Source organism: Podarcis liolepis, assembly GCF_965112155.1.
Source record: "Podarcis liolepis genome assembly, chromosome: 14".
Classification (NCBI taxonomy): domain Eukaryota; kingdom Metazoa; phylum Chordata; class Lepidosauria; order Squamata; family Lacertidae; genus Podarcis; species Podarcis liolepis.
Window position 1 is genome coordinate 36,593,344 of NC_139569.1, and position 131,299 is coordinate 36,724,642.

General features: G+C 45.3%; 1 long non-coding RNA gene across 1 annotated transcript; it reads left to right on the plus strand.

Moving 5' to 3' along the window:
- Window positions 1-945: 945 nt before the first annotated feature.
- Window positions 946-85,306, plus strand: LOC310693415. Its single transcript, XR_014519153.1, has 3 exons — window positions 946-2,771; window positions 37,371-37,634; window positions 83,792-85,306. It is a non-coding gene; the product is annotated as an uncharacterized lncRNA (long non-coding RNA).
- The last annotated feature ends 45,993 nt before the right edge of the window (window positions 85,307-131,299 follow it).

Consider the following 131,299-nt stretch of genomic DNA (forward strand, 5'->3'; position numbering starts at 1 on the left):
GAGTAGACGTGGTTGGAATTGCCTCGTCGGTCGCGCTTGGAGTAGAGCCATGGGAATCAAGTGACTCGCCAATAACGTGTCCCATCGATTTCCGTGGGTCTGTTTCTAAAAGTATGATCTAGACTGGGGCTCCGACCCCCGATCTTTTAAAACCCGGCACCTCTCTTGAAAAGGGGGGACGGGACAGGAAACACCATCTGACGCCCCCCCTTAATTCAAGCATATAGCCCACCTTTCTATCCTGTAGGGATTTAGGAATGAAAATATCAAAGAAGCACAACGTCGATCCTAGCGTAAGAGCAACGCTGCCCAAAAGCAAATACAAATATGAAAACTAGGAAAGCACACATATATAATCCGGACCCAGATTATTCAACCTAAACCTTGTAGGATGATTCTCTTGCATCAGAACCATCAAATCAAAGTATCCGAAACTCCCGTCAGATTTGGCTCTCTTTCAGTCTTTGATAGGTTTCTGATCACTAATTGATTGACCCCAGGTCTATAAGCGGTGACACGGCAGGGAAACTGGCCAGGGGACCAGGGTTGAGGAGTCTCACCTTTTCTGATCGCACTTTTTTTTTTAATAGAAAAAGAGACATTTGAAAATACTAGGTGGGGTCCGAGTGGGCTCTCTCATTATATACTATAATATGTTAATAACACACACACACACACACACACACACACACACATTATTATAAAAGCTAGTTTCACTCAGAAGCCTTTAAACAAAATTTACTTCTAAAAAGAGACAGCGATCTATCGATATGATTCTTCGCTCTTTAAAATCTTATTTGCCTCGCAGACAATTATTTTTTTTTAGTGGAGACTTTTAAAAGCAACCGGACACAGTTCAACCACATTTTGAACCACTATATATCACGTGCGTGTGCATCTATATCTGAGACAGAGGGAGCTAAACACGCGGTTAATTTCCTCAGTGCCAGTGGGATTTAGAGTGGACTTACTTTTGGCTAGCTCGTTCTCTAAAGTCATGCGTATACTGTACATATTCTAATACAGAAGCGAAACCGAAACGGGCAGAGCGGGGGAATCAAGGGAGGAAAAGAAACCTTTCGCTTTTACAAAGAAAAGGGAATGATTTGTGTGTGAGCAATACAACCCAATCCCATCCTAATTTACCACTGCCAAACAACCCCTATAGATATGGTTTAGGTAGCCTCGGTTCCTGATTAAAATATGCCCGTAAATTTATTTATTTTTTCAGGGTATGATAGGAATAAAGTAAAACTGAAAAGGGGGGGGGGAATCTCACGAAAAGTGAGTATGGTGTCTGCACATTTTGCCCCACATCTGAGGTTCTATGTTTTTGGTATTTTTAAAGAAATGAAGGCTGGGAATCTGGGAATTGTGGCTCATTGGAAGCCCCTTTCATTCTCAGTCATTTTCGTCCTGGTTTTACGGAGCAAAGAGTTCATCCGTTTTCGCTGCCCATTCATAAGAAACAAACAAAAAATGTCTTAAAGAACTAGCTGGGAGGGCGGGAGGGAGTCAGGATCCCATCCTGCAGAATTCTGGTGTCCACCCGACGAAACTTCCAGAGGAGTAGAAAGAGAGAGAAAAGAGAGTGAGAAAACGTTTTCTGCCTCGGGCAGGCCGAGCAGAGCTGAAGGAAAACGCACCTCGCTTCTCCTCCTCACGGCATCTAAATTATCTCCATCTCAGAGGATCCTACCCGAGGCATCTACGTTCCAAGGGAGAGGAAGTGGACACTTCATCCCAGCTTGGAGTTCGCGCGAGATGCGCCTCGTGAATTTCTTACCTGCAACAGGTAACCTGCCTTCCCAGGTGTCATTGTTTCTAGGACGCTTTCAGCGTGGAGAGCAGAGGGCTGGTTTTGATTTTCTTTTTGACTTGCGCTTCGCTGTTCCCTTACTTGACAAGAGGAGAGAAGTGCGAAAGCTCTATACGTACATTGCCCTCGCTAAGTGGTGTTGCCAACTGCTTCTAGGTTTAAGAATATAGATATTGCCTTGTTGGATCAAAATCCTCTGAGAGCTCACATGAAGGACCAGAAGAATAGACTGGCATTCCTATGTTGTTTGTCCTCAGCACCTGGTATTCACTGGTATACTGCCTCCGAAACTGGATGCTCCATTAGTCATCATGACTCGTTCTGACTTGTGCTTAGAAGGAGAGAGGAGGAAGGAAGACACTAAATGGAATTGTTAACCAGCTACAGTATTTGGCTTCCCGGAAGCAGGTAGCAGGTTTTCTGAATCATCTCAGGGCCAGCGAGCCCTGTTATGTAGCAGAAGACCTGAGTTCAAATTCTAATTCAGTTCTGCCTGGACTGGGTTGAAGTGATGGTCTAGTGTGATTTATATACTTAATTTAGTTTTTAGAAACCTTGACACCCACTTTCCTGAAGCTCAAGGCGGTTTGTAAACACAACAACGTCGCAATAAAGCAACTCCTCCTTGGTCTCAGCTTTCGCATCTGTAAAATGGCTATAAGACACTTCCTGTTTAGCGACTGGAATGGGAGATGTCAGTGTTCAAGCTTGCTCTGCTACAGTGTATAACTTTCCTCCAGAAAAGGGGTGTGAGGCAATCCACCTCTCCCACTAAAGTTTTTTGACAGAGCATTCTAATAAAACCTCTATGAAGACAAACTGCTGCCTCCGGTCTTGTGAGACGCGACGGTCTTGATCCCGCAGGCAATTTTAACCTGGAGATTGATGCAGAGTTAAGCCAACATAAATGGGCGAGAACTTCAGAGCGGGCGCCAGACAGGACTTTCCAAAAGTGAGTGAAAATGAAATCACTAATCTAAATAGGTGGTTGTAATTTTCAGCCACACATTTTCAACGGGTGTGGTTGTAAGATGTACCTGGTACCTTCCTCTTACACTGGATTCACTCTCTGTATACTTCCTGGAGGGGTAGTGTGGTAGAGTGGCTAGAGTGTTAGACTAGTGCCAAAAAGACCTGGTTGACCACGAATACCGTGGCCAGTCACACTCTCTCAGCCTCAACCACCTCACAGGGTTGTTGTGAGGATATAATGGGGAGTGGGGAATAGGGACGGGACGTGTGCGCCGCCTTGAGCTCCTTAGAGGATAGGCGGGGTGTAGTAATATAAAAATAAAATATTATTTGCACTACCAAGGGCGGCGGAGGAGTTTAGGCGAACGATCAGCCTTCTAGTATTCTTTGACTGCCTTGATGGTGTGAACAGAAGGGTAGTTAAAGTGATAATTAATGTGCTGATCATTTGAATGTCCCATTATTAATAAGATAATTGGTTCTGTAAAAGGGCTGTTGGGGAACGCACGGGGCTACACCTCGCCTTGCAAAACGCGTCGTCTCCTGGCTGGAGCATCTTTCTGCGAACTGCCCACAAAGCCAAAAGCGAATTAAGACCCCTCGGTGCGGACACAAGGTATTGTTTCCGGAAGCAGGGGTGACGGGAATGGAGGATTCCGGTTCCCCTACCACGCCACCCCTACTTCCACATCTCGAATAGCAAATTCCGCTGCAAGCCAAGGGCGGAAGTTGAAGCCGCAGATGGAATGCGTTTTAGGGCTTGTTACCTGTCCAAGGTGCTGAACCGGGATTCCGGTTGATGGACGTGAACAAAGTTTAAATGGTGCATGCTGACAACTTTGAGCCTAGGGAAGCAGCCGCGGGACAGCACTTTGTGCAGCTCTGTCCAAGTGAATTCCCTAGGCAGGGAAAGTGTGTATCTCAATCTTTTAACACGTCACATGACTCCTTGTTGTTTGATCCAGTATTTTGTTGTTGTGGGTAAAGATTTTTATTCCTTCAGCTTTACAGTGTTTTAACCCAAGCTGTAACATGGTGAAGCTGGTTAGAATGTAGCCACTGCAATGTTTAATAAATGTTTTCAGCAAAATTAGGAGGATTTGTGTATTAAATGTGAACTTCCTTCAATGTGTTAAAAAGGCAGCTTGGCAATATCCAAAATTTTGTGTGAATTTAGTCAATGATTAGCCAATCAAAGCTCCAATCCTGTACCAAATTACCTGGGAGTAAGCCCCACTGAAATCACACAAAAACTCTATTTCCCCCTCCTCTCACACGTACTCCATATATCATACACAGAGACAGACAAATAGAAATTGGAACATCTTATTTCATATAAACCTGCCTGAAATCTAGGATCTTCTTCAAAGCTTTACTTTCAGATATTAGATAGCTGATGATTGAGGAGAAAGTGTCTTCAGTGGCGAGGCCTTATTTAGTTAGGTTCAACAGTAGTACCTTTCTGGTTAAGTTTTTAATTTGGTTAACTTTTTAATTCTCACAGACTTTTAGTGTTTGATGGTGAAGCTTGCTTTCATTGGTTGATGCTGACAAATTTATCCTGGTTTTAGATGGTTTCCCCGTTGGTTCTGTTGTTTTAAATTACATCTTCCTGGTTTTTTTTTTTTAAAAAAATGCTTTTATGATTTTTTAAAAAAGCAAACTGTTTTGAATATTTTGAACACTGAATTCTGAAACAGAATCCCCACACCAACACACACAACTATAGTTCTTTTATAAGAATATTCTTCCTTCCTCTCAATACCTGCTTTGTTGCCTAGGTTTTGTTCTGGATACTTGATTTGCCAGAGTCTTAACATTTTTATTAATGTTAACAACAGGACATGAGAAGGCAATATAGGATTCTGGGCTCATCTCAGCAAGCAAATATTCCCCAGATTATTTTAAAATAAATGCATGTTTTTAATTGGCTGCTGCTCTACCATTTCATTAATTGCTTTAACTACTGTGGATTTATAATGATTATTATGGCAGTGTATTTGTATTGATTTTACTCTTAGTAGCTACCTAAGGCGTGCTCTCATGAAAAGCACAGTTATAACTTGGGACAGCTAGATTCAAACTCAAGTTTCATTCTGAATGTGCCTCCAGCTTTAGATTTTTCAGTGCCCTGGAAAGGGTATTTGGGGGTCCTATTCTCTGGCTGTTAGTAAGGATCAAAATGGCAGGTACTCGGAAATCACCTTTTCAGAGGTTTTCCTCTGATCTTAAATGGTGTTTGAAGAAACTTCTTTCCTAACTTATCCTGGCTCTTGTGTACATTATTATGCTGGTGTGATTTTCATTGTCTTGAGGGTTTTTATTATGTAGGGCACCTTCTGAAGAACTTTATTTCTAAAAGCGGGGTCCATAAAACTAGCAATAACAATATTTTTTTTTATATGCTACTGTTTGAAAAGACGGTGTACAAAATTAAAAGCACCAGAGTGAACAATACAATGACAGCCATCTAAACAACAACAACAACCCACAGATGGCAGCAAAAGGATCTAATAACATTTCAAAAATTCAAAGCAGAATCGTATCTCAGTGTTTTGTTTTTTTAGACACTTCCCACAGAGGAGTCTGGGGCATTGTTTCAGGTAGCAAAGCAGTGGCCAGATGGGGTTTTCCGTGCTGTTATCCATCATCCACTGAGAGGAGGACTGGGGTTCTCACGTTCTGCACCCTCAGGGCCCACTTTAAGAGGCATAAAAATTACTGAGGTGCACCAGTCACAAAATAGCAGTGCAAAGACAGAGTCAGACTCAACAACAAAATGAAGATGAAAATTGGCACAATCAGCTGGCAATTACTGATACCATTTTCTGTTGTTATCTAATCCTTCTTTGGAAATTTTGTGATTTCCTTATGACAGTGAGTTCCATAGTTCTTCTTTTCTCAAGCTAAGTACATGCATGTTGGTTCTGGAGGTATTATGATTCAGACTTCTAATTTCAGACAGAATTTGCTTATTCAGGGGCTGTAAGTGGAGGTTTTATTTTTCTCTTCTCCTCCCATGCCTCTCAAATCATTTTTACTCATCTCTTGCCATTCCTTCTTCCCCTCCCCTTTCACGCTTAACCTGTACCATTATCCCCACCCACAAACAACCAGGTTCTTTCATCCCTCCTCCCTGCCATCTCTTTCCCCTCTTAAATAGCATCCCTCTCTTACCCTCTTCCTCTCTGTTCCAAGTCAATTATTACTGCTTTTGGAACTGCTAGTATCTGTCTAATCTAAAGGTTACTGTTTGGCTAGGTGGTTGGGCTACAGTGCTGAGGTGCACCTGAAGGTGAGCTGGAGCTCACTACTCTCCACAATGTGGGGAATGCTGGCCTACAAGTTACCCAACACTCCCTTGCGACTCCATATTGCAAGGGAATACAGCAGTGGAGAGCAAGCTGTCTTGCAGGGAAGCCTGTCTGCCATTTTTGACCCTTTTCTTGAGGAACTCTTGATAAACTTCCAGAGAAGTCCAGGGCTACCAATTTTAATTTTTGTAACACTGGTTGTTGTTGTTTTTTTTACTACAGAAACTATATTTATTACAAGTACTTATGCAAATACCAGACATGATCTTAAAAGAGGCATTCCCTCCTGTGTCTGACACAGATTATGCCTCTTATAAGATTCCTCTTCTAAGAGATTATGTTTCTTATAAGATGATGCCTGTTGTACAACATAGCTGCATCATCAAAAAACAAAAACAAAAAACAAGTCCCTTTAGAACTTTTTCCTCACCTGCAAACTCATTTTTAATTAATTGATGACTTGATTAACGTTTGCACTTTAGTTGACTAAATTCATTAATTGTGTGACAGCCCTGTTATCTATGTCCTATAGTATATCATGGACTGATTCTCTTAGTGTTGATTCTGATGTGGTTAAAACACACCAGCTGTAGAGGAGGCAGCTATTGGATGGCTTGAGGGAACTCTCAAGATTTTCAGAACTACGTTTTAACAAAACCCCTGAAGGAGTACCCCCTCAAGCAGCTCAATAAGGACTGAGCATGCTCAGTGGGCATGGAATGTTGGCTGACTGGTGGAGGTGGCAGGGGAACTGGACAGGACAACTGGTGAAATGGAATGGAGTATTCTGGTAGGGGACATGACTGGCTAGCTGGAACCCTGGACAGGAGCACTGCTCCACATGTCGATCCACTTGTGTCTTTCTAGTGGGGAGAAACCACAGCTCAATGGCAGAGTGTGTTTTTCATGGGCAGATTGAACTCCAGGTTCAATCTTTGGAATGACCACTGGGGGGGGATATGGGAGGCAGGAGGTGAGTGGGGGGAAAGTTTGCTTGAGAACCTGGAGAGCTGTTGCCAGTCAGAGTAGAGAAGACTAGGTTCCATGAACAAATAGCTTGACCCAGTATATGGCAACTTCCCATGTTCCTGTGAGTTGAACTGAATCATGGGTCTCCTTGTTTCTCCAGTATTTTGTCCAACTCCTTACTTTGAGAGAAGGGTACCCATGTTGACTTGTCTGCAAGGAACCCTCAATGTCATGGAGTGGCTGGATGCAGAGGAATGGTGGGAGGAACTAGTGAAGGGAAGGAGGCTCAGATCCTGGGAAGTGGTGGTGGGACACCAATGACTGGTCAGAGGGAGAAGAGGGAGATGCCTGGGAAGAGGAGGACTCAGAAGCTGAAGAGGTAACAGGGTTTAGTGAGAAGGGAGAACTTGTGGCAGAGAGAAGTCAGAATCAGATGCAGAAGTTGAAGCAGGGGAGGAGGGAGGCCAAGAGGTAGAGTCAGGCTGGTGAAGAGTCATGCATGCCTCCCTCCCCCTGTTGTGACAAGCTCCCCTCCCACCGGTCTCCTAGAATCAGAAGGGGCATGAAAAGTGTGGAGGAAAGGTTGGCTTTATGCAGGCACAGTCTCCAATTGCTTTGGGGAAAACCCTGGAGAAGAGGGGATTTAGATGTCTGTGGGGAAGAGGGGATTTTCAGTCTTGGCAACTGATCCATGGGAAGAGCTGCTGTGTTCATTAGGCCTGACGCTACACCAAGACAGTGCAGATTGTGTTCTTGTTAATAAACAGCTAACTTCAACTTGTATGGTGTGATTTACTGCCAGCTCACTCCTGACACTTGACCACCGCAGAGTGATTGATGCTATGAGGGTAGGATTTTGAGGCTGAGGTCCAGGGCCCCACTGAGCAGAAGGGCACCTAAGCACAGCAGGTTTGGCTAGCTCTATTTTGAAGGAAGTGAGGTATATGCATTAGCATCTAATGTAGTTCAAGGTCTCCGTCAACAAGACAGGGGAGAAAGGCAATTTGTATTTAAAGATGAATCTATCAAATTCATACTTTCTGAAACTATATGAGAACCGAAACAAAGGCATCATTTGCAATTTGCATTTATCCAAATTTTGCAGTGCAGTTCTCCCAACAAGCAATGCATTACGTTAGGGAAGAGCGCTTGCAAAAATGTGCACATTAGTCAAAAATGCATACAAAAGTGTGTTCATTGGGAAAAATTGGCACTAAAATGCTGATGAATTTCCAAGAGGGTAAAAATAAACAAATCACAGAAATGCAGCTAACTGAATTGGAAGAGTGAGAGATTGAGAGGACTGAAATTGATAGACCCTTTAATCCCTACACTGGAATCACTGCTGGGTCTTAATGTAAACCCATGTAAACTGACAGCATCATCTCAATCAGAAATGAGGAGCTGTGGCCCTCCAGATATTTTTGGGCTGCAGCTCCCATCAGCTCCAGCCAGGATGGCGACCCTTCTCTGTCGCTGGTCTAAAACATTCCCAACACCCTATCTTTCAAAGGAAGATTGGCAGAGGGATGAGCAAGCTGTTTTTCAGTGACAGTCGCCCACCATAACTGATCTTTCCATTAAGGAATCACTGCTATGTTTCCAAGGAACCCCATGGGTTTCCTGGGGCACAGTTTGGTGCATCTAGACAGCACCCCAACCTACTGTAAATGGGGGCCTTGTTGTTGCAGCCCGCCTCTGATTGCAGGTGTGGGTTCATGTGGGCCCAGTTGATGACTTGTTTTCCTTGGGGCTTTCTTCCCCGATTTTCTGCTTGTCACCGAGCGATGAATAGGGCTCTGCCTTGTCTACAAAGAGCCAGACAATGTCTTGTTCTAACCTTGCCGGCAACCAGCATAAATAAATAATAAAAAGGGGGGGAAGGAGGGGAAGAGGGAGAAGAGTGCCATTATGCATGCTTTGTAGCCTTTCACTGAACATTCCTGAAGGAGAAGCTGCCCACCAGTGGTGAAGGTGGAGGATTGTCTTACAACGGTGCCTCTTCTTAACTCTTTCCGTGTCTGCCTGGTGTGGAGGAACTTAAATACACATACAGAAATGAGGTGGTGTCAATACACAGTTTGGAGGATCTGAGTTTTGGACTATTATTCACAACTCTTTCCACAACTGGAAAAGAGGAGACTTGTGGGGTGTGAAACACAGAGCAGTCAAATACAACATTCCTAGAGTGGACATAAAAAGGGGATGTCTGGACCAGCCAGTCGGAACTTCCTGTTTCCTCCTGGGCTGGGACAAACTTCCTCTACATGTGACCAGAGGTGGGCATGACCTCACCTGTACAGGTAACAAAATAGGACAGGGGAGGCAGCCATCTCTCTCTCTGACTCTATTCCTTGAAGAAGCAACATCTTCTTCCTGAGATGCGCTCTTGGCCCTTATGGGATAGATTCCACGTGTATATATTTTGTAACTTAAGTCTGCCTTCTGGGATCCGTCTGTGAACAGGATGTGTGAGTAAACTATTTTCTACTTTTATACAAGACTGCCGTGTCTATTCTTTTTATGAGGGAGTAAAGGGGAATTACCAGGAAACTTATTTTAGAGGCTTATACAAGCCTGGCAAACCTATCCGCTGTGAAAGTTTAAAAGGGGAATGTTACTCTGCTAAATTGTAGAGCTTGTTAACACAAGTTGGGAAGGATATAATTAAACAATATATCCTCTCCTGCCTCCCTGAACATTCCCACAAGACTGAGAGGAGATAGGATAGCCATCTCTAGAGCTGTCATGTGGAAGATGGAGCAAAGTTGCTTTTTCCTGCTCTGGAGGGTAGAACTCACACCAATGGTTTCAAGTTACAAGAAAGGAGATTCCAATGAAACACCAGCAAAAGCTTTCTGACAGTAAGAGCTGTTCCAATAGTGGAACAGTCTCCCTGTCTCCCTCGGGAGGTTGGGAACTTGCCTTCCTTTGAGGTCTTTAAGCAGAGGTTGGATGGCCATTTTTCATGAATGCTTTAGCTCAGATTCCTGCACTGCAGAGGGTTGGACTAGATGACAACAATAACAACAATAACCACAACAATTTATTAGTTATACCCTGCCTATCTGGCTGGGTTTCCCCAGCCACTCTGGGCAACTCCCAATGGAATACTAAAAACATGATAAAAGATCAAACATTAAAAACCTCCCTAAACAGGGCTGCCTTCAGATGTCTTCTAAAAGTCAGATAGTTGTTTATTTCCTTGACATCTGATGGGAGGGCATTCTACAGGGTGGGCACCACTACTGAGAAGGCCCTCTGCATGGTTCCCTGTAACCTCACTTCTCACAGTGAGGGAACTACCAGAAGGCCCTCGGCGCTGGACCTCAGTGTCCGGGCCGAATGATGAGGGTGGAGACACTCCTTCAGGTATACTGGGCAGATGACCCTTGAGATCCCTTCCAAGTCTACAATTGTATGATTCAGAGGAGTTTGTCTTAATGGGAAGTGCAGTATGCAGCTGTGGTTAGGGTTAAAAATGGGACCTACAACAGAGTATTGCAGCATGGAGACTGGCAGCCATGCCCTTTTTCAGGATATTCCATTCCCTTAAGTTTCCCATTTTCTTCCTTGTAGTAGATATTCCATATTTGCCTGTTGAACTTGGTCAGTCCTCATTGGACTGGCCTGGATAATGTTTTTTCTCCCACCACCACCACCACCAAAAAACCCCCTCTTCTACCTCAAATTTGGGAGTTCTCTCAATCTCTTTTTTTCCTCAGTAGCCTCACATTGGCTACAAAGTATCATCACATCAGACGCTGAATTTGATTATTCTTATATTTATTTATTTATTTATTTATTTGAATCCTATTTCTTTAAAGATGGAAAAGCTCCCAGAGAAGCTTATATGAAATCAATTACGTACAAGACAGCCCCTCCTAGAGGCTTAAAAGGTAAAATACACCACATAAAAGGAAAAGGGGATTGGGAGGGAAGAGGTGGGAAAGCAAACTCAGGCACCAGTTCTTAAATAGCCCATTAATTCATACTACTAAAGAGCTTGAGGAAATTACCATAAAGTCAAGATACAAGTCCCTGCCCCAAGGAGCTTACTATCTACAGTTTCAACAAGAAGAGGTGCGAGGAGAAGAGAGGGAAAGGAAAGAGTTATGGGTGACCAGAATTGAACACCAGCAGATGCAGAAACATAAACTCTGGATTTCCTCTTGGAAGAATGCCTCTTTTAAGAAAGTGATTGCCAGCTGCAGTAACTATAAGCATTTAGAATTATAAGCATTTTTTTTAAAAAAAACATTCTTTTTTTTAAAAAAAAAACCACACCTTGTTGCCTGATTAATTTATGCTTATTCTGATATTAAATGTACTTTAAAAACAAAACCATTTTGATAATTTATTTGAGTTTGAGTATGCAGTGGTACCTCGGGTTACAGACACTTCAGGTTACAGACACTTCAGGTTACAGACTCCGCTAACCCAGAAATAGTACCTTGGGTTAAGAACTTTGCTTCAGGATGAGAACAGAAATTGTGCAATGGTGGTGCGGCAGCAGCGGGAGGCCCCATTAGCTAAAGTGGCGCTTCAGGTTAAGAACAGTTTCAGGTTAAGAACGGACCTCCGGAACAAATTAAGTACTTAACTCGAGGTACCACTGTAATATATATATATGTATTTGACAGATAGGATGTCAATAAGGGAAACAAACATTTTAAAGAAAAATGAAAAATGTGTTCAAATGTTCACAGGTCATCCAAAAAATATATTTTTAATGTTAAAGGGCCAGTTTGTATATAGATTTTCAAAGCAAGCAAGCCTGCAATAATGTAACCCTTACCCATTGAACTCTCAGTGCGGCTCACTCCTGAGTGGACATGTAAAAGATTGCACTGGACATGAAGTGGGGGGAGGAATAAAAAAACCAAGGAAGGTATGAGAGAATTGAGCCAGGAATGAGCTAGCCCATGTATATAGGTAGGGTATAAATCCCTCCCCCTAAAAGAATTGAAAAATGCACCATTCTTAATAGCAGATGTGCTTGCCTCTGATTCCAGACCAGAGAGTCCTGTCCAGTTTGCCTGCCCCTGGGAAAGTCCTGGAACTTGGCTGTCCCGAAAGCTGCCTCTGCCAAACCCCTTCTCTCCAAGTCTCTACCTTTGGGGTCTGATCTCCCAAAGGCTTATTAGAACTAACCTCCTTGAGGCACTGGGAAGAGGCCGCTTGGCAATTAGCTAGAGTGCTTCTCTCGCCTTGCAAACAGAGAGCCCAAAATGATTGCCAAGGGTTTTTCTCTTCTCTTTCCCTGGGCCCGGACTTGTTCCACTCCCTCTCTTAACATAAGAATGGAGGCAGCTCCTGTGAACTCCTGCGACCTCCTGACCCCCGCTCCCCGGCAATGAATGGCGTCCCCTGGCTTGTCCCCCCCCCCCTTGCCTCTCCAGCAGCCTCGAGCCTTGCCTAAATTCCTAATCAGGGTAATTTAATATATCTTAAGCTCCTGGCTGCTTTATTTGCTCTCCTTTTGGAGTTTGTTTTAGGCCTTCCCTGCCTCTCACCCCCATCATTAGAGCACCTTCTTTGAGGGCTGCGAGGCGCTGCTATGAGACCACAAGCCTCTTTTCATCTTCTAAATAAGCTGTGCTTCCCTGTCATTAGAATGGTATTCCCAGCCATTGAGGCCTTTCAAGGCCGCCTCTCCCCACCACCACACAGAAAAGAAAGAAAGAAAGAAAAAAGAAAGAAAGAAAGCAGGGGAGGAAGCCCGCTCGGGAGGTGAATAATCCACAATGATAAACTCCATGGCCAAAGCAAATAGCTCCTTCTTCTTCCCGAAGAACGGCTGGACTTGGCACGGCCCAGCCCAGGCAGGAAGCGGTACTGGCACAGCGCCTGGGCCAAAGAAGGGAGCATTTACTTCTGCCACTCTGTCCCCCCCCACCTCCATTCTTGTGGGTTTTTTTCATAGTACAAAACCCGACTCCATTCAGTTTCTCATTCCTGTGTACAGAGTTGTTGTTGGTTTTTTGGCCAGGGTTAGCCAGGGCTGACCATGAGTCAGAAGGATGTGCGTAGCTCAGGCTGTAGATTTGGGTCACCATTTAGAAAGGTAGCAAGTTATTATGATTAAATACAGGGCTTTTATTCACCCAGAAGTCGCAGGAACTCAGTTCCGGCACCTCTCAGGTGGACACCGTTCTAAGAGAACAAGGGATGTTCTCATGGTGAGTTCCAGCATCTCTTTTTTTAAAAGAAAAATAGCACTGGTTAAATATTACCGTATATCTGCTGTTTGGATTTCCAGCAGGAGTGCAATGTTTAACTGGCTGAAAATACTTTGAATCGATTCAGCACTTTACAAGGTGTCCGCTATTAAGCAGGCAACAGACGTGTGTGTGTGTGTGTGTGTGTGTGTGTGTGTGTGTAGAAAAACTTATAAAAACTGCACTTGGTGAGTATTAACTTAAAAGAGGCATTCTCTTCTGTGTGAGAGAAGAGGCAGAATGTCTCTTCTGGGAAGGAAGCTGTGATGGGCATCAGAGAAAGTGATGCTTTTCATTGCAGATCTTTGAAGTTACACAGTCCTATGCAAACTCACTTAGGGTGTGAAATCCATTCTGGTCCATGGGTCTTCTTTCTGATGCTTAAGGGACAACCTAACTTAAGCCTTAGGTGCCAAAATATTGTGGGCTAACTCAGTTTTCTGCAAGATACATATTCTGTCTAACCCACATTTGCACCTCCACATTCCCACCTCGCGCTGCAACTGAGTACATTAAAATGCACATAACATTCCCCCCCCCCATTCAACTACATCACAAAACGTTCCCCCGCCCCTTCTGCACACAGTCACACTTTAAATCCACAGGATCCATGCTTAATTTTAAAACTGATTTTAATATTGTATTTTTACAATGTAACCCAACCTGGGACCTAATGGTAAAGGGCAGGTAAGGAATCTCAAAAATAGCAACATTATCTGTGGGCTAAAAGCGGCCTGGTTTTTGTGCAGTGTGGCAGGTGTGTGTGCGCGCACACACACACACACCCCTGGTGCTTATTGAAAAACAGCTACCGGTAGTTGCAAACAGTTCTAGAGCTGAATCAGGCCCAACAAGCAAAATGCAGCTGAAACACACAAGATCTACCACATTCCTATACATTCCCATTTCTTTGCACACTGAGATGATGTGAGATCTTATCCCCTCTCTCAGAGACAACTATATAATTCATGAATCAGCACAGACAGGAAACAAATTTCCACACATTCCAAATCTGGCAACATTTCAGAGTTCAAAATCTGAATTTTTAAATTAAAAAATAAATCAATAGGTCAGATTTGGTTTTTGAACACCAGTTGTGAAAGATATTTTTTTCATTCATTCATTCATTCAATAAGTTTATTGTGCTAGCCAAAGGCTATGACATGTCATTCCATTGAAATGTACCTAAATACAAACAAACATCAGTAATATAAAATAAGAAAAATCAGAAGTACCATAAACTAGCTTAACTTCAGATTAAACCTCAGAGTCTCCAAAACAATTTACAGCAATTGTTATCTAGCTCTCTCTCTCTCTCTCTCTCTCTCTCTCTCTCTCTCTCTCTGTCTCTCTCTCCAGATAATTTTATAAGATACAATTTGTCAATAAGACATACAATTTCAAGGCAGCAATGTTAAAAGTCACAGCTTGGTAACATTCAGTATATTTGCTGTAAGGGTGCACCTGTATCCATCAGTGGTCCCTTGTTTTGTAAACAACCCCCCCGCAATCCAACAGCAACAACAAGAGGCATGAAAATGCAAAAATGCTGGAGGATGATAAAATTCGGATATTATTCCCGTGTATGGAAACCATCGTGTAATTGCTTTACAGGGGAAACATACACACAGAATATTCAGACAATTCTTTTTTAAAAAATGATTTTCATTGATTTTTTTATAGTCAACAAACAGCATAAATCAACAAAAGAAATGCAAGAGAACTCAGGAGGGACTCAAAGTGGACGAAGATTACAAACAGAAACTATTCGTCAGATTGGAGTCTGCTAATATAATATGATGGAGACTACAGAATGCAATGTAAAGTGACTCAATGGAGGTTGCAGCAAATGCTCTTCTTTGAGACTTGAGAAAATTGTGTGCCTTGAGGAACATCTAAGAAAGAGAAGTTTGATGTAATAGGACAGCTCTTTCACACCTTGCAAACTATGCAGGGCAGACTCTGGAATTTACCTGCATGCAACACACCGTCCCTCCATGCACACTGCAGCTTACTAATGTGCAGGACTCAGCTTTACTTGAAAATCCACCTTTAATCCACTCAACTAGCGATGTTTCCACGTGATGAGATTAAAAATTAAAACAATATCCTCAAGAAATTATTAATATCTCCTCCCACCATGCTCCACTGTTTGCAAAACACTGGAGGGAATGAATGGGCTTTGTTCCTTTCTTTTATCATTTTAGTTGCCACACCAAACCATGATCTGTAGGGAATGATGCAGGAGTGTTGCTGAAGCAACAGAGGCTGGTCCATTGGGGCAAATGCCTCACCAACCTCATTCTTGATTCCTCCAAGCTCACCTGCTTGTCTTCCAGCACATAACTGCCCATCAGCTGCCTCCTCTGTAAGTCTCAGTTTTGCCCTTGTTGATCTTGGAGGGGAGAAGAATGGGGACACAAGTAGAATTTATTGGCTCCACCTGCCATTGGCTCAGGCTTCACCTACAGTTGACCTCCCTGCCTTCTAACCTAATAAGCACCAGCCACAATTGCCCAGGAACCCAGGAGAGCCCGTGTGGTGTAGTGGTTAAGAGCAGTAGACTCGTAATCTGGTGAACCAGGTTTGCTTCCCTGCTCCTCTACATGCAGCTGCTGGGTGACCTTGGGCTAGTCACACTTCTTTGAAGTCTCTCAGCCTCACTCACCTCACAGAGTGTTTGTTATGGGGAGGAAGGGAAAGGAGAATGTTAGCCGCTTTGAGACTCCTTCGGGTAGTGATAAAGCAGGATATCAAATCCAGACTCCTCCTCCTCCTCCTCCTCCCCCTCCTCCTCTTCTTCTATGGAGAAGCTCACTGGCAATGCCACGTTCCACAGACCCCTGTTTCTATCCCTGGCACCTCTGGTTAGAGCTGGGAGAATGCCCTCTCTGAAATCCCTGTGTTCTGTGGCCATCCTATTGCTAAGCATGTCATTGTATGGCCACCTCATCATATGGAAAGGCCAAGTTCAGTGTTTTGCATGCAGAAGGTCGCAGGTTCAATCCCTCAACATCTTCCAGGTAGGGTTGGGAAAGGTTCTTCTCTGAAATTCTGGAGAGTCGCTGCCATCCAGTGTAGGCAATACTGAGCCAAGCTAAATGGGCCATTGATCTGACTTCGTATAAGGTAGGTTCTGACATTCCTATCTCACCTTCATTGTTTCAGCATGGAGGAAAGGTGGAATATGAATAAAATAACCATGAAGTCAATAGTAGAATTCCCATTGATTTTAAGGGGTCAGAATTGCAGCCTTTGTCCTTTCCAAAAAAGACTCGTTTTTGACCCGTTGAAATTAATGGGCATTAATGTGGCTACTGTAGGTGGAATTTAGTTGGATACGACTGTCCAGTTCTAGCCCACTTTACAGTGAACATTTTTTTTAATAAAGAAAAACCAGCAACAGTGCAGATTCCCCTCCAGCCCACCTCCCAGTCCATGTTTCGAAATGATCTCCCCACACATATCTGTTAATGAGTATTTGTGATGTTAGTCAGGAAGGTGAACTTCTGAGAAGGAGCCAGCAGGGGGAGCAAAACACACTTTCCTACATTTTCCTTGCAAGATGTCTTCAAAATCGAATCAAGTCACTTTGAATTCAAATGTTCAGAGCACTTGAGGTCTTTCATTGATGAGGTTGCAATATTTTTAAGGAAGATGAACTTCAAGAAAAACAACTTGAGGGTGTTAATTTATATCTTAACTATTCTGCCCCCACCCCAGCACCTTATTATTAATGGAAAAGGTTTGTTATTATTTGCAAAGGGTTGTTGTTGGCTAGGAATAAAAGAAGTACGGTAGCTCAGGACCGAGTGGTAGATTACTGGATCCTTAGTAGTAGTAGATCTGCAAAAGTTTCAAGCTCCTTGCTGTAATTAAGTTGTTAGAATCTCTGATCTATCCTAATTCAGGGCCAAACTAGATGCAATGTTAACATTGCAATCCTATACATATCCATTTAGAATTAAGCTCCATTCACTTTAAAGGAACTTAAGCATAAATAAGCATATATAGGATTGCAGCCTAAATGTGTATTTGCACTTAGCATACACGTTTAAAAATAATGAAATAGCTCCCATGCGGTCAAGGGGCTGATAATTATTGCGTCAGGCATGGAGAGAGAATTTAATCATTGCAGTCTTGAGGAAAAGCTTTCCTCTGAAGCTGGTATTTGCATTGGGAGGAAACCCCCTCCATTGGTGATGCAGATAATTATCATCCTCTGCCCATAACAAACCTATCTGTATTTTAAAAATCAGAGATGTTAAATGCAAAGACATCCCCTTTTAGTCTGGCCCTCAAAGGCAAATTTGTACTTGTATACCAGGTAAGCCAAGCGTAGGGCTTGTGGGTGCAATAGGTAATTGCAATAATCACCTGAGTCCCTTCTCTGTGTCCCCTCTCTCTGAGAGGTTCAGAAGGTGACAGCATGAGAATGGGCCTTTTTGTGGTGGCTCCCCCATCTGTGGAATGCTTTCCCCAGAGAGGCTCAACTAGTGCCATCATTACAGGTCTTTACCTATGCCTTTGGCCTTTTCGTGGGAATATTGAGGAAGGTTGGAGAGGATATATTGATTAAATATTATCCCTCCTCACTCACACTAGTGAACAAGCAGCAGTGCACATTCCCTTGCAGATTGCTGGAAGAAAGTTGATGGATTCATTAGAATCATTCAAGTTGAGCAATCCAGTCTGGCTTGTCCTGTCTAGATTGTTCCTGGTAGGTTTCTGCTTTCATTTCCCTCTTAAAAATAACAACACGACAATCTTCTTTAAAAATAAGAATACAGTTTACTTACATTCAGTTCACAGTTAGTATTCTGAAGGCAGGCTTTTTTCTTGTGGTTACAGTTACATTTGTAGAGAAAAGAAGTCTGAGCTAGGCCTCAGACTTTCTACCTTGTGTCTTCCATCCTCTGTAAGGGTGAGCTACTTTCACTTTTAGAAAAACGAACTGGATTCTATGTATACCAAGTCAAGCACTGTGAAGACATTTATTGGTGTTTGTGTGCCATTTGCAAATTCTATTCCCATGGACAATTTTACCCAGTATCCATTATGCTGCTAACCTATCATTATTATTATTTTTAAAAAACTGCACTGACCATGTAAAACATATTTAGCTAACTGCTGAGCTAAGTGTTTTGCTTAATTCAAGAGGTCTGATTTGTCTAGTGAGTTCAAGCACTCTGGCAAATAGTGCCGCTCTTATTCCTACCTCTTTCTACTTGCTTATGCTACTGGAACATAAAGAAGCTGCCTTGTACTGACTCACCCCCTTGGTCCATCTGGATCAGTACTGCCAACTCTGACTGGCAGTGACTCTCCAGGATTTCAGGCAGTGTTCTCTCTTGGCCCTACCTAGGGAGGCAGGGGTTCGAATCCAGAGCCCGAGGTGGTTTTAGGGTGGCACGACTGGTGCAATGGCACTGGGTGCTGTGCTGCAGGGGTACCCCGTCAATGCTGTAGAATGGAGTGCGAGAGGTGGGAAGCACCAAATTTTAGCATCACACAGGTGCTGCTGAAATTTGCGAAGCCAAAATCTACCATTGCTGGAGCTTTCTGCGTACATGGTGCTCTACCTCTAAGCTATTTGTGGGAATGTTGTGGATAGTAAAGGTAAAGGTAAAGGTAAAGGGACCCCTGACCATTAGGTCCAGTCGTGGCTGACTCTGGGGTTGCGGTGCTCATCTTGCTTTATTGGCCGAGGGAGCCGGCGTACAGCTTCCGGGTCATGTGGCCAGCATGACTAAGCCACTTCTGGCGAACCAGAGCAGCGCACGGAAATGCCGTTTACCTTCCCGCTGGAGCGATACCTATTTATCTACTTGCACTTTGACATGCTTTCAAACTGCTAGGTTGGCAGGAGCAGGACTGAGCAATGGGAGCTCACCCCGTTGCGGGGATTCAAACCGCCGACCTTCTGATCAGCAAGTCCTAGGCTCTGTGGTTTAACCCACACTGCCACCCGCGTCCTGTTGTAGATAGTGAGCCAGTTGCAGACTACATTCCCCAGTATATTGCAGGAAGCCAGTTGGGAGATTCGTTTGAATCTCTTGACTTAAGAAATCCAATATGGCTTTGTCCAGATTGGGCTCGTTCCTGGTAAATTCCCCTTTTTTTATCCCTCTTATAAAGAATAAAGACACAACAGTCTTCTTTAAAAGTAATGATAAGGAGTTTACTCACATTCAGTTCACAGTAGGTTCCCTGAAGGCAGGCTTTAGCTTGTAGTTACAGAAGTGAGTTTGAGTTCATCCCATGTGTTGCTGGCTAAGAGCCAGCAGACAGCAAAATACACCAGTATCAGAAGAGAGCAGCAAAAGAGGAGGATGGCTGAGTGACTGGCCTTTTTACAGGGTCTCCCAGGGTCACGCTCATCTACCTGGTCACACACAGGGGGAGGATGCTCCAGACCAGGTGGGACAGGAAGTCCTCCTGGCTGGAGTACCATCCCCATGTGTGTCTACTCTGGGAAAACAGGAAGTGTTGTACTTGACTGCTTATGTTACATCCTACAGTTTTAGGGTGGCATGACTGGTGCAATGCCACTGGGTGCTGTGCTGCAGGGGCGCTCCATGAATACTGTAGAATAGAACGTGAGAGGCGAGGAGCACCAAATTTTGGCATCCCACAGGGTGCCGCTGAAATTTGCGAACCCAAAGTCTGCTATCGCTGTAGCTTTCTGCATACATGGTGCTCTACCACTGTGCTACTTGCTTCCCTCTAGTAATTGAACTAGTCAACTAGTCATTTCTGTCTATTCTGTCTACACAAACAGTCCTCTGCCACCCCCAAGTCCCAGGTGCAATCCCCAGCCTCTCCAGGTAGGACTACAAAAGACTACAAAAGCCTGAGACCTTTGAGAGCCACTGCCAGTTAGTTTATACCAGGGGCTGGGAACATCTTCCAGGCTAAGGGTTGCACTCCCTCATGGACAATGTTTTGATGTCCACCCTCCCTGCCCAATCTTGTTGGAATGTGATTTTAGAGGAGAGGAGATAATATACCGTATTTTTCCATGTATAAGACTAGGGGATTGTTTTTTAACCAAAAAATTAGGTTTAAAATTGAGGCTCGTCATGGGTATTGCTGAGGGGTGTTCTCTTAATTTGGAGTCCCACAAAATAGGCGGTGTCTTATACATGGGAGCGTCTTATACAAGGAAAAATAATTATTAGATATTATCCTTCCTTTCTCACATGTGTCAGTTCAGCAGAGTGCCCTCCCTTTGCACCGTGTGTGTGTGTACGATTTTTTAAATTAAATTTTCATTTTTACAATTTAAAATACTGATTTAAACATCCTTAAAATATCAATGACTTCCCTTCTTTTCTTTCCATGGTTCATTTTGCATTTCATAAATCCCTGCATATTTTACAAAAACTATAACATTCAGTATTCCATTATTACATCCATCTAAACTTATTTACATTGTTGCATTTATCTTAATGCTGCCAGCGTTTTCAAGTGTACACAATTTCCCCCTATGTATTCAATAAACGTTTTCCACTCTTCTCTAAACGTATGTTCTTCTTGTTCTCTTAGTCTATATGCTAAGTCTGCAAACTGCGCACTTTGAAAGGGAAGCTTAGATTAGCTAGTGTTAGGTTTTAGTTTAAGTAATCCAGGATGCTTTAAGGCAGACTAGATTCCCCCTCCCCCGGTATTTCCCCCTTTTCTCCTGCTTAAAACAATAACCACACAAACAGGTTTTAAAAAGATCAAAATAACATACACTCCCTCTGAATACTCATTGAAGAGTAACAGATACAGTAGCTATGTTGAGGCAGGTTTAAAATGGTAATTGAGTTACTAAAACATAATAAGCCTGGCTTAAAAAATGGAGTCTGAGCTTGGAGCATTTTTGTTCTTTTACAGCATTGTTGTGGGGGCCCCTGATGCATGACGCCCAGTGCAGTCGAACTGGTCACACCTACCCTAAAACTGCCTCTGAAGGGAAGATTTGAGTCTGAATTTCTAACATTCATAATGCACACGACTCTTCCAAAGACCCATGCAGATTTGACTTCCTTGCATGGTAAGTCAAGCAGGGAGGCATCCTTGTGTTAATTATTCACAGATAAAGCTATTGCCACCTAAGAACATAAGAAAAAAGGTAAAGGTAAAGGACCCCTGGACGGTTAAGTCCAGCCAAAGGTGACTATGGGGTTGCAGCGCTCATCTTGCTTTCAGGCCAAGGGAACCAGCATTTGTCCACAGACAGTTTTCCAGGTCATGTGGCCAGCATGACTAAACCACTTCTGGTGTGACAGAAACCAGAGCACATGGAAATGCCGTTTACCTTCCCGCCCGAGTGGTACCTATTTATCTCTTGCACTGGTGTGCTTTCAAACTGCTAGGTTGGCAGGAGCTGGGACAGAGCAATGGGAGCTCACCCCGTTGCGGGGATTTGAACCGCCGACCTTCTGATTGGGAAGCCCAAGAGGCTCAGTGGTTTAGACCACAGTGCCACCCACATCCCATTAGAACATAAGAAGAGCCTGCTGGATCAGACTAATGGCCCATCTAGCCCAGCATCTTGTTCTCACAGTGGCCAATCATAATCAAACCTTTTATTGGCATCACATGCAAACATCCAAAACAAATCAATACAGAATTACCACTTCCCCAGTGGCACAAAACACTTGGTAAAAGAAAGGAGGCAGAGCAGTCTATCATCACATCTCTTGGTCTCCAGGGAGATCAGACGTCTGCAGAGTATTTCGACGACAAAAAACCAAATAGAGATATTTAGCCACTAACCTGGTGAGCTCCTGATCATTCCCCAGTAATAGAAAATGTATGTCCTCCAACTCTGGTTTCCATTTGGGGATACAGAGTTGATCTAGAAATTGCTGATGGAGATCAGCATATAGTTTACAATGAAGAACCATATGTGTAAGGGTTTCCACCAGGTGGTCTTCACATGGGCAAGTTCTTTCTCCTTCCACCTTGGCTGAGAACCTTCCCCAAAGGAGGTCTGATATGTGAATTACCTCTTGTTATGAAAAAAAATGCATTATGGCCTGCATAGACATCTTACTGGCATTCACCGCCATTGCACGGTGCGTGGACCAGAGAAGCCTATGATGGAATGTAATTCCCAGATAGTTGAATTCGAATACCTGCTGGATGGGTTTTCCACCAAATACCCAGCTATAGTTCTTGCTCAGTGGCCAATCAGATGCCTGTGGGAAGTCCCAAAGCAAGACCTTGGCACAAGAGCTCTTCCTCCCCTTCTGTGGTTTCCAGCAACTAGTATTTCAAAGCATCACTGGCTCCAGCAGTGGAGATAGACCATTGATAGCCTTGGAATGGGATGACTTGGAAGTTGTAGGCACTTCAGCCTCAATGGCTGTATCCAGCCCTAGTTCTAGACTCATCGAAATTAATGGACACAGCTCTGTTCATTTCAGTGAGTTGACTCTGAGTGTAACTGAGTTGGACGCTGCCCCATGGGATTTCTTGAGATAACACTTACCAGGTGCGCTGCTTGCCACCAGCCTGGATCCAAACCTTTTATTTCTACTTAACCTCTCCTTACGCTGTAAGGAGCGCATAATCAGAAACAAATATCTCTTCCTGCCTTCCTAGGAGCCCTGCACAGCACACAGGCCATCACGATTCACTTAGATGAGTTCATTTCCTTTCTTTTGCGTTTGATGAAAGTCAAGTCCCAAGCTCCAGGTAAAGGCAAAATAGTTATACAGCCCCCATAATTGTCTTTGTAGAGACGGCGAGTAAAAGTCTAATTCCCCATTGTTCCCCGACTATGAATTATGCATAGCCAGCTAGGCCTTTCTGTATTAATCATTTTATTAAGGAAACCTATTCATTTGCTTTGTATGCTTAAAATATTTACCACTAAAAATGGCTGCTTGGGAAAGAATGATTGGTTGTCAGTAATTTGGGGAACTCATTGCTAAGTGGATATATTTCCTACTGTGAGAAATCCTGTAAGGTAGATAAGAAAAGGCAGGTACTCATCTAAAGCTGGTCAGTGTTCAACAGAAGCCTTATGTACCCTTCTAGGGCTATTTTATCCCCATGGAAAGGTCATAGCTCAGTGGGTATAGCACCTAGTTTGCAAGCTGAAGGTTCCAAGTTCAATTCCTGGCATCTTCAGTTAAAAGGATGTCAAAGGCAGCCAGTGTGTTTAGTGATTTAATAATAATAATAATAATAATAATAATAATAATAATAATAATAATAATAATTTATTTGTACCCCACCCACTCTGGGTGGCTTCCAACGAAGACAAAAAATACACTAAAATGTCACGCATTAAAAACTTCCCTGAACAGGGCTGCCTTCAGATGTCTTCTGAATGTTAGGTTGTTGTTTATCTCTTTGACATCTGATGGGAAGGCGTTCCACAGGGCGGGTGCCACTACCAAGAAGGTCCTCTGCCTGGTTCCCTGTAGCTTTGCTTCTCTCAATGAGGGAACCGCTAGAAGGCCCTCGGAGCTGGACCTCATTAGAGCACATTAGAGTGCTGGAATAGGACCTGGGAGACCAGAGATCAAACCTCTACTTGACCATGATGTTCACTAGGTGACCTTGGGCCAGCCCCAGTCTCTTAGGCTAACCTACACTATAGAGTTGTTGTGAAAAAGAGCAGGAGGAGGAGGAGGAAGGGGTAGAGGAGGACTATATATGTCACTTTGAACACCTTGGAGAAAAGGCGAGGTATAACTTCAATAAATAAATAAAAGTAGCATGCAGGGGATGGAGGCATAGCTGTCAACTTACAGATTTGAAAATAAGGGACCAGCAGCCTTGAAAATAAGGGACCAGCCGCCAAAATAAGGGACCTGCAACCTCCCCTGTTCCAGGCACTCCAGTCTTCCTGTCCTCCTGCTGTCTGGTCAAACTCATGCTGGTAGCTTCGAGAACACTGTCCAACCAACTTTGTAACCAGAGGTTCAACTGAATAGAATCTGAATCACATGCACCACAAGGCCTATGCAGCCTCAACTTAAGATGGCTCCCTGGCCTGGCTTTGCACTGCAAAGTTTGCAGCAGCATGTGCAACAAAATGGCGTCCAGCATTCAAAAACCCCCTCAGCTTGCATTAACTAGCCAGACACAAGGCATGCAAGCTCCACCCACCAGTCATTCTTAGACTTCTTATTGGGTGAGCAACACAGCCAAGCAACACAGTTGGAGCCTCCCTCTTCCCTGGCAGGCAGGGAGGGAGGGAGAGGAGCTGCTTCCTTTGAAATTTAAGGGACATCATTTCAGGGACATTTCAGGGACATCCATCAATAAGGGACAGCAGCGGGACATGGCGCTGGAATAAGGGACTGTGCCTTCAAATAAGGGACACTTGACAGCTATGGATGGAGGAGAAATTCAATTCAGATGATAATGATGATTATTTACCTACCCTTCACCTAAGGTCCCATTAAAGCTGAAGCTATCAAATTTTGCACTTTCTGAAACAGTATTCGAACCAAAACACTATCCCTTTGAAGTTCATACTTATCTGAATTATGAAATGCAGGTATTCAACATATGTTTGCAAAAATGCATGTTAGGGATAGTGTGCATAAGAATAAATATATTCATGAAAACAATGTACAAACATGCATTTTATTAGGGGAAATTGTCTGCCAACTATGTACACTGGTTGAAACTGCATATATGAATGTGTTTAATTAGGAGAAATCAGCAAGAAATTGTGGATGCATTTTTGTGGGGATTTTTTTAAAAAAACACCTGCAAATGGCTGCGGAAATGTGGAGAATTAAATTTAAGATTGGAAAAACAGGGAAAACAATATTGGCAAGTCCTTCCTTCTCTAGCAACAAGATATCTGCCTGAGACCTTGCAAGAGCTGCTGCCAGTCAGAAAAAGCAATACTAGGCCAGGTGGACTGGTGGTCTGACTCTGGCCACATTCACACCATACATTTAAAGTGCAATGATAGCTCTTTAAACACTCATGATTTCCTCCAAAGAATTATGGGTATTGTAGTTTGTTAAATGTGCTGTGAGTTGTTGGGAGTCCCCTATTCCCTTCCCAGAGCTGCCGTACCTAGAGTTGTTTGTGGGAATGTTGTGGGTAGTAGGAAAGGATATACTGATTAAATATTATCCTTCCTCTCTCATGCTAGTGAGTTATATAAAGTCATACTACGGGTTACAGCCGCTTCAGGTTGCGTTTTTTTCATGTTACGGACTGCTGAAACCCGGAAGTAGCGGAATGGGTTACTACCAGGTTTTAGTGGTCGTGCATGTGCAGAAGCACTAAGTTGCACTTTGCGTATGCGCAGAAGCGCCAAATCGCAACCCGCGTGTGTGCAGTTGCGGGTTGTGAAGGTGCATCCCGCATGGATCATGTTCGCAACCCAAGTGTTCACTGTATAGCAGAGCTCATTCCCCTTTACACAGCAAGAAGCTAGTTGCAGATTCATTTGAATATCTTTAATTAAGCAATCCAATCTGGCATGCCCAGATTACAGTATATTCCTGGTAAGACCCCTTTGATTCCCTCCAAAAAGAATAAAGACACAAGAGTCTTCCTTATAAGTAATGCAAAGTTTACTCACATTCAGTTCACAGTATGATCCCTGAAGGCAGGCTTTAGCTTGTAGTTATAGATACAGTGTAGCTTACATTGTTGTAAGGATGGGCCCATGTGCTGCTGGCAGAGAGCCAGAAGACAGCATCAGATGCACAAGGAGCAGTGGCCAAAATGGAAGAGAGGAGCATCAAGAGAGAGATGGCTGCATGACTGGCCCCTTAGTAGGGTCTGCAAGGGTCACACCCACCTGCCTGGTCACATGCAGGTGGAGGATGCTCCAGACCAGGTGTAAGAGGAAATTCTACCTTGGCTGGAGTAACACCCCCTGTCTGTGTCCACTTTAGGGAAACAAAGAATGTTGTATTTGACTGCTCCAATGGATTACATCCCACATTGTTTAACCATCAATATTTCTTCACAGGAAACTCTGGGAATTGTAGCTCTGGGAGGGGAAATGGGGGGTCTTCAGTCCAAACAACTCTCAGCACCCTTAACAAACGACAGTCCGCTCATAGCATCATGAAATTGTAGAGTTGGAAGGGACCAGAAGTGTCTAGTCCAATCCCCTGCAATTCAGGAACCCTTTTGCCCAATGTGGGGCTTAAACCCACAACCCTGAGATCACATGCTCTACTGAGCTATCCCAGCTGATGATGGACAGGAGGCATTCTTTGTGGGAAGCTGTGTACGATGCTGCTTTAGCTGTATAGTGCAGATGGAGCCTGAGGGAAACTGAAACGGAGAGATCCACTCATCCCTGTTCTCAACACGCCACCAAACCTGCTTAAAGAGCACCCCTTTCTTAGAGCACTGTCACCAGTAGTTTTCAGTAATCCTACGTGCAGAGTGTAACGGAGGGGTTTTTGTGCAAGTGTATAAGTGGTGGTTTGTGTTTATTCATGGCTAGCCTTCTACTCCAACCTGCTGCTGTGCAGAAGCTGCCTGTTCAGGACCGATAGTGAGAAGAGCCAGCAGGATGCTCTGCCCCTGCCAAGTGATTGGCATGTTGCACCATGTGGGTGCCTCTTTTGCTCTCTAGCTCCTTCTAAGAGAGATTGCATTTGATCCTCCTTCCTCCTGGGCTTTGTGGGAGGTCCTGCTTGCCTCCCCCCAGAGATGAAGACAAGCCAATCAAGCAAGGAGATATCTGGGCTCTGCCTGGCATCTTGCCTGTCCTTCTGGGGACCCATTGAAGCAGAGAAATGTTCCCAGAAGAAAACACAACTTATAGCAGGCCTACCATCCCCATTGACCAAGGAAAGGGCTCAGATTGCTCCTTCCACCCAGGACCAGTCCAAGCATTATTCTGGTAGATGTGCGCACATCAAGTCTGTATCAGCCTTAGATTCATCCTGGGATTCCGTGAGCCCAGGGGTGGCAGCCTCAGGTCTGGGGGCCAAATGTGCCCCTCCAAGCCTCTCTGTCTGGTCCAAGGTCTCTCTTTCTGAATCTGCTACACCTCCTTCTCAACCATTCTGTGGTCCATACCCATTGCAGGCCCTACTTTGCAACTTCCTTGAGTGTTTTGGATGGGCTGGGATGTGTCCTTGAATTCTCACAACACTGTTTCCTTGCTTAGATGGAGGACAGATATGTGTGTGTGTGTGTGTGTGTGTGTGTGTGAGAGAGAGAGAGAGAGAGAGAGAGAGAGAGAGAGAGAGAGAGAGAGAGTAGAGAGAGCCAGCAGTATGTCACACAAAGTAAGTGGAGATAACTCTTTATTAGAAAAAAGACCGGATTTGGCCCAGGGTGTCAGGTCCAATTAGCACGACAACTCTTCTTCCATAGGTCTTGCCCCATGAAGCAGTTGTGGAAACTGAAGGTCCCCACCTTCCCACAGCTGCCTTAGTCCCCTCCTCTCCCAGGTTTCCCCCAAGCAATCTGAGACTGCGCCTGTGAGATGCCAATTTCTCCTCCACCCTCTTCATGCCTCTCCTGGGGAGACCAAGAGGAGTGAGGAGATTGTTGCAGCAGATATAAGAGTAAACAAGCCGTGAAGCCCTTTTAGCAGAGTAGAAACACTTACCTTCTTTTGCAGCTTACTGAAAGCTAAGAATTAGACAGTTACACTTTTTATCCCTGATTATTTGTGGTCTGCTGACCTTTCCCCGTTCTGTCTCCATTGCTAAGGATGAACCACCCATTTTAGTAAAAATAAAACTGTTTACTTATATTTCAATCCACGCAGCAAATACATTAACGTAGTATGCAGGGGGAAATACTTCTTGGTCACAGAAATACAGAATGAGTATCCAAAATGGAGTCTGGGCTCTGAGGAGAGTCCAGGCATATATGTCTCCTCACATCACTGGCTTGAAAGAGAGAGAGAGAGAGAGAGAGAGAGAGAGAGAGAGCGCTCAGACAGGAAGGAAATACATGGGATTATCTCTTTTGTTAGAAATTCTCACCAAAACAGTAAAGGTACCTTCAGGGTTGATTCAGAAACTCTATGAGTCTGGCAATCATAGAATCATATAGTAAGAAGGGACCCTTATGGGGTTTGAACCCATGACCTTGTGTTCAAGAGTCTCCTGCTCTAGTAATTGAGCTGTTCCATGCCTTTGTGATTTGGGCTGGAAATCCCACAAGTAGATATGGACAGGACAAACTGGCAACACAGACCTTAAGAAACGAAAGGGAAGAGCAGTTAAGGGGACTTAAGGGGAACCACAAAGGTATTTGTTCTTCCCTTCCTGTGTTTTCCATTGCAGACTCTGGTCTCAGGAAGCTTAACATTGCTCTAGCTTCCAAACTCATACAAAGTTGCAGGGGAAGGTGCACCTCATACAGTGCTAGCCTTCACTTGCTCCATCTCAAAACAAGGCAGCAAGTCTTCTGCAGATTTCAGAGGGGAAGCCACCATGTTAGCTCAGCCCCATCAGTCTTTAGGAAAATGCAAGACACAACAGAACCATTCTAGACATATTATAAAATGAACATGACTCAAGCCACTGTCTTCATTGGAAGATGAATTGCACTTAATATTTTATTTATTATTATTATTATTTACTAACAGAGTGGGAGATGGATTGCACCCAATGTGTAGTATTTTAGCTATACTTATATCCATCAGTGAATCTGCATTATCAGCAGGGTGAAGGCACTGATAGTATACTTGAAATATGGATTTCAAATTACATTTTATTCAGAACAATCCTCACTGACATTATGGTACACCCAAAGGAACTTACTGATGGGTGTTGTGGCACACTGAATGATGACCTATGGCTGGGAGATAATCATTCTTTCCCTTTGAACATGATAGAACTTATTTATGAGTAAACCTGAATAGGACTACATGTTATGGTTGTAGTCTTCCCCACTATAAAGCTGGCCATTGCAAACTTTAAGCTAAAGAGTACAAAACAACAAACAGCAACAAGAACAAGAACGACTGGAGAGTAATATGAAGGGGAAGGAGAAGGAGTGATGATTAGAGGTTTCAGGAGCATGAAATCAAGATGTGCACTTGTGGCAAAAATAGCTTTGGGATAATTGGCTGATTTACTGGGATTGGAGAATTGTCTAGTCTGGAAGTGCCTAAAGGCGTAATTACGGAAACACTCTTCCCAAAAACCCAATTCATGGCAGCAAAAATATCATAACCGTCATCATTTTATTTGTATACCTTTCCTCAAAAAGAATCATTACAAATCTACTCCGCATTTTTCATGGGCTTTTGTGGGTCTCACTTCTAACCAGGCAGAGGGCCTTCTCAGTAGTGGTGCCCACCCTGTGGAACGCCCTCCCATCAGGTGTCAAGGAGATAAACAACTATCTGACTTTTAGAAGACATCTGAAGGCAGCCCTGTTTAGGGAAGTTTTTAATGTTTGATGTTTTACCGTGTTTTTAATATTTTGTTGGGAGCCACCCAGAGTGGCTGGGGAAACCCAGCCAGATGGATGGGGTATAAAATAATAATAATAATAATAATAATAATAATAATAATAATAATAATAATAATATGATAGGATCTTCCAGGAAGCCCCTTCCCCACCTCCAAGTGGAAGCAAGAAACAACAACAACAAGGACCTCTGTCTCCTAAACCATTGATCTGGCTAGCAAGCATCTTTCCAATGAAGCGTTGTGCATTATATTTTCAGACAAAGTGGCAAAGAGGTTTGAAGAAGATGTCCTCTGCTGGTTGCTTCTCAGTCTGTGCTTTAAGATTCTCTAGCAGTCCATGCACAAGGGCAGACTTTGCTCATCTGTCATAATATGACAATACCAAAACTTGGTGCCCCCAAATGGATCTTCTCAATGATGGATCTCCTCAGTTTTGTACCCCTTGGCTTGGCACCCTGTGGGGGAGGACTGCCCGTACTGCCCTAAATCTTACACTGACATGCATCAGACAAGTTAAAAGGTGGCACCTGACTTCGGTATGGTGGCAATGAGGGATCTTCTACTCATAACAGACAGGATAATGACAGGAGCACTGCCTCTGTTCCACCTCCTCTTCCACCACCATCAAGGTTTTGCTTAAAGCTTTTTTGCTCTGCTGTCGTCCAGGTCTCCACTGTTTCCAGTGCCAGATTTATGTATAAGCTAAACAAGCTATATCTTAGGGCCCCACTCTCTTGGGGGCCCCCAAAAAAATTAAAGGAAAAAAAATTGGATGTGCATTTCCAAAATATAAGATAAAAAACAAATAAAATAAAATCTACATACACCAAAAGTGTTTTGTGTTGTGTAGGCTCCTATGATGTAAGTAATGGGTTCCACCTGCTAGCCGGCTCCCTAAAATATCACACTGCATGGACTGGTTACATGGCAACATGTGCAAATGGCTTTAGATACCCATTAGGTCCATAAATTACCATATAGCATACAGGACCTATTCAACACAAAAAACAGCAACAATTTGTTGTTGACAAAGGACAGCTGGACATATAAAGGGCCGCATTACCTTCAGTAGCTTGGGGTCTCATCAAACCTAAATCCAGCCCTGACTGTTTCCATTGGCCAGGGAGCCCATGGATGTGCTCAGTGACATGTTTCCAAATACCTCTGCAAACAAATGAACAAACCCAGTCTGGAGGAGACCACAATCTAAACCCCAAGACTGGTGGTAGAATGGGGGTCAAGATGGACCTCTTCACCCCGGCCAAAATTTGCGTGGTTTTTGTGAATCTACCTCTGTTGCCTAGTAAAAGATCTGTGGTCTATTTTAAATTGTTTAAATGTTGCATGCTTTAAATACCTAGTGGTAACCTGCCTTGCTACTTTGTGGTGAATTTGTCTCATTTGTAAATAAATACGTAAGTGGATTGTTGCATCCTTCGCATTAAGGGCTTAACTGGGCGTTTTGCAGTCCAATCTCTATACCTTCTTATTTGGAAGCCTTGCATTGGATTACAGGTCAGTGCTAGCATTTTTTTGAATACGGAATACAGGCGTGGCAGCAGCTCCGGATTAACTAAAACAGCACAGAAAAATGCAGATCCTTCGTGCGCAATCGGCAATGGGTATATTTGACTTCCTTCTCCCCGCTCCTCGCCTTTGTCTACACCGGCCACAATGGTTTTTCGGCCGGGAGTGGGGCGCAATCGAGGCCACTCTCACGCACCACCCGCACCCCGCAATGCCCAAAGCCTCGAAATCGCCCTTCCCGTATGCAAGTTGCGCTAGGCCTCGCTTCCTCCAGGGCGGTCCATCTACTGTAAAGAAATCGCCTCTCCCCTCGGCAAAAACGCGCCAGTCTATACAAAGTGCAATGACATATATAAACAAAATGTTAATTCCTATAAAGGCATAGCGAGCCAGCCGGGCGGAAAATTAAAGCTGACATTGAGTTTAATTAAACAAAACAACCAGCTTTGGATATCTGGGGAGCAGAGAGACGAGAGCGGTTGGAGAGGGTGAAAGAATCGGCAAAGCTTGCTAGAAACTGCTCAGGAAAAAAGACGAGTGTAATTGTATGTTAAAAGGAGACCCTTCTCCATCCGCCTTGCGGTCTTCTTCCCTCGCTCCTTGGTGGTAGCCACCACCACAGAAACGAGGCCACAACAAAGATTTCCAGTGGCACCTACCAAAAATGACACCAAACCCTACCAGAGCGAATCTGCACCGTTTGAAACCTTAGCGAGAGCTGCGGGCCTTTTCTTGCTGTTTTTCAACTTAGGCGATTCCCTTCCTGCTTTAAGGCAGACCGTCTGTTGCGATGTGGTGTGAATTCGACCCCCAGCCCGAGAAAACCCCATGGCTGGCTCTCACCTGGTCAGGTGTGTTCCCGAGCCTTCTTGTGTCTGCCTGCAAGCACCGTGGCAGAGTCCCAGAGGGCTCTGCAGAGAGATTTCAAAAAGAAAATGACATTTCCAGAGTGAAACGGACGAAATGAAATGGACAAAGGCTCTTTGACATTGGCTTCCTCCCTGAGAGACGCGTGTCTGGCGAGATCCAAGGATCGGCCAGGCTATTAATTCAAGGAGAGCCCAATACACAACATAAAGTGTGCGTGTTTTGTCAATTAAGGGCAGGATTCATACTGTACATGCGCCTCTTAGCTACCCCTGCTTGCTATTCCTGCCGTAAATGAAAGGCATTCCAGCGGTCATCCTCGGAGGATCTGAAATTACTACAGTTTATGGGGTGGGGTCGCGGGGAGCTCTTGTATATTGCAGGAGGACCACCTAAAGCTGCGCACTGGTCAGTTCCATTGATTTGAGTGGGAAGTAATCAAGCACGTGTCTATTAAAAGCAATTGGATTTCCGGGGGTCGGAATGGATCACGTCCCATTGCACCTCGGCTTGCAAGCATAGGATCACAAATCCAAGACTGTGTGTTTCAGGCTTGATACAGACGTGCGTGTATGATTGTAAGGACCTGTGCGTCTGAATGGGACACAGGCGGTCGAACTTGCATATCCCTCCCCTCAAACGCAGTGTCCCCCCCCCCCAGTGTTAGTACACAGTCAAGGGGATATAACTCAATCGATGTCCACGCACGTGTGAACTAACACTTTGCGTTCAAGCGCTTGGCAAACCCAGGAGCATATACAAGTTCGTTTTTAAGTAGACGGGTCATTCGTGACCAAAACCAATAGAAAAGACAACAGACCCACACACCGTTTTCTCAATGTTTGTGATGCGGCATTTTTGAAGCCTATTTTGCAAATTAATACCAGTGTGCAAATTTGCACATGCTTAGATATTTATAATGATAAAAATACCCCATGCATAAATTAAAGAGGGGTAAATGGGATGCTGTATATTTAATTATTCGTTTTTCCGATATGATTGTAAAATCAATGCGTAAAAATGGCCCTAACTGGAATAGAACAAATGGCTATTTAGTCGGCCATCCTTGCTCCTCCAGAAGTCTGAAGGATGGATGTGGAAGTTTATAGGCAGCAACATTCTGCCTTTGTCTTTCCCCAGGATATACCGTTCAATTTCCCTATAGGTCTAGACCTGTCTTCAGCAATTTGTCTAATCCTTAGGATTTTTTTTTTTTATCCACATATGTCATAATCACATCCTGTGGCAGGGAGTTCCATAAGCAACTTGCCTTGTGTTCGCCTTTTATACTTGAAACGACTTCATTGGCTGATTCCAGTCATCTGGTACGATGCGAGGAACCATATCCCGCCCCCCCCCAAAAAAATCAGGGCCCTCCCTCCCCCTCTCCAAAAGATTCCTGCATTGCAGGGGGTTGGACTAGATGACCCTCGTGGTCTCTCCCACCTCTACAATTCTATGATTTTAGGATACTTCTTACTTCTGTAAAGCTCCTGTGTCGGACAATGCACTTTAACTGAATCTCTTAAGGGCGCAGGCAGGGACGCCTGCTCTTTCTCTCAATAAGTGCTCCTCTTGGTAGATCAGATGAATTGCTACTTGCTCTTTATCTTGATAGGGCTGATGCCAATGCTGCCTTTATATGGTATGTATGTGCTTTTTTGACAGGTCCTTTTGGTGTGCATTATGGTCAGTTGACTAATAAAACCTGATGGATTGATCACATACGGACGTGCCTTCTGCAGTGCTGCAGAGTACTGCAGTGTAGCGTTGAGCTTGCCTTACATAGGAAACTGCCTTGTACTGAATCCATCGAGTCCATCGGTTCACCGAACTCACTATTGTATACGTTTGTTTACACTGGCTGGCAGTGGCTCTCCAAGTTTCAGACCAGGAACCCAGCCCTACGTGGAGACGCCAGGGATTGAACCCGGGATATTTTGCATGCAAAGCAGATGCTCTACCACTGAGCTATGGTGCTTCCCCGGATATTATCTGTCGCCCACAAGAAGTCCCCGCCCCCACAGTGAAAAACTTTGCATGGTTTTATATGTTTTAGAAAAACGCATATACATACTTCCTACCCAAAGGACTTCAGACATAAACAGCAATGTTTGAAGCAGAACCTTACATTGCAAATTATAAATAACTAGCCCTACACATTTCTATATATTTTGGTTGCAGCCAACGTTAGTCCTACTCGGAGTAGACCCACTGAAATTAATGGACATGGCTGACTTAAATCCATCAATTTCTATGGTTCTACTATGAGCAGGACTCACACTGGATAGAAACCTTCGGGATGTCCTGAAAAATCCTTACTTCCAATCATATGAGCATATTATTCCTCTTTGGGTTCACAAATCATACTTTAAAACAGTGTCAGGAAATCATTTCTAAAAATTTACACGACTAAGGTAAAGCATCTCTTGAAGGCAATGGAACCTTCCCAGAAGAATGAGATTACCTGCAAGACCCATTGAAATGAATGTGCCCGTTAACTTGAATGGGTCTGCATTGAATGCCACCCATGGATTTTGATGGTCTGTGGCATGGGCGTGGCCAGGATTTTTGTTAGGGGTCAGGCTTTTGGATTTGTATTGATTCTTGTTGATTTTTAATGATTTTGGGGGGCAGCTGCTCCTGCCCCCCCTCCATGGCTACGCACATGGTCTGTGGTTGTATTCGAAAATGAGGTGTCCTGGTCGACACCAGTTACTCAAAACGTGTATTGGGAATGCCTGTCTCACCAATAGATACAGGTAGCATGGCGAATACGTGTGCAAAAACTGTCTATGCGCCAACACGTACATTTGTGCGGAAATGTCTTGAGACCTGCACTGAAGGGGAAAGTGGGGCTCACCATTGACTTGCAGTCCGGTAGAAGTCTTCTTCTTCTTCTTCTTCTTCTTCTTCTTCTTCTTCTTCTTCTTCTTCTTCTTCTTCTTCTTCTTCTTCTTCTTCTTCTTCTTCCCAACTAAAGTTATATTATTGAGTAAGAAGAGGGGTGCAGAGGTTTGTGCTTCGTCATTTCAACAGAGGTAGCCTGGAGGAAACGCTCGTACAGCCTCCGAAAGATTCCCCTCTGTCCTGGGTGGTGCAATGATCTCTTCCCATCCGCCGGAAAAAACAACACAAAAACAAAAAACAGACAAACAGAAGGTACCCCCATTCAGCAGGAATGCCAGGTGACAAGCTGAATGGTGATGACATTAATCCGGTTTGTTATTAAGTACTTGAAAACAGTTACTTCCCTGCAACTGGAGGAAAGTAACACAGAAACTGTGCAGAAGCGTTATTAGTTTAGCAAAGGAGAAGGAAGGAGCGCGGATTTTCGGATGAGCTATTTCCCTTCGACAATTACTTAACTGTAGGGCTTGAAGGTTTAATGGGTAGATTAATGATGTGGGTCCAATTTTAATTGGAGATGGCAAATTTTCATAGAGGGGGTTGAGATTGAAGGGATCACTTTTAAGTTCGACGTCCTGATATACTGAAGCGTGCATGCCTTCTATTGAAATATTACTCTCTTGCAGCAGAGAATTGGGGCGGAGGGGGGACAAAATATAAAATATGGCATTTCCTGGGGGGGGGGGCACGTCTCTTTATGCTTCGGTCAATATCTCAGAACTTTGTCTAGATTTGAATATTTGGCTATATGAAAAATGCATTTCACTTCAATCAGTCATTAACTGGTGGAAAGGCAGGTGCTTAATCAAGTATAAATTCGTTAATTGGTGGACAGCCGTGAAGGAATTTATTCTAAATCTCATTCCAACCATTTCCTCCTCCAGTAATGTAGCTTAGAGCACAATTCTATGCATGTCTCCCAGTGTATCCTGTAGCCCATTTACCTGGAAGTAAGCCCCATTGAACATAACATAGTGGGACTTACTTCAGGATTGCACTGCTCTATTGTAGAATACTGGCAGGCAAGGGCGCGCGAGAGAAATTGGAATGTGCTAAAAGTAAAAAACAACCCCCCTAATACTTAGACTGATTGAATTTCATCCGCCTATTTCTAAATTCCCCTTTCCTTCCGTTTCTGCATTATTTATAATTACATAATCAATTTTACGTGGCGCTTTCATAGAGTAACATGCCCCGATGATCTTGCAATTAATTACACACGCTAAATTTAGGTCAGGGTGTGGATTATTACGCAGTTATACCGCCTAGTTATACGTAGTTGATTGAGCGGTGTATAAATCAATTCATACATCTACCAATATATCATATATAAATTTGTATGTAGCAATACATTCCCGAATTCTGGAGAAATAGTATAATTAATATTGCGATTGTTACCAGAACTGTCGCAATTTTCGTTAGCAGAGAACTGAGAAATTAGAGAAACAGATCCCCCCGCCCATGTTCCCAGAACAATCTGGTTCTAAAGCAGGTTCTGTACTCACATCCTGGACTATTCAGTCTATCGCCTCTTTTTTAAAAAGCAAAGTATGTTTCCTTGGTTACCTCGATATTTTACAAAGATCGCTTCTCGGTGGAGACAGCCGCCTCCCGCTACGCACCCACCCCATCCTATGTAATCTCATAGCAGCAAAGGAATAACTCTCACTTCCCTAAAAGTGCGGAAACAAAACGAATTTCCATAGTAAAAATAAACACGGCATTCACATTATGAAAAATCTGAACATATTCTATAGCGAAAGAAAAGATACTTCATTTAACAAGGATGAAAGACACCGACTTTTATGAATAAGAACATAATGGTCTTTTGTATTAATAAACAAAGAATAAGATCTCTTTAGAACGGTTGAATGACTCAATTAGAAGGTTAAAAAACTAGTATAAACTGTAAATAATTTTGACAGAGTTCTCTTTTTAAAAAAATGCAGTGTAGGGTCAAGAAAGTGGATCTGATTTTTAATTATTATTATATATATATTTTTTAAAAAAGAGATAAATCTATCAGAAATGAAAAGGAAATGTGTCTGGATTTTTTGCGAAAACGTGAATCTTGTTTATATACTGTACAAGTTAGGTAAGGGCCACGGACAGGCACGATCTAGCGAGAACTTTAAAGCTGCAGTATATCCACCCATGGAATCTAGTGCAGCTTACTTCCGAGTAGGCAGGTCCGGGAGAAGTAAGCACATGCCAAATATATCCCGTAGTGGATACTACTGGACATTTTTTAAGGGCTTAAGATATGCTTAAACTGACATTTTCCTTCCTTCCTTCCTTCCTTCCTTCCTTCCTTCCTTCCTTTCTTCCTTCCTTTCTTTCTTTCTTTCTTTCTTTCTTTCTTTTTTGACATTTTCCTTTCTGTCCCCAAAAGTTTTTATTCTCTGCATATCTTTAAGCAGACACACCTGGTTTTCAAAATATAATCTTTACATAGTCCACCCCTTTCCATCCGTCATATGGCGCTTGAAGAAATGCGCTCCGCTCCCTTCACCACCAATTCAACAGGACAGCGGAACTACCTTGGCTTGTTTCCCTTTGAAGGTGAAAAGGTCGCTGTCCAGAACCGATGGTGCTGAATGCCGAAATCGCCCAGGACCAGAGTTAGGAAGACAGAGCCCTCCCTTCGGCTACAAAGGTAGAATAACAAGATGTTGTCCTGATTTGGGGAACAGAGTTTAATTAATGGCACTGTGGACAACTAACCTGCTGCATATTTGGGGTGGGGAGGTGGGATGGGTAAAAGAGAGAGGGTCAGTGAAAGCAATGCCTAGCAGGATCCCATGCAAGTTTACTGGGAAACAAATCCCACAGAGTTCAATGATGCTCTCATCCAGTTTAATGCACATGGAATTGCAGCTCAATCCTATTCATGCTTACTTGGAAGTAAGCATGGTCACTGTTCTTAGGGACAGTGGTAGATAGGACTGAAAGGCAGTAAACCGCTGGGAACAACTATTATTAGTATTCCATTATATTATAAGTATCCCATTCTATACTTGGTAACTACTACACTGCATATTTTAAAGCAGTTGCAGTTCTATTCTAGTAATTAAAGATAAGTGTTATTGTGGTTTTATTCTATTTAGTATCCCCTTTTCCAGTATTGGTTGATCTAGATCATTTAAACAACTTTGGGAGTAAAAACCTGCCACACTGCAATAATATTCTGAATCCTTAGAAGTCAATGGTCAGACTAATTTTTTAATCTGACCCCATCAGTTGGGACAGAACCACAGCTCAGTGATTATGTCTGCTTTGCATGTAGACGGTCCCAGATTCAATCCTATTTTTTTTCCAGGCAAAGTTGGGAAAGACTGAAACGCTAGTCAGTGTCATGACACCCCCGTGTCAACAAGAAGTACCTACACCTATAAGGAAAAGTTAGAGTCTGCTTTTTTATTGCAACGGAAATAACAGGAAACGCGCACCAAGCCCTAGAATGAGTTAAAAGGACACCTTAAACATTAACATCGCTCATCAGAAGTAAGGGCTATTGAATTCCATTGATCTTATTGCCAGGTAAACAGAGTTCGTATTGCAGCCTAAATTTAACTGGAAAATATGAACTGGAATGGCATCTCTGCAGAGAATTTCTTGTCTCTGTGTCGCATTCGAGCTGGAAGCTGATGGATTTTACTGAATTCACTTCTGTTGAGGAAAAAATGATGAAAAGGGAATGGTGAGGAATGGAAACCACATGCAAACCTTTGTGGAGATTTGGCTGGCAATCCTACACACGGGTTGCTTTGATTCTATTGAAGTCAGTGGGACTTAACCTGCGTGCAGAATTGCACGATTTTTATGGATCAGCCGGAGGTTTTTTAAAATCTTTAGTAGCTGAATACGCTCTGCAAAGTGACAGCGCGGTCCATCCACACATTTCAGTGAATCTAAAAATGTTTGGGCTCCCCCCCCCCCGCTCAACGTGGGGGGATTCAGTCGCTCTGTTGGTGGGGGTGGCGGGGAATCAGTGGACCCAGTGCAAAGATTTTTGCTTAACTTGGAGAGAGCGATGGTCTCTTGGCAGGAATGGGCAAAATCGTTCCGGGTGGAACCGGAGAAAGTTCTCTAGGCTAGGAGAATGCGTTATACTTAAACTGGGGCAACCCCAGGGAACCCCTTGCAGTCCTAACCGCCCGGTCGGAAGGCCACTCACTTCCTGTTGTATTCAATGCCTTAATATCCTAGGCGTTGTTCGTGGCAACCACCCTAACTAAGCAATTGGAAGGGAAGAAAAAAAACCGTCTTTTTCTAAGGAGATCAGAATGGGGAGGGCTGGAGCAAGCAAGACACAAACAGCAGGCGTCTTGATCGTGAGGGAAACCTGCTCAGAGGAACACAGGGATTTGTCTTATGTCAGACCATTGACACATCTACCTCAGTAATGCCCACACTGGCTGGCAGCAGCATCAGCTCCCCGGGATTTCAGGCACAGAAGGGTCTCTCTGAGCCCTACCTAAAGATGACAAGGAACAAACCTGTGACCTTCTGTAGACAAAGCAGATGCAAATAAGTGGCATTTATTTCCCACCTTTTTCTCGAAGAAGGTCAAGGTGGTGTACATGGCTCTACCCCTCCCCATTTAATCCCCCAAACAACCCTGTGAGGTAGCCTACCTGAGAGGCAGTGACTGGCCCAAGGTCACCTAATGAGCTTCATGGCTGAGTGGGGATTTGAACCCTGGACTCCCAGATCCCATTCTGACGCTGTAACCACACTGGTTCAGTTAAAAGGAGCAGGTCTAAGAAAAGATACAGTATTAGGCTTTGCCTGAGAACCTGGATTCGCATACTTTTGAGGTACATTCTTTCCCTCAAAGAATTCTGGGCACTGTAGTTTACCCCTCACAGAGTTAAACAGCAGCCCTTAACAAACTACAGTGCCCAGAATTCTTTGAGGCAGGAAATGTGCTTTGAATGTGCATGTGTGCATGGAGCTATTGCTTGACAGAAAGCAGACTCTTTTCTCCTTTCCTTACCCCAGCCTTGCTAACTTCCCGCTATGTCTTTCTCGTTGCTTGTTCTTATGGTGGGTTTATGTAAATGAGCTGCTGGTCGATCTTTTCCATTGAGAAAGCTCTACTCAGAGTAAAATAGCAGGCTAAAGTAATCCAGGTCTGGCCTGTTCCACTTCAGGGACTCCAGTTGGGGTGTGTGTGTGCCTTTTGAAGGCTCATTAAATAAAACTCCCTACAAACAAGCATGTTAGAAAGAGGATGACGTTAACTCTTTCTCTCCCATCTTCTAGCAGTTTTCTTTTTCGCGTGCTTGGGATTGTGTGTGTGTGTGTGCATGTGCGCGCGCACACATTTTAAAAGGTGAAGGAGTGCTGAATGTTAAAATGCCTGGAATGGTACAGTCCAGAATTCTATCACTACATTTGGCATAATTCCGGAGCCACTATTTAGAAGGTGTTTCCGTGGCTGCTTTTGGATTCTCTCGTAGAGAAGTACACTGGATGTTTCATGCAAAATAAAGGCCTGGTCTACTCAGGGATGGCCCACCCACCCATGAGGCAAGCTGACATAACTGCCTTGGGTGTCAGGGTCCACCGGGGCAGCAGATCTGATCTCCAAGGAATGCATTGCCTGTGGCTGCTGCGGGACCCTCCCTGGAGGCAAGATCTTTTGCCTCCTCTGCAGCCCCGTCCCCCATGCTGCCTCCACAGTGGCCTCTCGGGGACTAAGAGGTGCTACCGGTCTCCTTCCACCCTTAGGGAGGAAATGGTGGGGGCTGCCCTGTGAGATCTCCTGGGCTCTGCACCCACCTCACATAAGAGGGAGGGTGGGATGCTATCCTCTTCCAGGGTTCTCAAATGCTTCTTTACAGACCTTTGTACAGATCTGAGATGAACATCAGCACCCTACTTCAGCAGTGGCTAAACTTGCAAAAAAAGGGGGGAGCTGAGAAAAGAAAGATTCAGAGCATTTGCAGTCTTGCTCTGTGAGCAGCAAAAACAAAGAGAGAAAATGGCAGAGGTGGGGGGAGAGAGGGGGGAATTTTGGATGCCGCCCAACACCTATTAAGGAATTTGCAATCCATTGTAAGGGAAGGAGGACTGAATTCACTGTAGGCTTTTGTGAAGGCAGGAAGGAAAGAGGATGTACCAGTATGGAGGATAAGTACTGTGGAGGAATGAAAGTGTGTCTGTGTATGGTATTGAAGAGTGTTCTCTATGAATGAAGAGAGGAGAGTAAGCGCAGATGTAGGTCCTTTATTGCACTTCAGATTTCACAAATTTCATGAGCTGACGTGTTGGAAGTAAAAAGAAGAAGAAAAACAGTGTCTTTGCTCCTCTAAATCCTCCTCTGTATATTTTGATGATGACTATACATTGATCCACTAATATCCTCATGAATATACACTGGGCTGTTGATGTTGTTGATGATAGGTATACGTCCTACTAATCCTTCCAGAAACTCAGTGTAGCATGCTGAGTTCGTCCTTCATCCCCACCCAATTTTCGCAACAACTCAGTGGGATAAATTGGACTCAACCGTAGTGTCTGGTTTAATGTCACCTGGTGAGCACCAGGACTGAATGTGAATTCAAACCTCGGTTTGAGTCTAGGAATGATAAGCCTGAGCCCCTTCAGATGTTGTTGGACCCCATCAACTGCAGCCAGCAGGGCCAAGGATTATGAGACAGGTAGTCGAACTACAGCTGGAGGCCCACAGATTCCCCATTCCTGCCTCAGGTCCTCACAAGCATTCAGCCTTCTACATCTCAAAGGGAAAATGGCTGAATAGCCCATGTTGACTTTAGTAAAGCATCACTGCAAAGTACACCACACTTCACAGATGCCTGGTTCTTGATATCTTCCTTCTTCTGTGGAAGGAGAGACCCCCCCCCCTCAGGCCTCGGGGGTCAAATGTGTCCCCCAGACCTCTCTGTATGCCCCTTGGGATTCTCCCAAGGCCACACACCCTCTTTCCAGGCCACACCCTTTGCCTGTCCTACTTCATACCCTCCTTGAGTGTTTTTGCCAGTCTTTGAACTTTGATAATGCCTATTGGCTGCCTGGATGGAGAGTGAAGATGGGCGTGTGGCTATGTGTAGAAACTAGCCTATTGAACAAAGGTATGATTTACATTCATAGTTCTGACCACTTTTGCCTCTTGTCCCACCCACCACTGGCATGTGCCCCCCCCCAGAAGGTTGCCCAAATGGGAATGTGGCCCTCAATCTGAGAAAGGTTCTTTGTTGTGTAGGATCACCAAAACTGAGTGGAGAGGGGAGATGGAAGTAATAATGGAGGATCAACATCTATTCCCCCAACTGTATCCAGAAAAAAATTATATTCTTATGAATTGGGGGGTGGAATTGGGACCCTTCTAACCCCTGGTTAAAATATAAGCCAGGCTAGCTTCCTGATGGGGTGATTGCTTGGGTGATGGCCCATTAGGAGAACAAAGTGAAAGGGGCTCTGTGTGAGATGACAAATGGGTGGGGAGAGTTAGTAGAGTTCAAACATTTCTCTCTGTTCAGTCCAAAAACTGTGCATGTGTAGCAATATTCTTCAGAGTGTCCTTGCACCTGTCGTAAAGACTAAACATTTCTCTCTGTTCAGTCCAAAAACTGTGCATGTGTAGCAATATTCTTCAGAGTGTCTGTGCTGGTCCCGGAGGGAAGGTTACCGTTGGTGTAGTCAAAGTCCGGTCCTGGGTCACTGGGCTGGAAACAGTTCACAAGGAGCGAGGTGAGGTCCGAAGCAGGAAGCTGGGCAGGGACAGGAACACTGGGGGAAACAGGACTGGCTGCTGGCCGAAACAGCTCATCAACGATGTTGCTCCTGCAACCTGGGACCGGGCTGGCTGGCCTTTATCTTGTCTGAGGCCAGGGGCGGCCCCGGCCCCCAGGAGACCCGCCTCTCCTGGCCTTAAGGTGAGCACTCCTCCTGGGAGAAACCAGTTCCCTTTGCCTCTCTGCCCTGAGCCTCTGCAGTTCAGGAGAGGCTGAAGGGTTACTGGACCCAGGGGGAGACTCACCTGTAGGCACTGAGTCCTCAACCACCTCCGGAGCCAGAGTGGATTCACCTGGTGCCTGCTCCTGAGGATCCGGCACAGGTGCAGGCGCTTCAGAATCAAGGCCCTGCCCCAGTTCAGCCGGCCCTGGAGGCGGGGACTCCTGTGCAGGCTGGGATTCCTCCGGTTCAGCCTCTGAATCGGTTTCCCAGGCCATCACAGTGTCTTTGTAAAGAAACCAGCTTCTCACTGCTTCTGGAAACTTCACATAGTTTAATACACACAGAATGTTCTTTCTGGGAATGATTGACCCTCATTCCAACAATGTGAACTAGACTAGAGGAAAGGCAGCAAGCTGGAGAGAGAGTCAAGAGCACGATATTCAATTTCTGTTTGAATCCAAGGCTGAGGCTATGGGAAAACCAAGACCCTCTTGCGGGTGTTGATGCTGTGAACCCCTCCATCGTAGCCCCAGGTTGTATATATGTGTAAATAAACCATATATAATAAAGACACCACAGTCTCTGCCATGCCTCATTCCCAAAACACAAACCCTGAATAAGCGCCTGGAACACCCGGAATCTCACACTGCTTAGAGATTGGGTTGGTGTGCAACAATATGTTAGGAAGGGTAGGCTTTGCAGACACTGCTTCGTGCCTGAGAGGTATGGCAAGCAATTTGCCAGAGAAACTCATTTCGGGAGATGTGTTCAAAGTTAATTAAAGATGGCTAGCTCGGGGTCATTGCCTTGGTAACAATTAACAATTGGAAGGATGCCTCATTAGGGACAGTTTTAACAAAAAAATATTATTTTTGCATCAAGAAAGTTTCTTGTGCATGGAGAAAATATATTTCTCCTTACCCCCCCCTTTCTTTCTTTCTCTCCCTCCCTTCTTAATCATCCCAGAATACTTCATTGTGATAAAGGAATATTAAGAGTGGAAACAGGGGTAAAAAGGGGAGATTGAAATAGTTAATTTTAGTTAACAAAATTTACATACTGCTTGATTGTAAGAAAACCTCTAAACAAGGTACAAAAATATAAAATGAAGCGTTAAAGTTATCAATAAAAACAGTTAAAAATAGCTATTGTTGGAGTGTTAATGCTTCGAGACCTTCCATTTTATGCCTAGGTTGCAGATACAGTGGTACCTTAGTTCTCAAACACCTTGGTACTCAAACAAGATTGAACCCAAACACTGCAAACCAGAAGTAAGTGTTCTGGTTTGCAAACTTTTTTAGGAAGCTGAACGTGCTCCGTTTTGAGTGTTACGCTGATGATTTGAGTGTTACACTGAAGATTTGAGTGCCATACTTCTGTTTTGAGTGTTACACTGAGGTCTGTCTGTTTTTGCTATTTATTTTGTATTTTTGTTTTTGTGGCTCTTTTCGTTTTATTTTTGTGACTGTGTGGAACCCAGTTCAGCGATTGATTGATTGATTGATTGATAGTGTGACTGCAGTACATTGTTTATTGCTTTCATTTTATGGATCAGTGGTCTTGTTAGATAGTAAAATTCATGTTAAATTGCTGTTTTAGGGGTTGTTTTTAAAAGTCTGGAACGGATTAATCCATCTTGTATTACTTTCCATGGGAAAGTGCGCCTGGGTTTTGGAACGCTTTGGTTTTGGAACGGACTTCTGGAACAGATTAAGTTTGAGGACCAAGGTACCACTGTACATGTAAATAAAACCGTATCTCCTAAAAACACCACCATCTCCACAGATCTTCATTCCAAGGAGACCGAACCCTAGGTAAGCATTGGAACCTTTGGAGTTTCTCACCGCTCAGAGACTGAGGTGCATGTAACAATATTTTCTCATTACATGCGGAACTTTCTCACACTCTAAGACAGCCTCGCTGCTCTCAGAAGAATGAAAGGGAATCTGAAGGGTGGTAGGCAGCCAGAGATTCAGCCTGTGAGCTACCACCGATACCAGGCCTCCCCAGTTGGTATACCTGGCTGTATTGGCCAAGCCACATCATGTGGGGTGTAGGTAAAGTCATGGCTTGGCCAAAAGTAGGGTTTTCTGGCACCACTGATCATCATCTCTGACCACTGGCCATGCTGGCTGCGGCTGTGATAGATGAAATTCCCGGTAGAGCGATAAGTGCTCTGCAAGCTAATAGGAGCTCACATATTACAGGCTGCCTGAGGCGCATCCTAGCTTTGATCTGCCTCCAGGCTGCCTCCCTTTCTCTCTCTCCTGCCAACCCTGCACCCCTCTCTCCTTCAAGTCTCTCAAAGAACAGCTCTGTCAGGCTGTAATTCCTCCTCTGACAGCAAAGGACGTCTTGATGGATGGAATATCCCTTCCTCTGATGAGGCTCAGCCGTTTACAGAGGCAACCAGTGTGAGGGAGTTGGCAGTAATAGCAATGTGCCAGGAAGTGTTTCTTTGCATGCACTCAGAGGAGACAAACGCTAGTCCAGGCATTCTAATTTTGTTCTACAAAAGCCTACAGTGAACAGAGTCCAAGCGCCCCTATCAAGCCTTCCTGGCTTCCTCCAGAAGGCTCTTTTGCCAAGTCTTTGAGAGTAAGAGCATAGGTAGCAACCAAAGAGCTCAAGTGTGTCCAAGTCATTTAGGACTCCATGGTGGCGACAGTGTCGCCATGCTTTCACGCATGGGTTTCCCACAGGCATCTGGGTGGCCACTGAAAGAAGAGGATGCTGGACTTGATGGGACTGGAAGATCCAACAGGGCTCTTCCTATGTTATTAATCTGCAATTTTTTAAAAGAAAATCTGCACGAAAAGGTTGCATTAAAATACACATTTTATCATGAACACATTTGACCTCAGTGTATGCATTTCTGAATATATTTTATCCAGAATAGAATAAATAAAAATGTTCAGATGTAAGATCTGATATAACAGATGTGTTTCCCCCCTTGTTTTTGATCTATAGAAAAAGAACATAAGAGCCCGTCAGTCTGGATAGCTCAGTTGGTTAGAGCATGGTGCTGCTAACGTCAGCGTTGCTGGTTTGATCCCTGTATGGGGCAGCTGCATATTCCTGCTATTGCAGGGGGCTGGACTAGATCAGGGGTCCCCAAAGTAAGGCCCATGGGCTGGATAAGGCCCGTGGTGACCCTGCTGCCCGCTGCCACCACCCACTCTTACCAGCGCTGCACGGCTGCCCACTTCTGGGTCGGAGGAGCAACGGGAATAGTTTGTGCGCATGAGCAAGCATTATTTGCACATGCACAAGCGTTATTTCCGGTACACACCTGGGTCGGAGGAAGCCCGTGCACATGTGCACAAGCTATTTCCGGTGCTCCTCCGACCCAGAAGCGTGCCAGAGATAGCATGTGCGCAGGTGTATGGACATGTGCTCCTCCGCCCTCCGGCCCGCCACGCGATCGGTGCTGGAGACACCGGCCTGAGGCGTGGTACATTTGCTGACCCCTGGACTAGATGACCCTCAGGATATGTTCCAACTCTCCCATTCTATGATTCTATGCTGGACCAGGCTAATGTCCTGCCTAGTCCAGCATCCTTTCCCCACAGCAGCCAGCCAGTTGCCTGTGGGAAACCAGGAAGTGGGACTTGAACACAAGAGCGTTCTCCCCTCCTGTGGTTTCCAGCGACTGGTGTTCAGAAGCATTGCTGCCTCTGACCATGGAGGCAGAGCACAGCTATTGTGGCCAGCCATTGAGGGCCTTCTCCTCCATGAAGCATAAGAACTGCAAGATCTAGAAGTGAAGCTTTTGAGAATGAGCAGTCTAGGCTTAATGGCTCTGCCTTATCTAGAATAAGGTATGTATTCCGCCGCCCCCCTGCCCTCTCATCACAAAGCGACAGGAGCCCTTTCATGCGCTGACCGTGTGGGCAGGGGAAGGAGGGGCTGAGAACAAGGGATAAAGGGCCGGACAGTTTGTTCATCCCACAATGGAGCCCTTGACCGGCCGCAATGTGGTCTCCTTGTAACCCTCAGGAGAGGTGACCTTGGAGGGGCTGTGCTCATTGTGGACACTCCATAAAGATGTTATGAACTGGGAACATGGAGAGGGGTGGGGTGGGGGGTGAGTGCAATTTAAAACCAATTAGGAAGCTGTAAACTGCCCTGGCCCTTGCAGTTCATTAGGCAACCACAAAGCAACTTTAGTTTAGAGGTTGGAGTTCCTTTCAGAAATCGGGGGGGGGGGGAGGGGAGAGAAAACTTTTTAAAATATGCAATTGGCTCGGGGAGCCAGGACCCAAAGGGGAAGGCAGAAGCAGCAAAGGAAACAAGTGCCTTAATCAGTACAAATTCCCTAATTTATTTATGTATTTATTTCGATTTCAAAGCGCTGCCATTCCTCATATACAGCCCTTTAGAAGCACAGCTATTCTCCTGATGCAAGAACCAGCCCATCCTGTGTTTATTTGCCTTTCAGAAAAGAAGCTCTCCCTGCCCCCGCCCCCCAAAATAAGCCAAGGAATTTATACCTCCCAGTCTTCCAAGTTTCTCTTGCAGGGATTTTAACAGTAAGGCTTGTTTTTTTTAAAAAAAATCTCCCCCCTTTTTTTCTTTAAAAGCAGAGAGAAATAGCCTCCCCTTCTAGCTGCATCTGCGAAATAACAAATGGTAGCATTTAGCACATCTCCAGCACCTTCCTTCTTCAAAGGCTGTGCAAATTGTTAACAAAACAGAATGCTCTGCTCTTTCCGTCTCTATGGAGTTTCGCAGGATCCTTGAGAAAGATACAGTATAGGCATAGAACGGACAGGCGGCAGCAGTTTAGGTTAGCCAGGAAAGAAGTCTGGGCAATTAAGGGGTGGAGCTCCTTTGTTTCAGGGAGACGTTTGGCAACCACAGTTTCTCCTAACAAGGGAAGCAGTGTGGTGTAGTGGTTAGAGCAGGGGTCAGCAACCTTTTCCAGCCCTGGGCTGGTCCACCGTCCCTCAGACCTTGTGGTGGGCCGGACTATATTTTGAGGGGGGAAATGAACGCATTTCTATGCCCCACAAATAAGCCAGAGATACATTTTAAATAAAAGGACACATTCTACTCATGTAAAAATACACTCATTCCCGGACTGTCCGTGGGCCGGATTGAGAGGGCGATTGGGCCGCATCCGGCCCCCAGGCCTTAGGTTGCCTACCCCTAGCTTAGAGTGTTGGAGTAGGATCTGGGAAAGGCTAGGGTTCAAATCCCACACTCAGCCACAAAGCTCACTGGCTGACCTTTCGCCAGTCACTGCCTCTCAGCCAAATCTCCCTGGCAGCAGTGGTGTAGCAGGGGGTGGTTGCCCCAGGAGCAAAATGGTTAGGGGTGCAAAATTTCAAAACCCAGTACTGCCTCAATACAGCTGTTCGCTTCCGTCTCTGGACTCTGTTGAAAACGGCTTCTCCATTCTAACCAGGAAGTGACCTCTCCAGACAATGGAACAACTCTTCTTTTCTTATCTCTGCACTGCGATCTCCTGGGTGGGACACCGTTAGGCAGTTGAATGTGCATGCGTACTCTGTCTGTTTCCCCCCCCCCCATGGCCCCGGGCACTGGCAACCCATGCTATGTCACTGCCTGCCAGGGTTGTTGTGAGGATAAAATGAAGAGGGGGAAGAACCGTGTTCCTGGAACCTAGTCCAACACTCTAACCACTACACCACACTGCCTCCCTTGTTAGAAGAAGCTGCACCTGCCAAACTTCTCCCTGTCCAGAAACACACAAGATGCTGCACCCTAACTATGGAGGATGAACACTGTCAAGCAGAAACAGGGAAAGGAAATTAAAAATCAGACAAGAAAGAGAGCGAGAGATACTCCCTGCTGGAGTATGCTGTTCTTGCAGCTTTCATTCTGTTTTGAATGGCATCAGACCAATCCTGATTAGTGGAGCTGTTGGTTTGTTTAATAGGGTCTGGACTGAGCATCATCCAGCTTTCCATGCCCTGGATTGCTGCCCATGCTCTGCAAAGGGAATATATCCAAGCTCATATTAAATGTACATCAGTGGTGACTCTAACCGTATGCACTCCAGCGATGATGTCTTGGCAGTGCTTTCCATGCTCAATTCATAAGAAATCATCTGGGAGAAGGTTGTCTCTCTGCTAAATATCTTTCTTCCTGGTGTTTAGGTTTAGAACGCTCAAGCCCAGCCACTAATCACACTGGAAACAACAAATAGCATTAGAAACATTACAACGATAGTTTTGATCAGACGGCTGGAGATCAAGCTTATTTAAATGAGCAAGTGTTTTCAATTTGCATTTAAAGACTATTGGATCAAGCAGGCCCAGAATGAAGTAACAAGAGGCATCATTAAAATATGAGCTAGAACAAATGTAGGGAGGAGAGAATGGTTTTGAACTCAAAAATGTATCTGCAAATTAGACATTGGGGTGTTGGCTAAATGTAAAATATGCACATAAATTAGCACAGTGAACTATTAGTTTTTAAAATCAAAATTTAGTGCAAATTTCAAACGCTATCCATATTTTCATAGCCAGTCATTTATATTTGAATTTGACCACCTCAAATACTGAAAACAAACTGAACAGCATCACCAATGGATAAGGAAAGTGTAAGGGAAAAGGAGAGCTTTGAGGAAGGACGAGAAGTTCAACCATCAACTTGGTGGCCATTTTTAGGTGTTCTATGTCAACCTTCCCTAGGTTTTGGGTTACAACTCTCCTCAGCTCCATCCAGTGGCCATCTTTGCTGGAGTTCATGGGAACTGCAGCCCTGAAAATCTGGGGGGGGGGGGACAGCTGGTTGGTCAATGCTGGTATGGAGGAATCTCATACCACAGGGGCAAGTATGCTATCTCTACCACTACCCATTATTGACCACATCGTCCTCCATGAAGTGGAGGGAGACTTCCAGTTTTCCAGGGTCCCAAAATGTGTGTTGGGAGGCTCCATGAGAAAAGGAGAAACAGTCATAGCTTCCCTCCAAGGATTCTGGTAGCTGTAGTTTGTTAAGACACCAGAAAGCCCTTAGGAGACCTCTATTTAGGTTGGTGGAGAAGTAGTAGCAGCAGCAGAAGTTTCCGGTGAGATCTTGTGAGAGCTTGCCAGATCTCACTGTTTCCCCCACGGGCAATGCCACGTGACCCTGGTAAGGGAAGCAATGGGTGGTGGTGGCAGGGCCATGGTGGCGGCACCTTCCTGTTTTACCTCAGGCCATGAAACGAGATGCATCACCCCTGCCTCTATTTCCCACCCCTCAAGGAACTACAATTCCCAGAGTTCCCTGTGAAAAAGGATTGATGGCTAAACCAGTCATGGAAGGTGATGAGAATGATGGCAATGGGGGTGGGTGGACCTGGCCTGCTCAGCCTCATGACTTTCCGTTGCATGATTACTCTGCTGAGCATCTGAATGCCTGAATTGGGCTATTGAGTTTGAGACAATGATGATGTGGGAATGTTCTGGGGTGCAGGAGAGGATATATTGTGGGATTATATCCTTATCCAACTTGTGCTAACAAGTTCCCAAAATATCAGCAGAGTTTATAGACATTCCCCTTTAAGTTCGCAACGGTAACGCTTGCACAGGTTCGCTAGAACCTCTATAATAATTACTCTGGTAATTTCCCCTTTGTTCCCTCTTGAAATATAAGACACAACACAGTCTTTATAAAAGTATAAAAGAGTTTACTCACGTTCTGTTCACAATATGATCCCAGAAGGCAGACAGGCTTAAAAAGGTTACATACATTCAGAATCTATCTTGTAGCAAGATAGACCTTATCTCCTCTCTTGGCTGGGAGCCAAGAGAGCATCCTTAGATGTTTCCTCATCGAAGGAAGATGGCAGAAAGAGAGAGTGGCTGCCTGCCCTGTGCTTTTGTCATCACCTGCACAGGTGAGGCCACACCCACCTCTGGTCACATGCGGAGGAAGTCCGTCCCCAGGAAGTTTACCTGCTTGCTGGACAGACATCCCTCCCCATGTTCTAACATGTACACTCTAGGAATGTTGTCACTGACTGCTCCTGTGTTTACATCCCACAGATGAAGCATCCAAGCAAACAACAAAACCAGGGAGGCGGTTAGAGAGGCCAGATTGGAGCGAGAAGAGCAGTTCAAGGGGAGAAGCCTAGAGCTGGGCATCATCTATGTCCCGGTGGTACTGAAAACCATGGGATTCAATGTCACCCAGCGATACTGGGTAGAGAGAGAAGAGAAGAGAAGAGGAGAGGAGAGGAGATGAGAGGAGAGGAGAGGAGAGGAGAGGAGAGGAGAGGAGAGGAGAGGAGGGCCAAGGACAGATTCTTGAGAGACTCAACAGACAGAGGAAAAGCAGAGAGAGAATATCCAGCTATTAAAACACTGAAAGAATGATTAGATGGTTAGAAGGAAAGCCAGCTAAGTCCAGAATCATGGAGGCATAGGCAGGGACAAAACTAGGCTTCATTTCACCTGGGTCAAAGGCCTAGTTTGGCTCCCCTCTGGAGGCAAAAACCTGGCTATCCCCCTATAGCTACAGCTCTGCCATAGGGCATGAAGGGAGTCCAAGTAGCATAGAGTGGACAGCTATATCTGCATTCTAGGGGGCTGATCTAGATAACCCTTTAGGTCCCATCCAACTTTCTGAATGGAGTGGACTGAATGGACTGAATGGAAGCCTTTCCATACATAGGAACACACACACACACACACACACACACACACACACACACACACACACACACGTAAAGGATCCTTGACGGTAAGTCCAGTCAAAGGCAACTGTGAGGTTGTGGCACTCATCTCTTTTCAGGCTGAAGAAGCTGGCATTTGTCCAAAGACAGCTTTCTGGGTCATGTGGCCAGCAGAACTACAATGCTTCTGGCGCAACATGACACCATGACAGAAGCCAGAGTGCACAGAAACACCGTTTACCTTCCTGCCATAGTGGTACCTATTTATCTACTTGCACTAGTGTGCTTTTGAACTGCTAGGTTGGCAGGAGCTGGGACAGAGCAAGGGGAGCTCACTCTGTTGTGGGGATTCAAACCGCTGACCTTCTGATCGGCAAGCCCAAGAGGCTCAGTGGTTTAGACCACAGCGCCACCCATGTCCATAGGAACATATGGAGTTGCCCTGTACCAAGTCAGACCATTGGTCCATCTAACTCAGCAGTTGTCTACACTGACTGGGTTGAAACAGTGGAGCATTAAAGGTGGAGATTTCTAAAGGTGGATGAATCAGAGAGGTGTTTGTAAGGATGGGTGCATTTGTCAGTTTTGGTTTCTCTCTCGGTTTCTCGCGTTCCTAGTCTTAAGTTCAGTTTTGCACATTTTCCCATCAGCTTGCTTTTTAAATTTTTTTTAGGAGTCCTCATGAGAATTCATTAGCATTATAGCACAAATTTCTCACAATATACACATTTTTGTATGCCATTTTGCCTGATGTACACATTTTTGCAAAGCGCATTTCCCCTAATATTTAGATTTCTCCTAGTATAATGCATTTTCATATGCTGGTTTCACTGATATATGCATTATCATGCACACTTTTACCCCAGTATATGCGTTGTGTACACATTGTTTGGCATTGCAAAATTTGGAGAAGTGTGAATTTGGAAGGATGGCTGCGTCTTGTTTTTTTGCTTATGGGTTTAATAAGTGTGAATGAGGGAGATTTGCCTTTTAATGCAAACAGAATTGTATTTCTCCCCCAACCTTGATGCTTAAAAATAATCTCTTCTTTCATGTTCAACCATAACCTATCTAGATGCCATGAATTGGCCTTTATGATACCTCCGTGCCTTGTAATACAAACCAGCTTCCTTAAAATTGGTAAACAATGGCCCAAACTGAACATTAATCTCAGGTAATTTTTGCATGTAGAAAGCATAATGTTATTTTTACACTCTGCCAGTGAGCAAAGGGTGGCCAGACTGGTTCTTTGGAAACAAGGAGCTTGCTAAAGACAGAGAGCATTTCTCAGCTGCAAAGCAAACACAATGTACTGAACACCCACAATGTGACAATAAATAATTTTAACGTCAATCAAAGTGGGAGCATTGTCGTTGAAATTAAATGGAAAAGGGAGGGAGGGGGAAGAGCTAGAGATAGCGGGTGTAAACCAAACAACCTGAAAAGATGCTAGGATATTTTAATGTGCTGATTGATAATGTTTTGCTTGGTTGTTTTTAAACAACTAATTTGCCTTAAATAAAAAAATAAATAAATCAGGAATTTGATTGACTCTTCTAAAGATCCCCTTTACAAAGGGAAATACATATTGGGGGGGGGGAAGAATCAGAAAAGCAGAGTTTGCAGGATGGCAAGCGTGGAAGCAGTGAGATGCTTCAAGAATAAAAGAAAGTGCATTAAACATGTTCAAATCAGGAACCTCAGTTTTTTGAACACACATACACATATAATTGTCAAAATATACACATGCAATAAATAAATAAAGACACCTTCTGTAAAAATAAAATAAATCCACCAACTCTCAAACATAAGAAAGAAAAGCAAAATGATATCCCCACACAGGATTGATAACAAATGAATAATCCAAACTAAAGAGAGAGAAATCATCATAATGATGTTCTAAACTTGGATATTATAGCATTCACTGGTGATGGTCAATGGCCACCCATTATCGGAGTACACAGTTGGCCAATCAGTGTAGACAGTATTAACCTAGATAGACCAATGGCCTGACTCAATGTAAGGTCACTTCCTACGTTCTTTTAATGATGCTTGGAGTTGGCGGGTGAACAGGTAGTAACAGCCAGGAGAAGGATGAGCGGGGATGATGAGAGGACCCCTACTGCAATGCAGATCCTGCCTGCTGCCTCCCAGTGCTGACCCCTGATGCCAGCCCTGCCTGGAAATTCTACTACAGTCATACCTCTGGTTACAGATGCTTCGGGTTGCACGATTTCGGATTGCGCACTGCACCGAACCCAGAAGTACTGGAATGGGTTATTTCCAGGTTTCGGCACTTGCACATGCGCAGAAACACTAAATCGTGCTTTGTGCATGTGCAGAAGCACTGGATCGTGACCCGCGCATGCACAGACATGGCGCTGCGGGTTGCGGACGCTGCGGGTTGCGAACGTGCCTCCCGCACGGATCACGTTCACAACCCGAGCGTCCACTGTAATGCCATTTCAACTTGAGTAGCATCCATAATTTTCAAACACAGGGACATAGGAAGCTGTCTTATGCTGAACCAGACCATCGGTCCATCTAGTCCAGTATTGCCCACACTGACTGTAAGCAGCAGGGTTCTTCCCAGCCCTACCTGGAGGTGATGGGGATTGAACCAGGAACCTTCTTCATGGAAAGCACAAGCTCTACCACTGAGCTACCACCCTTTGCCATGGCTCCCTTTCCTCTTAGCATTTCCTCTCTCTCTCTTTCCATCCTCCAGCCATCAAACTCTTATTTTTTTGCTCAATTGCACAGCTCGCAGATGGAATCTCTCTCTCTCTCTCTCTCGTTAACTGTGTGATGCACAGTCAGAGGAGTGGAAGAATTACATTGGGCTGAAAGTGGTGTTTACTTTTACAGGCTGCAAAAAATAGATTTGGAGAGGGGGAACGGGGGTGGGTGGGGGTGGGTAGGGAAAGTGAAAGCAGGAACTGAAACTATAATTAGAATAAACAGCATATAAATGGCCAGGTAACCATTGATTATACAGTGTCATCTCAGCCAGCATCTGTTAGTCAGGAAACAGCGAATGAACTTGTCTCGTCTCTACAAGGACTACCAGATTAAAATTCCTCATACCATACACATGGCATTCTAAAGCGGTGGGCATTGACATAAGAGGTATTTGTTGTGTGCTAAACCACAGAGCCTAGGACTTACTGATCAGAAGGTCAGCGGTTCGAATCCCCCTGACGGGGTGAGCTTCCGTTGCTCGGTCCCAGCTCCTGCCAACCTAGCAGTTTGAAAGCACGTCAAAGTGCAAGTAGATAAATAATTACCGCTGCGGTGGGAAGGTAAATGGTGTTTCCATGCGCTGCTCTGGTTCGCCAGAAGTGGCTTAGTCATACTGGCCACATGACCTGGAAGCTGTACGCCGGTTCCCTTGGCCAGTAAAGCAAGATGAGCGCCGCAACCCCAGAGTTGGCCACGACTGGACCTAATGGTCAGGGGTCCCTTTACCTTTACCTTTATGGAGTGACAATGGTCTGGAATGCTGGATGAGGTTTTAAGAGGAATATTGTGGGGCCAGGGCTGTGTTTGTGCCCCATGTGCTCCTGTGTGGCGGCTGGTGCCCATTGGGGCTGGGAGGGCAGGAGGCGGGAAGACCAGCAGTTGGTGGATTCAGAGCCAATGACAGGCAGAGCCATCCCCTGATTGGCTGTAAGAAGGCAGGCAGGTGAGGGCAGGCTAAGGGCAAATTGAGATTAGTGGGGCAGTGCCAGAATTGCCCTAATCGAGTAATCACCATTGATGCCATGGGAACAGTCAAATGCAATGAATGAAGCATTTGGGTTTGGAACTTAGCTTCTGTTATCTATCTGCTTACCTGTCTAACCACCCATTCTTTCAGGTTCCTAGTCCTTATGCTTTGAAAATATACTTGCATGTGGACAATGCCAGGTGAATCTCTGGAGCGAATGGGGCTTCATTCTTTCCCTCTAATTAGCAGAAACACATGCAAAACAGCTTTGGGTTTTTTTTACTTCAAGGAAAACAGAATCAACTCCCAAAGAAAAGAAATAGTACAATTATGGCTTATCACACTACTTAGTATTTATAATGGGCTTTGGAGAGTTGAGCATGCTCCATTTGCACAATCTTATTATGCGCCTTTAAAACAGCCCTGCAAGGCTGCTCAGCTTTGTTGCCATATTGCAGATGGGATGCTGAGGCTGAAAGAGGTTTGCCCAAGGTTTCCTAGTGAATTCATAACCAAGCCAATATTCAAAATGTCACCTTCTTGGTTTGTGGCTCGGTCTCATTTAGAGCTACAGGAGGCGGAATGTCTACATGGATCAGAGATTTCACATTTTGCTGGTGCAGACTGTAGGTTACCATGGCGCAGTATTTGTCCCCTCAGCACGAACTTCATCCTACATAGTTTGTTTTTAGTGAGCACTTTCAGAATAGCCGCCTCCCGATTTCCTTATTTGTTCCGTCCCAAAGAATCTTATGGGGAAGGTCCAATTCCTTTGGCAGGCATTTACATAAAAAGAAATGGCATTTCAGGGAGAGAGAAATAGATTGGGTGATTATGAGATGTTTCTAATGTTAGTCATATTCAGAATAGACCAATGCAAATTAATGGACATGACTCACTTAGGTCTATTTGTTTCAATACGTCTGCTCTGAGTTGGGTAGAGCCAGTGCTTTTTTTTTGAGGGTATGCAGGTGTATGCATACCCCTAAACATTTAGTGAATCTAAGTTTGGCCTCACTGAGGGGCAGACTTTCAATATGAGTAGGAAAATGAGAGTACCCCTAAACCTTTTTTAAGAAAAAAGCACTAAGTAGAATCTTATATTTCTCTGCCTCCTCTTCCAAATACGGTGGAAGCTTGGGTTGCAAACGTGAACCGTGCGGGAGGTACGTTCGCAACCCGCAGTGCCACATCTGTGCACGCGTGGGTTGCAACTTGGTGCTTCTGCGCATGTGCAAAGTGTGATTTAGTGGTTTGCACATGCGCGAGCGCCGAAACCCGGAAGGAACCTGTTCCGGTACTTCCGGGTTTGGCGCAGTGCGCAACCCGAAAATGCACAACCTGAAGCGTCTGTAACCGGAGGTATGACTGTAGGTATTCAGAAAAGAACCACCCTTTTACCATTATTATTATTGTTACTATTATTAATAATAATTTATTAGGAGCAAAGGAAGCTGTCTTATACTGAATCAGGCTATTGGTCCATCTAGCTAAGTATTGTCTACTGGAAACGGCTTTCCAGGGTTTCAGGCACAGAGTTTTATCCCAGTCCTTCCTAGACATGCTGGGGATTGAACCTGCGACCTTCTGCATGCAATTGAGCTCTGCCCCTTCCTAGAAACACAGCGGACAATTATGCAAAAAACATGAAGAAGCCTTATATTAAAAATATAACGGGTGATGTTCAACCAAGTTTTACTCTGAGCAGATCCATTGACATTAACAGACCTAACATAGTCATGTTCACTCTGAGTAAAACTTAGTCAACTACCACTCAGTATATTTACTGAAACACTATGCTTTACGGAGCATAACCACAATGGCTAGCAACTGTGTGTAGTGTGTGTGTGTGTGTGTGACAAAATAAGTTTTTTTTAAAAAAAATGGGCTCACAAACTTTTTATTTTTATTTTATTTTATTTTTATTTTTAATTTTCTTTCTTTTTTTAAACAGTAATTTCAATTTATTTTACTTTGATTAAATAAAAAAACCTTGCTTTAGACACTTTGGGATATAATTTTTTGGACGACATGCTTGTGTATTAAAAATTAAGTCATTGTATAGAAACAACAAAAACTAAAATGTGGTTGTTCCCTCCCCATCTTTAACCTAGTGATGGTCAGAAGCAAATCTGTAAGCCTCCAGAAAAAAGGTGGTATCAACATTATTTCAATGCACAATAGAAGACAATCTTGGAACAGACTCCATCAGCTCTGCAGCCACTGCCAACCCCAACTGCAGCTCCTGGTGGTTTCCACAGTTCAGTTGTTTCCTGAGCTCTTCTGTTCTGAGCTGGTGGATGTTGCCACAGCAGTGGTGGGGACCAGTGCAGCTTCGTGTGCAATGCAATCAATGCTGGTCTTCACAAAGGCAGCCCCTGCCTTTTAGTGAGGCCTACCAAGAAGTCCTGCTTTGGCAGCCAGAGCTTCATTCTGCTGAATGTGGTACAGTCATACCTCATGTTACGTTTGCTTCGTGTTACGTTCTTTCAGGCAACCCGGAAGTACCAGAAAGGGTTACTTCTGGGTTTCGCCACTTGTGCATGCGCAGATGTGCAAAATGCTGTCATGCGCATGCGCAGAAGCAGCGAATTGCAACCCACGCGTGCACAGGTGTGCCGCTGCGGGTTGCGCTCTTTTCATGTTGCGAACAGGCAAATGTTTATTGTCCCACCCGTAGCATCGGAATGGTGTCTGAGTCTCCACCCTTCTCCCAAAACAGGCCCAAGCAAGTTGGTATGCGTCTAGATTTCTCTCTCTCTCTTTTTAAGGGAGTGCTTTGCCACACTGCCATCTAGCGGTAGATTGCTGAGGTCAGTTTTTCAAAAGGAAGAAAATGGAGGCCTTAGAAAGGCAGTGCAGCTTGCTCTTAGACTTCACCATCTTTCCTCACCTTGGTGCCTTCCAGATGTTGCTGTGCTGACTGGAGGTGATGGGAGTTTTAGTCCCAAACATCTGGAGTGGACCAAGTTGGGGAAAGGTTGGACTGGACAGTATGTACATACATTCAAAACAGTGTGTTATTCCTGATGGGTAGAGGAATAACAGAGTCAAATCCAAAAGGAGATGTTGTTGCTGTTGTTGTTGATGATGATGATAATAATGGTATCTATGCAATGAAACATGCTAAAAACGTATCCTTTGTTTGCTTGCTTTTCTTTAAATCCCCAAACCGCTACAGCTTCCACTTCCTCTTTAAAAACAAACAAACTCTAGTTAATCATCATTAGGGTTGTTGCCAACTGACCCGGGATACATGTCTTGGAATGCTCTTTTCCCTTTTTAATAGCCCCTCGATCCATAGAAATTAGCCGGCAAACATTTTTACAACATGGAGAGAAGCATTATATAACCTGCTGGTGTTTGCAGATCAAACTGCTGTAAAAGCCACAGAAGCAGGTTTGTGGGGTGCAGTGGGGGGTAGGAGAAGTTGGTAGCTTTATCCACCTCACATTCTTATTTAGCAAGAATAGGGTTGACTTTCTGATTCCTGACCCTGGCAAAATGCTGCTCCCCTTTTGCACTGTGGGGGATTCACTACACACCATGACAGTTCCTCCCCTCAGTGCATGCATGGAGAGCTCAGTCCTTCTGTATGTTATCTTTTCGGTGCTTGCTAAATAAATTCCTCTTTCAACAAGCTTTCTGAATGGAGATCTTCATTACAACTGGTCCCTGTATTGGATTTAAATTGATTTTATGTACCATATTTTTCGCCCTATAGGACGTACTTTTTCCCCTCCAAAAATGAAGGGGAAATCTGGGTGCGTCCTATGGGGCAAATGCAGGCTTTCGCTGAAGCCTGGAGAGCGAGAGGGGTCGGTGCGCACCGACCCCTCTTGCTCTCCAGGCTTCAGGAAGCTCTGTGCAACCCTTGGGAGACCGGCTCCAAGGGTTGCGCAGAGCTGCCTGCAGTCCCCGGCTCAGCACAGCTCTGCGCGGCCATCGGGAGCGGGGCGCTAAGTCCCGCCCCGCTCCGGATGGCGGCGCAGAGCTGCCTGCCGTCCCGGGATCAGCGCAGCTCTGTGAGGCCACCGGGAGCCGGGGGCGAAGCCCCGCCCCGCTCCCGATGGCGGCGCAGAGCTGCCTGCAGTCCTGGGATCAGCGCAGCTCTGCGCAGTGACCAGGAGCGGGGCGCGAAGTCCCGCCCCACTCCGGATGGCGGCGCAGAGCTGCCTGCAGTACCGGGATCAGCGCACTTCTCCCCATCGCCAGCCCCACAAGCTCGGGGGACAGCAGGGAGGCAGAGCGTGCCTTCCCACTGTTCCCCAACCTGGTTCTTTCAGCCCCGCACCTGGGGGGGAAATAATTTTTTTTCTTTATTTCCCCCCAAAAAAACTAGGTGTGTCCTATGGGCCGGAGCATCCTATGGGGCGCAAAATACGGTATGTGCCAATAAATATGTGTGTGTGTGTTTAGCAAGTGTTTTAATTCTTTTTATCAATGTATGCTTTTATTGTACTGTAAATTGCTTCAAGATCCCTCATGGAAAATAATAATAATAATAATAATAATAATAATAATAATAATAATAATAATATGGACCTGGTCTGCAGTGGAGCACTGCACTCCCCCACTCCTCACTCTAGGGTCTCAATCCAGACCTCTCTCTCCTGCCCTCCTATCTCCCATGCAAACACACACATGCACAGTAGCAAACCATGTGCCAGATATAATGTGCAGCTTGGTCCACAAAGACTTTTAAAAATGGTCTTCAGAGACTGGCATATGTTTAACCAATTTGCTCCTGACACCAGGTTTCGTGAGGAGTATTTGTGAGCATAGCATCATTTCAGAGAACGGGGGTAAGGAAAGATTTTCAGTGATGTTTCCAGACCTATTTCGCGATATGTTAAATATTAAATTGCAAAGAAAGGACATCTATTTTAGGAACATAGAAAACTGCCTCATGTGGAGCCAGATTCATTGGTCTGTCTAGCTCAGTATTGTCTACTCTACACTGGCTGGCAGCGGAGCTCCAGGTTTCCAGGCAGAGGACATTCTCTATCCTGCCTGGAGATGCCGAGGGTTTGAACCCAGAACCTTCTGTATGCAAAGCTGGTGATCTGCCACTGAACTATGTATAGTCCTTCCATTGGCTTAAGAGCATTTGCTGCGTTTATACATTAATGCCTCTTAATAGTGATAGGAATGTTATCAACACAGGTCGAACGGCAGTTGTCCTTGCTTTTCAGTACTCGTAGCTCTGGAGGCCAGGCCTGGTTAGGAGGGATGCTAAGTCTTTTGCAGCTCAGATCATGAGGTGTGAGGTGGTGGGGTAGCTGGCGAGTCTTCACGTCAGTTCACTAGTTTGCATTTTAACGCATGTTCCTCTCAACATACACATTGTTACAAGCAATCCCCCCTAGCCCAATGCGTCGCTGAATTATTTATCTATTCATTTATATACCGCTTTCTGGCAAAAAATTTTAAAAAAAGTTTACAATTCTAAAAACGAGTCGCACAAGCCTTAAAACATACACATCCATCATTACAATGCATAATAAAGCAATCTCATTAAAACATTAAAACAGAAGCATTAATCATTAAAATACGCCGTAAAAACTACCCCATTAAAAGAACGCAGTGATAAAAAGGAGGAGGCTTGTATGTTATTTTCCACTAACAAGCATTTTTATGCTCACTCTCTCCCCTCCAATATATGAAAATGTTGGACGTGTTTTCTGGCTGCGGAATCTCATTGCAAAATTCAGAGAGGGGCAAATTTTGAAGGCTAGCTGCATTTCATTTCCCGCATTGTTTTGGGACGTGTGAATGCTCGGAGGCAACAAGGCTTCTGAATATGAGTTGCAGGATGTGACAGTGCTCTTGTGGTCGGGTCCTGTTTGTGGTTGGCCCCTGTGAGAACAGGATACTGGATTAGATGGGCCTTTGGCCTGACCCAACAGGGCTTGTCTTACCTTCTTAAGGTTTGCATCAACATGCGAACCAAACTGAATTCCTTCTCCCATCCGTAGGCAGAGCCTGGGTACTAAGGCGTGGCATTTTGAGGATCACAGAGTGGAACCTGGTGTTTTTCCTTGTTTATTTTTCATTATAGTTATCCCCCAGCCCCCAATCCTTTGTGATTTGAAGGGTGCCTTATTATATTGTACGCTTCCTCGGGCATTTTGTAAATGGAAAGGTGTGTGTGCGTGAGAGAGAGAGAGACAGAGAATAAAACTGATTTGCATAAATAATCAGGTGGACCAGATGGAGGGTTGTGGCTGTTGATTCCTTCCTTTCTTTCCTCCTTGGTTGGCTAAACACAAAATGCCAGCCTTGCCACTTGCCTTCCACCCCGCCCCTCTCTAATCGCTGATCCAGAAAGTCAATGTTGTTAGAGGTATTCACGGAGGAGGCAGAGAGGAGCCTTCTGCAGCATCTCAGACAGGGTGGGCGCACCCCAGAGAGTAGGAAGCAACCCTTTGGTGTGAGAATAGGAGTCGGTTCCACCGGGGACACATAGAGTGTCCCTGTCTTCAGCCGCAATGTGACGGAGGGCACATATCACGGCAGCCGTTGGCTTGTGTGCATTGACTCCCTTTGATACGCACAATTCCATGCCGTATTAGCAACCCGTTTTCTCATGCCGTGACAGGGCAGTGTGTGTGCCTACACACACACACACACACACACACACACACACACACACACACACACCGCCCTAGTATATGCTTGCATTGATGTGGTTGGTGGTTTTGAAGATTTCCCCTCACCAAAGGACAAGGAGGCTGGCTGACACAGTGAGCTCTTTGTCTGGCGGTGTTGCCCGCCTGTCATACAGCTCCAGTCATCCTCGTTTCCTAGCCATCTTTCACAGAACACAGAGACTTTGTGGGGAGCCGCCTCGGAATTTTAATGTGCCTGATTTTTCAAGCCGGAGACTCAAATAATAATATGCACAGCTTGTGTCCCTTTGCTGAGCCGTTCCCTTAATGCAACGGATAAACAAATAAACAGAACAATCTCCTCAACACAGAATGGGGAAAGAATGAAAGGAATGGTATGGAACACTCTCAACAAACAGAGGGGTTCCATATTCCCAAACTCTGGAACGCTCATTTCTCTTAGGACACATACCCTTCCCCCCTCCACCTCCATGCCAGAAGCTTTCCTTAGTAGGAAATTGGTGTCTGGATCTATCGATTTCTGGTTCTCCCATTTTCCCAATCTTAAATTCAATTCTCCACATTTCTGCAGCAATTTGTGATTTTTGTTTGTTTATTTAATTCCTTATGAAAATTCTTCAGGGTTTGAGTTTAAATTTCTCTTAATGTACACATTTTTCCAAAGCAGGTTTTGACTAGTATTTATAATTTCCCCAACACAATGGATTTTTGTATGTTGTTTTCATTAATATTTATGTATATACACACATTACCCTTCTATATGCATTTTTGTACACACTGATGAGCTGGAGAACTACAATGAAAAACTGGGGAATGTGTAGATTCGAAGGATGGCTGTGTTTCAGTCTGTGCATTGTTTCAGAAAGGGAGAATTTGGTAAGTTTGCTTTTAGATGGTTGCGATTTTCCAGTGGGATTAAATCTCATATTGGCAAATTCAGGTTGCACAATTAAAGTCAACTTGGCAACCTTGCTCAACAAACACACTCCCCCAAAACAACAGCAACAACACCAGATCAGGCCTTTTTGTGATAAGGAAAGGGATGGGAAGTTGCACTAGAAAGTGTGGGATAACAATTGCTTGATGCATCATGTATCCTCCCCAGAAGCAAATAATGCTCAATAAATCATCAGCATCTTCCAGCCTTCCCACAAACTTTGTGCAAACCAATCAGGATGAATGCTCAATAACCAGGTCATCTGGAAGCAATCCGAGAGTGGGATATCTGGGATAATTTGTTCACCATGGAGCATCCAACTACATCTCCCCTTCTTCTGACTTATGTTCACATTCTGCACTGTCCATTCTCTGAAAATAGGCTGCAATCCTATTCATGCTTACATGGGAGTAAGCCTGGTTGAGCACAGTGAGGCTGACTTCTGAGTGAAGATTTGTTTATTAACTTGGTAGCCTGACTTTCCACCAAATGGTGCTGAAGCAAGTAGTAGTTGCTTTAAATGTATGGTGTAGATGTGACATCTCTTTACCCTTTGATTGTCTCTGAGATGGTGTGCAACCTTAGGTGTTTGTAAACACAAGGAAATAGGAATCTGTCTTATACTGAATCAGACCACTGGTCCATCTACTCTATTCCGAACTTAAAAATGGAAAGCGTAATGCTGGTGGTCAACAAAAGAGGTTCAAAGACTCAAGGCAAATCTACAAAAATGTAGTATAAACACCGACAATTGGGAAACACTGGCCTGCGAGCACTCGAACAGGAGAACAACCTTTACCAAAGGTGTCATGGGTTTTGAAGACACTCAAACTCAGGACAAAAGGGAGAAATGTGCTAAGAGCAGCCTTTCTCAACCTGTGGGTCCCCAGATGGGAGTTGTAGTCCAACAACATCTGGGGATCCACAGGTTGAGAACCGCTGGCTAAAAGGAAGGCACATTTGACAAATCCTCACCGTGATCAGCTCCCACCCAGAAACCTATGTCCCCACTGTGAAAGGACGTATGGATCAAGAATTGGCCTCCACAGCTACTTATGGACTCACTGTTAAAACCGTGTTTATGGAAGATAATCTTACCCAGCTACGAGTGATCACAGAAGAAGAGGACCATCTAGTTCAATATTGCCTACACTGGCTGACAGTGGCTCTCCAAGATTTCAGTCCCAGTATTACCTAGTGATGCCTGGGAATGAACCTGGGACCTTCTGGCTGCAAAGTAGATGCTCTTCTACCGAACTTCAGCTCTTCCCCATATCATCAATGCATGTGGAACTTTACAGCAGAAGGAGAGACAGACACAAAGACAAAGACAGACAGACAGACAGACAGACAGACAGACAGACAGTCCTTGCCTCAAGTAACTTACAGTCTCAGATTTGACAGGGATAACTGAAAGAAGGGGCAACATTGATAATTTACAGCACTGTCTAAGTCACTGCCGGTTTAGCCATCCTACTAGTTACCGCATGTAATTAGTGGCATAATAAAAATACAAAATTAGGAATTATGATAAAGTATGAGTTACAGCTTCACAAATTGCTCATTACAACATCATAAATGAGCAGACTGTGAACTTCAGTTATTACAAGTCAGGAACATTTTTCAACACCAAGCAAAGTTCACTAGGGTTCTCAAACAGTACACATTTTAATTCAAACATTCTTCAAAGAGATGAATGTGCCGAGCCGGTTTCACAGTTTTGCAAGCCCCACTGCAAATCTCTCTGGTTCTTGAAACGTGGTCATGGATCATCTCCTAAAATGGCCTGATGGTTTTTATAATCGTTTTCTGAAACGTGTAAAATCTTGCATTTTGTTCTAATCATTAGCCATTGTTGTTCCCCATGCGGCTAGCTCAGAGTTTGCTGGGAAATGGCATGAACATGGCTTTGAGTCAACCTGACACCTTGTAAACTCACAATCTACAGTTCCGTCTCCCGACCAAAATGATCAAGGGGAGGAAAGGTTGTAGCCTCTGATACTTTTCAGTTTGGAGAAAAGGTAAGAGCGTGGTGACACGGGCTGAATCTAAATATATATTTTTTAAAAACACTGTGAAAATGCTTTTTAAATAAAACATTCACAAATATATATTGAATTTGCCATTAGCTCACCATCGCCATCTAGTGTCATATTTGTTCAATGCACTTAAAACATTATATTTGCAGCTATATAGCTGAGTCCACAATATAAGTTTCTGATATGCAGGTATTCCTGTTATATACCTGCTGGGATTGACAAGGCATATGACCCTCACCTGAATCTCATAGCTCTCCTGACAGGTGATTTGGTCTGCAGCCACAGTGTGGAAATAAAGGAGGAGATTGCCTACCAGATGCCAGGCACTCTATTATTCAAATTAGGTCCCGGTGTTTTTCTTACAATCCCCTTCTCAATGAATTAATCAATTTTAATCTAGCATGTAAATTCTCAAAACTTTCTTATTTGTTAATTCGAGCAACTACTGCTCTCACTTCATTACAAACAGTATTTCTACCTGCAACACACTTGAGCAAACCTGCTCCTCTTCCTTTCACAGATATTTTGTTTCCATTTGCAACTTCAGCTGCCTCTGATGTGTTATTATTTAACTCTTTGAGGGGGAAACTAGTATCAGACGTCATGTGTATGGAAGTTTCCTAATCAATTAACCAACTAGAATGGTTACTGTTAATAGTACCAGTTTTCCTATAACTTGATATTGCTGGATAGTTCTGATGAACTGAAAAAGCATTTTTAGTTTGCTTTCTGTTGCCACCCTGGAGCTTTTCTTTATTAGTGCCGCTATGTTTTGTATGATTCCTTGCAAATGAAGGAAAACAACTTTTCTGCTTGTATATGTTGATAATATAATTTTGGTTACTGAGAACAAACAAGATTGTACAAAAACAAGATTGGGCACAGGCCTGACTATGGCAAAGGTGGTCTGTGTGCTTGCTTGCTTGCTTGCTTGCTTGCTTGCTTGCTTGCTTGCTTAACAACTGTTGGGAACTTCAAGGTCCCTGCTCTCCCTTCTTATGGTCTTTATATTGGACCTGGAGACTCCATGTCAAGAAGGAGGGCAAGTGGGCACCCTATCAAATAACAGGGCAGGAGCTACATGGAGCAGGGCCTTTTAACTGGTGGTGGCCATTGTATGGCTCGCTCTTCCCAGACCTGCTCTCTTTTGGCCTGTATTTTGGAGCTTTATAATTTAGGAAGACTTTGGAAGAACTGGTTAACAAGTCTTATAGGTCACTGATGTATGAATGGATTTTATCTGCTACTATTCTGGGCTCCTGGTGCACCAGGGTTTACACCAGCATAATAGAGTTGGCCAGGATGTCAGAAGGGATACAGTTTGTGAGCTTTCTCCATTATCTGCACAACAGGGGGTGTTCAGGGGCTGAGCTGAAGCGTTCCCTGCTGGTTACCTGCTTTCAGCAATAGGGGTCGCTGTTTGGTAGTACCCGATTGGTTAGCTGTCAGATTCTAGAGCTCCCTATTGGTGGCTCTTAGGTAATTCCAAAAATACAGAGTCCATTAATAAAACACTGTGTTCATTCATAAAGCAGTAACATAAATCTCCATTGCTACATATTGGGTGTGTATTTCAGTGGTTGAACGTACAGCTTTATGGCCATGCTGTAGTGTAGTGCTTATGCACTGAATAAAAGGTGAATAAAAGGTGGCTGGGCTCATCGTCCCGGGGTTTGGGGGGGAGGTGACAAAACTGATTTCCAATAAGTGCGCCCCTTTATTTCCATAACAAGTCATTGAGTCTGTACTCAGAATAGTGACACCAGGGACCTAGAAGGTGCAGGGCTTGTCAGTCCAACCCCTGCACAGACTCATCAGGCCTGATCTTAAGGCAATTGGAACAATTGGGCCAAATTGGGCCCTGTGGGCCACTCCTAAGGAGCCCCCTGCACCAGGGCACTCTAGATGGATTTTTTTTATATAAGATTTTGCAGACTTTGGCTGTGAACTGGGGCACTGGGGAGAGGGCAGTCTGCTGAGGCCCCCTAGATTTAGAGGCCCAAGTTGCCCTGCCCTGGCATGAAGTCTTTGCAACCTCCCCTTTTGCATCCAGGTCAGGCAGGGGTGTTAGGATCATCCTACTCATGTGCAGGACCCTGGCAGAGACACATGCCCGACTGGCATGTTCTCTCCCTTCTGGTCGGTCGTTTGGGAGCTTCAAAAGCTTTCTCCAGCCCGAACATCACAGCGGCTGATGCCAAGAGGCATCAGCACACTTAGGGATCCTGCAGAGTATTTGCAGTTTGCGTAACAGAACTCAGTAGCACAGCATTTTGGCTAATCTACTTTTATTTATATTTAATATACTCAGAGCATTCTGACTTAGCTCCTTCCTCTTTCTCATCAGACAGCACAGAGAAAAAGAACAAAGGACAATAGTCCCACTTCACGGAACACAGTAACACCAAAACACCCTGTCTCTGTCACTTCCCACACTGTGGAATGAAAACATACACCGTCACGTGATAGACAACAGTCCCATGACTGCAAACACGGAGCAAGAATCCTAACAAGGTGTAGGTGTTTTGATTAGTCCGTGACGTGCTAATTGATTTATTATCCGCAATTAGCTCTTTATGGCAGTTTCGGCAGGTCCGGCACACTTCCTCTGCGCGATCTGCTCCTTCTTCTCCGTCACGCCCAGCAGAGTAAAACACAGCAGCAAACTGTCACTTAGTTTCCCACAAACACACAGAGCACAGTAATGTCCATTTACAGCTCTTTTATTGCATCATTTTCTCAGATATTTCCAGGACTCCTCGCAGCCATTATGAACTGCCTCTCTCTCTCTCTCAACGACCGGAGAGGAACAGACAGGAAAGCTCCTCCCAGCTTCTAAAACTGACGTCAGAATGCTGAGGCATCATGGGAACAACTTAACCTCTTAAGTTCCAACTCCCATACCCCCTCTGCCACACATTCTGACAATACCTGTGGAACATCCACGTAACTCTCAGGTTCACACTGTGCGAAACTTACCAACGCACCTGTGGCTTGGTATCTTTCCGGTGGAACACCCTTCGTTGTGCGACTGGATCGCCTGGGCACAAACTCAGATGTTACCTCTGACTCACTGCCACCAGGAACTGTGTCCTCAGCATCACGGGATTTCCCCTCTGACTTAAAGCGTTTTCGAATCCTCTCCATTACACTCACAGGAGAACTGGGCTCACTCTTGGCCTCCCTTTTAACAACTTGTGGAGATGCCCCACCCTGCTCCAGACCTTGATCAGTGACCTGATCGTCATCAGCAGACTCAGCCTCTTCTTCCTCCCCCTCAGAATCTTCCTGTTCTGAATCAGAAAGACACTCTGAGAGAACATCACGCTTGACAGCAGCTTGTGACTTTTCATCCTGCTCATAGAACTCAGCGTGTTTGCTGATCAGCAGTTTACTCTGATCACCTGATGGGAATGCAAACCTCCATGCACTCGCTGCTGGCTTATACCCACAGAAGATCATTTTCCGGAACTTGGATCCATCTGACCCCTGCAAAACTTTAGGCACTGGCACAGATGCACGCGATCCAAACCTGCGCAAAAAATGAATCTGGGGTTTCCTGCCATGCAACAAGCCAAACGGTGTGTCACCTACCACTGAATTGTAGGTCCGATTCCAGGTGAAGCTCACATACCTGATTGCCTCCAGCCAAAACTTTGGTGGCAACCCTGAATCCTTCAGCAACACCTTTGCAGTCTGGACCAGAGCCTGACATCGGATCTCTGCCTCCCCCCTCTGATTGGGTGAAGTCACTGTGTGACGTATCCCTTTCTTGCGAAAGAACTTCTGCAAAGCAGAACCTGTAAACTGGGCTCCTCTGTCACTTGTGACAGCTTGCACTTTGGTGGCAAACCTTTGTTCCACCTCCTCAATCCACCCTTTGATCAGCTGTGCTGCATCATCCCTGGATTTGAGACCATGGGTCCAGGAATTCTGCGTAAAATTATCCTGCATCGAGAGCAGAAACCTTGACCCTCCCAGACTTGATTCCTTCACAGGACCCAACAGATCTATGTGAACTAGCTCAAAAGGTTTTTCGGTTACCCTATCCACCTGTGGGTAACTGCACCCTTTCACCTTTGCATGTCTGCATGCTTCACAATCCATCGCACATCCACATTCTACAATGTGGCAACCGTTAGCGACCTCGGGTAGCGTCTGTAGTTCTTCTACAGAGCCATGAGCTGTCCTAGCATGCCAAGCGTGTACACATGCATCATGATTGGGAATTGTAGCACGCAGTGCTTGTGCTTTCTCAACCTTCCCCTCACCCTCCAGAGACGTTTTAAGAATGAAAAGATCATTCTGCCCCTTTTTAACCTTGGCAAGCATCCTCCCTCCTTTGGAGATTGTGCAGACGTCATCCTCAAAAGAAACCTTAAAGCCCTTTTTTAACAAGTAAGGCACAGATAAAAGACAGTGGTGTATCCCTGGAACGGTACAACACTCCAACGTTTCCTGTAAAATAGACATAAAGAGATTTGTAACGTTAGTCACACATTTTTTCTGTCCATTTGCAAACAGCACAGTTTTCCCGGCCGGAATTGCCTTGCAATTCCACCCCTCGACAGCAGGGGTCTCTGGAATCAAGTTGCGATTAGCTGCAGAGTCAATAACGAAACGAAACTCTGAGCCTTTCTCACAGCTGTCTTCAAACAACGCCAGACTAGCCGTGATCTGATAAGTCTCTTCCTGGCACCTGGCACGTCCACCAGCCTCAGTCCCACGCCTGGTTGTTTTCCCAGACTGGTTGCCATGGAAACCCGACTGATTCCCATGGGAGTTGTCCTTGAAAACATCCTGCCTTGCCTCTCTGCTCCGGTGGGGGCAATTTCGACGTACGTGGTCAGCTGACTTGCAAATGTAGCAACGACGAACTTCAGTGGAAAAACACTGCCTGGGGCTCCTCCCAACTGGCCTGGCCCTCCTTCTTCCGGAAAAGCACTCCTTGCCAGATCCGCCCCTCTGAACTCCACTCCAGCAGGCACAGTGGAAAACTTTTCAAACTTGCCTTTGGAACTTTCCGCCCCCCCGACTTGCTCACTAGCACTCCTTGAGGCTAAATCATCAGGAACAGGGGCTCCAGCCATCTCTAGGCTTTCAGCTTTGATCTGCCCTTGGCCTCCTGCTGAGTCTTCACACAGACGTTTCAGCACACGCCAAGCCTCACACGCAGATTCAACGCTTCAAAGGTGATGTTGCAATTTTGCATGCACACCTGCTCTCAACATGCAGATCTCAGCTCTCTCAGCTTTCTCTCTCTGCATCTTCTCCTCCAGAGAAGCAGATTGCAGCTTTCCTGCATCTCTGTCCACCAGCCCTGCACTTTCAGCAGCAGCCGCTTCGCTTGTGGACGGCTCTTTCTTGCTTACGTCCCACAAGCCAGTTGCCCAGAACCAGGCTCTCACCCTTCTGACCCAGATTTCCCACGACTGGGTGGTGAGCTCTTCAAGCTGTTCAAACGGAGCTTGAAACACCTCCTGGCCATCTGCCATGGTTTCCCGTTCTCCCCAGGGGCCCCAAGCTGTACTCACAAAAACACCAGCTCTTCCGGCTCCTGCTGCGTGGAGAAACGATTTCCGCTGTTCTCAGCTCTTGGCTCCACAGCACAGGCAAACCTTTGCGTCTTTCAGCTAGCTGCTTGCCTCAAATACAGACCTCCGCTTTCGCCAACTCCACTGCCATCCGAACGCAACTTCAAAGCATTCCAGCAGCCTCTAGTGACAGGTTTACAAGCGGTAATTTAGGGTCCATAACCTGTAGGTGTTTTGATTAGTCCGTGACGTGCTAATTGATTTATTATCCGCAATTAGCTCTTTATGGCAGTTTCGGCAGGTCCGGCACACTTCCTCTGCGCGATCTGCTCCTTCTTCTCCGTCACGCCCAGCAGAGTAAAACACAGCAGCAAACTGTCACTTAGTTTCCCACAAACACACAGAGCACAGTAATGTCCATTTACAGCTCTTTTATTGCATCATTTTCTCAGATATTTCCAGGACTCCTCGCAGCCATTATGAACTGCCTCTCTCTCTCTCTCAACGACCGGAGAGGAACAGACAGGAAAGCTCCTCCCAGCTTCTAAAACTGACGTCAGAATGCTGAGGCATCATGGGAACAACTTAACCTCTTAAGTTCCAACTCCCATACAAGGAGTTCCTGAGTATCTGCAAACAGCTTCCATGAATCTAAGTGCACTTTCAGACAACATAACTGCAGTGGGCACCAACCAACATTGCTCTGTTTTAAAAAGCTGGAGGAGGGGGAAATAAAGGGGAAAAAAAGTCCCCCCCCTCCCACCTGCCACCTTCCACCCAGCCACAAGAAGTAGCAACCCAGCAGGGCTTTGGATTTGGCAGTTTCACCACCTTGGGTTCTTCCTCGCCTCCTTTGGATAGCTCTTTGAGAGCAGTAGTTAGTTAAGATGAGAGTTTGTGCTTTTTCTTTTGGTATGTCTGAAATCATGCTGAAGGTTTCAGGACTTCCAGGTCACCTCCGCTTACATTGCACAGCCTGTCTTTTGCCTGATGCACAGAGAAATCAAGACGTTAATATTGCAGCTGCTTTGCCAGTGTATCTCACGTGTACCTCATTTTCAGAGTGTTGGCATTTTGAAATGTGCAGGATGAGAGACCTGAAATTGATGCAAAACTTAGGGAAAGGTGAGAGCCCTGTTCAGGGAGGGAACACCCAGGGAACATACATTTAAAGTGTACCAAGCACACATTTAAATCCCGAGAACTGTATAGTTTGTCAAGGGTGCTGGGAACTGTAGCTCTTGGGAGGCAAACTACAGTTCCTGAGACTCTTTGGGGCAAACCATAAGCTTTCCTTTTTTTCAAAAAATTTTTTATTGGTTTTCCAAATTTAAAACAAACATATCAACAGCCATAAAAAGAAAACATCAAAAAAACAAGCAAACAAACAGACATATATCCTAACTGTAAGAATTCCACTTTTGTTAACATTGTTAGGTGACTTCCTCGAATCCTCCTGGCTGAGTTTCCATATAAATCATTGCAGCAGTTTTCCAAAACTAATTTCTTATAAAATGTACATAATCCAATGAACATCTTTCTTTCTTTTCATTTTAACTTTTATCTATGGTATTCTACAACATCAGATATTTAAATCCTAGGCCATTTTGGTGCTCGCAAGTACCGTATTTTTTGCTCTATAAGACTCACTTTTTCCCTCCTAAAAAGTAAGGGGAAATGTGTGTGCGTCTTATGGAGCAAATGTAGGCTGCGCAGCTATCCCAGAAGCCAGAACAGCAAGAGGGATTGCTGCTTTCGCTGCGCAGCGATGGCTTCTGAGATTCAGAATTTTTTTTTCTTGCTTTCCTCCTCCAAATACTAGTTGCGTCTTATGGTCTGGTGTGTCATATAGAGCGAAAAATATGGTAATTCTATTTAAGTTATCTTAACATATTTAACTAAATAATCTTTACATTTCTTCCATTCCTCTTGATACTCCTCTTCCTTCTGGTCGCGGACTCTTCCAGTCAGGTCAGCTAGCTCCGAAAAATCCATCATCTTTATCTGCCATTCCTCCACTGTTGGTACTGCTTGTGTTTTCCAATTTTGGGCCAGCAAAATTCTAGCAGGAAACCATAAGCTTTACATGTGTGCTGGATATGCTTTAAATGTATGGTATGGTTGTGACCTCAGTGTAAAATGCTTTACCTGGACAGGAATGGACCGGGCTTTCTAATAGAGGCTAGTATGGTATAAGAGTAATACTAGAAACAGTTAATAAGTCACAAGCATAATAAGGAAGACAACAGATTTTTCAGGACACACACAAAAAAAATTCTGGTGCACAAGAAAGAAAGAAAAATTGCCTCTTGAACAACAAGAAACAGGAGATCAGCAAGGAAGATAGTACAGTTGCCTAAGAGAACATGAGGGGGAGGTATTGACACAAGGGGCACATTGCTAAAAATTAAATACATCCTTTCTTCACCTTGTGTTTACCAAGGAGGGCAGGGAAGAGATATCAAAACCAGACAGGCATTTCCCTGGAGACGGTCGGAGGCTGAATGAAATCAGCAGAGTGCTGGGGAAAGGGAGCAGGAAATTAGAACCTCGGCAGACCTAGGAGGAATGCACTTCCCAGAATCCTCCGCAAAAAAAGGCAGAGGGATAAAGGTCTCCTTGGTCAATTTATCCAAAAGCAGGAGGGGGCATGGCTAGGAGTGTAGAGGTTGGCTCATGGGCTAGATAGCCAACCTGGGAGCTTTCCTACCACTCAATTGCCAACATTCTGGTAAGCTTTGTAAAAGCTTCTTAAATAAATGGAAACAGGGTGGCTTATGTCCCTTAGGGTAGTGGCATGCGAACCAATAACATTAAAAGAATAACACGGCAGTACAAACTCAATATGTACATATGCATGGCGCATGATCAGTGTGCATTTTGAGAGGCGCGGGAGCAAGCATTTGGATGAAAGGAGGTAAAATTCCAAATTACAGTGGTACCTCAGGTTACATACACTTCAGGTTACATACGCTTCAGGTTACAGACTCCCCTAACCCAGAAATAGTGCTTCAGGTTAAGAACTTTGCTTCAGGATGAGAACAGAAATCGTACTCTGGTGGCGCAGCAGCAGCAGGAGGCCCCATTAGCTAAAGTGGTACCTCAGGTTAAGAACAGTTTCAGGTTAAGTACGGACCTGAGGTACCACTGTACCACTGTATTGGTTGGCCACTGTGAGTGCAGGATACTGGACTAGATGGGCCACTGGCCTGATCCAACCCATTTTGGGTTAGTGTACAATGTTTGTTCCTGTGTTTTGTTTGTTTATATAGTTTACCAGTACAGTGGTACCTTGGTTTAAGAACAGCTTAGTTTATGAACAACTTGGATTAAGAACGCTGCAAACCCGGAAGTAGGTGTTTTGGTTTGTAAACTTTGCCTTGGAAGCAGAACATGTTCCGCTTCCTGTTGAGTGTGTTCCCTTTGTAAATTGAGTCCCCTGCTGCTATGGGAAAGCACACCTTGGTTTAAGAATGCTTTGGTTTAAGAACGGACTTCCGGAACAGATTAAGTTTGTAAACCAAGGTACCACTGTAAATAGAATGAAATTCAATAAAGATACTTTGGGAGGAAACAGCAACAGACATTGAGGCAGATGTTCAGGATCCCACTTAGCAGAATGTTACAGAAGCCCCCCTTAAGTGCTACAGTCCTGGCTTACCACATTTTAAAAAAAGTGAGGGAATATACACATTACCATCTGAAGGAGAGAGGGAGTGCTGTAAGATAGGGCTCCCATATTTCAAAACATGAAAATCTGGACAAAAGTTGTTTGGGCCAAAGTTGTTGAGCTGTTTGACACTATTTGTGATGCCTCAATCCTGGCTTTGTCCTGGAACTTCCAGACGTATGGCAACCCTATGTAAGACCATGAAGTCCGTACTATAAAATGCCCTTACTGTACCACTAGGAAAGCCAGACATTCCCTCATCGTAGCTGGAGGATCATGCTGCAGCTGAGAGGCCCCCCGTTGCACCCAGCTAGCCATCACTGAGTCCAATCCCTTCTGCTTCCTAGTAGAAACAGATAAAAACCTACTCCCTAAGTCCAGGCAGCTGAACTTGGTGGCGAACCCAGTATCCCCTTCCAACGCAAAGCACGATTTTCCATTGCATTTTAATTGTTTCTCTTGGAGTTTGATTCAGTGGGCCTCTTAGGAAGCCTCTCTTCTTCTTCCTCTGAAAAGAAGGACAAAAGTACAACAAATCACGTGAAATCAGTCTAAATCCTTCTTTTCCTCAGCACAGTGGGGCATGGTGGGGTGGGGGAGGGGTTGATGGTTGGTGGTTGTATGATAACGATGGCTATTCTTTGCAAGCTTTTTTTTTTGGTCAGCAGTGAGGCGAAAGACAGGCAGCTCTCCCTCCAGCGAGACCGCAGGGTTTTGGCAAACAGTCACCACAAAAAGAGGGGACGCTCTGTCCTTCCAATATGGCAGGATGCCTTGGGGGGTGACCGCAGGCTCCTGAGGAAAGGGTGCCAATAACTCAATAAAGGGTGTCTTGTTCTGCAGCTCAGAACATTTCCAGTGCCACCCTGGGATACCAATTCTCTCCCAAATCAACGCAGCAAAACATCTTGCCTTTATTTTATTTTATTTCCGTACGTTCATAGCACACCTTTCTTCCATCATGGAAACCTGGGGTGGAATACATCTGGTTCCTGGGACACCTCCCATTTGGTCACCAACCAGAGCACCAACCATCTTAGGACACATTCATAGTGTACCTTTAAGGCATTAGGACACGACTTTAAAGGGTTGTGACTTCCCTCAAAGAATCCTGGGAATTGTGGTTTGTTAAGGGTGCTGAGTGTTGTTAGGAGACCCCTGTTCCACTCCCAGTGTGGTGTAGTGGTTAAGAGCGGTAGACTCGTGATCTGGGGAACCGGGTTCGCGTCTCCACTCCTCCACATGCAGCTGCTGGGTGACCTTGAGCCAGTCACACTTTTCTGAAGTCTCTCAGCCCCACTCACCTCACAGAGTGCTTGTTGTGGGGGAGGAAGGGGAAGGAGAATGTTAGCCGCTTTGAGACTCCTTCGGGTAGTGATAAAGCGGGATATCAAATCCAAACTACTACTACTCCTCCTCCTCCTCCTCTTCTTCTTCTTCTTCTTCTTCTTCTTCTTCTTCTTCTTCTTCTTCTTCTTCTTCTTCTTCCCAGGGTTACACATTCCCAGAGTGGTTGAGCAGTCAAGTCCTTACCAGGGAATTCCGGCAGTGGTGGGCGGGGCAGGAAGCAAAAGGGGGGGGGGGACAACAAAAGTTAACTTTGCCTTTCACTTCCTTTCTTCACAGACTCATCCCCCCCTTTTTACTCTCTCTGCAAGAAGCATGTTCAAAGTTACCTCACATGTGCCCACTCAACGGCTTTGATTGGTAGAATTGGCCCTACTACAAGGTGCCACATAATACTTGTTCTGTATCTGTAAGAACTCAATTGTTTAGTGCAGCAGTGCCTACATTGTGAAACTCCCTGCCGACTGAAATCAAGCAATCAGCTTCACTGTAAAAGCCCAACGAGATGCTTAGAAAGCTGAGCTGATTTTAATCTGCTTCAGTATTTCTTTTTAAAAGAATTTTAAAAACATTTATTCAAAAGTTACAATACAATGTATTTTCAATCGATATATCCCCTCCACAGACACCTCTGCGATGATGGCAGCATAACAATACCCTGCTCTTCTTCAATAAAAGATACCTTTGACACAATCTGGTCTACCTCTTTCCCTCTGTTTTAGTATTTTGTATACTTGAAAGTATGGCCGTGACCCCCCCCCCCCCAATTTTCTTGTTCCATCTTTTCTGTAAACTTCTTTGAGGTCTTTTAAAAACAAACAAACACACACCTTCAAGCGGTATATGACGTTTATGAAATAAATAATAAATAAATAAAAGTTCAAATCTCACCTCGGCTAGACTTATAAGGCAGCCATAGGCAGGTGCACTAAGTTGGGCCCAACATTTGGGGGGGGGCAGTTGTGTTTGCATGACATCACACACATGACTCCTGCCCCTGTTGAACCACACCTGCTGGGACGTGTGGGCACCTGCCAGGATGCTCTGGTGATCGTGACGGGGGGACACGGAGGGTGAAAATCACCCTCTGTCTCCCGCCCCCATCCTGTGGGCTAGTGCTTTGGCAATCGCGGTGAGGGGCATGGAGGGCAAAAATCTCCCCCAAGCCTTCTGCTCCCGCCCCCACCTGGTGTGCTAGTGCTCACCCAGGGGCAGTGGGGGGTGGCAGCCCCCTCAATATTGCGGCGACTCAGCCTCCTGCCTCAAAATATTGAGGAGGTTGAAGTCCCTTCTGCCCCCTATATCTGCCGCCCCTGCTCATAGGCAAACCACTGTCTCCCAAACTATTCTTCTGCCTTTCAGACTCATTGTAGGGCTACTGAGGTAATGCAAAGTGCTTTGATCCCTGAATAAGAGCTGTATCGAAATGTAAAGTATGTGTATTAGTTGTAGCATTAAATATTGAACAGACATGTCCAGTCTGAGTAAAAAAAACCAAATCACAGTCAAGTTTCTCTCTGTACAATTAAAATGAGCTTAACCAAGTTATTGTAATATTCTGTTTTGTGGTGGTGGTGGTTACATTTACAGTGGTACCTCGGGTTAAGTACTTAATTCGTTCCGGAGGTCCGTTTTTAACCTGAAACTGTTCTTAACCTGAAGCACCACTTTAGCTAATGGGGCCTCCCGCTGCCGCCACGCTGCCACCGTGCGATTTCTGTTCTCATCCTGAAGCAAAGTTCTTAACCCAAGGTACTATTTCTGGATTAGAGGAGTCTGTAACCTGAAGCGTATGTAACCTGAAGCGTATGTAACCCGAGGTACTACTGCATATCCCACCTTTTTCTCGAAAGAGCTCAAGGTGGGGCACATGGTTCTTCTCCTCCCGCCTTATTTAATCCTCACAACAGCCCTGTGTGGTAGGTTAGGCTGAGAGGCGGTGATTGTCCCAAGGTCACACTCTGAGCTTCATGGTCGAACGGGGGTTTGAACCCTGGTCTCCCAGATTCTAGTCTGACACTCTACCATACTGGCACAATATGTGTAAGAAGGAAACGGCTATATTTAAGCTCTGATATATGAGTGGTTTCTGCTGCGGTTGTTACTAATGCTGCCTGTTTCTGTTGTCAGCCATTGTCTTATGGTTGCTTTTATTGTCATTCATGATCCAAACTGTCTTGGAACTTTTCAACTGAAGGACGGTATAGAGAAATGATAGGTCAGTGGTTGGGAACCCAGGGTCAAACGCAGCCCTCGAAGCCTCTCTATCCGGCCCTCAGAATTCTCCCCAGAGGCCACACAGGGTGGTTCCAGACATAGGAAAAGACCCCCCACTATAAGTGAGAAATTAAACCGTTATAACAAAAGAAAAAAAAAGGCTATGGAAAATCGATTAGAATATTATTATTTTTTACTCTCCAGCATCATATGGTGTTGCAGGTTGCAGTCAACACGCTGTTTTTTTGACTAATGTAACTGAGTCCTCAGTCCATACTAAGGCCACACTCTTCAGCCCTGCTTCACGCCCCAAGTATTTGTGCCTGGCTGGAATTTGTCCTCAAACTCTCGCAATGCCTCGATTGTCTGAATGCAGCTCAGTTCAGTTTTAGAGGATATACTGACTGGTCCTTTCATGTACGGGTCAGGGTTCAGGTCCAAACTGCTGTTGACTGTATGAGGCCACATTTATACACTCACTTCCTGAGGTATATTTAACTGCGAATTGTGAGGGCCACCCAACTTTGATGGAAGAATGTGTTATTATTGCCTGGCATTCATCCTCGAGTGATGAGAGAGGAGAAGAAAAAGGCCCTAATTATCCAAGGGCTCATTTCCTCACTTAAAAATCTCCAGAATCTGATTGGCTCCTCGATTCTCTTAAGCAAACCTAAGAGCCATGCAACCGACTCTGATACCTCAGCACAAGCGACTCAGCAAACAAGCGATCCCTTGATTCCATTCTTGCCCCCATCCTCCCTAATGTCATCATAAATATCCTGGCTGCCTTCTCAAGCTGGATAAATGTGGACGTTTTACCAGTCTCCTCCATTTTGCTCCTCCAAACCATGTCAGAAATATACCGTACGTGGGAGGAAAAAGAGCTGATCTGACAACCATTTTAAAACACTGCTCCATTTGGCAGATTTAAATGCTGTTTTAAATATAGGCTGTGATAGAACATACAAAAATAGCACTGAAAAATATCCTGTCATGTTCCATATTGTGAGGAGCAAAAGAACCGGCCAGCAAAGCGAAATATTCAATTTTAAAGCTCTCTCTCTCTCTCTCTCTCTCTCTCTCTCTCTCTCTCTCTCACACACACACACACACACACACACACCGCCTTCCTCAGTGCACATTGAAGAGCCTTGTAGAAACCTAAATGCTTTTTCTATGCGATGCCTGAGCCCCCTTCATACAAATGCCATTCCCTGCTAGGGATAAGCGAGTCTGTTCATTTTGGCTTCTCTCAGTTTCTCATTTTTCCAATCTGAAGTTCAGTTCCTGGCCTTTCCACATCAGTTTGCATTTTAAAAAAAACAACAGAAAACCTCATGAAAATTCACCAGCATTTTAGTGCAAATTTCTCCTGATATTCTTGCACACAATTTTCCCCCCTAGACACCTTTTTGCAAAGCAATTTCCACAGATATAACGCATTTATGTGTTATTTTCACCAGTATATGTATGCACATTTTGCCTTTGTATATTCATTTTTGTACACATTATCTTGCAAAATTCAGAGAAGTGCAAATTTCAAAGGATGGTAGTGTTCAGTCTGCCTATTTATGTATTTAATAAAATAATTTATTTAACAAAACATACCATTTCAAGAAGTGTGAATTAGTTAAGTTCCCCTTTAAATGTGAAGTGAACATAATTTTTCTCCCATCCTTGCTTGGCTGTTTCTCTGTGTGAAATTCATTGGAGACCATGTATACACTATCATATCCTCTGGTTACCTCCCGCTTGGACTACTGCAATGCTCTCTTTGTGGGGCTACCTTTAAAGGTGACTCCGAAACTACAATTAATCCAGAATGCAGCTACCAGACTGGTGATTGGGAGTGGCCGCCAGGACCATACTGTATAACACCAGCCTTACATTGACTTACATTGGCTACAAGACCTACATTGGCTCCCAGTATGTTTCTAAGCATAATTCAAAATGTTGGGGTTGACCCTTAAAGCCCTAAATTTCCTGTATGTTTATGTATGCTGTTTTGCCGGATTTGCACATTCTTTTGGAAGCAACTTCCCCCTAACATAGCGCATACGTTATTTTCACCAAAATATGCATTTTTAATGCACGCTTCCCCTTAATATACATATCTCTGTCCACATGGCTGACTGGCAAACTACATTGTAAAATCCAGAGAAGCACAAGGATAACTGTTTCGGTTCATCCATTGTTTAAGGAAGAGCAAATCAGCAAAGTTTGCAGTGATATTAATAATATTAATAAAATGCAAATGGAACCAGATTTATCCGACATCCCTAATCAGTTCTGTGGCTAAGTAAGGAACTGAACCCAGGTCTTCCCAGTCAAAGTGCACCACTTGATGTATTGCACCACACTGGCACCAACTTCACCCATAATGTGCAGGGGTTTTTTCCCCACCAGCCCAAATGGGCGGTACATGTTGATAAGACAATGCCAGAAGTATCAATGCACATATTGGTGTTTTCTTTGGATTGCAGCCTTCTTGGAAAACCCTTTTGCTTCCCTTGATGTTCCTCAGAGAGTCACTCAAAGAGGAACGTATGATTGCCTTTTTTTCCTTTCTGCTTTAGGCAAAATATGATGGCAAATCTAATTAAAAAGCCAGCCCCTGGCTCCCTCGTCTCCCATGTGCATTGTTTCTACCACCACATGGCCTCAGAAGTCAGCCATTAAACCAGCCCATGCAAAAAAACTAATAAATCAGGGTGCTCCCTTTAAACCAGGCTGTTTGTGGACTTTATATTTAAACTCATGTATGCAGGTTCCTTCTTAAACCAAGCAGACAGCTGAAGGGGCCTTTCCCGAAACAACCAACCTGTGCCAGCCAATCGTGTCGCAGGGTGCATCTGCTCCTTGGCGGTTAATCACCAGATGAGCAGAGAGATTTTGGCTTGAGGGGTGTTGAGGGATTTGCTTGTATGTTTTACACTTGGTTGCATAAATTAGTTGGCACAGACAACGGCCCCTTTTCATTCTGGGCTGTTGCGCATGCCCTGCTGCTACTCTCAATGTCTTGGGTCCCAGGTCGTCTCTTGGCAAGGAGGGGGGGCAGTGCGATGTTGGGGTGAGATAATGAATCAGGAGCTTTAACTAGGGTTGGCCCTGTGACCTACATTACAGAAGAGCAGTGCTCTATTCCAAGCCCAGCATAAAGTTTTTTTTGTTGTTTTTTTAAATGAAATTAAAACCCCCAAAAGGGAGACCCATTTCCTATCAACAGCTAGTGCCTGGGCATCAGCTACAATGCACCACTGATTACATTCTGCACCCCCCCCCAATGATAATGACCTCATTGCTTATTGACACCAGGCAGTTCCCTTCATATTACAGTGGTACCTCGGGTTACAGATGTTTCAGGTTACATACGCTTCAGGTTACAGACTCCGCTAACCCAGAAATAGTACCTCAGATTAAGAACTTTGCTTCAGGATGAGAACAGAAATCGTGCTCTGGTGGTGCGGTGGCAGCAGCAGGAGGCCCCATTAGCGAAAGTGGTGCTGTAGGTTAAGAACAGTTTCAGGTTAAGAACGGACCTCTGGAACGAATTAAGTACTTCACCCGAGGTACCACTGTATCCTTTTAAGCTCCCTCTGAAAACATTTCTGTTTAGGCAAGCCATATCCCAACATGTAGCAGCTGACATGTGCTTTCATCTGTTTCTAGCTAACAGTTGGTTTCAATTATATTTTGGTATTTTTCCTTAAATACCTTCTTTTAGCTTTGTTTTCTATTGACAATCTTTAAATTAGCTACGTTTTTTCTGCAAACTGCTTAGAGGTTCTATTTACAAGCAAGCGGTGTATAAATGTTGTTAAAACCAAGACTTTTCTGGGGGTACTCAGTGGTACTCAACTACCGGCACCTTCCCCAACAAAAAAGAAAAGAAAAGCACTGGTTAAAATGCATTTTAAAATGTATTTCTATTTAAATCACAGCAATTGTTGTTATTTATTGTGCATCTATACATGTAAATCAGCATATGCAAATCTTCTGGAACTATGTGACTTCTTTTGTCCTGGGGGGACACTCAGTGAATCCAGGCAACTTGTTGGTCCAATGAAGGAGTAGGAAATCCTATGGATCCATGTGCAGATGGGGGTGTAATTTTCATAAGGAATGCAGCTGGGGAGGGAAAGGGTTAAACCTCATGTATGCTACACACAGTAATCCTGATGAAAATTGGGAGGTCCTGTCCTTAGTACAGTGGTACCTCAGAAGTTAAACAGAATCCGTTCCTGTAGTCCGTCCGACTTCAGAAACATTCAGAAACCAAAGCACGGCTTCCGATTGGCCGCAAGAAGCTCCTGTAGCCAATCGGAAGCCTTGAAAGCCACGTCGGACGTCCATGTTCCAAAGAACGTTTGCAAACCAGGACACTCACTTCCGGGTTTGGAGTGTTTGGGAGCCAAAACGTTCAACTTGCAAGGCGTTCGTCAACCAAGGTACAACTGTATTTAAATTTGAAAAAACACAGAGAGATGAAGCTACATGCTAAAGCATGGCTGAAGAACCCTTTCCAGGCTGAGGGCCACATTCCTTTCTAAGCAACCCTCTGGGGGCCACCTGACTTTCCAGGTCTCAGCTCTTGACTTTGTGAAATAATAGACAAATATACCTAAGATATATGTAGAATGCTTTTATTCACTCCCACCCCGACACTTGGCATAAGAAAGGCACATTTTCATGGTTAAAGGCTTCATTTGTTCTAAGATCAAGGTGCTGCTATTTCAGGTAATTATTAAAACTGTGGGGAAATGGCCAAATGGTTTTTATTATCCAAAAAGCAGGCCCTCCACACCTCTCTCTCTCTCTTTTAGTTGTTAAGCACTAGGGCTGGCCAGAGTCCAGGGCTGGCTCTCACAATGCGTATACATCACTTGATTCCTAACATGTTATTACTGCTCGCTAGATGACTTGCAGTTGAACGCTTAAACCAATTCCCGGGCAAAGCATTGCATTTGAGGCAGCGCCAGGAGATATGAAAGTTCTAACCTGCGCCGTGCGAGACTTGCAACATCTCATTCACACATGCAAATTATCGCTTGATGCTGCAGTCAGGAAGCACGATGAGCCCCGCCTGTGTGAACTGCATGTTATACTTACCCTGGTTATATCCATACTACATTACTACAATGTTCTCTACATGGGGCTGCCATTAAAGACAACCTAGAAATGTCACAATGCAGCTGTTTTCTAATACCAGTTCTGTGCTATTTGCATTGGTAGCCTAATTGTTTATAGGACCAGCTTGCTCAGGTTAACCGTTAAAGCCCTGATTGGTTTGGAATCAAGTTATGTGAAACACCCTAGGGATGGATGGACCTGTCAATTTTGCTTCTCTCCATTTCTCATTCTCTCCCCCACCCCCCGGTCTTAAATTCGCCACATTTCTGTTAATTTCTCCTAATAAACACATTTATGTACACAGTTTTGACTAATAAACCTATTTTGCAAGTGGTTTCCCCCAATTTAATGTCTTTTCCCCAAGCTATTTTTACTAATATGTTCATTTTTGCAAACATCATTTGGCTGAGGTACTGCATTGCAAAATTCAGATAAGTGTGAATTTTGGAAAATGACTTCGGTTCTTGCATTTTTCAGGAAATGCAAAACGGGGAGGTTTGCCTTGGAAATGTGAACTGAATCAAATTTCTCCTCCATTCCTACTCTGCATAAATAAACCTGCCAGGCAATACAACCTGGTCTACTGTCAAGACCCATCAGACTGCAGGGGTCCAGAGAGAGGACTTTTCCAGTAGTAGATCCATATCTGTGCTCATATGACCTTGAAGCAGATGTTTTAAAACCTTCATAATCTGCTTGGCTTTCTACTGAATTTCATGGTTTTGTGCTTCTGTAACATTTTGGCTGCTTCTGCTTTTTAGTTATTTCCACTTTATTTGCTCCGTTTACAATTTCAGTGTGTGTTCAATATATTGTATTGGTTAGTTTCATGTATGTTGTGTGTTCAATGTATTGTATCGGGGTTTTTCAGAACAATCTTGCGAGGGTTTGCCCTTAAAGGCAGGATGTAATAACAAATGCAACCAATGAAAAATAAAATAAAGTGGTCCATCAGCTCAGTTAGAAATCATGCTCCAAATAAATAAATAAATGCAAATAAGATCTGTAACTCTGGGTTTCCTCTTCTTTGATTTCTATAGGCAAATGTGCAGCGTTGGACCCAAGAAATTGCAGCACTGCTTGCACCCCTCTAGCAGAAGTAGGGATGGGGAACTGCCTCCAATGAATGCTGTTGGAAGAGTCTTCAGATGGAGCTTGGAAAGTTCCAGTTCTAGCTCAAGCTCAACGTGTCCAAAAGGAGTTGCTTCTTCTTCACATTCATCCTTTTACAAAATGGACTTGTTGGGTTCATATTCAGTTTGCTGTTCAATTCAGGTTCATCCAAATGATCCTCAGCATTTTTTTCCTCCCACCATTCAGAATGCTTCAAGCAGCTGTGCTGAAGTATAGAATATACTTAAGAAGAGAAGGAAAACATCAACACACACAGAGAGACACACACACCAGAATGTGATTTTAAAAAATCATTTATTTTCCCCCAACCATTATGGTCTTTCAGCTTAAAGGCTCAAAGAGGATAAAGAGGGGTTTTTTTTAATAAAAAAAAAAGTATGCATGAATGTTATGGTTTCAAGGGGTTGCTCGAGAGTAAGCAAGCAAATGCCTCCCTGCTCGGCTGTGAAGCCTTGCTTTTGATGCCAAAATAAACTTTATTTGTCCAGAGCACCACTTTCCCGTGGCTGGCTCATTCACTGGCAGAATCCATGAGTGGGCGGTCCTTAAACCTTCCCCAGCAGAGTAGTTTCTTGACGCCCAGTCTGCGCCTCCCCTCTCGGCGCGGAAGCTTACTGCGCAAGGAGGGCGTGGGTAACGGAGGACTTCTCTCCTCCCTGCTTTGCTCAGGCAAGGTATCCTGGCACCGCCTCGCCTCCTCCGAGCCCTGAAGCTCCTCTCCACTGGAGCCGTGGCTACTCTCCTCCGCTGAGGAGGTGCTGCTTCCCACGATCTTTGGGGGCTCTCTGTAATCCATCCGGCTTTTCCCCTCTCGCCCCTGCGCCGATGGCAGTTCCCTGACAATGAACTAGAAAATGAACTATAAATTCCATTAAACCTATTTCATGTTCCATTCACCCAGCAATTATGGAATCTCAGGTGTAAAATAGAGATTTTTTTAACTAATTCAGTGAACTTAGGCCTCATCTGCACTATACATTTAAAGCAGTCACTTCAGGGGTGCCAACTTGAATAAAGTATTGTGGGGGCCCAGGTATGCCCTGCCCTCCATAATCAATCACATGATGCAGTGCATACACATTATTTGAATGGCAATGCCCATCAACTTTGGGGACCCCCAGCCCCCTCACATATATTATTTGGGGACCTCAACCCCTAGGAGTTGGCTTCCATGAGCCACTTTAGCACTCATGGCTTTCCCCAAAGCATGCTGGGAATTGTAGTTTGTTAAGGGTGCTGAAAGTTGTTAGGAGACCTGTAGTCCCTCACCGAGCTACAATACCCAGATTTCCCTGAGAAGAGAGATTAATTGTTAAAACTATTTCTGCACGGTTTACGTGTTCCATTGTCTTATTCCTATACAACCATTTATTTATCACCATAGCAATTTATCTCAGCAATAAAACTTGTTTGAATGGTGATGCAAGTCGTACCTTGGTTTTCGAACAGCTTAGTTCTCGAACGTTTTTGGCTCCTGAATGCCACAAACCCGGAAGTGAGTGTTCTGGTTTGCGAACTATTTTTGGAACCTGGACATCTGACGGGGCTTCCGATTGGCTGCAGGAGCTTCCTGAAGCCGATCAGAAGCTGTGCTTTGGTTTCCAAATGTTTTGGAAGTCGGACGGATTTCTGGAACGGATTCCATTCGACTTCCAAGGTACGACTGTATGGGATTTTAGATTCTGGACTTAATAGCCTTATGGGTCTCTATGTGGGTGTTTAGATGGCAATGCACATTACTGTACTTACTTCTTAACAGTTAGACCAGCTCTGCTGCATCTGTGGCTCTCCTTTTCATTCTATGGTGTGGGACCCCGGAGTCTGCCCTTAAGTCCTGACAGCACCACTGGATTCAGGTTGCGATGTATTCGCCTGTGCATGGATTATTCTTCATCCAATTATATCATGATGTTGAAGAAGACCAAACAGATACAAAGTGGAAAATAAATATTAAATAAAAATGCATTATTGGGCCAAATTGACAGCAATTTGTATATAATATTTGGATTAACTCTGTTACACAATTGCATGCACATATTCGGTTATTTTGAACTGCAAAATTTCAGTGCGTGTTTGTTGTTCCATCATATGGTCCCTGAGTTCACCGACCTCCTTTTGTTGCTTTCATTTTCCCATTTGAAAAACATAATCTGGGTGTCAGGACCATGAGACAAAGAAGGGACACTCTGCCCATCCCCGCCCCATTTCTCTACGGGGCAAGTCTTATTTGCCTGGCATGGGAACTATCCGAATGGCCATGCTTCATTGGAAACAGAAAGTGCCGATCAAACCGCATCAGGGCTGATGAATGACCAGTGAAGCTTATACAAGCTTCAATGGCTATGCATTTGGAGCTGTTGGGGCCTGTGCTGCCCCATGTGGCGAGCCAGTGAACTGCAGGTGGCAGCTTCTTGGTGAAGCGCCTTTTCACCCACCCAGGTAAACAGTCCATCAAATCATCCTGCACAGCAGTGGCGTAGCGTGGGTTGTCAGCACCTGGGGCAAGGCAAGTAATTTGCGCCCCCTAACCCGTGGATTTGTGCCCCCTAACCCGTGGATTTGCGCCCCCTAACCCCCAGATGTTGCGCCCGGTGCAGCCCGCCCCCCTGCACCCCCCACGCTACGCCACTGCTGCACAGGAAGGAGTATAAGAGGGCTTCCTGTTGCAGTTGAGCCCTGCTTGATCTTCCTGAGCTCTGACTTGTTCCTGTTTCCTTGGTTGTCCTTTGGTCCTGACTTCTGGTTTGCTTTGCAGTTCAGCCTCCTGATTGATTGATTGATTGATTGATTGATTGATTGATTGACTGGTATTTTGGCTTCAAGTTCCTTTTGAGTCCTGCCTACTGGCCTTTCCATGGGTTCTGGTTCCTGGATCCTGGCTTACTACAGACTGTGTCCCTCTTTGTCCAGCCCTGACTCTGCATGACAGCAGTTGTGTCATTCTATATACAGTGGTACCTCAGGTGAAGTACTTAATTTGTTCCGGAGGTCCGTACTTAACCTGAAACTGTTCTTAAGCTGAAGCACCACTTTAGCTAATGGGGCCTTCTTCTGCTGCTGCCGCGCCGCCGGAGCCCGATTTCTGTTCTCATCCTGAAGCAAGGTGCTTAACCTGAAGCACTATTTCTGGGTTAGCAGAGTCTGTAACCTGAAGCGTATGTAACCTGAAGCGTATGTAACCCGAGGTACCACTGTAGCACCAAAAGGCAAGGTATGAAGAAAGATAAATGCACAGGAGATTTTTCCTCACACATCCTCACAGCTTTTCAGGGGTGCCAACTTAAACAAAAGATTGGGAGGGGGGCAATATTCCCACCCACATAATCAATCACATGACATGGTGAACACACACCATTTTAATGGTAATGCCCATCAACTTAGGGGGCAGCCCCCTTAAATAATTTATGGGGGGGCAAAGGACCCCAGTCCCTAGGAGCTGGCTCCTATACAGCTTTGTACTGCTGCAGCTAAGCAAGAAGTGGTTGTGTGCCCCTTATTTCTCCCATTTCACATCCTTGTTCGCTTCCCAAGAGCAGTGATGAGAAGTTTATTCATTTGAGACTTGAGTTCTGATAGGTTTGCACTTTATTAATTCCAGCTCTGATGGGAAACCCTCGCTTAGTCACTCACATCAGGAGTGGGGAACCTTCTGCAGACCAAGGGCCAAATTCCCTCTTGTGCAACCTTCTGGGGGCCACTTGCCAATGTAGGCAAGGCCAGAGGCGAAAGTGAATGAAGCAATGGATGTCAATTTTACCTGTGTACATTGAGTTAAGTTTCTACTAGGGCCATACATTGCATTTGGCCAAGTCCTGAACTGAATCAGACCAATTCAGGGGATCCAGGGCATCAGTTGAGTTAGCCCCCGATTGCCGTGGGTCCGATTTCACAGTCCAGAGTGAGCCGTTGAGATCAGGGGAATGCAGAGCAGGAAGCAGAGGCAGGCATGGCTGATAAGAAGGAAAATCCATAAAAGTAGGGTCTTACCAAGTCTTCACAGACGGGAGGTAGGGGTGGGTGGATGCTTTCCCTGCCTAACCTTATCTTCTTCCTGCCCACCGAAGCTTCACTGCACAGGATCAAATACTCCTGTTTATCAGGGGGAAGTCAGAGGATTTGATTCTGTGCTGTGCTGGTTGACGCTCTTTTGCAAAGGAGCTTCAATGGGGCTTGCAAACAGGTAGCTGTGCACAAGATTGCAGCCTTTAGTTAATTACCCTACAAATTAAAAACGGGTTCAGGTGGCAACCCTGTGCATGTTAGATGTGAGTAGCTAGCTCCCTTTTGTTCTGTTTTGATTTAATTTGCATTACTCAATGTATTTTATTTTTACCTTTTCTCTTGCAACGTATTACGCGGCCACCCACAACTACCCTCCTATTTAAAAGGCCTAGTGGGTTCCTTTGTGGATTCTGGGCCCAGCAGATGCCTGGGGGAGCTCTCCATCCTCAGATCCTGCCAGACAACCAAGGACCATCTTTGCATATTCTCAGAGGCACCGGACAGGCAGATCTGGCAGCCCCAGCTCCCACTTCCTGACCTCCTCATCCTCACCAGCTGCAACGGCAGCGAAGCTCCCACCCCCATTATTTGTTAACTGCTGAATTCATCTGACAAGTTGGAGAGAGAGAGAGAGAGAGAGAGAGAGAGAGAGAGAGACCCGCAGACAGACAGACCCAATGGCATGTGTACCCCCCCACCCCCGATCGCCTCCTGCCCTCATTTGCAATGCTTGAGTGGGGATTTCTCTATTTGCCGAGCTAACAATGCACGTTCCCAGGGCCTGGGATGATGATGACATCATGGCAAATTTGGAAGAGAGAGTGGGGAGTGGGTGGGTGGGGTGGGCGGCTGGGTGGGAGGGAGGAGAATGGGTCTCAAGGGGGCTGGGTGGTGGAGGGAGCCGCATAATTCAGAGACTGGATGTGGGAAAGAAAAGCATCTAGTGTCAGTGGAGGTCTCTGCCAGTCACTGTCATTCTCCCCGAAAAAGGAATCGCTGAGAATCTGAGAGCCCTGATGGAGGTGGCATGTCGGTAGGGAAGACGCTATGCCACATCTGTTGACACAAGGTGGCTGAGGCATGTCATTCTCATCATGCCTGCTTCCGAGACAAAAGCTTGAATCTTCTCATATCATGGAAAAGAACCCAGAAGGGGTAGGGGGAGTGAGAGATAGAAAGGCTGCCATTTGGGAGGTAGATAAATAGGTACCGCTCCGGTGGTGTTCCCGTGCGCTGCTCTGGTTTTGCCAGAAGCGGCTTAGTCATGCTGGCCACATGACCTGGAAAAACTGTCTGCGGACAAACATCAGCTCCCTCAGCCTGTAAAGCGAGGTGAGCACCGCAACCCCAGAGTCATTCGCGACTGGACTTAACTGTCAGGGGTCCTCTACCTTTTTTTAGATCAGGCCTGAAATACACCTGCCAAACTTTTCCAGCTTTCCTAGCCAGGTTTAGGTAAGGCCACCAACACCCACCGACAGAGGAGAAGGCCCAGGAGAGGACACCTTGCTCAGGGTCTCTTGAAACCCGGAGCTGACTTGGCAGATGGACTGATGCTGTATGGATTTCCTCTTCATCCTAGGATTCCTTTTGGGCTGTCTCTAAGTCCTACACTATTCGAGGAAATGGCCCAAGTCCATTCATTTCAACTCTGAGTAGGACTAGCGTTGGGCACAACCCATTATTTATGTTGTCATTAGACATGGACTCCACCTTTTTGACAGCGAGCCCAAGTTGGCGTACATGGCTCTCCTCCTCTCCCTTCTTGCCTTGCAAAAACCCTGTGAGATAGGTTAGCTTGAGAGACAGTAGCTGGCTCAAGGTCACACTGTGAGCTTCATGGCTGAGTTTGGATTTGACCGCTTGCCTCCCAGGTGAGAGTCTGCTTCTCTTAACCACAGCACCACACTGGCGCTCAATGAAAGTCAGGTGAGAGGGGGAGCCACCTCTTTGTCATGGGCATGCCCTCATCCTGCCTTGTGGAGTGCTACTCGGCAGAACAGGAAGATAGCATCGATCGATCAATCAATCAATCAATCACTCAGTTATACAACTACGATTTCTTTTTATGGACCCTGAAGAACACCAGTTCGTGGCAGAATCCACAACTAGAGGAAGATGATTTCCCAACCCCTGAAGGTGGACTTTGCATGTTGAGTATCACATCACTTCCAATCACTAGGTTGGGGTGGGGAACCTTTGGCCCATGGGCCTAATCAGGCCTCCCCATTTGGCTCTAGAGGCTGTTTGGGCCAAGCCATGCCCACCTGCCCCTACACTTGATATCTTACATCAGGCATCGGCAAACTCGGCCCTCCAGATGTTTTGAGACTACAATTCCTATCATCCCTGACCACTGGTCCTGTTAGCTAGGGATGATGGGAGTTGTAGTCCCAAAACATCTGGAGGGCTGAGCTTGCCTATGCCTGTCTTACATGATGACATCAGGTGTGGGGCAGGTAAAGATGCAGCTGGGCCAAAGGGGGTTTGCAGGCACTGAGGATGAGCTGATAACAATTGGATAGGCAACACTGTATAATTTTATTTTATTTTTAAGCAGTTTACATGCCACCTACCTGCAACCGTCTCTAAGTGGTTTACAAGAATACAATACAAAAAGTTTTTTTTAAAAAAACCAGTTAAAACTCTAAAACCAAATTTCAGATTAAAAAAATTACAATTTTCAGGATGTGCCAGAAGTTCAAGAGGGAGAGGACGCCAGCCTGAATGCAAGTGGAAGAGGTGAAATTAGGCCCACAATGTTCAACACAGAGATCATGGTGGATGCAAGCCACGCATCTGAGCCATGGGGGAACCACTGACTGCCCCGATGTCATGGACCAAATGGATGCTGAGGGGTAGTGGGAGGCAGAAGCCAGGGCCTTTCTGTCTAAGAAGGGGGCAATCAGACCACTAGCCAGACATTGAAGGGTGCAACCAAAGGGGCTGGGCTGATGGAGCTGGCCCAGGCCTGAAAACAACATGCTATCAGTTTGGAACAACCAGCAGGGCATCTGATATGAATGCATCTGTCCTGTCTATTCAGTATTTAGACCTGTTTTCACACTGGGTATCAGCTGCTGTTCTGTTCTGAACAGATACACCTCATAGCAGAATGCTCTCTCCAGCATTTTTGGATGGGACAGTACTAACTATCTTAGGGCCAAAGCAGTCTCCATGGTAGTAGACATGGATGGGCTTTTACTGCTGCAAAAACACATCTGTCCGGAGAATGTGGGATAATACCAGTTCACCAGAATTATTTTGGTTTTCAGGGTGGCTATCAGAATTTTTTTAAGATCGGTTTCCAGAAATAATGGCAATGAATTGTGGCATTTAAATAAATAATCTCCCTGATAAGAATTAGGTGCAACTCGGGGGCGAGGGGTGTGCGAGCTGTTTCTGCAACACAGCCTATCTCAGCGGTGGGCAATTTTACCTTGCTATCGTAGGCACCCCCCAAACTCATACCCCCTCTGCTCTCCATCCAGGCAAGTAAGGGACATTACCAGGGCTCAAGAACACATTCCAGTCAGGCAAAAATACCCAAGGAAGGTGCAAAGGAGGTCTGATAAGGGGTGTGGCCAGGGAGAGGGAGTGTAGCCTGAGGTGATAGATTAGGGGTGGGGAACCTCAGGCCCAGGGACCAAAAGTTGCCCTTTGGGTCTATTTATCTTACTCTTATGACCCTGCTTCCTGGCCCAGATGGGTCTCCATGGCTGCTCATGATCATTTAAAACAACAGGCCATAAAGTACAAAAGTGCACACAAAGAACAAAATTCAAGCTACAGTGGTGCCCCGCAAGACGAATGCCTCGCAAGACGGAAAACTCGCTAGACGAAAGAGTTTTCCGTTTTGGAGGTGCTTCGCAAAACGAATCTCCTATGGGCTTGCTTCACAAGACGACAATGCCTTGCGAGTTGCTGCGGGTTTTTTCCCTCCCCCCCTTTTCTAAGCCGCTAAGCCGCTTATCAGCTGATCCGATCAGCAGATAAGCCACTAAAAGCCGCTAATAGCGCTAATCCGCTAATCCGTCAATGGGCTTGCTTTGCAAGATGAAAAAACCGCTAGACGAAGAGAATCACAGGACGGATTCTTTTCGTCTTGCGAGGCACCACTGTACTAACTAGAAGATTTCACAAGAGGGCATGAACGCTCAACCCAGACGAAAGAGAAATGTTTCTACAACTTCCTCAAATGGCCATTGAAGAAGCTGCAGCCTCCCAGGGAAGGGAGTGTCCCAATCTGGGTGCCACGACTGAAAAGGCCCTGTCTGCATGCCTCACTGGATGAGACTCTAAAGCAGAGGTGAGGAAGGGCAAGCAGAGGTGTTGAAGTTACCCATCAACAGGCCCTCCATGGACAGTCCCGATTTACAGAAGCCATCCCAGTTTCTGATTTGATCCCAGAATTTCCCGCTTTCCCTTAGGATGTCCCTGTTTTCTGCGGAGAAGCGTTGTGCTGATAAAGCCAAGGTGGCAGATTCGATCCCCTTATGGCATTGCAGGAGGTTGGACTAAATGATCCTCAGGATCCCTTCCAACTCCACAATTCTATGATCCCCAAGCCAAGGAGATAAGTAACCATACAACCTTTAGAAGACATCTGAAGGCAGCCCCGTGTAGGGAGGTTTTTAAAGGTCTAATGTTTTGCTGTGTTTTTATATACGTTGGCTGGAGCAATCCAGTCAGATGGGTGGAATATAAATAAATCTAAATATCATGAATATTGTTATGGAAAAGGATGTCCCTATATAATATAAAATATAAAAAAACATTAAAAACATAATAAAAATAAATAAAATTGTCCAGTAGCACCTTAGAGACCAACTAAGCGTGTTCTTGGTATAAGCTTTCATGTGCATGCACACTTCTTCAGATACACTGAAACAGAAGTCACCAGACCCTTACATATAGTGGGAAGGTGGGGTGGGGGTTTTCTAAGGAGGGTAGTAGGAGATGGGTGATTGACTCAATGGGTATGGTAAACCTGTTGACGAAAAAACCAAGGGATAGTATGCAGATGACTAGCATATGTAATGAGACAGCAATCCAATACAGTGGACGCTCGGGTTACGAACGTCATCCATGTGGGAGGCACGTTCGCAACCCGCAGTGTCCGCAACCCGCAGCACCATGTCTGTGCATGCGTGAGTTGCGATTCAGCTCTTCTGCACATGCACCGAAACCCGGAAGTAACCCGTTCTGGTACTTCCGGGTTCGGCACAGTGCGCAACCTGAAAACGCACAACCTGAAGCGTCTGTAACCCGAGGTATGACTGTATCTCTATTAAGATCAGGTCTCTCCATAGTTTTCAGTTTAGTGATAAGTTGTAATGCAGATGCAGAGGGTGACTGATCACAATATTCCTTGCTTTAGTGCAGTGTTTTTCAACCTTTCTTGGGCAAAGGCACACTTGTTTCATGAAAAAAATCACGAGGCACACCACCATTAGAAAATGTTAAAAAATTTAACTCTGTGCCTATATTGACTATATATAAAGTAATTCTCTTGAATAGGAATCAAATAAAGACAAAGAAAGTATTTTATAATTACTTTATTATGAAATAGTAAGTAAACAGAAATATGTGCTCGGGCGGGAAGGAAGTCGGAAGATGATGTCCTACTGTGATAGGTCCAGGCTGGAGTTTGGACCAATCACAGCCCGGACATCAGAAAAGTGGAGGGTGTCCCCCTGAGGAGCGCCAATCGGCGCCCCTGCTGGCCAAAGGTGGGGTCAAAAACCCCACCCCACCCCATACCCAGGACACAGTCTGGCGCCCGCCTAGTGGGCGAAAATTTGAATTTTTTTAAATAAAAAAAAAATATTTTGAATTTTTCAATTTTTCCCACGGCACACCAGGCAACATCTCGCGGCACACTAGTGTGCCGCAGAACAGTGGTTGAAAAACACTGCTTTAGTGAGATGATGCAGGAATTTAAGCATGTAGAAAGCTGCCTTATACCATCAAGCCAGTGACCCAAACAGCTTAGTTTTTTCTACACTGACTGGCAGGGTCTCACAAGAGTTTCAGACAGAAGACGTTCTCAGTCTTACCTGGAGATGCTGAGCACTGAACTTGGGTCCTTCTGCATGCAAAGCAGGTGCTCCACCACTGAACCACAGCCCTTACATTGTATTTTGGCATAAATTGCCACATACAGGCATCTACAGTTGTACCTTGAAAGTCAAACGGAATCCATTCCGGAAGTCCGTTTGACTTCCAAAACCTTTGGAAACCAAAGCGTGGCTTCCGATTGGCTGCAGGAAGCTCCTGCAGCCAATCGGAAGCCGCAGAAGCCCCATCGGACGTTTGGGTTCCAAAGGACGTTCGCAAACCGGAACACTCACTTTCAGGTTTGCGGCATTCAGGAGCCAAAACATCTGAGTACCAAGGTGTTTGGGATCCAAGGTACATGTATAAATTATATAAATTATAAATTATATGGTACATGTATAAATTAGCACATGCAACTTTATGCAAATCTGTGTCTTCTTTGGTCTCTCTTTTGGTGTTGGGTTTTGTCTTTTTTAGTGATGTGTAAGTGGCTTCCCTAGACTGAGAGGATGTAGTGGTGGCAGCTGGGAAGGGTGCAAGGGTGTTAATGAATGAATGAGGCAGGCAGCTGCTAATACAACCTGTTCCTGTTTTTTGGTGATGAGTAAGAGCCACCCTAGCTTCTCATTACATCTGGATTCAGTACGCTGGCCTGTTAAATAACCATCATTACAAAAAACCTGTATCGTAACTACGGTAGGTTAACAAGACTGGATGTCAAATCACAGTTTGATCCAGGTTTGTTTGAACTTACCGGAGTTGCAGTAATCCATACATTCCAGTGGTTTGCTCAGAAGTGAAAGCTTCCGGTCACTTCTTCTCACGGACAGAGGAGAAGATTATGAATCAGAAGTTCTTGAAGGCTCAAGTTTGTGACAACTAGATATGGGAGAGAAATTAAATTCCGTTTGCATTTAAAGGCAAACCTACCTAATCTGTACTCTGCAAAACAATAAGCAAGCGAGGCACAGCCATCCTTCAAAATTCACAGTTCTCTGAATTTTACGATGCAGTTCTCCAGCCTTGGAAACCAAGTAATAGGTCAAAAAATGCATACACTGTGTATAATGATGCATATTTTAGTGAAAGGGACATACAAAAAATTGCATTGTGTTTGGGGAAATTGCTTTGCAACAATATGTGTATGGCAAAATTGCATATTAAGAGTATGCACGTTAGGAAAAATTCACACAAAAATGTTAATGAATTTTCACGAAAACGTTAAAAAGAAATTGTGAAGTGATCTGGTAACGAAGGGAACTGAACTCAAAAATGGGAGGAAACAAGAAATTGAGAAAAATTGAAACAGACCAGTTCACCCATCCCTACTATGGTTTGCTGCCACATCTGAACTGGACTAGCAGCTGAGCTGGGTTTTTATGGGATAGCTCTTTTCCTTATGTGGTATTTTTAAGCTAGCAGCTGTTTTAACCAATGTTATTTCATTCAAAGAGAATTACTGTATTGTTTTTAATAATTCCACTAGCTGCTCTGGACCTCTTCAAAAGCAAGAGAGAAGCGATATAATAATAATAATAATAATAATAATAATAATAATAATAATAATAATAATAATAATAATAATAAATGAATGCCTGCGCTTGCTTGCTTTAGCCCACCAAAAATGGAGGCCTTTTCAGGATGTAAGATCTTCAGGGTTAGGCAGAAGCTGTAAAACGTATACCTTAGCTGTTCATGTGGCCGCTTTCTCTCCCCCTTGCTCCAAGCATTTGAAAAAATACCAACTCTGTTTTTTCCATCCCCTTCCTCATTGGGGGAGGGAAAAAATGGGGGAGAACAACCCTGATAATAAAGTTCTTATTTCCAGCACATTTGCCATTTCCTGGTCTAAGTAAAGAGTGTCATAAGAGTGACAAGCTAAAAGCCACTGATTACTGTGGATTCATGGCATTTATTCTCCCAGTGAAAAGAGCAAACATCAGAAATAATGTGGTCCAGCCTGCCTTGGAGCCTAACCCTGCAATTAATCAGCATTCATGTGAAGAAGGTGCAAAGCACATCTGATATGTATGGAGAGAGAGAGAGAGTAATTAAAGGCAGATGCTTTGGGGGAGGCGGGGGGGGGGACTCAGAGAAGGGGAGAGCATCCTTAAAACATGCAGAGGGCTGAAATGCTCTAGAGGCAGCTGCTGATGCCAGCGCTGCCTTTGTCCCTAATATTCAGGCACACTATATAGGCATAGCAAGCCCAGATTACTGAGTGAGCATCCTCATTCGGTAAAATGGCACCAGCTACGCACAAGCGAAAAGGTACAGTATCAGCAGGCTTAGGAGGGACATTAAGGTTTCAGGAGCACAGAAAAACTTTAGGTGAATAGCGGTAAGGTAAAGGTAAAGGGACCCCTGACCATTAGGTCCAGTCGTGGCTGACTCTGGGGTTGTGGTGCTCATCTCGCTTTATTGGCCGAGGGAGCCGGCGTACAGCTTCCAGGTCATGTGGCCAGCATGACTAAGCCGCTTCTGGCGAACCAGAGCAGTGCACGGAAATGCCGTTTACCTTCCTGCCAGAGCGGTACCTATTTATCTACTTGCACTTTGACGTGCTTTCGAACTGGAGCAGGGACCGAGCAACAGGAGCTCACCCTGTCGCGGGGATTCGAACCGCCAACCTTCTGATCGGCAAGTCCTAGACTCTGTGGTTTAACCCACAGCGCCAATAGCGGAGGGACCATCAAAACAGCTGAAAGAGCTGAAAAGAGAGAGTCATTGTGTTCCTTAGCCCCAAGGATATTCCAAGGGGGCCACAGGTGAAAATCTCCTAAGTGGTGGGGACATGGCATGAGACTACCGGACCATAAACCAAAAACTCAGACAAGAATGGCAATGTTTTTAAGAATATATGGATAAACTGTTCCAAAAAAACCCAAAACACAACATGCCGATATGCTTAAAGGAGTAAAGGGAAATAGAACCTAGTAATAAATCACATTATAAAGAGAACAAAATGCAACAACTCAAAATATTGCAATGTTTGGCATCAAATTTAAAACATACAGAAGTCATGGTGGGGTGGAGGGAAGCCATTGTGATGGGTAGTCACGGGGGTGGGTACGATTTTTGTTTGTGTAAATAGCAGTTTACTTTCTGCATGTCTATGCTGTCCCCCCCCCCCCCCGCTTTCTGTATTTATAAAACTCAATAAAAATTAAAAAATTAAAGAGACTAGAGGGCCAGAGAGGGAAGTGAGAAGGGGAGGAAACAGAGAAGTAACTGAGAAAAGAAAGCAGAAAAGGAAAAAAAAGACACAGGTGTTTCTTTGCAAGAAGAGAGCTACACAGTGACATAGCAGCCAAAGTAACTTTCAGTCAAGGAAAACACCATTTTTGGATAAAGAGTACAATATCAAAAAAGCTTCCCCACCTTCAGGATAAAGTGAAATAGTTTTTCATGGCATTTCCTACTTCGTATTTGGTAGAATCGGGTTTCAGTTGTGTGAATTATTCACTCAGCCAAACGCGAAATCGCCTTAACATAATGGACAGAGGGGGTCTTCGGTTATTCCCTCACAGCCATAGAACCGGATATATAAAAAATGCTTGTTTCTGGTCATCAAGCACAAGGGTCACATTGATCAAGAAAAACTTAAAGTATAAATTTTTATGTAATTGTATATTGTATAAATTATAAAAACGATAAAGAAAACAAGTTCAATTTACAAAGAAAACATTTAAATAGCTACCTTTCTACCGGTAGGACGGTAGGAAGGAAACAAGGTCAGAAGGGGCCAGGGTGAGAAAAGGTTGAGAAACACTGGTATAGTGGTTATGGTGTCAGATTAGGATTTAGGAGACCAGGGTTTGAATCCCCACTGGGCCATGAAGCTCATTAGGTGACCTTGGGCCAGTCACTGTCTCTCAGGCTAACCCACCTCACAGGATTGTTGTTAGGATAAAAGGGGGGAGAACTATGTAGGCCCCCTTGAGCTCCTTGGAGATCAAAAGATGGGATAATGAATACAATTATTACTACTATCAATAGTAATAATATCAGAGATTAATACAGGAACATGATGGGATAATTTGTGGGTAAACATGGGGCTTAGGAACAAAGGAAGCTGCCTGATGCCAATTCAGAGCATTGGTCCATCAAGCTCATTATTCCCCACACGGGCAGGCAGCTTCCCAGGTTTTATGGCAGGGAAATTTCCCACCCCACCTGAAGATGCTGGGGATTGAAGCTGAGACCTTCTGCATGCAAGACAACTGCTCTGCCACGGGTGTAACTTTTTATGCCGGCTTATCTGAACAATGTCGCAGCTGATGCGCAATGGTATTTTGCATTTGGCAATTGGCATGCGGTCAATACTTGACTCTGTTTGAGAGCTTGCAACATTTGCATTTGTTCGGTAGTTGGCATGCAATGGTAATAGTATGTGACTGTCAGCAGTTTGAGATTTCATAGAGGGTTTTTGTTTTTAAAAAAGCAAATCACATTCAAAATATGAGCTTGAATTTCAAACAGGAATGGAGGAAATGGTGTGTTTTGGCAAATGTGCAAAATTTGCAGAAATTCCTTTCAGGTCTAACCCCGAACAAGAAGTCATTTTGGGTTCAAATCTGGCATGGGTGCAATTTGACCCAGTTCCTTCATTCTCGTTCCCCACTGATTTATCCCCCCACCCCCCGCAGATTGTTCTCAAATCAGCACCAGGCAACCTTTGCTGAAATTCCCTGCAGCACAGACAGACTTGCAGATCAGCCTATATCACAAGGAAAGGTGGAGGCGGGAAGGCCACCCTCTCATCTTATAGCAAGTCCTTTCCTCTCGCAAAGGGAAACAGGCTGTTTGTTTTGCTAAGTGAACAAGAAGATTTTCAGAGGAACGCTCTTTAATTCAGCTTTCGAATCGATTATCTGAACCTTGTCACAGCTCAGCGGTGCAGAAAGGAGATGTGAGCGAGGATGTGGTCGGGGATAAATTGCTCTCCTCGTCGTCAGGCTGCCCTGCCCTATCGCTGGCTCACTCTGTCGGGCTTGGGGACAACCCCGTAGAGACCTTTAATCCACAGGGATCAGTAAATTAAGCCACTAAAGCATGAAGAGCCTGAGCTGTGTTTAATCGCCCTCTTTTGTGTACTGCAGTGGCTAAATGACCGTACAAAGAGAAAAACCCACATAGGGGTCAATAAAGGATGCAGTGGGCGATTAACCCTCCTAACCTCTCTGTTGCTAGGGCAAAGGGCCTGACCAGGAGCCAAGATACTGCTGGGGAAACAGGACTAGTGGTTGCCAACAGGTGAAATGGGAAAAACTAAGAAGAGCCTTGCTGGAGGAAGCCAATGGCCAGTCTAGTCCAGTATCCTGTTTTCATAGCAGCCAAATAGGTGTGTGTTGGAAAGCCACTAGCAAGACCCGAACAGAAGAGGAGGGTAATAACAGCATGAGTCAGAGGGCAATAAGAATGATCCTAAATTTGGTTCCCTTGGTGTGGGTCCCTACGTAGTCAAAGCAGCGCCATTTGTGCTCAAGGAGGAGGAGGGATTAGCAGGCTAGGGAGACCCCCAAGGTTTGCAGAAGTACCTGCCAAAAATAATAATAATTGGGGAGGAGGAGAAATAAGTGGGAGAAATTCTGCAAAGAAACATCTCAATAAGGACTCCCTCTGTGGTTGTCCTAGACCCATGGAATGACCACAAGGGGAAGCAGGATGGATAATAATAATAATAATAATAATAATAATAATAGTAATAATACCACCTTTATTGTCATTGTACAACCTGTGTACAGTGGTACCTCGGGTTACAGACACTTCAGGTTACAGACACTTCAGGTTAGAGACTCTGCTAACCCAGAAATAGTACCTCGGGTTAAGAACTTTGCTTCAGGATAAGAACAGAAATTGTGCGGCGGCAGCACAGCAGCAGTGGGAGGCCCCATTAGCTAAAGTGGTGCTTCAGGTTAAGAACAGTTTCAGGTTAAGAACTGACCTCCAGAACGAATTACGTTCTTAACCCAAGGTACCACTGTACAATGAAATTAAATGAGCCTCCGTCCGTCCCCCAACACTCAATCTCTTATCAAACAACACACCACCTCGTAAGTCAATTTCGCTATGTTATTTTTCGTTCAACAGCCTAACAGCCCACGGATAGAAGCTATTTTTTAGCCTGTTGGTACAGCTGATTATACTTCTATATCTCCTGCCCAAGGGTAGAATATTAAAGAGGTGATGGCCATCGTGTGAGTCATCCCTGAGAATTTTTCTCGCTCTCCTAAGGCAACGATCCCTTGTGATGTCATCTAGCAGACTCAAGGGACAGCCCATGATATCATGCGCTGTATTCACCACCCTCTGTAGAGACTTTCTGTCCATGGCTGTCAGGCCAGCATACCACACAGTGATACACTTTCTATTGTGGACCGGTAGAAGGAGTTCATCAGTTGTTGTTTAACATTATTCTTTCTCAAGACCCTGAGGAAATGGAGTCTCTGTTGGGCCTTTCTGAGCCTCCGAATTATACTGATTTTCCAAGTGAGGTGCTCACTAAGGTAAACTCCCAGGAATTTAAAGGAGTTTACCTTATTGAGGACCTCACTTGGGAAATCAGTGAAGAATATCCCAGGAAAGGGTGTGGCTGACTGGAAGAAGAAGAAGAAGAAGAAGAAAAAGAGTTTGGATTTGATATCCTGCTTTATCACTACCCGAAGGAGTCTCAAAGCGGCTAACAATCTCCTTTCCCTTCCTCCCCCACAACAAACACTCCGTGAGGTGAGTGGGGCTGAGAGACTTCAGAGAAGTGTGACTGGCCCAAGGTCACCCAGCAGCTGCATGTGGAGGAGCGGAGACGCGAACCCGGTTCCCCAGATTACGAGTCCACCGCTCTTAACCACTGCACCACGCTGGAACTCTGAGCGACAGCACTTTGCACAGTAATATTTAATTGCAACTGCCACTCATTTATTCCACCCTTATCAGTAATCTTACGTCCCTTTGGATATTACATCTATCTCGTTTTTCCCCACTGTTCAGCTCAGTGGTAATGCATCTCCTTTGCTTGCAGGGGGTCCCTGGCACAATCCTCAGCATCTCTGGGTTAGGCTGGGAGAGACTCCCTGCCTAAAACCCTGGAGAGCTTCTGCCAGTCAGGGCAGGCAACACTGAACTGGATTGACTGGTGTGACTGAGTACAAGGCAGCTTCCTATGTCTTCAGGGAAGCACCATCCTCAATCAGGGATGGTGGATCTAGCTTGCTTGCAGATGATCCCCGGTGCAATCTCTGGTATCTGCAGGAAAGGATGGGTGAAAGCCTTGTCTGATAACCCAGGAGAGCTGCTGTCAGTCAGTGTGGATAACGTTGAGCAAGACAGATTCAACAACAACAATCTTTATTACGGTCCAGAGACCCAGCAAATCATTACAAAGCAATACACAATTCATACAGCCTACCTCCAGGTTAAACAAGCATTTTGTTCAGAATATAGGGATCATTGGTTCTTGCAGCCACCAATAAGAACTTTGCCCCTGCTACTGTTCTAGCATTTGTCTGGTCTTCCAAAAGGAACCTGACATAGTGAGCCTCTGATTTTCCCGGGAAAGGTACCAGCAAGGGTAGTATCAGTTCAGCCCTGGCTTGCTCATATTTTGCACAGTGCAACAAAATAGGTTTTATGGAATCGATGCAAGACAGATTCCTATGTTCCTTCGTGTGGCCCCGCAAGTGAATACCACTACATGAACAGCAAGCACTTCCATGTACAACCCACCATTGAAAGGCTTCTGTTTTTCCTTTATTTAAGGCAGTTTACTTCTCCATACTCTTGCCATCCACTGGCTTTGTCTGCCTTTCTGATGAAAAACGGATGCAAATGTTAAGCCAGAGGGTGGGGAAACATCAAGTCTAAAACATTGCTTTTAGCCTCTACTGCTAAGCAAGAGCTGCCACCTTCTGATGGCTGTCTGCAATATAAGTTAGCAGAAGAGCGAACTGATCTGTTTTCCTAGGGTTTGGCATCTACAGTCCATAAGCAATTGCAATCTGCCTCCTTATTAGCAGACCGATCATGAAATCAACCTTCTTTTGTGGAGAATCGTTCTGCCATCATCATCATCATCATGACCCCTTGCCTGTCTCTATCCCAGCACTAAGAAATTCATCCCCCCACATGGTGAGGGAAAGAAAAGGAAATTCATGTTATGGAAGCTCAGTGCTCAATGGAGAACACGTTCACAGCTGTGCGAGAAGGGAAACACTTCAACAAAAGGAAGCTTACCGGTCACAACATCTAAGGATTGGGGAGAGATTCAATGCAGTTCACATTTAAAGGCGAATCTAACAAATTAGCTGTTTCCGAAACACTACACAAATTGAAATGCAGCCGTCTTTCGAAAATCTTCACTACTCTGAATTTTGCAATGCGCTTCTCCAGTAATGTGTGCAAAAATGCATAAACTGGGGTAAAATGCGCAGGAAAATTGGAATGTTCATGAAAATAGCATGCAAAAAAGTGTTGCTTTTGAGGAAATGGCTTTGCAAAAATGTGCATAATATGTAAAATTGTATGAAAAAATGCAGTGCAATGCTGATGAATTTTCATGAGGACTTTAAAAAAAAAAAAGCAAACTGGTGTGGAAATATGGAGAACTGGATTTAAAATTGGAAAAAAGAGAAACAGAGAGAAATAGACAGATTCGCCATTCCCTAACCACATCTTGTTGTTAGGGAAACCTGCACCCATTTCTGCCCACCATGCCGTTTCTAACAAAAAAGGGCAACTCTAATAACTGGTCCTCCATTATGCAAAATCACAGACCAATGGGAGTGTGTGGCTCTGTCATTGCTTTGTTCTAAACTGGATCGTAGCATGAATGTAAAAAGCGACATTGCTGGGAGGGGCATAGAATTTTGGGAGATTCCGATTGTTGGACCATTCCGAATGCTTCTGAATAGCAATTGCTGGAAGCCACAGGAGGGGAGAATGCTCTTGCGCTCGTCTCCCGCTTGTGGCATTCCCACAGGTGTCTGGTTGGCCACTGTGAGAACAGGATGCTGGACTATATGGGCCATTGACTGGACTAGATGAGCCATTGGCCTGTTGATTTATCTAGCTCAATGTTGTGGGATCTTCCTGTGTTCTTATCCACTGTGTCCAGTCATGCTCGCCATATTTTAAGAAAGTCATTGATCAATTGGAGGCTACCCAAAGGAGGGTGTCCGCATTGGCGATGGGGTGAGGTAAGCAAATCCTATGAAGAATGGTTTTTTTTAAAAAAAAACTGAATGCTTCTCTTGAAGAAGAGGAGATTCTTGAAGAAGAGGAAATAACCCCAGTCAAGCTTGCAAAAATCTACCATTTGCCCGATAACAAATGTTGGAAATGTAAAGAAACTGAAGGTACATTCTTACACCTTTGGTGGACGTGCCCAAGGATTAAGGCTTTCTGGGAGATGATATATAATGAATTGAAAAAGGTATTTAAATATACCTTCTTGAAGAAACCAGAGGCCTTTCTCCTGGGCATAGTCGGCCAATCGGTGTTAAAGAAGGACAGAACTTTCTTTATGTATGCTACAACAGCAGCAAGAATACTTATTGCAAAGTACTGGAAGACACAAGACTTACCCACTCTGGAAGAATGGCAGATGAAAATGATGGACTACATGGAATTGGCGGAAATGACTGGCAGAATCTGAGACCAGGGAGAAGAGTCGGTGGAAGAAGATTGGAAGAAATTTAAAGACTATTTACAGAAATATTGCAAAATTAATGAATGTTAGAATGATGTTTGATTGAAGTTAAGTGGTTTCTAGCTGTAATGGTTTAAAAGAATATGGAAAAATTGGATTTTTAATAGGTAAAAATTTAATGTTACAATATATTAAGATTAAAGATCAGGATAATAAGGAGGGAAAGGAATTGCTGAACTAATAAATTGAACTGGAATACAAAAAAGGGAGGTATGAGGAGGTCCGGGAAACAAGTAAATGAAAGATAAATGACGGAAAGATGGAATTATTTTTAACTGTTTTTTATTTTGTATTTTGTATTTTTTTCTTTTTCATTATGTAATACTGTGAAAACTTTAATAAATATCTATTAAAAAAAATTGAAGAAGAGGAGACAAAGGGGAGAAACGACAGAGGTCTTCCCATATCTGAAGGGCAGGAGGTGGAGGCAAATATGTCAACCTCTTCTCTTTCATTTCCTTCTACTTTAGGAACATAGTAACCTACCTTATACTGAACCTGGCTGTTGATTCATCTAGTTCAGTGTTGTCTACACTGACTGGCAGCAGCTCTCCAGGGTTTCAGGTAGGAGAGAGCTCCTGCCAAGGTTGCAGGTTTGATCTCCATGTGGGACAGCTGCATATTCCTGCATAACAGGGGATTTGACTAGATTATCCTCAGGGTCCCTTCCTACTCTACAATTCCATGATATTCCCAGCTCTACCTGGAGATGTTGGGGATCAAACCGGGGACATTCTGCATGCAAAAAAGATGCTCAACCCCTGAGCTATAACTCTTCCCCTTCTGCCCTTGTCTTCATATGGCCTCAGCAAACTGGGTTTCTGGGAATGAAGTGTACCCACCAGTGTAGTGTTCCAACCTTTGTGAGTATTTCTCTCTTTTTCTCTCTAAGCAGCTGGGTATATGCACCTGGAACCCTTTCTTCTTCAGAAAGGAAGGTGCCTGCTTGACCTTTGTTAATAATATCACTATAAATGTTGCAAGGTGTTTCATGAAAGGGGGGAACATCCGCAACAATGCTCTCCGAATAAACAATTTTATTGCAATTAAATCATGCACAGATTAAGGAAAGAGCCCTTTGAACCTCACTGGGAGTGTTGGACACACAGACAGACACACACCGCCCATTTAAATCTCTCGTGAAATTTCAGAGACTTGCTGCAAAGTCACCCTCCACAAGTTAAAGCACACTATAACAAAATGAAGAATATTTATGCTGCAACCAGGAGGCACAGAATATTGCTTTTGAAAAAGAATTCTGGAATTCTATGCCTCCACCCGCCACAAACCTGTGTGCGTTATGTATCAAATGTGGGGAGGGGGGGACGACGGCGACGACTACATTTTGGTAGTCTTGAATGAAAAGCCTGGTTACTCATCCCCAAAACATCACTGGTCCATCCCATAGCTTCCCCCTGCCCTTAATCCCTCTTCAGTTTCCTTTTGAAGGAGAATAACCTGTAGTATTCCTCCCTCCCCTTTCCAGAAACTAATGGACTCCTTAAATAGCAAAAATTGCACACTGTAATTAAGATCTTGCTTTTTAAATGATTAATCATTCTAACCCCTTCAAGCAGCTTCCCACTTATTTCTCCTCACACGTTGAAATGCAGATCGGAGAAACGGGGGGGGGTGCGCGCGGAGAGGTGGGGAGGGAGCTGAGGAGAATGGCTGCAGACTGGAGGAGCAATTATATCTCTCACAGCTGTCCTTCTGTGTGGCAGTCTCTCCAGATGTCCAGTTATCACAAGGCAGAAGGGGGTCTGAGCAGCACCCAGCGAGAGGTGTCGTGTCAGCAGGCTCAGCCTGGGCTAGCAAATGGGAGGCCCACCCATGGGCTCGCCACTCTGTTTTCGTGATAGCCAGCAGTTTCGTGGTAGTCATCATGCGGCATGAAAAAGAATTGGGGCTTTTCATGCAGAAGGTTCGATTCTCGACATCTCCAGGTCGGGCTGGGAATGCCCCTGGTCTGAAACTCTGGAAAACTACTGCCATTCGATGTGTAGACAACACTGAACTGGATGGGCCATTGGCCTGGCTCAATATAAGGCAGCTTTCTGCATTCCTAATAATAATAATAATTTATTATTTATACCCTGCTCATCTGGCTGGGTTTCCCCAGTCACTCTGGGTGTCTTCCAAGAGAATATTAAAATACAATAGTCTATTAAACATCAAAAGCTTCCCTAAACAGGGCTGCCTTCAGATGTCTTCTAAAAGTCTGGTAGTTGTTTTTCTCTTTGACAACTGGTGGGAGGGCGTTCCACAGGGTGGGTGCCACTACCGAGAAGGCCCTCTGCCTGCTTCCCTGTAACTTGGCTTCTCGCAGTGAGGGAACTGTCAGAAGGCCCTCAGTACTGGACCTCAGTGTCCGGGCAGAACGATGGGGGTGGAGACGCTCCTTCAGGTATATCTGAACCAAGAGGCTCAAACCATAACACATGCTGCCCTCCTGCTTCAGATGGTAATGTTTCTCATTGCTTCACATACTTCAAAATGTGGTAAGCCACTCCTGGTTTGAGTCTGGTCTCTAATGACACAGATCTCCTTAAGTTTTAAGAGAGCTAATGTGGAACAGTGATTAAAGTGTTTGCCCTTTGACCTAGGAGACAAGGCTTCAAATCCCCAATCCACCATGAAGCTCTCATTGGGTGATCTTGGTGCCAGTCAATAAGAAAGTTAAGAGTTAAATTCAGCAGCAGCAAACCATAGCTGAAAAGGACTAATGCCTGGCAATTATTTTTTTTAAAGGTCTTCTTCACCTGATGCCAGAAAAACCATATTGTGGGCACCAGGTGAGCCTCTCTGGGAGAGCATTACATAACCAAGGTGTCGTCACCACCATCCCTATCAGTTGGATAGCCCCTCTTGTGCCTCCTACCACTGGGGGTGGCGCTGTGGTCTAATCCACTGAGCCTCTTGCTTGCCGATCAGGAGGTCGGCGGTTTGAATCCTCACAACGGGGTGATCTCCTGTTGCTCTGCCCCAGCTCCTGCCAACCTAGCAGTTTGAAAGCACACCAGTGCAAGTAGATAAATAGGTACCGCTACAGTGGGAAGCTAAACGGCATTTCCGTGCGCTCTGGTTTCCATCACAGTGTCCCGTTGCACCAGAAGTGGTTTAGTCATGCTGGCCACATGACCCGGAGAGCTGTCTGTGGACAAACGCCAACTCCCTCGATCTGAAAGCAAGATGAGTGCCACAACCCTATAGTCACTTTAACTGGGTTTAATTGTCCATGGATCCTTTTCCTTTACCACTGCATTAGGTGAGGTTGGTTGGAACTAATGAATGGCCCTTCTATATTGCTTCTCTTAGAATGTAGGACCCCCTGCTCTAGAAGATCTAACCAGCTTTTTTCCTGGTGGCGTCTCAGTGCCTTCTGAAGGCTTCTTTCACCAGATGAGTCCTTGGCTGAATCAGTCTTCCAGTCTATCTTCCCTGGTTCCTTTGTGACTTATTTTTTAACAGATGTTCCCCATCTGGTTTCATTTTGAATTTGTTTCCTTTTTAATTTGCTGATGCGAAAAGGCAGGACAGAAAGATTGCAGCATATGCACGTACTTAAAAAACAACAGCATCACTGTCCTGAGATAAAGACTAACTAAAATATTGGGGCATAGGATTTTGTTGCGTCTTAAAGGTTGAGCAATACATTGTCATATCTCATACATATAAGACACATTGGGGAAGGGGTGGAATAGCAGCCATGTCCTCATTCAAGCATTCTGAAACCGCACAGAAACCAACTCTGTTTGATTTAGCATCCTGTGACCTCACTGAACATGGAATACATCCTGCAGCAGAACTGGCTGGGTTGTGTGCAAGAGCGCCCCCTGGTGAGAGCCACCTCAAGGAGACCAAGGCCATCTTTTGCCAGTTGCTTGAGACGATGTGTAATAACATGTTTTTTTATGCCCAGGCTTTCCCAGACACATAGGATTGAACCCTGCTATTAATGAATTCCTGTTTTTAGAGTACTGTTTTATGAGGTTTTGTGTTGTAGCTCTTTTTTTTAATGATAATATTTTACTGTTTTTATGTTGCATTTTTCTGTACACCGCTTAGAGATTTTAAAATATTAAGTGGGTTAGAAAATCAATCAATCAATCAATCAATCAATCAATCAATCAGTAAGAGATTCACTTGGCTTCTAATGGGAATAACATAAAACTAATACAGGAAGGAAGGGAAGGGAAGGGAGGAAGGACCCACTTGGAGCAGGAGATTATTAGCAGAGAACTAGTTAGGTGGCAGTTTCAAAAGGTAGTGATGACGACTGACTTGGATGGCTTTTTAAGAACATTAGACAAATCCACATAGGATAAGGCTATCAGTGGCATTTGGTGGCTATGCTCTGCCTCCAAGGTCTGCCCACCCACATTCAAGGGTGGCAGGCTCTGAGGCATACATCCTCCAGCATCACACCTCTGTTCACTCACGGCTTTGCCTAGCATCTGCTTGATGCTCACCCAAACAAATGCTTCAGTGGAGCAGTAGAGGTACCAATGGGCCTGCCATTTGACCAGTGTGTGTTATCTGAGCGGAGCAAAGCATGCACACAAGCCATGCCTACTGGAGTGGAGGTACTTTGATGGAAGTTGCCTCTTTGCTTGCATACTCGGTTGGAGGAACTTTCCCAGCACCAGTGTGTGCCCCTGCAGATTCCTTTCCATCGTGTATGCATGATGGTTTGTGCTCATTATGGTATTGGGGCAGTTCCGCATGAACCTGAATTGCGTGGGGTTGGCGGTCCCTTCCAGTGGCGTGCAGAGAAACTTTTCATAGGGGAACAGTTAAGGTCAGAGTTGATATCTTGCAAGAGCAATTGGGGGGGGGAGGTGATATCACACACACGATAATAATAATAATATTTTTTTATTTATATCTCTCCCTTCCCGGTTCAGAAAACCAGGCTCAGGGCTGCTAACAACAAATTTAAAACACTTAATTGTAAAAGCAGCATAAAATACAGTAAAAAAACATGAATAACAATAAAATTCAAAATTCAGAAATCAATTTGGGTGAAATCCTCTAATAAGCATTAGATAGTCACCAGGACTAGCTGGCTGAATTAGTCCTACTTGGGCCAGCGAGGAGGCCAGGGGAGAATTAGCTGTGGGGTCTCAGAGCGGGTAATCTTCATAAAAGGGGAGGGGGAGGGAAGAGAAGGGAAATAAAAGATCAGGCTGAATTCAAATTAAAGGCCAGGCGGAATAGCTCTGTCTTACAGGCCCGATGGAAGGAGGTTAAATCCTGAAGGGCCCTAGTCACCTGGGACAGAGCATTCCACCAGGTTGGAGCCATCACTGAAAAGGCCCTGGCTCTGGTAGAGGATAGTCTGACTTCCTTAGGGCCCAGGACCTCTAAACTATGGTTATTCATGGACCTTAAGGTCCTCTGCAGGGCATACCAGAAGAGGCTGTCCCATAAATACGAGGGCCCTAAGGCACATGAGCATCACACCTCCCTCCCTAAGCCAGGCAAAAGCTTCCTGGGCTTTAGGAAGGAGATGCAAGGCCTCTGACAGGATGCTGGATCCCTTTTGCCTCCTTCGCAAAGCCAAGCAGGCTTTGGGAAGGTAGCAGGAGGGCTCTTGGTCCCCATCAGAGCATCACACCTCCCTTCCTAAGCCAGGCAGAAGCTTCCTGGGCTTTGGGAAGCAGGCTCCAGGCTTTAATACTCTAATTTACCGGGAATATTTAGGGGACTAGCGTAGTCCCCCTAGTTCACCGACTACATGCCACTGGTCTTTTCCAGCTCTACATTCCCATGATTCATGTTTGCACCCGTTTCATACTGCTTTTTCCCCAGTCAGTGCATGCATGACCTGTAACTTCCTGATCAAAAACTGCAACTTTTTATACCTCGGATGTTCCAGGGGTGGAGAGGGCTGGAGGATTGTCCTGTTTTTGTGGTGCTGTGGCGCCAAAGTGGCCCTCCAGACAGCAGTAATGCAACAATCTCAGAACAACAAATATTATGGAATTCCTCTCCCAAGAGAGGTTAGATTCCTTCCTTCTTTGCTATCCTTCGGTTGGCAGGCTAAGACCTTCCTGTTCAGGCAAAACTTTGAAAACCTAGGTGCAGATGATGTTGATCACTGGGCTGCTGTCAGGGCAAATTGTATTTTCATTGCTGGTTCTAAATGTGTTTTGATGTATTTTATCCCCCCCCCCTATTATTTTTTATTTTAAAATAATGTTTTCAATTGTTGGAAGCTGCCATGATTCCCAACTTGGGAGAAAGGTGGGACAGGAAAAACTGTTAACAATAATATGTAGGCAGTCTAGTATAAATCGAACACATTATTGCATCAATGACATGTTGCTGAATACACCTGTACACAGACCAACAAGTGCAGCAGTCTGATAATAGCTAATCGATTTTTTTGGGCGGGGAGCATATCTCCTACTATATCTGAATGTACTGAGAAAATTTGGTCCTTTGTGACTATGATTAAGCCAACTTACTATAGAAGAATACATATAAACCAGCCTAACACGCTTGGGGTTTTTTTTTTTGGGGGGGAATCAGTGGCGTAGCGTGGGTTGTCAGCACCCGGGGCAAGGCAAGTAATTTGCGCCCCCTAACCCATGGATTTTAGCAGGGGGCAGAGAGCTGCAAGTACGAGCGCGCCCCCCCCATGTTGCGCCCGGTGCGGCCGGCCCCCCCTGCACCCCCACGCTACGCCACCGGGGGGAATTGTAATGTTTCGGAACAAGTTCAATGATAATGTCCAGTCTTATGGTGCTTTCAACCTGCCACAACAGTATTTCTTTATGCCCTTTATCTTTGGTTTACTCTGTTCAATGATAAGAATAATAAAATTGCAAACCAATCCAAAACAAACTTTTAGTGCTTTGAGTACATTTGAAAATTAAAAGTCAGTATTTGGCCAAGTGCACTCAAATAAATAAGAGCACAATCCTTATATAGCTGTGTTTCTAAGCCCTCTGTAAGACTTGAGTGGAGCTTACTTGCAAGAAATTGGCTGTAGGATTGTATGCTCTACACTTTAGTGCCAATAACAACAACAACAACAACAACAACAACAACAACAACAACAACAACAACAACAACAACAACAACAAATTAGTATTATTTATACCCCGCCCATCTGGCTGGGTTTCCCCAGCCACTCTGGGCGGCTCCCAACAGAATTAAAAGCACAATAAAATATCAAACATTAAAAACTTCCCTAAACAAGGGCTGCCTTCAGATGTCTTCTAAAAGTCAGATAGTTGTTTATCTCCTTGACATCTGATGGGAGGGCATTCCACAGGGCGGACGCCACTACCGAGAGGGCCCTTTGTCTGGTTCCCTGTAACCTCACTTCTTGCAGGGAGGGAACCACCAGAAACTGCTTTAAACAAAAAACCACCAGAATGGAGGGGACCTGTCTAGGTGACAGTCTGGTTACTAGGTGAGACAACCAGTCCAGACCAGCAGCAGCAAGCAAGTATCACTTGTCACTGGGAAGTGAGGTCAAGAAGACAGGAGCTGCTGCAACCAGCATCTGTTTCCTGAGGCAATCTGCCTAATGATAGGGCCGGCCTGATCTTAAGTTCATCCTAAACTCTAACGTCCTCCTCTCATTCCATAACAATTTCCCCATAGTCAGATATGTTGTGAAACAGCCTGAAAAGAATCCTTCCCCGTATTTGTGTATATGAAACGTATACATCAATAAATTCATTGGTGATATTCATAGAGCAGAAGAAAGAAGCTCTGTAATTATAGGCTGGAGTTCTAAAAATGATTTCTCTCTCTCTCCCCAAGGAGTACAATTCTGAAACAGCCTCTCTCAAACTGTCATGGGAATAAAGAGGCTCGTGAGCTTTAAAATGCTGCTGGATACATTTTGAAGGGTATTTGATTGCATGATTCATCTGCTTCGTTTGATGGACTCCACTGAATTTCCCCACACGCCTTTCCTTCCAAACATACCTCTTGGTTCGTTGATGGACACAACCTGAGACAGGACCAGGATTTGCAAGCTTTCTTTATTGTATTTTCCTGGGCTTGTCTGGGCAGGATATTGACAAACTGAAGACACATGGAGGGAAGAGCAAGACAGATGATGAGGGGCCTGGAGACTGATTCCTTTGAGGAAAAGTCAGAAGAACTATGTATACTTAGCTTGGGAAGCATACAATTGGGAGGTAATAGAATTGCCATCTTCAAATATTTGAAGGGCTGTTACGTACATGGACGGACAAATCTGTCAGTTTCAGTTTCTCCTTTTTCCAGTCTTTCATTCAGTTCCTCACATTTCCACTTCAGTTTGCAGTTGCTGCTTTTTAAAGTCCTCGTGAAAATTTACCACCATTTTGGTGGAAATTTCTCCTAATAGCCATGTTCATATGCAACAGACACATTGTTTGCAAAGCAATTTCCGCTAAAATACTGTGATTTGTTGTATGTTATTTTCACGAATGTCTGTGTTGTGATGCTCAATTTACTCTAGCATATGCATTTTTGTACACATCACCTGAATGGAGACGTGCATTGCAAAATTTGAAGGAGTATGAATTTTGAAGGAATATTTTTGTGAATTAGGTACATTTACCTTTAAAGGTGAATTGAATCAAATTTCTCCCCCACCTTAGTTACAAAAATGGACCCCATTTGTTTCCTGCTGCTCCATAGCAGAGGCACCAGCTCCAGGGATCCGAGCCCACCCACCCCCTATATTTTGGTAGTTGGGTCTGCCCCCCAATATTCTAAAAGCTCAGAGGCGAAGCACTGAGCCAACTGAATGTCCTCCCTTGAGGAGACCCTGTTTGGATCTTTGCTAAGGTGGCCATGTGTCCTGACTTCCAGAAGGCAGCCTTCTGTTTGAAGGAGCCCTCAATTTGGAGAGCTGTCAAGTCCAGTTTACAGATAAAAACCCATTACAAGGGAAAGCAGGAAAGGTCTTGAAGTTGCCCATCAATGGTTATCCTCTGGATAGCAGATGGGGGAGAAAACTGATTCAGTTCACATGTAAAGATGAACGTACCAAATTTTAACTTTCCGAAACAACATGCAAATTGAAACACAGCCATCCTTTAAGTGTTGCACTTTTCAAAATTCTGCAATTCAGCTCTCTGGCCAAGTGACACAATGCTGGATTTTGGGCAGTACAAGCAGTTCTCCTGCACAGGGCACTGAGCCAAGGGGGTGCAGAACAGAAGGCAAGAGGGAGGAAGGCATGAGAATAAGAAATATTTAGGGGGGCACCTAATTTTGTCCTCACTCAGGGCAACATATTACCAACGTCTGCCCCAAGTAATGTGTGCAAAAATGCTTATTCTAGAGGAAATTGTACATAAAAATGCACATTTTAGTGAAAGTCTCACAAACAGGCACCACAAGGTAAAACTGCTTTGCAAAAATGCATACTAGGCAGAAATGCATACGAACATGTGTTTATTTGGAGAAATTCACAGCAAAATACTGATAATTTTTTATGAGGAAGATATATGTATCACAAAGTGCTGCAGAAATGTGGAGAACTGAATTTAAGACTGGGAAAATGAGAAATGGCTAGAAGCAAAACTGGCAGATCTGTCCATCTCTTGCAGGCAGGCAGGCCACCTGGTCATAGTTTGCACACCATGGTGAGAACCAATGCATTTCTCTTTCAATTGCAATAATTATTTTGAAATTTGCACCTATATATATAAAGCAACATATGACAGTTTTATGAACATCTGAGTTGTCTTTCGTCCTGTTTTGGGGATGCGTTTCCTTTTGGGGGGCAGTGAGTGTGTGGCCACCATACTCTACGAAGCGGGTAGACGAAGGTGGGCTCCGTGGAGATAAAAACCCGTCAGTGAATGCATACAAGGAAGTCTAGAATCAAATGGTATATAATGACTTTCTTTCACCTTCTTCTTCCATTGGTAGTTTATCTGCTCCTCAGTGGGAGTTCCCAGTAGCAGGATCCCAGACTGGGATCCCTTGTTTTGTCTGACCGGTCTGTTCCTGTCAACTCCATTGTGACTTGACCAAAGTTGACTGGAATTTTTTCCCCTTTTTCTTTTTTAAGCCTTAATGTAGTCAGAATGGCGATCCCAATAGAGCTGCAGGCGGGTTGAGACTTTGCCTTTCATTCCAACACTAACAAACAACGTAGATATCCTTTTCTACTGGGCCCTTCATTGCCCAGGCTCCAGACAACAGCTCTGGCCTAGACTAAAGTAATGCCAAATCAGTATGCAGAAGTGGAAGCCACGCCAATGGATTAGCATAAAGCACTCTAGGAGGTAAATAGACATACAAGCAGCCACTGTGAGCCATGAGGAGATTCCCCTTTGTTCGGGGACTTCTATTGTCACGGTCCCTGAAGAACAGTGACAGAGAGAGGCCTCTGTGTTGGTTTCTTACACTTTTGACTGCTGGATAAAAGGTGGGGGACATAAAGGAATGGGGGAGAACTTTATTTTAATTTTTTAAAAGTACAGACGAAGTTACAGACGTCTGTTAAACGTCAATTATGTCTGGATAAAGACGTCTGCTTAAGGCTTAGTTATGGCCCTTTCTCCCACAGAGATTTTTTTTTTGAAAAAACTAAGGCTAGCCAAGGATGCCTTTGGCAACCTAATTTGGAGATTGTAACTATAAACAAGCCCAGTATTAATGGAGGCTGGCAAGAATGCAAATGAACGAGAGTCCATAGCTGTGGAAGAGGCGACAGTCTTGAAACTTTGAGGGTGAAGGGTGAGAGAGTACATGAAAGGAGAGAGTGGAAAGGGGTCGTCTCCAATGTTGCCTGGAGCTATAGACATTAGGGTGCTATAGTCTTCTGATTTTCATATTCACCCTCTTGGGTTCTTGGGCTCATTAGAATATTTAGAAATCACCGCTTATGTCGTTAATGTGGTTGAATTAAGGAGAGCAAGTTTTTAAATTCAGACACTAGCTTATGTGTATTTACAAACCAGAAAGGGATGGGGGCGGAATCTACAGTCAAGGGACAACTTCTTCCCAATCCTAAATATGGCAGTCAGACTGGATGACTTCCAATTGTGGGAGCAATCCAAACTGAATATTCACAAGCATGAGCAAGTTGGGATCCTGTGGCTCTCCGACCCAGCTGGCCAAATCCTGGCACTATGCTGGCCCACATACTGGCTCAGTCGCGAATACACCAGGGTAACTCTCTCATCCCGGCTCAGCTGGGGCTTAGCCAGCTGAGTTGAACCTGGTCGAATTTTATGCTGGTGTAAACCCTGAAAAAATTGGCATTCTGGGGGAGAGGTGGGGATGAGACCAGGCAGGCGGCAGCGGGTTTTGTTTTACACTGGATCCTATCTTGGTTCAGCTCAGCCATATGACCTGACAACCCAGAGGAAATCAGCACCAGCAAAACGGGTGGTGTATCAAACTAAAATTTAAAGGATTGTTTCCCTCTGCCAGACTTGAGTTAGCTGAGCAGGCAGTAGCGTCACTCCTGAAAAAATCATATTTTACATTGACTCAACTTAAACTGGCATAGATTTCACTGCCTTATTTATTTATTTTATTATTATTATTGTTGTTGTTGTTATTATTATTATTATTATTATTATTTACTAACCTTTCATTCTATGGTCCACTGAGCATGCAGTTTTGGTTGTTTGGATTCTCTTCACAGCTTTGGGTGTCTCATATATTGCGGTATTAATGGTTAAGAGACCTGTGCTCTGTGAATTTGTCTAATCCCTTTTAATGGGCACCACAACATCTGGCAATGAATTCTATAAGTTGATATGTTGGTGTTTCCTTTTCTTTGTCCTGCATCTATTTGCAGCCAATGTCATTCAATGGTCTTGGATTCTTGGGCGGGGGGGTGTATGTGTCCCACCAGCAGAGCATCATACCACTTTTAACAGACATTCATTCCCCCAATGAATCCTGGGAATTGTAATTTGTTAATGATGTTGGGTGTTGTTAGGACACACCATTCCCCTCACAGAACTACAATTCCCAGAGTTCCCTGGGAAAAGGGATCGAATGCCAAACCACTCTGAGAATTGTGAGAGGAATAGGGGTCTCCTAACAACTCTCAGCACCTTTTACAAAATTTTACACACCAAAAATTATTTGGGGGAAGCCATGACTGTTATTCAGACTAATAACTTCATGACTAATAACTCTGTTTCCTCCTAGCTTTGGTAGTATTGGGCCACAATATTCAGCCCCCTTTCCATTTTTCATTAAAGTAGGATCAAAAAAACATGTTAACCGGTCATGATTTACGTTGCAAGCCAGAGGCAAGATCATGGTGATATCTCAATGGAAGATTCATGCAGTGGGTGACCAACAATCTGGAAATGTAGACACCGAAGGGAATAAATGAGAATCAGAATATGGCTTCAGCAGACGTTATTGTCTTTCGTTCTTGCCTCCCTCTGTCTCCATCCCAGACATAACACACACACACACTTTCTCTCTCAGTAAAGTTGTTTGAAAGTCTGCTGGCAGTTTTAATGGCAACGAATAACCCATTAGCCATGATCTGATCGGCTTCGTATCTAAGCTGTATTCTCCCTGCTGACAAGTATTTGAAAGAGGGGAGGGACCACTTTCAGCCCAAACGATGAATCTTTCACAGACAAGAATGGGTCTTTTCTCTCAGGCTGTTTCGGCAGCCGGTTGCTAGGCGAGGCGGTTGCAGGCCAGGGCCTAGTCTGGCAGGCCTCAGGTTAACGGGATAAGGCGATTCAGACCAAACATCTTGTTTTGTAGAGTTTCTTTCTTCCTTGGTGTTTGATTGGCAGATAACATCTCGCCTTGAATTCCAACCCAGATAATCACAACAGCTTCCTGAGTTATGGGGCTAGAGAAGGGAACGTGGAGACATTGGTATTGGGGGTCGGTGGGTGGGTGCAATTTCCCAACCTCTCCCCAATGACCATAAAAAGGAATCTGTGAGGAGACTTGCCATGAATAACAATTTGTTTGAACCCAGTTAGAAACTTCCAGGCTTTGATTGATAAGGCTCCTTCCCTGAGGAACAGCTGTTTTGTTCCGTTCCATTCCCACAAAGGTAGACTTTCCCACTCCATGAAAGCGTCAAATTCCTTCAGGGAGCTCAGTGCGATGTTAAAATAAAGGCAGTCTTAGTCTTGAGAACAAAAATGAAAGCAATCAAAAAGCTATGTCGCTCTCACATGTGAAATACTCTATCTCTGTGTGTCTGCTGCCATTACAAAAATTGCTCCAAAAAATCGCATTGCAAAAATTGTATTAAAAATGGCAGCTAAGGCAGCAATTATATATATGCTTGCCTGAGAGTAAGCCCCACTGAGTGCAATGGTGCAATCCCATACATATCGACTCAAAAGTGAGCCCCTTTGAGTTCACTGAGGTTTTACTTCAGTCCCAGGGCAGCCTCAGCTGCTTATATAGATGGCTGGTTTTATAAGTTATTAGTCTGAACATTCTAGCTCATCTTCCTGTACAATGGGAAAGATGTTTGTTTCGTACTTTCAAGCTGTTAACACACCAGTTGAAGTTATCTTTGACTCTTAAGAGCTTGGGTGTACGAAAGAACAAGCTCCCTTCCCATTTACAAACACTTCCCAAAGCTGGTTGCCTACAGTATGTTTCTATATACAAGCAAATATACAAGCAGCATTGTTTTGGACATCTCCTTTTCACTGAAATTGATCAGAGTGAATTGCATAATTAGTTACCAAAAGATTTGGTCATAACAGATAGCAATATGAATATCGTTGTTTCTAGCAGAAGCAAAACTGTAGCAAAACAGAAACAGCGCCAATTGTGACAAACTCAGAACAGATTGTAATGCACTTTTGTGTGTTCTTTTCATGTGTTTTTACACACGCTTTAACCCCTGGCATGTGCATATATATATTTTACATGTCACTTGACTGGAGAACTGTATTGCAAAATTCAGATAAGGACAACTTTTTGATGGATGGCTGTGATTTTTCTTCGCATGTTTCTAACAGTGTGAATTTGATAGATCTGCCTTTCAATGCAAACTGAATCAAACTTCTTCTCCCTTTTGTCCATATTAATATACTTTGTTCCTTCTGTGCCTGCCTCTATATATATATATATATATATATATATATATATATATATATTCCATGCATTAACATTCAAGGTGGTGGAACTGGACCAGACCAAGGAAAGAGAGTAGGTGGCAATTAATGGGCTATTATACCATAAATCAGAACCTCTTCTCTCTCTCAGTAGGAATTCTATAGTACGCAGGCTAAGACCCTACCTGCCCGCAGACTGTCTTGCCAGAGTGGTGCATGCTCTAGTTATCTCCCGCTTGGACTACTGCAATGCGCTCTACGTGGGGCTACCTTTGAAGGTGGCCCGGAAACTGCAATTAATCCAGAATGTGGCAGTATACCTGAAGGAGCGTCTCCATCCCCATCGTTCAGCCTGGACACTGAGATCCAGCACCGAGGGCCTTCTGGCGGTTCCCTCATTGCGAGAAGTAAGGTTACAGGGAACCAGGCAGAGGGCCTTCTCGGTAGTGGCGCCTGCCCTGTGGAACGCCCTCCCAGCAGATGTCAAAGCAATAAACAACTATTTTACTTTTAAAAGTCATCTGAAGGCAGCCTTCTTTAGGGAAGTTTTTAATGTTTGAAGCTGTACTGTTTTTAATATTCAGTTGGAAGCCGCCCAGAGTGGCTGGGGAAACCCAGCCAGATGGGCGGGGTTTAAATATATTATTATTATTATTATTATTATTATTATTATTATTATTATTATTATTATTATTATTATTATTATTATTCAGCCCTGCAATATTAATGCTGGACATTCTCTTCCTCCTTCTGTTACCCTGGACCACTCCCAAGACCCTCAGTGATCCCAGATGACAAACCTCTGGCAAAAGCAATTACAAAGATGCAATTACAAAGACTCTTTGGGGAGCAACAACAGCAACAACGCAAGTCTTGTTTTATCACAGCTTCGAAGAGCAGATATGTAAAAAGTTCTATAAGCAAAACTCCCCAGAAGTCAAAGGTCAGCTGCAGGATTTTCTGATGGGTTCCTCACTACCCAGGCAGCACAGTTCCACTAAGAATTTGCAATAAGCTTGCCTATAGATAGTTTTGGTAATTGCTGCTGTCATTTTCTTGGCAGAAGTGTCGATAATTACTGTCGCCTGCTGCTTTGCATTGTGTTTGATTGATTTTTTTATTTTATTTTATTTTTGGTTACAGCTTTTTTGTTACGGCTTTTAAAATCATTGCTATCTATCCTGAGATTGCGGAAGTGATGAAGGTTGAAATGTAAATTCAAGCAAATAAACAATTACGTGCCTGGGTACAGTACATGAAAGTTAGAAAGGACTTTGTTGACTTTCCGTAAGAGAAAACTTATTTGTATGTTGTAGGAAAAGTAGCCCAGTCTTCCCCTGTATCCTAAAAGCCCTCCTTAAAAAATCCTCAATAATAATAATAATAATAATAATAATAATAATAATAATAATAATAATAATTTATTTATACTCTGCCCATCTAGCTGAATTTCCCCAGCCACTCTGGGTGCCTCCCAATTGAGTGTTAAAAACAATACAGCATTAAATATTAAAAACAGGGCTGCCTTCAGATGTCTTTAAAAAATAAGATAGCTGCTTATTTCCTTGACATCTGATGGGAGGGCATTCCACAGGGCGGGCGCCACTACCGAGAAGGCCCTCTGTCTGGTTCCCTATAACTTCACTTCTTGCAATGAGGGAACCACCAGAAGGCCCTTGGAGTTAGACCTCAGTGTCTGGGTTGAACGATTGGGGTGGAGACGCTCCTTCAGGTATACAGGACCGAGGCCGTTTAGGGCTTTAAAGGTCATCACCCACACTTTGAATTGTGCTCGGAAACTTACTGGGAGCCAATGCTGATCTCTCAGAACCAGTGTTATGTGGTCCCGGCAGCCACTCCCATTGACCAGTCTAGCTGCCACATTCTGGATTAATTGCAGTTTCCGGGTCACCTTCAAAGGTAGCCCCAGGTAGAGCACATTGCAGTAGTCCAAGCGGGAGATAACTAGAGCACACACCACTCTGGCTAAGGAGGAATCTGATTGCTGGACCGTTACACCCAGGCATTTTGATGGATCATAGAAGAGTTGGAAGGGACCACAAGGATAATCTAGTCCAACCCCCTGCAATGCAGGAATCATTCTCCCCATGTGGGGCTGGAACCCATGACCTTCAGATTAAGAGACTCCAGAGGCAGAAAATCTAAATCTGGGAACCTTTTCCCATCTCATAGCTGCATTCCTTTTTGGCCAAACTTCCAGAGGTCAGAGGCCAAAGTGGGCAGAGTACAAAAGGTTCGTTTCTGCACTTGCTCACACATTTGCTGCTCTCCTCCATTCAGGGAAGCAAGAGGTCTTATCAGAGTTCAAGGACACACCACCCTGAGGCAGCAGCGGGGGAACTTTTCCAGTCTGAGGGCCACATTCCTTTCTGGGCAACCTTCTGAGGGCCACATAACCAGTGGTGGGTGAGGCCAGAGGCAAACATGGGTGGAGCAACAGAGGCAAATTTTACATTTGTACAGTAGGCTACTTTCTGCACCCACTCACTCACCTCAACCGGTCCCCCTCCTGGGGTGCAAAAGTTAAAGGACACAACCAAGATTGGCAGTTACACTCAAGGAAGGTGCAAAGCAGGGACCGCCTGAGCCAGTGCATGGCTGCCTCTGTGGCCCTGAAGCTCCCCTGCTCCCGCCCGTATTTCTCGTGCTTGGTTTGTACGTGTGCACATTGTGGTTGGGTGGGAGGTGGGATTTGCCAGCAGCAGATCTGCACAATGACTCCAAGGGCCAGCAGCATCTCCTGAAGTGAGGAGGCCGTGCTTCTCACTCCATTAGCACATGAATAAGGAGGGAAGGGGGGTGGTTGGGTGGGAGCAGAAGGGACAAGCCCCCACTGTCCACTCAAGCAAACAATTTGGCTAGTAAATTGACATAATTACAAGGGGGGAGCGAGAGAGAAGGGGGAAAAGACCCCCTTCTTCTGTGCTCTAGAGGGCCTGACCCCTACTGAGTTACTTAGACCCTTTGTGAGCCATGGTGCTAGGTACTGATTAGAAAGCATATGTCCTTTTCAAGGGCTCTAAGTGATTGGCTGCCTTAATCTGATTACACTTTTTTTTAGCAGAGCTTCTTCTGAAAAGGCCTGGAGAGTCTTGCAGACACACTGCTGGGGGAGGCTCAGCAAGAGGTGGACACACGGGCAAGGGCCCATGCAGAGACGCAAAGCCGAGCGCGCACACACACATGAAGGAACATGGCAATTGACATAGAATCATAGAAGAGTTGGAAGGGACCACGAGGATCATCTAGTCCAACCCCTTGAAAAGCAGAAATATTTTGCCCAAAGTGGAGCTCAAACCAGCAACCCTGAGATTAAGGGTCTCATGCTCTATCAACCAAGCATGTGCATGTACGCCCATGTATTCAGACCCAGATGTAAGTAAGGTAAAGGGACCCCTGACCATTATGTCCAGTCGTGACTGACTCTGGGGTTGCGGCGCTCATCTTGCTTTATTGGCCAAGGGAGCCGGTGTACATCTCCCGGGTCATGTGGCCAGCAGGACTAAGCCGCTTCTGGTGATCCATAGCAGCACACAGAAACGCCGTTTACCTTCCTGCCAGAGCGGTACCTATTTATCTACTTGCACTTTGACGTGCTTTCAAACTGCTAGGTGGGCAGGAGCTGGGACCGAGTGACGGGAGCTCACCCTGTTGCGGGGATTTGAACCGCCGACCTTCTGATCAGCAAGTCCTAGGCTCTGTGGTTTAACCCACAGTGCCACCTGTGTCCCTAGACCCACATGTACATTTATGCATATACACACCTGCAGTTGTGCACACAAAAAGAGGTACGAATGCAAGCCCAGGGCAACTGTCATGTGCACTCCTACACATAAGTTAAGCATGTGCATACATGCAGTCATATGCCCACCCAGACACAAGAGACAGAGAGAGCTTGCCGTATACGTAAATCAACACCTGGTACAAAGAGATGGAGGCAAAAAGAGATTAACATTCAAAGTTCTATAGCAAAATCTACATAAACATTACACAAGAATGATATTGTGGACCACACACCTAAACAGGTGCTAATGTGCACTCAGAAGCACATGCAAAAACTAGACATGCCCCCTTCATTATGCACATAAATTGAAGGAGAGTTGCAGCATAGATCTATTGACATATATGCACATTATCACTGGGCCCGTAACTTGGTGGTAGTGCATTTGCTTTGCATTCAAAAGCTCCCTGGTTCAATCCCTGGCATTGCCAGGTAGGGCTGGGATAAATGCCTACCTGAAACCCTGGAAAGCTGCTGACAGTCAGTGTGGACAGCACTGAGCTTGATGGATCAATGGTCTGATGCAGTATAAGGCAGTGCCTTATGTTCCTAAGAAACTCACACAGACATGTAAAAAAGGTAAAAGGTAAAGAACCCCTGGACGGTTAAGTCCAGCCAAAGGCGACTATGGGGTTGTGGCGCTCATCTCGCTTTCAGACCAAGGGAGCTGACGTTTGTGCACAGACAGCTTTCTGGGTCATGTGGCCAGCATGACTAAACCACTTCTGCTGCAATGGAACATCATTACAGAAGCCAGAGCGCACGGAAATGCCATTTACCTTCCTGCCGCAGTGGTACCTACTTATCTACTTGCACTGGTGTGCTTTCGACTGCTGGGTTGGCAGAAGCTGAGGCAGAGCAACGGGAGCTCACTCCGTCATGCGGATTTGAACCATCGACCTTCTGATCAGCAAGCCCAAGAGGCTCAGTGGTTTAGACCACAACGCCACCCACATCCCTCACCACGTACCTGTGTACTCACCACATAGATACCCCATTCATGCCATATATTCGACCTCACATAGAGCAAATGAAGATGCATGAAAACTCATCAGCGTATAATGACATTTTGTCATGCAGGGAAATAATAAAAGGCATTTCACAATGAAAAAAATCACATACTTGCTGTGGGGTCCTATATATGTCTAGTCAAAGGGGCGTTACAATAAATTTGATGGGGTTTACTACCAGGTAAGTGGATATAGGATTGAATCCTAAGGTGGTAGTCAAAAGTCTTTGAAATTATTCTCCCACGCCATGGAAGCCCTGAGTTTTAATAGAATGCAGAATGTTGGGGGCAGATGGACAACAGCATGTAACACATCTGCTAAAATATCTAAACTGGCTGCCCATATCCTACTGAGCCAGGCTCAAGGCCCTTGGGTTGATACACAAAGACCTGAACAACTTGGGTCCAGGATACCTTAAGGACCATCTGGGCCCAGGGTGACAACTTGAATAAAATATTGTGGGGCCCCAGGTAAGCCCCACCCCACACAATCGATCACATAACGTGGCGCGCACACACCGTTTGAATTTGAATGCCCATCACCTTTGTGGGGGTGCGCCCCCCTCAAATAAATTATCTGGGCCCTTCTATCTGCAGAGGAGCACTATTAGATGTCTCCCATGTTACAGAGGTCCGAATGGCCTCAACCAGAAATTGGGCATTTTATGTTGTTTGTCCAGTGCTGTGGAACCCTCTTCAAGCAGGCATCCTTGCTTGTGATTTGCAGTTGTCTCTTGAATACAATTTTTTATGCTGACAGGTTTATGTAGTTTTAAAACTTCCCTAAGTAGCCTGTCATTTTAATGATGGCTTTGTATTGCTTTTAAAGGTTTCTATGTTGTTGATGTTTCGTGAGTGGGTGGTATGTAAACACACATACATACATCTATCTATCATCTATCATCTATCTATATCTATCTTTTAACGGCTACTTACTGATTTTTTTTAATTGCCTCTTTTGATTTTGTACTTGTAGTTGCTTATTTCATCATTCACTGCCCTGTGAACCAAACCTATTGAAGGGTTCTATGCGGATTTATAAGCATCAATAAAGCAAATAAGGAAGGACGGGTCAAACTTGACATAGGTGTGTTCAGCTACTTGAGGACTGTGCAGGACACAACTTTGACTTCCATGCGTGAAAGAGCCATCACAGATCAAGTACCAATGGCTGCCAGCTCAGATCACCTCCTCAAATGCAGTGGGGGTCATTTGCACATTCAGCCCTGAAGTAGTCCCAAGCAACATGCATATCTTAGTGGAGGGTGGTTCATTAGGACATACCTGATAGCCTTATTTGCATCCAATGCAGTGGGTGGTGAGGGATGTGAAAATATACCTGTCACGGGCTGCCTCTGGTCTCAGCTCACAAAAGACCAACGCCAAGCTCTTCTTATATACAAGGATGTTTATTGCAGTTCATTATTGGTTCCACAACCGAGGCGTGCAGCCCCGAGTGTCTAACGTCAGACATTTGAAGTCCCCTCTGATTCGTCCCCGCCCCTACACCAACTTATGAGGCTTGTGCTAGACCACTGCTTCCTGTCTTTCCTTTTCCGCAGGGTCTTTCTGCCCCCCTGGGTTCCTCCCCTCCTGCTCTCTCCCGAAGCGGATTCCTGAGATGCCTGTTCCCCCCTCCTTCGTGCTTTGGGGCTGGGCTCCTCCTCCGGGCTTTCTCCATTTCCGCGCGCCTCCACATTTGAACTTGGCGCGCGCTCGCTACCCCTGACCTTCCTTTTGACACTGACACTACTCCCTGTACTACTCTCCCCCTCTTCCGGCAGGACGTTCTCCCCAGATCTCCTTCCCCTGTCTCTTTCCTGCTCCGCTCCGTGTGTCACACTGGGAACCCCCCTCTCTTCCCTTCGTTCCTGCTGGGAAGCCGGCCCCGATCTCCCACTCCCGCTCGGGGTTTCCCTGCTGCTTCCCTGCTCCTGGCAGGTCCCCCCTGTGACCCCCCTTGTCCTGACTAGGGGCGCCCCCTCCTGAGAATCCTCCGATTCACTTGAGAGACTCATGGAAGATCTCAAGTCATTGTCATCCTCTTCCCCACTGTCCTGGGATTCTTCCTCGTCGCTCTCCGTCTCCTCCCTCACCTGTGCCTCTGTCTCTGAACCCCTGACATCCATCCCCCCCTCGAAGCCCCCCCTTCCCCCCTCCCGCTGCTCGGGCGCAGGTTCCGGGGGCTCCGTCGTTGCGGAGGTCGCTGCCGGACACAGGTCGTCGACGTCGATCTCCTCTGCTTCCAGCTCATTGTTTGTGTACTCGAACCCATTGTCCTCTCCCAACATGTTCACGTCCTCCCCTCCCCCTGTTGCCTGGGTGGGGTCTGCTTGCCAAGGACCCACCCGCCACCTCATGCGCCAGTCCTCTCCTGGTTGGTCGTCCCACCAGTAAGAAAGGTCGGTGTCCACCCCCGAACACGATCCCCTTGGAGGGCTCGACTCTGGCGTCGTCTCCTCTGCAGAGGAGAACCCTCGGAAGGTGCTGGCGGAAAGTGTGGGCGTAAAAAGCCAATCGTCGAAAAACTGTGCTGGCATGGGCCTGTGTGGGAAAAGGGCATGGAACTCGTCCTTGAGGAGGGGTTCGTCCAAAGCGTAGTCCGGCACCCAACTGTTGGTGCTGGCCGGGGCGCCCTCCCTGGCGAGAAAATATTCTACTCCCTCTTCCCCCCATCTCGAGTCCAGAATCTCTGTGACCTCGTTGACTGGTTCGTCCCTAGGTGACCTCCCCCTCTTGGGCGACTCCCTGCTTGGTTCTGGTGCCGTCCCTGACTCCTGAAATCTGTGTGGGGCCTTGTAGGGGGTGAGCATCGACCTATGAAAGACCGGGTGCATTCTGGAACCCTCGGGGAGGGCCAATCGAAACGCTACGGGATTGATCCTGGCCTCAACTTGGTACGGCCCTAGTTGCCTGTGTCCTAGCTTCTTTTTAGCTAACGACTTGGCCGGCACCGCTTGGGCCGCTAACCATACCCAGTCTCCCACCTGGATGTCTTCCCCCTCCCTCCTGTGTTTGTCCGCCTGCACCTTATAGGCTTGTTTAGCTAGCTCTAAGTGTCTTCGTAGCTCGTCATGCACCTCTTGCAATTCTGCTGCGAAATGGTCGGCTTCCTGTGGCGCCCCCTCCCCCATCGTCACGAGCCCCGGGAAGGTTCTGGGATGCCTTCCATTGTTAGCGAAGAACGGCGTCACCCCCGTCGACGCGTGCTTCGTGTTGTTGTAGGCAAACTCAGCCATCGGCAGGTAATCCACCCAAGCTGCGGGTCGCTGATTGGCGTAACATCTCAGGTACTGCTGCATGATCGCGTTGACCCTCTCTGCTTGGCCGTTGGTCTGCGGATGTCTCGCCGACGACAGGTTGATTTTGACGTGCAGGATCCCTAGGAGCTTCCGCCAGAAACTGGACACAAACTGGCGCCCCCTGTCGGACAGAATGGACCGTGGCAACCCATGCACCTTGAACACGTGGTCGATGAACAGTTTGGCTGTCTGCTCCGCTGTCGCCACCTTCGCGCAAGGAATGAAATGCGCCATCTTGGTGAACAGGTCTACAACCACAAGCACCGCCGTCTTGCCTCGCGAACTGGGCAGATCAGTGACAAAGTCCAGCGCCACCCTCTCCCACGGTTGCAGTGGCGTTTCCAGCGGTTCCAGCAGTCCCGCTGGCTTCTGGTGCACTGGCTTGGACCTTTGGCACGTGTCACACCTGGCGACGTATTCCGCGACCTCCCCTCGCATCTGGGGCCACCAAAAGTCTCTGGCCACTAATTCCGTCGTCTTTTCCTTGCCAAAGTGGCCAGCGCTGGGTGCGTCGTGCAACTGCTGCAGAACCTTCGCGCGGAGATCGTCTCCCGGAACGTAGAGAGCACCTTTACGGGTCAGCAGGCCGTCGCGTATCTGGAACTCGTCGTCCTTCGCTGTGCCCCTCCGCACCTCTTCCATCTTGGACTGTGTGAACGGATCCGCCTGCAATGCGCGACGCACCGCCTCCAGGTCCACGGCGGCTGAAGCGCACGCCCACGCCTGCGGTGCAAAAATGTGCTTGGCTGCCACCGGTGCCGCTGCCTCGAGATACTGCGGTTTCCTGGAGAGCGCATCTGCTATGACATTGTTGTCGCCTGGGATGTACTCTATTCTGAAATCGAAATCCGCAAAGAACTCCGCCCAACGTATGTGCCTCTGGCTCTGTAGCTTCGCCGTGCGCCAGTACTCTAGGTTCTTGTGGTCCGTGCGGACCTGCACGGTGTGTTTGGCTCCGATGAGAAAGTGCCTCCACGCCTTGAAAGCTGCGTGGATGGCCAGCAACTCCCTGTCCCAAATGGTGTAGTTCTGCTCCGACTTGCTGAGCTTCCGGGAGTAGAAAGCACAGGGCCTCCAGTTTCCCTGCGGGTCTTCCTGTAAGAGGACGGCCCCCACCGCTCTGTCAGATGCGTCAGTCTCCACCCTCGTGGGCCTGCCAGGATTCACGTGCAGCAGCTGTTCTTCGGACGCGAAGAGACTCTTAAGTCTCCTGAAGGACTGCTCCGCTTGGTCCGTCCAGGTGAACTTCTTCTTCTTGGAGCTGAGAGTGTCAGTGATAGCTGCCGTCTCCTTGGCGAAACCCCTGATGAACTTGCGGTAAAAGTTGGCGAAGCCGATGAACCTCTGGACCTCTTTCCGATTTCGCGGGCTCTTCCAGTCCAACACCGCGCGGACCTTGGCGCTGTCCATGGCTAGTCCCCTGTCGGACAGCCTATAGCCCAGAAAATCCACCTCCGTCACGTCGAATTGGCACTTCTCCAGCTTGGCGTAGAGCCTGTGCTCCCGTAGCCTCTGCAGGACCTCCTTCACGTCGCTCTCGTGAGCCTCCAGCGATTCTGAGAAGATCAGAATGTCGTCGAGGAAACATACGCACTTCTTGTAGAGGAGTCCCGCTAGCACATGATGCATAAAAGCTTGGAAAAAGTGGGAGCCATTTTGGAGACCAAAAGGCATAACTCTGTATTCGTAGGTGCCCAACGGCGTGAACATGGCCGTCTTCCACTCATCACCCTCTCGCACGCGTATGAGATTGTAAGCTCCGCGGAGATCCAACTTGGTGAAGATCTTCCCTTTCCGCACCGTCGCGAGCAGGTCGTCGATCTTGGGCATGGGAAAGGCCGCGGGCTTTGTCTTTGAGTTTATGAATCTGAAGTCTACGATCAGCCTCTTTTGGGGCGTGTCTTTCTTCTTCACAAAAAACACAGGACTGCCGCCTACAGCCTTCGATTCCCGGATGAATCCCCGCTGCAGATTGTGATCTATGAATTCCCGGAGCTCCTGCAGCTCCTCCTCGGACATGGAATACAGCTTCACAGGCGGCAGCGTTGTCCCTGGCAAGAGGTCAATAGCGCAATCGTAGGGCCGGTGAGGTGGCAACTGGTCAGCCTCCTTTTCGCAGAAAACCTCCAAAAACCCCTTGTACTTGAGGGGTACTGCTTGCGCCATGCTGAGACGTAGCTGCTGCCCCTCCTCTGGGCCCTCCTCCTCCTGACCGGTTTGGATGCAATGCTGCGCGCAATAGGACGAGCCGAAGGTGAGCTGCCGCTGGTACCACGCCATGGTCGGGCTGTGCCTATCCAGCCAACTCATGCCTAACACTATAGGCGTGTCTGACAGGCGGGTGACGTTGAAACTGATGACTTCTCGGTGATTGCCAATCTGCATCACCATGGGCGGCGTCTGTCGTACCACTTGCCCCCCCCAGCAGCTTCCTGCCATCCACTGTGACGACGTTCAATGGCAGCGTGGCTGGCAGAAGCTCTATGCGATGCTGCTTGACGAACTGCACCCCCACGAAGTCTGCGTTGCTCCCACTGTCAATTGTGATGGGGACCTCCAGGGTGCGTCCATTAGGTAGCTGGAGGGTTGCAGTGAGCTGCACTACAGGTTTGGGTGGCAGGGGGTCTGTAGGCTGCAAAAGCGCTGGGGACTGCTCTACTGATTTGCCTGGCTGTGCCCCAACATTGCTGATTCCAGCCAGGCATTGTCGTTTCCCTGAAACAGCTCTTCATGCTGTGCTGCTGCATTTACTGTTGCCAAGGCTGCAGTGTGCTGCCGCAGCCTCTGGGGACACTCTTTCGCCATGTGCGTTGCACAGTCACAGATGTAACACTTCCTGTTCCCTCTAGGAGGCTTCTTCTTGACTGTTCCGGACGCTGGGGCTCCGGCCACTGACTGAGCCTTAGCACTCCCCAGTTCCATAGGCTCCTCCCCTGGCTGCAGCTGAGGGGAGAGACGCTGACGTCCTGGATCTCTGGGAAACAAAGGAGGCACTCTAGACGGTGCGTGAAGCTGGCTACCCCCCTCATTGCGCCAAGGGCGTTCTTCCTGGCGCACTCCAATGGCAAGCGCACGCTGCACCACGTCTGCCAGGGTTTTAGGTCTGTCCCCCCTAGCCAGCTCGTCCTTCACAGGGCCAGAGAGCCCCTCCCAAAATAAGTCTCTGACAGCCAAAGAATCCTTCTCCCATCGCAGCACATTCAGCAAGGCGAAAAAGCGAGCATGGTACTGACGCACGGAAGCCTTGCCTTGCCTTAAACCATGAAGCTGCTGGCGTGCCACATCCACATCCACACTAGACTGGAAGCAAGCGTCCATGCATTTGATAAATTCATCAGAGTCCCTTCGAGCAGGGCAATCCTCGCGCCACAGATTGCGCAGCCAAGCCCTCGCTTCCCCATGCAAGTGGGACACAATGAAACTCACTTTTTCCTCTTCATCTTTAAAGTCGTCGCGAAGCAAATGCAACGCATATTCTACGTCTGCTTTAAAACTGGGGTATTGCTGCAGGTTCCCATCGAAGTGGGCTACTAAGTTGCCCCCTCTTCTGCCCAGTGCTACCCCAGCAGCTTTGGTCCCCGGGAACCCCACTTGGCATGCATGATCCCACCTGGCTTGCAGATCTTGGCACCGCTTTTCCGCCTCTTCCCCCCTCTTCTGGGAGATCGTTACCGCAGTGGTGAGCTGGGAGACTGTGTCGCGTAGCTCAGCTATCTGCTGGTCCATACTCATGGCTGCCAAACTTCGTGAGCTTTGCAAAAAAAAATTTGCGTAGTTTTGGAGGGGACTTACTGTCACGGGCTGCCTCTGGTCTCAGCTCACAAAAGACCAACGCCAAGCTCTTCTTATATACAAGGATGTTTATTGCAGTTCATTATTGGTTCCACAACCGAGGCGTGCAGCCCCGAGTGTCTAACGTCAGACATTTGAAGTCCCCTCTGATTCGTCCCCGCCCCTACACCAACTTATGAGGCTTGTGCTAGACCTCCGCTTCCTGTCTTTCCTTTTCCGCAGGGTCTTTCTGCCCCCCTGGGTTCCTCCCCTCCTGCTCTCTCCCGAAGCGGATTCCTGAGATGCCTGTTCCCCCCTCCTTCGTGCTTTGGGGCTGGGCTCCTCCTCCGGGCTTTCTCCATTTCCGCGCACCTCCACATTTGAACTTGGCGCGCGCTCGCTACCCCTGACCTTCCTTTTGACACTGACACTACTCCCTGTACTACTCTCCCCCTCTTCCGGCAGGACGTTCTCCCCAGATCTCCTTCCCCTGTCTCTTTCCTGCTCCGCTCCGTGTGTCACACTGGGAACCCCCCTCTCTTCCCTTCGTTCCTGCTGGGAAGCCGGCCCCGATCTCCCACTCCCGCTCGGGGTTTCCCTGCTGCTTCCCTGCTCCTGGCAGGTCCCCCCTGTGACCCCCCTTGTCCTGACTAGGGGCGCCCCCTCCTGAGAATCCTCCGATTCACTTGAGAGACTCATGGAAGATCTCAAGTCATTGTCATCCTCTTCCCCACTGTCCTGGGATTCTTCCTCGTCGCTCTCCGTCTCCTCCCTCACCTGTGCCTCTGTCTCTGAACCCCTGACAATACCCATTTCAGTTTCTCTCAGTTTCTCAATTTTTTCCCAATCTTAAATTTGATTCTTCACATTGGTTTGTATATATATATATATTTTAGATAAACGTCCTCGTGAAAATTCATCAACATTTCAGTGCAAATTCCTCCTAATACACATTTTTCAGATGCAATTTTGCCTAACATTTTTGCAAAGCAAAATAACAATGCATTTTTGCATGTTCTTTTCACTAAAGCGGGCAATTATCTGCACACTTTATGCATTTTTGTACACATTACTTGATTAGAGAATGGCACTGCAAAATTCTAAGAAGCACACATTCTGAAGGATGCCCACGTTTCAATTTGTGTATTGTTTGGGAGGCTGCTAATTAAGCAGGTTCAGTTTTAGATGTGAACTGAACTGAACCTCTCCCCCGTCTCTAAGGGTGACACTAGCTATGAGCTTCCTCCTCCTTCCTCCTCCTTAGTCCCGGTGTTGCCCTTATAAGAACTTAGCAGGGAGGAGGATGGGGGCAAAACGAAGACTTGGTGGTTCTGCCTGCCGTCAGCTCTGGCTCCCCCTACTGTTGGACTCCCTGCCTTGCACCCAACCAGCCCCAATGGGCACCAGCCTCCACTTGCAAACGTGTGTGAATATCTGACCCGTTACTCTCATGCCTACAGGGATGAATGCAGTGACACTTCCCCCATAGCTCAGTCCTTGTTCTTAAAGGGAGGCTACTGATCTGAATGAGGGCCTCCTCTGTCTAAGTAGCTCTGCAGGGATTGGATCATGATCTAAGCCCACCCGCCTGCCTACTAACCATAGGATTAAGGGCTGCTGTTCTCTGACCCGCCTCTTTCCCCATTCCTCTGCTAACTAACATCATCCCCTGGGGTAAGCTACCATCTTTACATGATAATTTTTTTAACCTCATTTCTGC